Genomic DNA, 144179 nt, shown 5'->3' with positions numbered 1-144179 from the left:
AACCTTAAGAGAAATTAAAGTTTTTGAACTAAATGAAAATGAAAACATACCTTATTAAAATTTGTGGGATGCAGTGAAAGTAGTGTTTAGAGGGAAATATCTGGTATTGAATGCATATGTTAAGAAAGAAGAAAAATCTAAATTCAATAATCTAAGTTTCCATTTTAGAAAACTTTTAGAAGATCAAATTAAATCCAAAGTAACCAGAAGAAATAAATAAGAATTAGAGCAGAAATCAATGAAGCTGAAAACAGAAAATCAATACAGAAAATTAATGAAGTGAAAAGCTGATACTTTGAAAAGATTAATAAAATTGATAAGTCTCAAGCCAGGCTAAAAAAAGAGAGAGAGAGAGAGAACACAAATTACTAATATCAGAAATGAAAGAGGCCTCTTACTACAGATCCCATGTAAATTGAAAGGATAATAAAGGGATACTATGAACAACTCTTATGTCTACAAATTTGATAACCTGGATGAAATGGACGAATTTCTTGAAAGACACAATATGACAAAGCTCACATAAGAAGAAACAGACAACTTGAATAGGCCTTTACTTACTAAAGAAATAGAATCAATAATTAATAACTTTACGAAACAAAGCACCAGGCCCACATGGTGAATTCTACCAAATATTTAAGGAAGAAATGATACCAATTCTCCACAATCTCTTTCAGAGAATTGAAGCAGAGGGAATACTTCCTAACTCATTCTATGAGGCCAGCATTATCCTAATACCAATACAAAGACATTACAGGAAAACGACAGACCAATCTCTCGAGAACATAGATGCAAAAATCCTCAAAAACATAGCAAATTGAATCCAACAATGTATAAAAATGTTATATACCATCACAACCAGTGGGATTTATCCCAAGTAGCCAAGGCTGGTTCAACACTTGAAAATCAATTAATGTAACCCATCACATCAACAGGCTAAAAAAGAAAAGTCACATGATCGTATCAGTAGATGCAGAAAAAGCATTTGACAAAATCCAACACCCATTCATAATAAAAACTCTCAGTAAATTAGAAATAGTTGAGAACTTCCTCAACTTGGCAAGGAGTATCTATAAAAACCCCACAGTTAACATCATGCTTAATGGTAAGAAACTTGAAATTTATTACTAAGATTAGGTACAAGGCAAGGATGAACCCATTCACCACTCCTTTTCAACATCAGAATAGAAGTTCTAGCTAATGCAATAGGCAGGAAAAGGAAATCAAGTGTGTGTGTGTGTGTGTGTGTGTGTGTGTGTGTGTGTGTGTGTTGGGAAGAAGAAATAAATGTTTGCAGCTGATATGACTGTCTCTGTAGAAAGAATTGACAAAAAGAAAACCCCTCCTGGGACTAATAAATGATCATAGCAAGGTTGCAGGATGGCAAGGTTGATATACAAAAACTAATCACTTTCCTATATTCAGCAAGGAACAAGTGGAATAGGAAATTAAAAACACAATATCATTTACATTAATACCCTCAAAAGTGAAATACTTAGGTATAAAGCTAATAAAATATGTAGAAGATCTACAGGAGGAAAACTGTAAAACTCTGATGTATAAAAATCAAAGAACTAAAGAAATAGATATTCCATGTTCGTGGATAAGAAGACTCAATATTGTCAAGATATCAATTCTTTCCCGCTTGATCTACAAGTTCAATGCAACCCCAGTCAAAATTCCTGCAAGTTATTTTGTGGCTATTAACAAACTGATTGCTACTAACTGATTAACTGCCATCCCTGGTAAGCTAATTCTTGCACTTTTAACCTGCTATTAGTGTTGTAATCATCATACTATACTGTCAGCCTTTAGTTGTCTGCATGGCCAAATGGACTGTTACATTCATCAAAGTGGGAGCTATGACTGCCAGTCATAGTTGTATTCTCAGAGCAGAATTCAGTGCTGGACACAGACAGACTCTCAATAAATATGTTTAATATTTAAAAAAAAGAAAAAAAGAATTGATGGCTACCTTATAATAAGTACAATTTAATTTGATCAGCAATATCTTTAAGACTTGGGCAAAAACAGATAAAATTGATCGTCAGGACCCACTGAGTAAGACAATGATTTTGGGTATAGAGAAACTGAAGCCCAAGGAGGGGCAGGGACTTGTCTCAATGTGATGTGCTGAGTGGAGACAGATCTGCTTTAGAGCCAACGTGAGTTGCTTTTAAATCTTAGCTCCACCTCTCACTTGCTGCGCAACTTTGGACAAAGCAAAATGCCTGAACTCCCTGCACTCCAGGTTCTTCATCTGCAAAGTGGGGAGGTCTGCACCCCTGAGATCAGGGGGGATTGTGGATATTAACTAGGGTAATGTACAGATGTTGCCTGGATAACGGCCACTGTGTTCACACCCTCTCCTGGCTCCTAGCCCTTTGTCTTTCACCACACCACGCGGGGTTCTTCGTCAGCGGAGTTCGGCCAGCCCTGAGGCCACAAGCGTCAATCCTTCCATTTCTATGACCCCCACTCTCAATGCAGCAGGACTGAAAGGTACATACATGTGCCACAGGGTCATTGCTCCGTGTTCCCACGATGCTGAACTTCTTCACATATGAGTTATCTTTCAGGGCTTCCGCATATGCCTTGAGAGTGGGTATGGGGATATTCTGCAGAGAGAAAGGCAGGCAGTAAGGAGCAGCCCAGACCAGGGTCAGGTTGGGCAGACAGATGGGGCAGTAACCCTCTCACACATGCAGACTGATTCCTAGTAGGTCTCTGACCAAATAGCTGAGTGGCAAAAGGTTCTGGCTTTGCCCCACATGGCTGAGATTTGGAGAGAACTTTCTGGTAAACAGATTAAGAAAATCCTCCCTGACAATTTGGGGTAGGACCCAAAGCTATCGGTGCAGGTGGAGACCAGGGAAAACCAAGGCAGAGGGTGCAGAGGACTGTTGTGCCAAGAGCTCAGGACTGGCGTGTGGGGGTGGGTAGGGCCTCAGCCTCTGCCCGGACAACTGGCCATGTTTCTGACTCTCTCTGTGACTCTGGGCGAGGTCTCCTCCTCTCTCTCTTTCTGGATCACCAAGGTGCAGGCTGTGCACTGCTCTAGATGATTTCTAGGAGACATCTGTCCCGGAGAGTCTCAGGTGTACCGCACATCAGAGGCCCCCGGGAAAACTTCTATAAAATGCTCATGCGTGGGTCTGAACCAGACCTATAAATTCAGAATCTCGGTGGGGGGGGTGGGTATTGGCATAGATTTCTTAATCTTCTCAGGTGGAAACCACTGATCTGGTCCAACCTTCTCACACTCGGAAGGGAAGCTTAGTCCTGGAGAGGGACGAGCCGCAGCCACGGCCAGGTTCCACAGCCCTATGCTGCTCCGAGCCAGTGTTCACTGCCAGGGCACAGGGTTCTGAGCTGTGCCAGGGCCTCCCACGGGGCACACGGCAGACAATGGAGGCATCTGAGAGGAAACCTGGCTGCATATGCACAGATCTCTCATTTCAGAGCGTCACGTTAGCTCCCCGTGGGAGCAGAGCCTGGGGAGGCCAGGTGGAGGAGAACACTGCAGGCGCAGCTTTCCAATCAGATTATGCCGTGGGGCTGGCAGCCACTTAAAAGAAAGTGGAGAAGAAAGGAAAGAGGAGCCGGGGAGTCGGGGGCCCACTTCTCTTACCCCACACCCTTCCAGAACTAATCCCGCTGGCCTCTGGGCTGAGCAGGTGGGCAGGCAGCTGGCCCTGCTTCTGAATTCCTCCTGCAGCATGTCCAGGGTAGGACTGCTTGTCCATCTGACCCTCTTCTGCCCTTGGTGGTCACATAGGAAACATCTGGACACATATGGGCTGACAGCTCCCTGCCAGGGCTGTAGCATGAGGCTGACTATACATACGATGGAGCCCTGATACTTCAGGGGTTGGCCCCTCCCAGGGCTGTGGGACACCACACGCCTGCTGGGCACAGGCTTTTTCCAGCCTTGGGATCCCCGGCAGTCAGGTGTGTCTGACTTAATGATTTTAGCTTGGAGAAGCTCTCAGTGTTTCGAATAACAAGGTAGGTTTCCAGAATTGAAGCTGTGTTGGCCCATGGTGAACACCTGGGCCTGAAGAAACCAGGGCTATAGGATGTGTTTGTTGGCACTGCCCAGGCCTTTTAGAGGTTTGGCCCCTTTCCTGATCCAGAAGCACCCAGAACCCAAACCGGACCCTGTTTTCTCCACACAGCCAAGCCTGGGACCCAGACATTGGGGTGACACAGACATGGCTCCTCCCACCCACCCCGGGTGAAGCGAAATAAAAAGGACTTTACCCGGATATTGTTGAGGTTAACCTCCTCAAGTTTTGGGTCATTGTTCTTTATCCGCTCCAGGGTTTCCTCGACGTCTGTTGAATTTGGCTCCTCATCGGGCACAGGCTTGTATTGTGTCGGTTTGATCACGCCTAGAGTGACGGACAAAAGAGAGGTGGCTCACGGAAACACGGGGACCCTCTCCCTCCACACAAGGATTCCCTGGAAGGAAGCAGCAGCAGGGTTCAGGCACAAGAGAAGGCTGTGCATTCCTGGGGTGCCAGGAGGGGCCGGGAGAAGCGCTGGCTGCGCCCTGCTTGGACTCGGCCTCTGCTGTCCTACAAGGACAGGGTGAATGACTGAAACCCTCTGACCCTCTGTGTCCTCATCTGTAAAGTGTGGGCAGTCACTCTACCTCAGTGGACTCTTGTGAGGATAAAAGAAAGCCTGAACGTGAGAGAAACATATAAGCATTCCAGAGAGAGGGTACCCTCTCTGCTTTTAGGGGCCAAAATGCCAGCGTGGGACAATGCAAGGGAACAAGGAAAACAATGCAATATGGTCACAAGAAAGGACAAGGGGACTCACGGAACAAAAGAGGCACCAGGAGACAGACCCGTGTGGAAGTGTAGAAATTCATGCTCATGATGGAGGCCAAGCCAGCGGCGAAGGGATGGACTTTGCAAAGAACAGGATTGTCCCCGGGGGAAAGGCATTAAAAAATGACAGTCTGATCTCATCCCACACCACACCCACACACGGACTCCAGGGGGAGCAAGAAGTTGAATACAAGAGGCAGACCTCTAAAACTTTCAGGAGAAAATACAGGAGGACGTTTTTATCATATGAGGGTGGAGAAGTCCTGCATGAACAAGACACAAATCCCAGCAAAGGAAAAGGAGAAGGTGGATCAACTTGGCTACATAAAAATTTAAAATGTCTGCGATGAGCCAGAGAGCATGAGTGAGCAGTGGAAGCAAGAAGCACGGGGACACCTTCACTTCCAGGGCGTCGTGTCGCTGGGGGCAGGGGAGGGGGGGCCCAAGCTGGGGATTAGGGCCTTGTACTCACTGTTGAGTCCCTCCTTGTTCACGATGGAGCTGCTGCCCAGGGCCTGGTAGTACTGCTGGTTGCTCATGAGCGTGTGCATGCCCAGGATAGCTGCGGGGACAGGGGATGGCCCGTGACTCGCCTCTCTCCGACAGAAGAGCCTCCGGAGCGTGGACATTCCACACCCCGGGAACGTTTGCTCATAGAAATGGCAAGAAACACTTGCATGGTTTTACATTTTATTTGAGTTTTACTCTTGTCTCTATTATGTGACCCTGAAATCTCCACACCCAGTGGAGACTTTCCTAACCCCAGCCTCAGATTTCTAGGTGTCTCCCAATGTCCCACCGGTATACCCAGTCCAGCCTGGCCAAGAGAGAATTCATCCTTCCCAGCAACAGTCCCTTCCTTTGGATCACCTTCCATCCTGGCATCCTGCCTGTCCCCTCAGGAAGGACCCTCAGTCACACGGCACCCCCTAAGTCCGCTCCCTCCTAAACACTGTCTCTCATCTGTCCCACCTCCCATTCTGTCGCCTCTGTCCTGGCTGAGGCCCTACCGTTTTGTGGTTGTATTATCACAGCTGTGTAATCACTGCTGTCCTGGCCCTGGTCTCTTCCTACCCTCCCCCCAACCAGCATTCAGCACAGAGCAGCCAGAAAGATCTTTCTGGAAATGCAGATCTGACCACATCATTCCTGTGCTCAGTCAGGCTTTCATCCACTCGTTTGTCCAACATTTATTGAGTGCCCGCATCGTATGCCTGCTCTGGTGGGTGGTGGTGGAGTAGGGGGACTGGGGGGGCCTGGGAGGGAGTGGGGAACAACAAAGTCTGTTGAGGGGGAGAGAGGCTAGGCAGGTGCCCACACAATTGAAAACATAAGCACAGAGTACATGTGTTGGAAAGGAAAAGTCCAGCGCGTTCTGGGAGAAAAGAACAGAGGGACTTGGGATGGGAGGGATGAGTAGTGTTGTCCAAGTCAAGGGAAGGGAGATAGAACATTCTGGACAGGCAGAGGGAATGGTGGGTGGGAAAGCCCTCAAGCTCAGGGAGTGGAAGGCTAGGGCAGGGAGGGTAAACAGAAGACGGACAAAGCTGAGTTGGACTGTGGGGGACCACCCCCCGCCCCCCGCCCCTGGCTGCTTGCTTGGTCTGGGCCAGAGAACAGGCTGTATGTCAGTGATTCTCAGTCTGGCTGCACTTTGGAACCTCTGGGGCATCTTTTCAAACTCCTGATGCCCAGGACTCCCCCAGAGCAATTAACCACCATTTCCAGGGGTGGGGTCAGGCATCTGCCTTTTTCGAGGCTCCCTAAGTAGTTTCAGGGGGCAGCCAAGTTTGGAACGTGCCTGACAGCATCCCCCTGAATCTTCACAACAACACTGTGGAGTGGGATTTAAATCAAATAGGCCCATTCAGTTCGCGCAGGGTCTTCTAGGCTGAGGTAAGGAGTTTGTATGTCTTTCCCTAGGTGCAGCCACAAAGCCACTGGAGGCCTTAGCAGGGCCTAAGATGGCCTGGCTCGGGTTCTGGGAGTGTCACTCTGGCTGTGTGTGGAGAACGGACTACAGCGGGAAGAAAGGACATGGGGACTGTGAGGCTTTGCAGCCCCCCGGGGGGGAGGATGGTAGCTTGTGACCCCAGAGCTGGCTTCACCAGCCCTCCCTGGGCCAGCGGCTTCGACGGCTTGTTCCTCACCCACCCCTTTGTTCTCCGGTGACACTAATGGTCGCGGCTCGGTACATTCTCCCGCTTCTGCCAACACTGTCCCCTCTACTGGTGATTCTCTCTCCAACTGCCATGGGCGCTGCTGAAATGCCCCCAATAGGGTCACTAGACTTAGCAAATAAAAATACAGGACACTCAGTTAAATTGGAATTTCAGATAAGCAACGAATAATATTTGAGTATAAGTGTGTCCCATTGAGTATTTGGGATCTACTTATATCAAAACTTACTCCTTGTTTATCTGAAATTCAAATCCAACTGAGCACCCTGTTTGACCCAACGACTCTACCTTCCCATCCTTCAAGACTTGGGCTAACACTTCCTCCCTCAGGGAGGCTCCTGGATTCCTCCCTCGCCTTTTCTAGTTCCCCCACGGACCCGGTGTCCTTATCCCAGCACAGTCCACACAGTGTTAGGTCAACTCGGTGCATGTGTGCTTCCTCTACTGGACTTTGGGCTTCCAGAGGTTGGGGAAGAATATTCTCTCTCTTCCTCCTCTCCTTCAGAATACAGTATTTGGTGAATATTTGCTGATGGATTTTGTGTTAATTTCCCTGGCCATTTCATTAGACATGCTTTCTAGTGAGACAGACAATACGAGAGCCCTTGGTGAAGAGTCAAGAGACCTAAGTTCCAGTGCTGACTATAACCCCTGATTCTGTGTGACCGGGGACAGGTCCCCAGCCCTCCCTGGGCTTCAGCCTTCTCTGTGCAAGGATGGGTAAGGCAAGGCCGTTGGTTCTCTAGCCCAGCTGCACGTACAAATCACCCGCAGCTTCAAGACAATATTGGTGCTCCTCGTGGATCAGCTGATCTGAATCTCCGAAGATATATTTTTAATCTCCTTGCATGATTTTGATGCTCAGTGGGGGCTGAGAACCGCAGGATGAGACGATCTCAAAGCCCTTCTGTTTCTCACATTCTAAGAATCCTCTCTGCTAAAATTAAACTCTCCTGCTCATCACTGAGGAGAATTGATAGGGAGAGGCATCTGCATTTTTTAGAGCTCTCTGGGCTTTAATTTAGGCTGCTTCTACGTGGGCAGTGGGGGGCCAAGGCCTGAGTCAGCAGCGGGGGGTTCGGCTCACTGGGAGCCACCTTCTGCAGCTGACTCTTCTGGCACCCACAGGGACAGCGGGGGGGGGGGGCGGGGGCTCGAGGGGGTTCTGGGCTGCTGTTGGGACCGCAGTTTGGAAAAACAGTTTGGAAAGACTGCTAAGAATCAGAGGAAAGATATAATCTCCTATGGCCGGCTGGTCCTCCTGAGACGTACAGAGAGGGGCGAGGTGGAAAATGCATTCTGTGCTCCATGCCAGCTTCCTGTAATGGTCCAGAAAGGGGGGCAGGAAGGTCACAAGGAAGTGCCTGGGGACAGAGGAGAGAGATCTGGGCTCCAGGCTGGGCTTTGGCACCAATTTGCTGGGCAACCTTGTCCAGGACACTTCCACTTTTTTGGGCCTCAGTCTTCTCACCTATAAAGGGGAGTATGTTTGAATGCCAATCTCTTACCCTCACATAGCACTGAAGAGTCACACAGCATCTTATCTTTTTTTAAAAATTATGTTAAGTTAGCCAGCATAGAGTACATCGTTAGTTTTTGATGGAGCATTCAATGATTCATTAGTTGCGTAGAACATCTCATCCTTTTACCCCGTTTGATTTTTACAACAAGCATCCAGAACAGGTGCTCTGGGTTCCAGCAGGCTCAAGAGGGAAATGGTTTGTAAAACCTGCTCGGTGCCGACCCTCCTGGCTTCAAAGTGAGTAGTCCCATCCACTCCTCTGCAAACTAGGTCATTGGTAGTTCCGAAGTTCTAAAATGTCCCCTCCATGTCAGAATTCTAAGAACAGACAACACGCCTATTCTAGGAGGCAATATACATGTCAATAGCAGTCCTCAGAGGAAATGAAACTATTTGCAGTTCAGAGGAAGTTAGGGTTCAAGGAAGGAAGGAAGGAAAGGGAAGGGAGGAGGGAAGAAGGAGGGAGGGAGGAGGGAAAAAGGAGGGAGGGAAGGAGGGAAGGAAGGACCCAAGGAAGGGAGGGGCAGAGGAGAGGGGAAGGACTTGGGGTGGGTGGGGGCACCAAGCAAAATCTCCATTGCTGAGCAGAATGCTTGGGGGCTCTGATCCTTCGTCCTACCGTAGGCACCAAATCATGACTCTCCCCTTGCTTGGTTTTGCACGCTCACGTCACCAGAAGTGAATGATGGAGGAAAATAGCACATCAACATCGCCTGCTGCTTCATTCTTTGTAGATATTGGCAAGGCTGAATTTAGCACTGGGGAACATGATTTTTCTTTTTTTTTAAAGACCAGATCTTCCTCAAAACTCAAAAAGGACTATTTTTGAACTCTGAAAAAGAACATCGAGTTCTCTTTCCTCTTCTGCCTTGGCAGGCTTCACTCAGTTTGTAATTCCACTTAGGATGCAAGATCACAGCACACATCCTGGGCCTCTCCAGCTGCCAATGGCTTGGCCGCTCTGGGCAGACAGCAGGAAGGTTTTTTCCTGCATCACAGAAACAGGTGGGAGAAGCCAGCTTCGGCCCAGGACTCGGGTGCGGTCAAACCGCTGCTAGAACAGCCACGCCCTGACCCCGGCAGAATGTGAGGAAAACCAGTGCCTAAGGATGTGACAGGACCCCAGAAGCCGGGGATAAGGGGGCCAAGACTGTCTCTGAGAGTCATAAGAGCTGGGGGTGCCAACTGCCTGTGGGGGTGGCCTGGGGACTGGCCCTTCTAAAGGAAGAGTCTCTTCCCCCCAATTCCCTTTTGGGTCCTGCTCCTGCCGAAGGGTCCCTAAAGGTGAGCCAGGATCACATCTCTGACTAGGGAGGGGAGGCACTGAGAAGGCCAAGCGCTTGCAGCGGACGCCCAGCGGCCTCTGCATTACCACCCAAGGCTGCAAGCCAAGAACTCAGCACTGTCAGGGCCTGTGTATTCTGCTCCTTACCCTGTGGTCACACTTCTCACGTTGAAATTTATATGCTCTGGTCTTCCCTCCTCCTCACACCCCGGGCCCCCCAAGGCAGAGCCTAGATCTGACACATCCTGGCACACAGTAGCTTGACGATGCACGGGACTCCACGTGTGAATGAGTGCGTGCACGGATGGTGCACAGACCAGAGAACAAATGAGCAAACAGGAGTCCACCGCTTTGTCTTCCCTGGGCCACACCGGAGTCTGCTGGCCACACATCTGCTGGGTGTCACTCGACATCTTCTTATCGCTGATGAATGTCAAGCCTGCTGCATGCATACCGAGCAAGCCACTCAGAGGGGCTCAGAGCCTCTCTCCTGCTGTGTCCCCCCGGGACACGTCTCCCCCACTCCCCCCAGTTCACCCCTGCTCTTCCTCCTCGTGGTTTAGCTTCAGCCTCTGCCCTCATCTCCCCCTGCCCCAGTGCCTAACCAAGCCCCCTTCTGGCACCCCGTCCTTTTTCTGTGCGACAGTCTCTCATTTCTCACTTCTTATTGGCCCAAGTGTTTGCTGAATGTTGGCTCTGCAAGGGCAAGAGCCAGCTGTCTCCGTGTGCTTCTCTCACTGGGGCTCAACCAGAGCCGGGCACACAGGGCAAGACGCTGGATAAATGGCTGCTGAGTGTGTGAATGAGGGGACAAAAACTAAGTTACTGGGAAGCTCTGCCTGGGAGCCATGTCCCGAAGACTAGAGATGGCCCACAGACCCTCTGCCCTCCTCTCCTTACTGTTCTTTCTCTGCTGAGACATCCACACCCATGGCTCCAGCAATTCTAGCCTTGAGAAGGGATCTGAACCCCCAGCTTGCCATGCCGGACACTCACGCAGGGTCCCACCTCTACCTCCTGTGATGTCTTTGAATAGTCCCCTGGCAAAGCAGCTCTCCCTGCAGCACCCCTCCCTGCCCCCCTGCTCCCAGCTGTCTTCTGGCTCCTCGGGCCTGGCGTCCTCCTGACATCTTGGCCTCTCGGCCTCAGGTCCAACGCTGGGCACAACTGCACCTCAGACGCAGTCCCCAACCCCACCTGAGCCCTTGGCCTTACCTGGGCCTGCCTCCTACAACCCCCCACCCTCTGCACACCACCACCTCTCTGCCTAAACCTTCGCTTTCATTCGGCCTCTCCCAACGCTCCCCTCAGCCTCGCTGACCCTAAGGGGTCAATGCCTTCCTGTGACATACAGAGGCTTTCCTAATGTGGCCCCACCCTCCCCCCAGCTGGCTCCATGGGGCTTGGCGGTGCGCCCTGTCTTGCCCACACTCTGTGTCCACCTCCCCTCAGAGAAGGGCTTCACCTGGGTTGCGGTGGCTGGCGCTCTAAGAGGAGCAGTGTGCCCTCGAGGGAGCTGCCTGGGTTCAAGCCCCATGGGCAAGGCATTTAATGTCACCATGCCTCCTTCCTCCATCCATCAAACAGGGACAACAGTAAAACTTACTTCTTAGGATTGCTGTGGTCAAGAAATGCAGCAAGGTACTAGAGACAACTCCCACAGCACCGGGGCCGTACCGTGGTGGTCAACAAATATTCCATCCCTCCTTCCCCAGAGCCCCTGCCACCTTTCAGAGGGCTGACATACAGCGACAGGCACCCAAGGTTAGCCGGCTGACACAGGTGTTGGCTTACAGCTGCCCCTCTCCTCTCCGGATAACGGAAGGGTATGGTGTCCTGAACAGATAATAATAATTAGCCAAGCCAACAAAAATAAAGGGAAATCGTTTCCAGAAATCAACACAGAAACTTAGCACGATATTGCAGTTCTATTTTGGCATAGGAACTGGCGGTTCTGACAGTGGAGTCATTCGATAATCCCTCTGAGCTGCCTAATGAGGGCAGTGACATCACGGCCGGTGATCAGAGGAGAGGGGCCAGGATAAAAACAGCCCCAGGGTGAGTCAGTGTGGGGGTGCTGGGCCACGGTGTCACCCAGCCACCTCCCTGCTGCACGGGTTAGTGGGAAGTCAGGCGGACCCCCAACCACGGAGATGGTTTGCTGGAAATACGTGAGCATCATGAGGACTCGAATATGATTTTTGTGGCTTTTAGTAAACCAGATCTTGAACCGCAAAGCAAACCAGTGAAGTTCCCAAGGTAGGCTTTCCGTTTCCATCTGGGAGAAATACTCATTGCTTCTGTACTTGGGGTGAAAACGAAAGCCTTTCTCTCTCAGCCCCGACTCCCTGTAAACCACTGTTCTTTCCTGAATGTTCTGGGAATGGGTGGTTTGACTCAGAATCTATACGTTGGTTCTCCCCATCACGCACTCCCTGGGTCCCTGCAACCTGGCTTTGGCCACCAGGCCCACCCGGGATGATACGAGTCTTCTCACTCTCCCTCCCCTCATGGTTCCGCTACAGACGAGAGCCACCCCCTTCCCGTGCCCCAGCACAAATGCCACCAGGACTCATGCACAGCGCCCGCGAGAAGCCGGAGGCTGTGAGGAGGCAGAAGACAGCTGCAGCCCGCCGAGTCCCCTAGCCCTGTGGCCTCACTTGGCCTCTGGCTTCACGTAGCCCTGGGTCTCCCCACCAGCCCTGAGCCCTCATTCTGCCTTTCCAGCTCTTGCATTAGGTTCTGTCTTGACTTGGTTTTGGTTCCCAGGCCATGTGTGGCTTCCTGGTCCCCATTGTGAGTAGCTTCACTCCATTTCCACTCCTCATCTCTTAAAGTCTTCTCCACTGGGCAGGGCATTTGCCACCAGAGCCCCAGGCACCCACCTGAGGGTCATGCCTTCGGCCTGGAGCTTGACAATGCTAACGACACCACAGATCTCTCTGCATTCCTGAAGACTTGCAAGTCCAGCAGTCCCCTCCTGGGTGGCCCGCAGGCACCTCAAACTTCGAAGATCCCACAAAGAACTCAGTCCTTCCCCTAAAACTGCTCATTTCCCACTGTTACGGCCTGAATTATGTCCCTCAAAAATTCACAAGTTGAAGTCCTCACTCCAGAACTTTAGAATTTGCAACTGTATTTGGAGATAAGGTCTTAAAAGAGGTAAGTTATAAGAAGACTGTTAAGGTGGGCCCTAATCCAATCTGCCGGGTGTCTTTATAAGAAGACATTAGGACACGTAAGGGCACACCAGGGACACCTGCACAGAGGGACACAGTGAGCTGTGGTCATCTGCAAGTCAAGGAGAGAGGGCTCAGAAAAAAACAAACCTGCCAACATCTTGGACTTCTAGTCTTCAGAACCATGAGAAAACAAGTTTCTGTTGTTTCAGCCGTCCAACCTGTGGTATTTTGTATGGCAGCCCGAGCAGACTAACATACCCATCTTCATTAACGGCACCACCATCCACTTAGTCCTGGAGCCAGAAATCAGGAACCTTCCTCACTCCTCCCCCAACCTCAGTGTCACAGGTGGACAGTCACAGCTGACTCTATCTTTTCTCTCCCGTTCCCACTTGCCCCGAGTCTCTTCTCACCCTATCCGCACTCCTGTCATGATCTGGGATGGGTGGTTTGTAGCTCCCAAGTCCGCAGACTGAAAAGACCACCTCCCACGCTCCAGGCCAGGGAGCATGACCGACCGCGGTGGGCGTGCGGGTTGTGTGCGGCAGCCTGAGCCCAACCCTCAGTGGGGCTGGAACTCAGGCACACAGGCAGGGACCAGATTGGAATAAGGAGACAGGGGTGGTGAAGGGCTCTGAATATCAGGCCACTGTCTGGAGCTTAAGGGCTGGTTGTGAAGGTTGTATGGACACAATTTTGAGATGGATAACATTGTGGAAATATGAGATGAAGGGGCGAGCTCCTCAAAGCTTGGATCTCTGAGCCTTGCAAGGTTGTACAGTGAAATGGCTTTGCTCCAGCCCTTCATGAGCCTCTCAAACCTGAGCTGCCCGCACCTTCCTCCTTCCCCCTCTGTTCTCTCTTCCCAGGTGGCTTGGGCAGGGTTTGACGCAGCGGCTGGGAGAGGACCTATGCCGGCCCTCCCTGGGAGGCTCCCACATCTCTCTGGGGTGGGCTCTCATGGCAACAACAGGTGGCTCTGTGGAGTGGTAGGTTTGGGTGGTTTTATTTCTATTTTCCTCACTATGGTTTTCGATACTGGGTTTTTGTCTTAATATTCGTGGTCTCCTCTGGTCCTTTTTGGAAACAGCGAGCGTTATCATGCTGCCATAAACCATCCAAGACTCCCTGCAAAGGCAGGTCAAGCCCTTCTGGAAGACATGTGGAAGCTTCTGGAAAGCCTCTTACCGGCGATGTCACAGAGTTCTGCATCGGAGGCGTTTGCCAACGCTTCCTCCAGCTCTGGCTCCAGGGTCACACTTTCCAGCACGGGATCCATTGGCTTCTGCTTAGGGACCCAGACCTTCCCTGCAAAACATGAGGGCCCGTTACAGAGCACGCAGCTGCTCTGGGGCAGTCTCTGGTGACGGCCCAGGAGGGCTGCCCCGGACCCTGTGGGTTCCTCAGGGCTCAGACTCGCAGGCTTCAGGTTTCTCCCTCTGGCCACCCCGTGCCAAACTTTCCCAAAGAACAAAAATCAAAGATCTCCAAGAGAACACCTCTCACATTTGAAAAGAAGGACTTTCAACCTTGGTCAAACTAGATTGCTAGCTATGAAAAACACGGGTCATTAATCGAAACAACCTATAGGTAGGCAAGAGCCACAAAAGAAAATTGTTATCGAACGTCAGGCTCAGGAATACCCTCACTGAGGCTTTGGATAGGAGAGAAAAATTTAGAAACATTTCTAAATAAAATAAACAAAATACTCTCAGATTATTAAAAGAATAGGGAGCAAAAATGTATCCTTGCCTCATGGGACATTATATTTTTAAAGTGTCAGACTCATGACTGGACAAGGGAGCAAAGAGGCACAAAAGGACAGTCACTGCATGGGCCACCAATAGGCGATTGTTGAAAAAAATTACAGGATATCTATACAATGGGGTTCCTGCCATTATTATAAAGGATGACGGAGATGTCTGCTTATGAAGAAGGATACGCCCAAGACATAACGTGAGAAAAAGCAAGTCTATAAAAGAGCATGAACACTTTAATTCCATGTATGAAAACTGCATTCATTCATTCATTCATTCATTCGTGCACTAAGTATCTACTGAGTGCTTGCTAAGTGCCAGGCACCTTTCTAGGGGCCAGGGGGGCAGCACTGAACAATTTATGACTTAGTGAAGGGAGACAGACAGTAAACAATCATGCAAAGGTATCACATGGTATGAGGCATCGTGGAGGAAAATAAAGCAGAGCAAAAGACTAGGAAGTGCCAGGCTGCAGTCCGGTCGAGGCGAGCACTGCTTTTTTTGGGTAGGGTGGTCAGGGAAGGTCTCACTGAGATGATGGCCTATGAGCTGGGGCCTGACAGAGGGAGGACACATGCCCCGAAGATCAGCTATAAGACAAAGATGCCTGCCTTCACCGTGGCTGTTCAATGTTGCGCTGAAAGCTTCAGTCAGAACAAACAGACAAGAAAAAAAAAGGCATCCGACTGGAAAGGAAGAAGTAACATAATCTGTTTGTAGCTGATGTGATCTAATATGCAGAAAACCCTGAAGAGTCAACAATATGGGATGCCTGGGTGGCTCAGTCGATTAAGTGGCTGCCTTTGGCTCAGGTCATGATCCCAGGGACCTGGCATCAAGTCCTGCATTGGGTTCCTTGCTCAGCAGGGAGCCTGCTTCTTCCTCTGCCTGCTGCTCCCCTTGCTTGTGCTCTCTGATAAATAAATAAATAAAATCTTAAAAAAAAAGATTCAACAAAATGCCGTTAGGACCGAGAAGCACTGTTCGGAGTAAGTTCCAGAGTACAAGATCAATGTGCACAAATTGGGGTGTTTCTGCACAGTGATGAGCAATCTGAAGGGAAAATTAGCACAATAATTGCACCTGCAATAGCATTCAGAAGAAGAAAACGCTTAGGGATAAATTTAACTGAGGAGCAGAAGGACTAGAAAACATTGCCAAAAGAAATTAAAGAAAACCTAAATAAACAGAAAAATAATCCCAAGTTTATGGACTGGAAGACAATATTAAGATGGCAATACTGCCCAAAGCAATCTCTAGATTCAAGGCAACTCTTATCAAAATTCCAATGGCCTTTTTTTTTTTTTTGCAAAAACAGAAAAGCTGTTCCTCAAATTAATAAAGAATCACAACAGGTCCCCAAAAGGCAAAACCATCTTGAAGGGAACAAACTTGGAGGGCTCAGACTTCCTGATGTCAAAATTTACTATAAATTTAAACAGTGTGGCACAAAGATGGACATATTGACAATGGGATAGGATTGAGCATCCAGAAATAAACACATAATGGAAAACTGATTTTTGACAAGGGTGCCAAGACCATTCAATGAGGGAAAGAATAGTTTCTTCAAGAAGTGGTGCTGGGGGTGCGCCTGGGTGGCTCAGTCAACTGAGCATCTGACTCTTGGTTTCTGCTCAGGTCATGACCTCAGCATCCTGAGATCGAGCCCCGTGTCGGGCTCCACACTCAGTGTGGAGTCTGCTTGAGATTCTCACAGCCTCTCCCTCTGCCCCTCCCTACCACACTCTTTCACTTACTCTCTCTCTAAAATACTTAAATACATCTTAAAAAAAAAAAGTGCTGGGACTGGACACCCATATGTAAAGGATGAAACTGCACCCCTATCTCACACCATAGACCAAAAAATGAACTGAAAATGGATCAATGACTTACATATAATAGTTAAAACTATAAAACTCTTAAAAGAAAACCTACACATAAATCTTCATGACTTTAGATTTGGCAACATATTCTTAGTTATGACAACAAAAGAAAAAAAATAGACCAATTGGACTTCATCCAAATTTAACACCCTTGCTCCTCAAAGGACATTATCAAGAAAGTGAAAAGACAACATACTGAAATCACATATCTGATCGGGTCCAGTATCCAGAATATATACAAAAATTTCACAACTCAATAACAAAAAGGAAAACAACCCAATTAACAACGGACAAAGAGCTTAAAGATATTTCTGTGGAGAGGATGTACATATGGCCAATAAGCACCTGCAAAGATGCTCACTATCCTTGGTCATTAGGGAAATGCAGGTCAAGACCACGACGAGATGCCACTTCACACCCATGAGGATGGCTACGATAAAAACGGAAATGAAGAATAACAAATGTTGGCGAAGATATGGAGAAACCGTGGCTCTGTAAAATGGTGCAAACCCGGAATTACCATGTGATCCAGTAATTCCACTCCTGGGTATAAACCCCAAAGACTTGAAAACAGGTACTCAAACAAATACCTGTACAGGAGTGTTCATAGTAACACTAGTCACAAGAGCCAAAAAGTGGAAACAAATGAGTGGGTCTCAAGAACAATATGCTAAGTGGAAGAAGCCAGATACACAAAGTCACATAGTATATGATTTAATTCATAGGAACTAGAATAAGTAAAGCCATAGAAACAGATTGGTGGTTGCCAGGGGCTGGGGCAGCAGGGACTGGGGAGGAACTGCTTATGGGGCAGAGGGTTTTATTTTGGAGTGATGAAGATGTTTTGAATCTATATAGAGGTGGGGGGTGCACAGCACTGTGGATGCACTAAATGCCACTGAATTGTTCACTTTACAATGGTTAATTTTATATTATGTGAATTTTACCATTTACCTCAATTAAAACAAAACAAAAACCCTGTTCACTTTGGCTATTGATGGAGAATCACCTGAAGGGGGGCGAGGATGGGAGCTCAGAGCTGGTGAAATTGGAAAAGGGCAAAACATGCAAAGAAAACAAAGTGGTTAAAAAGAAAATCTGCTGTAAAAATGACTGATGCAATGAGTAGGTTGGCCCTTCAATAAATGTGTCAGACCTGTGGTTTCTTACACCCCTGTGGCAGGTGCCTCCAGCAGGGGCAGTGGCTCGAAGGCACAAGAGGGGCTTTGGATTTCTATCCTTCCTTCATCTTACTGGTTGGAATGTGGATGTGATGACAGGAGCCTCAGCAGCCAGATGGACCATGAGGACAAGGACATATTGCAGGGGTGGCACAATGAAAAACTGGAAAAGGTATTGATTGCTAATGTCAGGGAGGATGCCCTACCAGCCCAGAATGCCTAACCTTGCAGCTAAGTGAAGGAAAGTTAAACTTTCATCTTGATTAAATCTCTCTTATTTTCCTTTTTTCCTCAGCACGTCCAGTCAAATCTAATTCTGCATGGAGAATTCAATATAATTCTGCATTAAAAATATTCTTCATGAAGCTTTATTCTGATGCCCCCACTTGAGTGAGAGTGAGTGAAAGTCCAGATTCCTCAGGACTTTGTACCAGTTCATGGCTCCACCACATTCTGTTTGGTCTTGTGGAGACTGGGGTGCTCTTTCCCCTCAAACTTGGCTAGTTCTAGGCCCAGCACTGGGTAAATAAACTCTCAGTGAGGGCTGGACACCATGGCCCTGAGTCTGCCTGTTCAAGCCGGAAGGTGTCCTTCCCCAACTCTCTGATGAGACCCCCCCATTCAAACTGTACAGACTCCAGCAATCATCATGTGAATACGTCATCATGAGGAGGCTGGTGGCGGTGGTGATGGTAAGTCTCCTAGGCGTGTCACTGTATGGAAACAATAAATTCTAGCTACCCTCCTTGGGTCAGCGTGGCTTTTCATGAAGGCCGCCAGGCTCCGGGAGCCTGGAGCACTGTTCCTGGCTCCACGCCGGGGTGGCATTCCACGGAGGGGCAGCAGGGTTGGTCTGTGTACCGCCCAGATTCCCTTCCCCAGCCCCCACCCCCAATCTCCAGCTTCTTCCCTCGCAGGGCGGCGGGGACATGGGGCCATGGATGCCAGCAATGACTCACCCGCAGTCCACCCAGATATGCTCCTGACTCTCGGTGTCCCCATTTTTCAAATGTGCAGGTGGGACAATGGGAGGCCCCATTAAGGCTGCATGAAATCCAGAGATTCTATGAAATCACTCCTTGTGGTACAAGTGCCTTACTTAAAAACCTCTCGTGCCAGCATTCTCAGCCGGGCACACCCGGGCACACCCGGCCCTTATGGTCAAGGCCTCCTTCCCCTGCACCCCTCCCCCCCAGGACGCCTCAGACCACACAATCCTCCTGACGTTCTGGAATCCAGATGCCCCTCGGGCTTCCTTGAACTTCCCAGTTTTCTATAAAATCCGGCCTGAGCTCCGAGCCCAGGGTTTGTGATGGCTCAAACTCCCCCCATGAGGCTACCTCTGTTGCTTTTTCATTTGATTATCACACGACAGGGATACAGAGATAAGCGCCACAGACCTGGACTCTGGGCTCACCATGTTTCTAATCTTGGGGGTGGGGAGAATGAAAGAGACTGCAAATAAACAATTACTCAATGAATTCATTGATTAGAATTAATGCTTTCATTCAACAAATGCTTACTGGGTGCCCACTACGTGCTAGTACGTATTAGGTGCAGATGTGATGATGAGCCAGACAGATCCGGTCCTTGTACTGGTGGGGCTTACACTGTAAGGAAGCAGCCCACGAGGTTCACTGTAGACTTCCTTTAACTCATTCACTCAACAACTCTCTGTGAGCCCTACTGTATACCAGGCCCTGTGCTGGGTGCTGGGGTGCTGCGTGAGCAGAACCAGCCTGAGTCCCTGCCCTCACAGGGCTTACAGCCAGCGGGCGACACGAGGGATACATAAGGAGAACATGATAAGGGGAAATTGCTCTGAAGGACACACATGCAGGCCCCTGAGATGGAGAAGAACCCAGGGGGAGCTGAAGGGACTGTGTGTCCTAAACAGAGTGGATGGGAAGGGCTCCTCCGAAAGAGGAGACAGTACAGTTGAGACCAAACGGATAATAACAGCTAGTACTTACCTAGCATTTGCTACGGGCCAGGCGCCCAGCTAAGTGCCTGTCATATATCTTAACTCAATCCTCATAACAACCTCATGAGGCTGGTAATATTATCTTCCTCAGCCCCATTTCACAGAGGAGGAAATGGAGGCACAGCAGACTGAAAAATGTACTCAAGCTCACACAGCTAGTAAGTGGTAATGCCAGGACAGCAGCCAGGGTACATCTAAATCCAGGCTGTGTTTCTAACCATGAAGCCTCTTATAGGGGAGGAAGAGCCAGCCATGAAGACGGCATAGAGCCAGACAGCAGGAACAGCGGTCCAGGCAGAGGGAATATGTGCAAAGGTCCTGAGGTAGAAAAGAGCTTGGACTGTGTGAAGGACAGAAGGAGGCCTGTGGGGCAGCAGTGGGGTGAGCGAGGGCAAACACAATCCAAGAGGACAGCAGAACGGTTTGGAGTGCAAGGGCGAGTCCTGGAAGGGTTGAACAGTCAGGGAGTGCTTCTCTGTTCTCCAGTCTTCTAGATGGCTTGCCTTAGGCTGGGACAGAGAGTCTTAGAAGGACAGATGAAGGAGGGGATGTAGCTGCCAGAGGAAGGAACACAGGGAAAGAGCACGGACAGTGAGGGCAGAGGTTGGTGATCTTGTTCCCAGTTTGTGCAGGACAGACCCTGTGCAGGCCTTATGTCCTGATGTGATGGTTAATAGTTTCTGCTTTCGTTTTCAAAGGCATCTATGTTTGTATGAAAAATAATCAGGACACCTGGCTAAAGGGGATTAGAGGAAAGTTTTGCTGATCTGGGAACGTATCATGCTTTCCTTAGTTTTCCCAAAACTTTGCTAAATCTACGTCACGCATTGAGGCCTTTGGTGTTGGGTTTGTGAATTTGAGCCGGGCAGGCACGAGGGTAAGGAGGCCCAGTCATGTATGGCTCAGCACAGGGCCTGGCATACAGGTGGCACTCGACGATACATGGGGAGTGACGTATTCATAAGAGCAACATTATGCAGTACCTCGCTTTTCCCCTGTGTAGGGGACCAGATCTTCTCGGTCTTTAAACTCCTTTGCTTGCTTTTCCAAGTGATCCAAGAGCTCTTCCCTTTTAAAGGGGCCCGTGGGCGCCTTGGTGGTCTGATCCTTCTGCCTCAGGCCTGCAGGTAGCAGTGCGTTCTATAGTGGAGGTTGTGGGGCCGGTGACACAGAGAGGGAGAGAGAGAGAGAGAACGAGAGAAAGAGAAAGAGAGTGGTCAGCTGCTGCAGACTTGCGTTTCTCCCGACATTCATCTTTGACCGATGGGACCTCAAAGCCCATCAAATCAATCTAGGTTGCTCATTTACACTGAGGAATCTGACACCCGGGAGGGGCAGGGACTTGTCCAAGGTCACCCAGCAGATGAGGGGCACAGCTAGGCTAGGACTCAGACTCTTCTAGAGTCTCTAAGCCCTCAATGCTTCTGAAGGCAAGGGGGTGAGGAGACAGCTAACACAGGGCTTGGCATACAGGGGATCCCCCAGAGCATCTGTGAGTATGAATGTGATTCACTTGGCGTTTGGATGCAGGAGGGTAACTACAGCTATTGCACATACAGTGGCTGGGGCGAGAGGAAGCCCAAGGGCCTTGAGTTAGGGCCCTGAGTGCAGAATCAGGCAAGAAGTGACAGACCCAATAACCAAGCGGGAAAGGCTCAGCAGAGCTGTGGGGTGGGTGAGGCGTGCTTTTGGGCTGCAGCCCTGGACAGCCATCCCGGCTGCTTTCCACCCTCCTGCCAGGCCATGCGCGTGCCACTCTGGCTGTTAAATATTTTGAGCGTCGCCCTTGGAGATGGGTGTCTCAAGAAAGATAGCATCAGCCAATCATCGTGTTCCTTCTTCAAACATGGTTAGGCTTCTAGGTGTGGGCTTGCTACCAAAGCAGACTAGAATCAGGGTAGATTTGAGTCATATAGAGTTCCCTTACCTCAGCCCCCCTGTGCCTTAGAGATTCAAAGAAGTTTATGGTTGCAAAGATGTTTAGAGATTGTCTAGTGCACACACCTTCCCTTCCAGAGGAAACTGAGGCCCAGAACAAGGAAAGATTTGCCCAAGGAGTTTCAGGGACAGATCTAGAACAAAAACCAGGGTCCTTCTTCAGATGCGGGGCAGGAGGGCAGTCTTCACTTCCAGTCATTGCTCTCTCCCCCCCCGCCTTTCACGCAGGGATGTAGTAGAGGATGCCCGGAAGCCAGAGGGGAGCAGAATCTCACCCCACTTCTTGCCACACCCCCAAACCGGCTAACCCAGAGAGCCATCCCACCTCCAGTCTCTGTACCATCAAAATGCCTAGCTTCGGCCACCCCCACACAGTGCGGATCCTTTGGAAAGCCCCCTGTGAGAGGGGCTGGTATCACGTATACGAAGATAGCTGTGGGCCTGGCCACCGAGAGCAAAAGCTTAGGAGGATAATACCGCTGCATAACCACAGTATGATTTTTCACAAGATGTTTTACCGCTGTTTACCACTGCGGCGCTGCTCCCCTCGGAGCCCTGGGTGCAAATGGACCCCGGCCCTGAGTCAGCAAAGACATTTGAGAGTTGGATCATGTTACAAGAGGACGGCCAGTAGGTAGAAAATCAAGCCACGGCTGATTTGGGGGTGAGCATCAGGAACGTAAGTGATGCCACAGACACCCCAGTTTCCCTGAAGTAGCGGTCCTCAGGTGCCGTCCACCATGACACACGGGATGGGTGAGGCCCACAGGTGAGGCACGCTTCCGTGGGCATGTCCTGGGCGAGACGGGGTTTGCTGTGGCCAGCTGCGTGTCTACCCCTTCTCTCTCGTGGTGGGGCACTCACGGTGACTCAAGTGAGAGAGAGAACCACCTAACTGTCCTGTAAACCTCCACCTGTGATTACCCATTGGGAGCAAACCAGATTCTCTGTGACACGCCTGCACCTCACAGCTGACCGCCCCCGACAGGCTTACGCCCTGGCCTGATGGAGTGAGGACTCCAGCAACATGATCTCGGGCAGGTCGCCTCATCTCACCGGGCCTCAGTCTCTATGGCTATAAAATGTGAATAATCATGGTTGCTCTCTCGGGCTTGTTGAGAAAGTTAAATTAGATAATGCAGGAAGGGTGCTTTGCCCACTGCCAAGCACTCCCAAATTACTACTTATGATCAGATCAAATACATTTTAACAGGAGGTGGGTTACCCAAATATGTATATTGAGATGGAGATGTATTATCCAAATAGATCTCAAAATTCAAAAAATGAAGAAGTACAAATATAAAATGAAGGAAGCACTGAAAGCAAGTGTTTTCCCAATGATCCCCACAAAGGAAGACCTGACAGATTTTTGTCACTGTAAAGGGTTTTGATGGCAGTAAGTTGCTAGGGCACGTGCTGGTCCCTAAAGTCTCTGTGATGGGAGAAACCCACAAGGCTATAGCTGAGGGGAAAAGGGTTTGCAAACTTGAATCTCTTTTGGGATATATCTGATAGAGGCCACTGATTTAGTTAAAGTAGGGATTCTGAACCTTGGCACAATTAACGTTTGGGGCTGGATGATTCCTTGTCACAGGGGCTATTCTAGGTATTGTCAGCTGTTTACCAGCACCTGTGTCCTCTACCTAATGGATACCAATAGCACTTCACCTCCACGTTGTGACAACCAAAAATGTCTCCAAACATAGCCAGATATCCCCTGGGGGGCAAAATCACCCCTGAGAACTACCATTAAGTTGAAGCTCATAGCATTACAATAGGGGAATAAAGATGTTTTTAATGTACTTGAAAAATATTACTTATACATCAGGTTAAAGTATGGTTTCATTTATTTAAATCTTTACTGAAAGTAGTTGATTTTTTAAGAAAAAAACCATCAAAGGCCCTTTCTAACTTAGCTTATTGGGTTTTTAAAGTACATAATGAGAATATCAGCCTCTTTAGGAGTTGAAGTTTTTTTTCCCATTATACGGTATATTTAATAAAACATGATACTCAATTAAAACCAAAGACAGTTGCATATTTCTTGAACTCCTGGTTGTTTATCCTTTTAACTTGTTTTCAAAAATGGCACGTGACTTCACATGACATATAAAAATTAACTCCACGTGGATCAAAGATCTAAATATAAGAGCTAAGACTATAAAACTTTTAGAAGAAAACAGGCATAAATCTCTAGCCCCTAGATTAGGCAACGGTTTCTTGGATATGCTTCTAAAACAATAAGCAACAAAAGAAAAAATGGATATAGTGACTTCATCAAAATAAAAAATGTTTATGCTTCAAAGGAGACTAGCAAGAACATGAAATCCACCATTTGAGAGAAATTTTTTTGCAGATAATCTGTCTGATAAGGGTCTAGTATCCAGGATATGTAAAGATCTCCTACAACTCAAAACATATGACAAGGAACCCAATTTTAAAAATGTGCAAATGATCTGAATAGACATTTCTCCAAGGAGGACATAAAAATGGCCAATACACATATGAAAAGATGTTCAACATCATTAGCCATCAGCGAAACGCAAACCAAACCCAGAATGAGACACTACTTCACCCCCACCAGGGTGACTGTAATAAAAAAGACATCATCACAAGTGCTGGTGAGAATAGTAGCAGGTTAGCATTATTCAGAATAGCCAAAAGCTTGAAACAACTCACACGTCCATCAAATGAGGAATGCAGAAACAGAATACGGTACAGCCATACAACAGAACACTACTTGGTGATAAAAAGAAACGCAGCAGTGATACACACTACAACACAGGTGAAACCTTAACACGTCGTGCTACATGGAAGCAGCCAGACGAAGGACTACAGTATCGGAATCCTTTTATGTAAGTGTCACCTCTATAGAGACAGAAAGTAGATGAGTGGTTGCCTCGAGCTGGGGAGGCTGAAGAGAAATAGGGGTTTCTCTATTAGGTGATGAAAATGTTCTAAAGTTGATTGTGGTGATAGTTGTACGACTCAGTGAATATACTAAAAAAAACACTGCATAGTATAATTTAAGTGGGTGAATTTCATGGTATGTGAATTATATCTCAAAGAAAGCTATTATTTAAAGATGGCATATGTTGGGGTGCCTGAGTGGCTCAGTCAGTTAAGCATCTGCCTTCAGCTCAGGTCATGGTCTCAGGGTCCTGGGATTGAGCCCTGCGTCCAGCGGGGAGCCTGCCTCTCCCTCTGCCCCTCCCCCCTGCTTGTGCACTCTCTCTCTCTCTCTCTCTCTCTCTCTCAAATAAATAAAATCTTAAAAAAAAGGGCATATGTTATCTAGGGGAAAATTATAAAAATGGCTAACGCGGTAGCTAAACGCTCAGGGACCGCCAGGAACAGAAGGCTCTTCACGTGCCAGTGGCTGGTAGTGATGCTGAGACTGGCCAAGCCAGAGCTGGCCAAATTTGCAATGGTGTCCTGTTTGATGATATGATGAGCCTCACTATGTAAATTAGCCACGGAGAAGTTAAATGGGTGAGAAAATACTGCCTTGGATCTTTCACAACTCTTAGACCCTAAGACTGAGTCTCAGATGTGGCCAGCTAATCGGTGAGGAAAAGCGCTCCCACAACCATTCTGTTGGTGGCTCTGACCAGGAGGGCATTTGGTGAGCACATACGTGGGCAGATGTCCCTTTCGTTCCCATCGTCCTTGTTCATCCAACAAACACCCCACGTGTCCAGGCAGTGGGCTAACAGGCAGGGCCAGGACCCCACAAAGAGACCTCTAATTTGCAGCAACTGGGCAGAGGGGGGGTCAGGGGGGAAGTAGAATAAAATGAGAGCAGAGTGTCCATTACTGCCTGTATGGAAAACGCTGCATTGTTTTTGCTTTTCGAGTTAATCAGGATCCTAAATGGGGGTCAGCTTCACCGACTAGCAAACAGCAGTCCATTGCTAGCCTCTATGTTGCCTGCAAAGGTTGTGTACTTCCACGGTGCCTGAGGTCACTGGAACCTCTAACCTTGAAGGAATTTGTCTCGTGCCCCTGATCTTAAGGTGTGCGCAGGGGAAATGTGCTGGGCAAGTGCCTCTCTGTATTAGTTCTACGGGAAGCGTCGGTCTGGCTCCCCCAGGGCGCACATCAGCTGGGCCTCAGGGGGACAGGTATTTACAGGCACAGGCCACACGGGCATCTTCAGTCCACAGACAGGCTGGTGAGGGGTGAGATTTGCTTTGAGAGACAACCTTGGGCTCAGAGCACGTCTTCATGTCCTTCCTTACACTTGCAAATGTACTCCAGTGACGAGGGTGGCTCTTTGATCTTAGGCCAAAATTACATATGTGAGATGCTTGGGAGCAGGGGGGACTGTGGCACACTGGGGCTCCCCGTGCCTCTATGCCACCCATCTCCAGAATTACCGCCATGTAAGAATATGGGTGGTGCTCTCATCTATGGAACATAAGAACCAGGAAGATCAGTAGGGGAAGAAAGGGATAAAGAAAGGGGGGTAATCAGAAGGGGGAGTGAAGCACGAAAGACTATGGACTATGAGAAACAAACTGAGGGCCTCAGAGGGGAGGGGGGTGGGGAATGGGATAGACCGGTGATGGGTAGTAAGGAGGGCACGTATTGCATGGTGCACTGGGTGTTATACGCAACTAATGAATCACCGAACTTTACATCGGAAACTGGGGATGTACTGTATGGTGACTAACATAATATAATAAAAAATCATTAAAAAAAAAAAAAGAATACGGGTGGTGCTACTAGATCTGCTCCTCTTTATGTGATTTTTAAATATTGACACAAAGTCCAAATATTTTAAAAACAACGTTCAGGTCACAGAAAACACATCTGCAGGCCAGACCGGGTCTGTGGGCCGCCGCTTTGCCCCATCTGACCTAAGGTTCCTATCAGACTAGAATTCAGTGGAGAGAAAGTCAAGATATTCATTCATTTATTTGACAAATATTTACTTGAGTGTCTCTCCCGTATCAGGCTCTGGACTAAAGGAAGAAAGAGGTATATTCATGAGTTTTTAATGTAGTGGTTTTAAAAATTATAAAAACACATGAAATTTTTAATATGTTTTTATAAATAATCGTAGGGGAAAAATTAGGCAAGCTCCTTCTGTGGTTCCCTACTCGTGGGTTTTTAAATAGTGACTTCCTTTTAAATGATGTAAAATTAAAACTCGGATGTGCCGCTTGGCAGGTTATCATCTTTTTTTAAAAAAGAATTTTATTTATTTATTTATTTATTTATTTATTTATTTGACAGAGAGAGAGAGAGTGTGTGTGTGCACACGGCAGGCAGAGGGAGAGGGAGAAGCAGGCTGCCTGCTGAGCAGGGATCCCGAAGCGGGGCTCGATCCNTGTGTGTGTGCACACACGGCAGGCAGAGGGAGAGGGAGAAGCAGGCTGCCTGCTGAGCAGGGATCCCGAAGCGGGGCTCGATCCCAGGACCCTGACATCATGACCCGAGCAGAAGGCAGATGCTTAACCCACTGAGCCACCCAGGTGTGCCTGGCAGGTTATCCTCTTAATCTGACTTTCACACCTGCACTCCGGAGTCCAGTTTTCCAGAGCACAATGGAAACTTTGACAGATCCTTAATAGGCCTGTGAGGAACTCTATCATGCCAACAGGGACCCGTAAGGCCAAATATCAAGTATCTGCACAATTATCATTGCTATAGATAGTCAGGGCTCTGTCAGAAGCCATCCCAGCTAGGACCACTGTGGGCTTGCTCAGACATGCACACATACACAACATGTAGGCAACACACACACACACGCACACACATCATGTATTAAAGGGGCTGCAAAGCTCTAAGAGAGCCTCTGGACCAATTCTTTCATTTCCAGGTAAGGAAACTGAGGCACAGAAAGAGCCAGAAAGCCTGAGTTTATATACAGACGGCACTGTATATAATTAGCATGGCCAAGGATCAGCATGACCATTGCAGGCTCATGGCTAATCGTACATAAAATGTACCCTAGTCTGCTTCTTCACAGCGACAAAATAAACAAGCAACTTTATTGCTCTTCTCAAAGTAGGGGCTCCTGGGTGGCTCAGTCGGTTAAACGCCTGCCTTCAGCTCAGGTCATGATCTCAGTGTCCTGGGATGGAGCCCCCACATCGGGCTCCCTGCTCAGCGGGGAGTCTGCTTCTCCCTCTCCCTCTGCCTGCCACTCTGCTCTCTATCTCTCGGTCAAATAAATAAATAATCTTTTTTTAAAAAAAAATAAAGCAACTATGTCTAAGGACAAGGGGCTATTAAAGGTGCCCCCCATGGTCGGCACTCCAGCGGTCCTGGATTCCTGTGCTGTGACTGGACCCCACACAACTCCCCAGAAGAGGACGGGCCATGGAGGACAATGTGTTTACTGCATACTGGGAGCAGCTGAGGGCCAGGGAGGGGAAGGGCCTAGCCTGAGGTCATACGCTGGACTGAGAGCCCGGGACTCTTGACTTCCAAGCCACAGAAAGTGTTCCATCCCACCTGACAGCCTTCCTCTAGGAACAGATCCTGGAAACCAGATGTGGCGCGTGCCGTGTGAGAACCAGGCTTCCTCTCCGAGTGTTAGAAAGCCAGAGCTCACCTCTTATCAAACTAGTCTCGGTTTACAGATGGAGAAACTGAGGCCCGGCAGCATGGCCTTCCTGTCCTGGGGTAAGAGTGAAACTCAGGAGGCTGAACTGCCCAAAATGCCGACCGACTTCTCTCCCCCTCCCATTTTGAATGACCTAAGCCTATCCTAGCTGCCCCCCCCTTTCCACCACATCAGCAAGGCCAAACATTTTATAGGCCAGTCAGTCACACAATTACCTGTTATAGGGTATTTGGCCAAAGAAAACATTTTTTTAACTGGACATGAGGACTTTTACTTTCCAGTTATCTGCCAGGTCAGTTTCCCTTGTATAAAATGAGGCCTTCTAGCCCCTCAGGGCCTGGATGATATGGAGTGCTCTGCCTCTGTATTTCTCTCTAGCAGCTTCTAGATTCCACTAGAAATCACCCGGTGGGGCTTCAACAGAGCGAGCTTGTTTGCTTGCTTGCTTCCTTCCTTCCTCCCTCCCTCCCTTTCTAGATTTCATTTATTTATTTGAGAGAGAGAGAGAGAGAGAGAGAGAGAGGGGACAAGAGCACAGAGGGAGAGGGAGAAGCAGGCGCCGTGCTGAGCAGAGAGCCGGACATGGGGCTTGATCCCAGAACCCTGAAATCATGAGCTGAAGGCAGATGCTTAATGGACTGAGCTGCCCAGGCCCCCCAGCAACAGAGCTTTCTTGTCATACGTGGGGAGACTTAACCCAAGAGTGTAGCAGGGGTGAAGGGGGCCACGCCACTCACGCCTCAGGCACAGAGGGGACAATGGAGTCCAAACCTCTAAGTGCCCCTCTCTCTTCAATCATACTGTCACCCCAACACACTCAGAGCATTTCCTTCTCTTCCCGTTCTCTCTAGAAAGATACAAGCCTTTGGCTTAGCTGCCCTGACCTTGCTACAGGACCAGTGAAACCCAATAGCTGCTACTTCCCCCAGTCAACTCTTTCAGGGCATTAGAACTGACGTCCAAAGGCACTTTTGTGGCCCAAGTCCAGCAACTGTGGCGGGGCCTATTGGTCATAACAGCACACTTTATCTCAGTCTGGTGTTCACGGCACAAGGTGGGCCAAACCGACCCTTCCCCGTGTTCTGACCTCTTTTTCTGCCTTGCATATAAGAAAAATGTTCCACATTCCCTGCTGTGCTGGATTCTGGGCATCTCGAGAAAATGAATGTGTGATCCTGTCCACGGGGCTCACAGCTACAGGGGAAACCACGTCCAAGTGTGAGCTATTGTACTCGGCTTCCTGGAGGAGGTGGTTCCCGAGCTGAGTGGGTCGCAGTGTTCCAGGCAGGAAAAAGCCAGGGCAGGAGGACAGGGAGGAGGGTGTTACAGGGGACAGAAAGCACATCACAGACAAGGGTGTGCAGAACAAGCGGACATGGCCTGCTGGGGGAAGGAGTGTGGGTGAGTCTGAAGCTGCAGGGTCCTGAAATGTCTCCATCCCGTGCACGCCATCCTTGTTCACGCTGCTGTGCCTCCAGCTGGGAGCATCCGAGCAGCCTCCAGGGTGGCCTCCCTGCCTCGCACCTCTGCCTCTCTACTCCCTTCCCCTCCCGTCAGCCAGCCGGACCTCACCAACATCAGCGCCCGACCGTGTCCGTCCCCAGTACACTCACAGATGCTCAGTGCCTCCACTAACCTACAGTCACAACCAAAGTCATCAGCCAGGTACGGAGAAACTTCCATGATTTGACCCCGATCTACACCCACTCTTCTTCCCGTTTTCAAGGATTCCAGGTCCCGGCCTCTCCAGGCTGCTCACATTCCGCAGCCGCACCCTGCTCTCACGTTGCCATGCCTGTGCTCAGCCTGTGCCCTCTGCCTGGCATTCCCTCCCGCCTCCTCCCATGCATGTCTTTTAAAGTTCTTCCCTTGGGCGCCCTGTGTGGCCTTTGCAGTGCTCCCCACATTGATCTGGTAATTCTCTGTCCAAACTCCCCTCGGCATCCTGCCAGCACTTATATAATGCCATCCCATTCTGTCTTGGAGCGCATCTATGCTGTCTCTCTCCCTGGGGAACCCGAGGGGAATGTCCCTTTGTCTTCTCTGCCTCCCCAGTACCAAGCCCCGGGCTCTAAGGGAACGTGTTCTGAATAGTCCCCGATCTACATAACACGGCCGCTCCAGCTGGGCTTCCCCTCCAGGTCAGCATCACACCTGCTGCCCCAAGCCTCCTGTCAGGTCAGGCCACCCAACTCCTGCCCCAAGCAGGTTTAGGGGAGGGGACACATGAGAGGTACCAGAGTGGGGGTGTCCAGGATGGAGCCAGCGTTCATGATGGGAGTGTGGGGAAATGCCAAGCTGGCCTTCTGTGATGTTTTCTTTAAGGGCCTGGATTTGGTCATGTCCTCCCAACTCTTCCTACTCTGCCTCGGAGCTCGTGGCAGAGCAGGACCTCAGGCCGTCAACCCGGCACACTCACAGGGACAGCCTCAAACCGTCCCTGATGTCATAGCTCCCCTTCGTTGGTGCTAACAGCAATCTAGTCTAACAGCTGAGCACAAGGCCTCTCGGGTTAAAGACTACTTTTCCCAGGCTCCCTTGCAGGTAGGGTGAGCCACATAACTAAGTTGTGGTCAGTAAGAAGTAGCCAGTGGTGATTGCTAGTAACCTTCCTTAAAAGGCGCTTACATGATGGCTTTTCTACTTTCCTTTTTCTCCCCTTTTCCTCTAGCCTGATGCCTCGTGTGCAGCTATGAAGGCCACCACCCTGGACCATGAGGATGAGGACGGCACCCCAGGGCTGGCCAGAGAGGAGCTGGATGGAATCTGGGACTCGGGGAAGTGTGGGGAGCTGAGCTCCGCACCAGCCCTAAACGGCCCACTTCCAGACTTGTACTTGAGGGAAGAACAAAGCACTGCTCCAGTCACGTAATTTTGAGTCTCATACTTGCCGCCAAACTGCATCCTAACTGACAGCCTAGATTCTTGACCCAGAGCTGTGAAGCCACAGACAGTGCACTTGGTGCTCTCTGACTTTGGATTCTCCTTCCCTAAAATGAAGTTCAAAAGCCTTTTTAGTTTCAAACCTCAGAATAAAGGTGTGAACTCCATATAGATGCAGCTTACTGCCAGTTAGTTTGATCATCAGAGGGCATAATTATTCATTTCCGTTCAACTGAACAGATACTGAATTATGGGGACACTCAGAATATCTGCATCTGGTTGTGCAAGTTGTGTACTACACAACTCCAAGGACATTATTTTCTCTCTGGTTTATGTGAACAATGTCTCCTGCAATGCACAACTTACACAACTGTCCCTGGCTGCCCTGTATCTGGTGGTACAATGTGGCTCCAAATTCAAGAGGCCTAGATTCTAGTGGGGAAATCATACATTCAGGTTCAACAAACATTTATTAAGCTGTTACGATGTGCCAGGCACTTTTCATATATCTAACCATATTTATATCTATTTGTGTGCATTCGTGTTTGTGTGTGTGAGAGAGAGATTCAGAACAGAGCTAGAGTTGCAAACTAGGAGACCTACAGTCCAGTCAAATGCCAAAACTTGGGTTGGTTTGGTCTGTGCATTTAAATGTCGTATCAACATTTTCAAATAGGGAACCTGCACATAAAACTTCAGATTTCCAGGGGTGCTTGGGTGGCTCAGTCAGTTAAGCATCTAACTCTTAATTTTGGCTCAGGTTATGAGATCTCAGGGTTGTGAGATTGAGCCCTGCATCAGCTCTGCACTGGCTGTGGAGCCTGCTTAAGATTCTCTGTCCCCCTTTCCCTCTGCCTCTCCCCTCCTCTAAAAAATTCAGATTTCCAGTGTCTTTTAAAAAATTAAATGGTCTGGCAATATTGGGCCTTCCCTTCCACATTGGCAACAACTTGTGGGACTGAAGAGTAAGTACCCATTAGTCAAATACAGACTCTCCTGTTTGCCTCAGTCCCCACCACTCCCTACTGCCCCTGACACAGAGGTCTAGAACCAGTTACTATTCCTCATTGACTGTGTTGTTACTTTTCTTCCTGGCAGGTTAAGTTGCAAGTGAAACTTTCTTATGTGCATGTCTCTTTTAAGAGTGGAAAAATGAAAGATGAACCAGGAGGGCCACACGCCTTGTGAAACTGGCACACATTCCTTTACTTCTATTACCTACCTGATGTGGGTGCCTGGTTTGCTGCCTCTTGAGTAGAAAACGTTCAGTAGAACGGGAGAGATAGGGAAGAGACTGGGGGCGGGAAGGCAGGGTTTAGAGTATCTACAGGGGCATCTGGGTGGTGTAGTCAGTTGGGTGTCTGGCTCTTGGTTTTGGCTCAGGTCACGGTCCCAGAGTCCTGGGATCGAGCCCTGTGCTAGGCTCCGCACTCAGCACGGAGTCTGCGTGAGAGTCTCTTCTCCCTCTGTCCCTCGTCCCCACCCCCATGTTCTGTCTCTTTCTCTCTCAAATAAATAAAATCTTGAAAAATAAACTTTATCTATCGTGATTTTTTTTCTTTTTAAGGGTGATCTGAATAAAATAAGGTAAAATTTTTACTTTTGTTAAATCTAGATGAAGGCAACATAAGTATCTGTACTCTCCTACGTGTTTTGAATGTTTCCTATTAAAAACGTCAAAATAAAAAAGGAAATTGCTCAGTGTCCTCAGTATGGGGCAGATGCAGTGCTGTGAGTTGGAGAGGGGCAGGCAGGGAGGGTGGGCCTTGAAAAAGGGGAGGCTTCTGAACTGGGGGGTGAAGGGCTCCAGGACCAAGAGGTCCCCCGGCAAAGAGGCAGGGAGGAGAGGGGCGGAGGAGAAAGGAGGGCTTTCCCGGGAGGCTGGAGAGGGGTGCAGGGAGGTAGTCATGGGGCCAGCAGACAGAGGTTAAGGTGGGGACACACTGACATCCGGCCTCACTCACCCTCACCCTGCCAGGCCCATCCTTGGCTCTGTACGTGGCCGGCAGTGTTTCTAAGGATGTGTGCCTATTTTTAGAGCAGAGATTTATTTCTTTCCATTTCAACTGTTTACTTCTGTCCCGGGCTCGCAATTCTGCTGGTTTGTGTTACAAGGGAGAACCATAGCCCTGTGGACCAAACTTGGCTGCTTCCTGCTTGGCCAAGAGCGTCTTCTGGCTCACAGGGTACCATGTGGGGAGTAGGGAGGATTTTGTGATTTTGTGGAGTCTGATGGGAAGCAAAGTTGTGTGACAGGAAGTCCCCTGTTCACTTCCTGGGTCTGTGGCTGACCTGCTGTGTGTGACCTTGAATAAGAACTTTGCCCTCTCTGGGCTTCAGGGGGGTTTTGCTATTGTCTTGATTTTTCGTCATTACAATGTTGATACTACTACTTACATCACAGGGTTGGTGTGTGAAAGGCATAAAGCACCGAGTGAATGACGCGTGTCCAGGAGGGACCCCATGAATGAGAGTTTCTTTACCTGCATCGTGCGCATATATGCAGGGGGCAGGGGAGGGAGGGTTAGATGGTTTCTAAGTGTCCTTCCAGTGCTTTGAGTCTACAGTTCTAGGTTTTCTCCTCCATCGTGTCTTCCTACAGGTCATGGCCCCTTGTTCTCAGGATGCTTGATGCATTATGGACTAGGGGAAACGGGTCTGCCCGAGCTTAGCCTCCCGCCTACCAGCTGTGTGATTCTGGTCATCCGTTCTTTTTCTTAGGGTGGCATGGACCCCAACCTTTAAGGACCGACCTCATAGGATCCTTGCACTGATCCTTGCAGAGATGATGCCCATATAACACTTAGCACAGTGCCCGGCCTGCAAGAAGCCCTCCACAGAGAAAAGAGCTGCGATTAGGACCCTGCAGGGGGACTGTTGCTTTCCACTGTTGTTTCTATAATGGGCCATAGCCTCCCCATGGCAGACTTCAAAACCAAATCACAGAACCCGACTTCTTTATAAGGTTGGGATTATCTCTACCGTCTTCCCTCCTGCTAATATTTTAATCCTTTGACTGAGACACTTAAGAAAAATTCTTCCTTTTCTCCAAAGCTTCATTACCAAGCGATATTTACAAGTAGATTCTTGATCTTCACGGTATTTTTCTTTCTTTTTTAGAAGATTAGTATTGATGTTGTGAAACTAACATAACAACTTCAAAGGAAATTGTATTGGAAAAGAACAGCTGGCTGGCCATTCCCCACGCAGGGCCGCGGCAGGGGCCAGCCCACAGGGGCTCACAGGAGGTAGTGGTTAATAGCACAGGCTTGAGGGGCAGGAATCCCAGCACCATCTGTGTTACATCCTGGGTGGGTTACCTCATCTTGCTGAGCCTCAGTTTCCCCATCTTTAAAATGGGGCCCATGTCCGAACCTCTCAGAGGGTTACATGAAATCTTCCACGCAGAGCTCTGCCCATGGCACAACCAGTAAATGTTAACTACCTACCGATCCCGAAAGAACTCATACACGGCTCCCTGCCCAAGTCACAGTGTGACCCGCCAGTCTTCAATGTTTCTGAATGTTGTCCCTTTTCCCCACTGCCTGCTGCAAAGGCAGGTCTGAACCAAGGAGTTGGCTGGGCTTCAGAGCAGCATCCACTTAACTCCAGAGAGAAGAGAAAGGGCAGATCCTCTTGGGGAATCAGTCAACAGTGGATACTTTTAGCACATGGAGCATTCCTCTCCCGCGGGAGTCCAAGCGCAACAATCTCATGATAAGCTCGAGTTTTTCCAGGCCGCAGAGTGCGAGAGAGAAAGTTTCAGGGCCTTTTTTTTTCTTCCTTTTTTTTCTCTTTTTCTTATGTGCACAAGCTTGGAGTCCTCTGCTGCAAACAAAGCCGCTTTCCAACTCCGAGTACTCTACTCTGTCACGTGACGCTGGGGCTCAACGCTTGCATCACTGAAAATCTAACCCCTGAAGTGTCAGCTGAATTCAGGTAATAAGGCTGCCAGGAACAGCTCAGCAAATCATAGCTGGTTAGAGCTGCAAGGGGTCTCAGAAGGCATGTGAGCTGAATGCACCCCTTTTACAGATAGGGAAACGGAGCTCCGAAGAGGGAAAACGTATGCCTGAGTCGGGAGCAAAGCCAGGACCGAACATGGACTTCTGCACTTCAGGTTGCTTCTAGGAAGAAAGGAGGAGGATTCTGCATCCAGCACTCACCCCAGAGCATATCTGGGGCTCAAACTATCTTTCTGAGACCCCATGAAGCTTTAGAGTGGCTTTCAGAACCATGTTATGGTTCAGCCACTGCCTAGGGGTGGGATGTTGGACAATTTACTTCACCTCTCAGTTTTCTCGTCTGCAAAATGGGGCTGATAACAGTGCCTGCATCACAGGATTATGATGATGGTTGAATGAATTAAGATTTTCAGAGTGCTTAGAACAGTGCCTGTGCACAGGAAGTGCCATATAAGCCCCTGCTAAACAGAAATGAAAGCAGAAGCCACATAGAGTGCCACAGACAGGGCAATGGACCTGGGGCTGCTCTCGTTCTGTTTGGACGTGTGACCTAGAGCAACCCCCTTCCCCTCTCTTGGTCAGTTCCTGCCCTGAAAGTTGGGGGCATGGACTCTCCTGGTCTCCATGCTCCTTCCCGATGGCTGGCACCGAGACTTCTCCTGGTCTGCATACCTTTGGCCTCTCCCTGTGCTGACCTCAGAACACGGGCCAAGGGCGGGTGAAACTGAGCTGGAATGCTTGTGCTCTCTGAAAGTAGGGAGGCCCACTAGATCTTTTCAAAACTCACACACTGACTTGCAAATCAGGTAACAGAGACATCTCCGTGAAGGGGCCAATTGTGTGGCTGGGACAAAAAAAACCCCACTGGCCTCTGTTATCTCCTATCCTCTCTCTGACTTCTCTTCCCTTGTTCTTGAACTTAGAGAGAAAGGGGTCTTTGAAAATGTCCATTTTGAAACCACAGTGGTATGAGAATCACAGGTCTCTTGATTGCTCAATCCTCCTCCAGATCCAAAGGCACATTTCTTTTCCTCCTGCCAGAGTGGAAGCTGAGAGAGCCCTCGGAGCCTGTCTGCAATCTGAGTGTCCACACCCTGGTCCTGTGACCGGGGCAAGTTAGCTTTCTGGGCCCCAGGTTCTCTGTCCCTCCAGTGGGCACCCACCTTACTGTTGATCTTCTGGGAGGAGGGCTGGGGGTGCCGGCTGTGTGAGAGGCACAGAGGCCCTGGGAATTTGCTGCTGAGGCCAGAGACCTTGATATTTGGGATGGGGGCACTGGGAGAACCCTTTGCCAGGTTACAGCTAAAACAGATCTCCCAGCTGGGGCTCCAAGAGGCCTCAGGAAGGGGCTATCCTCCAGTCCTGAGAGGGCTCTCCTACCTGCCCCCTGTCCCCCTCACATCTGATGCTTGGCTTGGACCTTCGCCATTGCTTGCCTGACTTGCAGACACAGCTATGTCGTCTAACCCCAACCCCACCCAGCGGCCCAGAGAAACTCCCACAGCCAGACGGCCAGAGGCAGCAGGCCTTACACTTCATTGCCCCAGGAACAGAAAGATTCTGCAATGTGGTGGGAAGGTTGTGGGGAGGGGCAGGACACTTCCTTGGCTTCAGAAAGGAACTCTCCCACTACCAGCTGGGCCTTCCACCTCCCACCCATCTCACTGGCACCTTGTCTGGCCCATCTCTTCCTCAGAGCTCCTGAAACCAGCAAGCCCACCGAGTCACTGCCCCTCAAAGATTCCTCTGGCCCACGGAGAAAAGTCTAAACTCTCCAGTTGGCCGTGCAGCCCATGCCTCACCCTTCACCATTATCCAGTGGAAACTTCCTTCCAAGGTCATCTAACCCACCACAGAAACTGCATTGAGACTGATACCATCCCTAGTTACCTTTTGTTCTCCAGCCTTTGTTCTGTGGCCTCCATTTGGCCTAGAATTATTTTATTCTTTTTTTTTTAAAGATTTTATTTATTTATTTGACAGAGATAGAGACAGCCAGCGAGAGAGGGAACACAAGCAGGGGGAATGGGAGAGGAAGAAGCAGGCTCACAGCAGAGGAGCCCGATGTGGGGCTCGATCCCACAATGCCAGGATCACGCCCAGAGCCGAAGGCAGATGCTCAACTGCTGTGCCACCCGGGCGCCCCTAGAATTCTTTTATTCTTGACTCAGAAAAATCCCAGGGCCCAGTTCCCAAATCGCCTTCTCTGTGAAGCCTCCCACCAGTAAGAATCAGTTGTCTCCCTGAGTTCCCTGCCAGTACCTGTTGAGAACGCTGTTTACCAGGCCTGCACTCCTCCACCCACCCCCACCCCCACCCCGGCCTGAGCAGACTGACACGGGAGGACAGGGTCCCTGCCAGGCTCCCCTGCGGTGGCCCGCACAGGGCCTGGCACCTGGCAAGTGACTATGTCATGTTTACTGAGCTGACAAAAGGAGCCGCACCCCCTTTGGTTCTCACTTTTTAAAACTGTCCATTTGTGTAATTCTATGTGACAGTGGTCTAGGATTGAGTCAGAACAGAATCATCTCATAGCAATAAAGCTGGATGCTTGGTTATTCCTTACAGTGCTTGTTCTTCCTGAAGCCCAGGCTTCTGGGCAGTAGGGGTGCAGGGGAGGGAGGAGGAGACCCATGGCTCTCGCACCAACACTGCCTTCCAAAGCCCTGGAGCAGCCTCATCTCCTTGTGGCTGGGCAGGGGGATGTCATGATTAGCAAGAGGGATCTGTCATTCTATGGGGCCTAGGACCCAGGACCCCTAGACTAGGAATCTAGGTTTTCTAGAAAGAAGACATTTATTTGAATCTGGAGATAAGGCCAGGTTATAAGCTCACGGCAGCTGAGCCCTGAAGGGACGAACCAACTCTATCATTTCATGGATGGGGACATGGAGGCCTAGGGAAGGACAGCAACCGGCCCAAGGTCACAGGGAGAGTAAGAGAAGGGTCAAGGTCGGCACTGGGACATCTAACCTCTGGTCCTGCATTTCTCCCTCTACACCAGCTATGATTACTTGAGGGTTAGTGAAATGGTATAATGGTTTCTTTCCTTTATGGATCACTGCTAAACCACAATTGAGCAAGGATAGGTTTTCAAAGAAAGGTGTGAAATGTTCCATTTTTAACTAAAAATATATAAAATGGAAAATTCACTTCATTCAGTAATATTCATTATGTACTTTCTCTGGACTGAGCATTGACCTGGGGACCTGGGTATAGATAGAGGATGAAGGCCCCTATCCAGCAGGCCACCCGGACTCCCTTTCTCGGCCCTGCTCACAGCTCCGTGCTGGCTGGCCGAACCACAGACTTGACTGGGGAGCCTCCTGCCGCTTGATCCTGTGATCCTGACTGCAGAGGCCAATTCTGAGCGTTAAACACACTTAAATGTGCCAACTATGAAATGCAATGATAAAAACACATCCCACAGGTGAAAGGGACTCTTCGAGTCCTTTCTTCCTCAGTTCATTCCTTCCATGCTGCAGGGTGCCCAGGCCCCGGCTGCAGCTAGCCGGAGAGAAAGGTGGACTGGCTCTTGCAGACGTAGTTACAGTGCCAGCCTGGGAGGCACACTGGGCAGGGCGAGGGCCAGATTCTGCAGGGGGCTGTATTTGCTCTGCATCTGGGTCCCACACTCGTGCTGTTTCTCCCCCAGTCAGGACTCACGGGTCCAGGAATCAAGGGTAGAAATGGGAGAGGGCCTCCTCATGGTTACTCCTAGTGACCCACTGGCAACATTTGTGCTTCCTGTCCCTGTGACCTTATGCTCTTCGGGCCTAGAGGTCTTAGTCCCAAAGGGAGGAATGCTTCCGCCAGGAGACACAACATTAGTTCCATTGGACTGGACGTTGAGACTGCCGCCCGGCCACTCGGGGCTCCGTATGCCACCGAATTGATGGGCAGAGGAGGACTTTCTGTCCTGGCCGGGAAGCCTGGCGGGGAGTTGGGCTACCGACCCACGATGGAGGTGTGGAAGCATTCGCCTGCAATCCAGAGACTGCGGGGGGCTTCTCACGGGCGCCATGTCCTGTGGTTACAGTCCAGGGAAGACGGCAGCAGCCCGATCTGAGCAGGTCTGCTGCGGGCCCAGACCCTTCAGGAATGAAGATGTGAGTCATCCAACCAGGCAAAAATCATGCCCAATGAGGTGCTTGCTAAAGGCAAAGGGAATACAGAACGGGGAGTGGAAGAAAGCAGTTATAAATACCAGCTGCAACCATGTGACCGGTTAGAGAAACAAGGACTGTAATTGTCATGAGTGTTTCCTCCTTATTTTGTTTTGAACACGTGCACACGTGTGTGTGTGTGTGAAGCAAGTATCTTTGTTTTTTTCCCTCTTTTACTCTCCTCATGTAACATAAGAGGTATTGATTTTATACTGTAGTGTCTAAGTATTAATTCTATACCATAGTGTTCAAGTTATGGGGTATCAAGGACAGGATCATTCAAGGACTTTACCTCCCCTTCTGGATTCTACCTTCCTCTTAGGACTTTGTTACCGTCTTTATAACAAGAGAAGTGTGATTTCAGGTGTGCATGGGTACAAAGTGGACAATGAGTAGACTTGTGATGGTTAATTTTATGTGTCAACTTGACAGGGTAACAGGGTACCCAGACATTTGGTTATACATTTTTCTGGGTATGCTTGTAAGGATGTTTCTGGATGAGAGATTAATATTCGAATCAGCAAACTGAGTAAAGCAGATTGCTTTCCCCAATGTGGGTGGGCCCCATCTAATCAGTTGAAGTTCTGCATAGAACTAACATCCTGACCCTTCTGACCCCGCAACTGCCTTGAGCTAGGTCATTGGTTTTTCTCCTGCCTGCAGACTCAAACTCAAACATCGGCTCTTCCTGGGTCCGAGCCTGCCAGCTTTCAGACTGAAACTACACCATCAACTCCACTGGTTCTCTAGGCCTTTGGACCCAGGCTGGAACCACCCTGCCAGCCCTCCTGGATTTCCAGCTTGCTGATTGCTGGTCTTGGGACTTGTCAGCCTCCAGAATCGTGTGAGCTGTTTTCTTACAATCAATCTCTTCCCTAAGTGAATATACACATCCTACTGATCGTGCTGTTCTAGACAATCCTGACAAACACAACACACACACACACACACACACACACACACACACACACCTGCCAGGGCAGTGTCATTCCAGTGTCATTCATTGCCATAGAAGGAAACAGGAAGTGGTAGCTATGGGAAGGAAGTCTGCACCTGTCCCTCCCCCAGGTGATAATGCTTTCTGTCCCTGCATCTGTGATGACATGTCCCCCTTTAGTGCCTACTCACGTCAGGGTCCAGCTCATCCAGCTCGTTTTCCAGGGTCCTGAGCTCTTCCTCTGTGAGGGCTCCAAGGATTTCATCTTCATCCAGGTCACGGTATTTCTCTAGTTCTCATCTGTACGACATGGTAAGAGAATTTGCACTTGTCTTCTGAGTTTCTGTGACCTACAAACTACCAGAAAGAGAAAAATCTTAGGAAGACCCCTCTTGGATTTTCTTTCTCAGAGCAAATCAACGTTTGTCATTCACATGGTGGCCAGGCATGTTCTATGAATCATCAGCATAATAACTCCTACAGCAGAATACTCTACCAAATTGGATTAATTCTCCAGTGAAGCTGTGCAAGGTAAAAGTCCTCATAGCACGTGACTGAATAAATTGTCATCCATTATATTGGCACGGCCATCAATTCCAAGTAAACAGGGGACTACAAATGGCTTACGAATGCTTGAAAGCTATTTTATTCTTCAAGTCGTTCAAATGTTGTTCTGTACAACCCCCCAGCCTTCACTCCATGCCCTGACGGAGCACACGAATGCTAGAAGCTCTGCCAAAGCAGTTTTACAAGAGGAGGAGTACCAGTTGAGCACGTGCTGCCTGCGGGTCCTTCGCCTACACCATCGCGATCAGGCCTCCCAAAAAGCAGCCGGCAAGAATGGCTAACGTTTGCTACCGTGTCCAAGCCCTGGGCTAAGCACTGCGCAAGGATTTTCTAATTTAACCTCTGAGGTCGGTATTTGTTGTTACCCCATTTTACGGATGAGGACATGGAGCTTAGAGGCGTTGAGTGACTCGCGAATCACGCTACCGGGAAAGTGCCAGATCCACTGTATGTACCCTGATCTGCCCTAAGCCCTCTGTCCTCCCTCTTGGCTGAAACTGTCTGATAATACGGCGAGCTCAGTTCACACATCTCCTCCTCTGTGAAGCCCCCGTGTCCCCTCACTAAGCAGAGCTCATCACGGCCCTTGAGCTGGGTCTGCACCTCTCCACTCAGCTCACATGCATCTCCCGTGGCTTCCCCACAGGCAGGGTGTCAGTTTGCTGCACCCCCCTCTCCCCAGGGCCCAACACACAGGATGTTTTTTACTGAAATGAACCTAATTGCAGTTCTACTTGCCTTTGTTTAACCAGACAGCCTTGAGGAGACTCCGGGCTCTTCTCCTCTTGGAAAATGTCAGCTTGCAGGCAGAAGCTGCTAGCATCTCTGTGTTTGAGCCTGTTTCCACCTTAGCCCTCCTTTCTGAAGTGGGGCAGCAGCCCAGGACTTTCTTAGCTGCTGCGGAATGGAAGACGCTATTCTGTACAGCATTGGTGTTATGGGTTGAATTGCACCCCCTCAAATTCATCTGCTGAAGCTCTAGCCCCCAGGACTTCCGTAAGCAGCACCGCACTGCACGGAAGAATGTGACGTTACCTGGAAATAGAGTCGCTGCAGACACAACTTGTTCAGTTCACGTGAGGCCCCACTACAGCAGGGTGAGCTCCCAATCCAAGGACTGATGTCCTTACAAAGAAGTGGAAATTGGGACAGACACGCACACAGGAACACATGTGGGGATGACGACAGAGATCAGGGTGATGCTTCCAACAGACCAAGGAAGGCCAGAGACTGCCAGCAAACCACCAGAAGCTGAGGGAGAGGCCTGCAACAGACCCCCACGGCCCTTGGAAGGAACTAACCCTGCTGACACCTTGATCCTGGACTTCTAGCCTCCAGAGCTTTGAGACAATACAATTCTGTTGTTCAGGCCTCACAGTTTGTGGTATTTTGTTATGACAGCCTCAGCAAATGAATACAATCAGCATCTCTCTCATCAGCCATTTGTGTTTGTAGACCCCTATGCAAACACACACACACACACACACACACACACACACACACACACACACACCCATGGCTCCTCTGTGACAGGACCGATGGGATTTTCCAGCATAGAGAGAAAGGAAAGCTAGGAAAAGACAACCAACTAATCAATCAAAAAGGTGGAATAGTTGTTAACTAAAAACAATTAGTGCACTTAAACAAAAAACAAAGTTCACCAAGCTGACGGGAAAAGGCTCCATTTCAGGAAGTAGAGATACGTGTTAATAATGGACGTTTGTGCACGGGCCGGCATATTTGTAGGAGAAATACTGCAGCTGGCCTGATAAGAAAGCACTTGCTTCCCAAACACAGAAAACCCCAGTGCCATCCTTTTCTCTAAGAATGGCATGGCTTGGCCTGATGCCTTCCTTCGCCCAGACCCCAAGAATACAATGTTCAGACCATAAATGGGTCCCCATTGATTCATTTCTATTTACTTCCAAAGAAAGCACAAGCAGCTGACAATGCTCTGGTATAGATGAAAAAAAAAAAAAACTCACCAAAAAAACAGTCCTCTGTGAATGCTCTCAGAGAATAACCTAATTTGGCTTTTCTTGAGTGGAACCAGGAGAGCATCTATAGCCAAGAGGAATCCTAATGAAAGTTTTAGAGTCTTTCAGAACTAACTCACAGAGACACCTCTGAACTAGCTGCAAAACATGTTCTGGGCACTCAGACAGGTTTTGGGTTGTCCAGCGTTCCACAGGACCTGAGACCACAGGACTTCTCAAAACTTTCCGTACGCTTCCACACATTGGGTGCCTCCAGGAGAAATAGGTTACACACAGAATTTTCCTGGTCTTTGATCATGAAACCATGTGTCTGAGAAAGCGCTCCTGGAATTGGCATCCCATGAAGCAAAGTTTGGGTAACAGCCTTAGCCTCACTTCTGGGTTGCATGAGGGAGCCACTCAGACTCATACCAGGAGGGACTTGGGGACGGGACCAGCTGGGACGGGTTTGGGATGCTGGGAGCTTTCCATGCTTGCTATCTTTGCCAGTGGACTCATTTCCTAGATGATTTGCACTAATAATCCTTAGAAAAAAGTGATAGGCAGAGCCTGCAGAAGGGATGAGCCAGGACAAGGGAACAGAGGAGAGTAGGAAAAGCAGCCGCAAGGGAGAAAGAAGAGAGAAGTAGGTGGTGACCATGGGGCCTGTTGAAAGAGGGACAGGCTAGGCAGCAGGCCACATCCAGAGACGCCCCCTTGAGGGATGTAATCATTACCTTTCCTGAAGGAGTCTCCCTCTTAAGTACACACAGAGAAGGGAACTTAATGTTCCTCTTACACACTCCAAGGTACTGTTGAATTCGAAAATCCTATTTCAGTGGACTGAAAGGCCCTTTCTAATGCCAAGTGTCCCGTGAACGTTACGGAGCGATGAGACCTTACGTTAAATGGGATGAGAGGAGTGGAGGCCAACTACGAAGCTGTCAGCTTCAAGCCACACTCATCTACTTGGCTTCCGGAATTGGCTTCTCTAAAGCAAGAGTCTCCTCCTGGGGTCAGTGACTGTGGAGAGCTGGAGGTGGGGAGCGCTGGGGTGGGACGAAGGTGAAAACCCTGTGCCCAGAGCCCACGGTAAACTCAACCTTAAATGTGGCTTGGAAGAGATGGTATTTTATAGTTGTTAATAAAAGGCTTCCATTTCATAATAAAAGAGGTGTGACTGGTGGAGACAGGGATTCAGAAGATTCTGGCTAGAGAGCTAGTTGTGATGACGCCCCAGGTGGCCCTTGCTAAACTCCTCCCTTCCTCTGGGTCTCCATTTGCTCATCTGTAAAACGAGCGTAAGTGGACTTGGAAATCCTGCTTGTAACCTGTGCCTCTTGGAGACATCCAAAAATTGGATCAGATGGGTGGTCTTTAAACTGTGTGCAGGGAGACCTCAGCTCCTCCAGGGCCCCTGCTGGGGGTTACATAGGAAAGGCTGAGTGAGGCGCTCACCTTGGTTTTGCCTGACTTGTTTATTTGGGGCTCCATGCCCGATTTCCCTTGAAGAAAGTGGAATTCAGCTGTGGAACTAAAAAGTTGCTAATCGCTCTGAACAGGGAGCGCCCCCCATAGGGCGTTGTTGAAGATTAAGTGGCCACAGCAGATCAGGGGCAAAGCGGGGGCTGGCGTGTGGTCAATGTGGGCTCAACCAACACTAGCCTTAAAACGAAAAAACCAAACACAACAAAACACTAGCATGACTATGAGGCTGCCCCCGCCCCTGCTGATGCTTCTGGGGTTGCCTTCCCGACCCCCTCCTGCTCCCCCAGGAGCTATGGGCAGACGGTAACTCCCCTCAGAGAAGGACCTGGGCCTTATTGTCTTCACGTCCCCAGTGCCTAGCCCTGGCCTGGCAAATGTGCTAGCAGAAAATGAGCACATCTGGGTCTCGGTCTGGTATCCTCGGGCCCTTGGGCAAGTCCCCTCTCTTCTTGGATCCTTTGTTTTCCCATCTTTCCATTTGAAAGACCAGGTCTGGGAGGGCTGGGAACCCAAGCGGGGAGGCGAGGCAGCGGCAGGAAGGGGGTGACGATGAAGTTCCCAGCAGAGACCGCCTGAGCACCTCTCTTACCTGCTTTTGAGTCCTGAGGACAAGCTGGTAAGAAAAATAAAAGGGCAGCCCAATAAATGTAAGACACGTGGAACAGCTGGAGCCTTCCACAGCTAGCGTCTGTGTTACACCAGCAGGCGCGTCGGGCCACCCCTCTCCCCCGCGGCGGAAGCCTCAGCCCGTGGCTCAACGTGAAAACACAGAATTTACAAGCTGTGCCAGCAAATAAAACCAGGCGGGTTGGGCAGTAAAACCGAGTGGGTCAAGGGCTGAGGCTATCCATCAGCAAGCTTCAGAAATGGAAGCTCGGAGGCGGGGAAGTTCTCCGAGTACCAAATGCACTTTTAAATCTTTCATGGGAAGTGGGTCCAGTCACTTCTGCTGATGGCTTTTCCAGCATTCGCCCCCACGGGAAAACTCCGGAAGGAGGCGCTGGAGCCGCGTCTTGATTTATGGACTGCGTTTCCCGAGGTCAGGAGGGGCTAAGTCACAAGTTCAAGTGAATATTTCCCAGTTACACCATCTTCTTATTTCAGCCACAGTGAACATCTTGACGATGGGTGAAGAAAGGCTGATTGACAAAGTGGATTCTTCATAGCCGATCTTCTCATGTCTTTGCCCTTCTCTTCTAGAAGACGCTTTGGTCAAAGAGATTTTAGGCCATGTTCCCTCATCACCGAAGCCTGCACCTCAATCTTCCCTTGGCCTCAGGGACACAAGAGTGCCTGAGATGCCCCCTGTTCCTCAGCTGTCTCCCCACTCCCCTCCTTCCTCAGGCACCCCTGGGGGCAGCCATGTTTACATCATGTGACACCTCCTCTCAGCTGATTGGACAAAGTGGGGGCCTGGCTCAAGGACAACCGATTGATCGGCTAGTCAATGAGACGTGAGGTGGCATGGAATTGGGTGAATGAGCTTTTATATCTTGGCATTTGTTTTAATTCCTGGGATTGCTTAACCACGTACCACAGACTAACAGGCTTTGTTGTCTCTCAGTCCTAAAGGCTAGACATTCAAAATCTAGGTGTTGGCAGGGTTGGCTCCTTCTGAAGGCTCTGTGGGAGAATGTGGTCCGCGTCTCTCCCCCAGCTCTGGGAGCCTCAGGCATTCCTAGCTGTTATGTACATGTCTGTGTTCACATGTCCCCTTAAGACAAGGACACCAGTCATACTGGATTAGGGCCTGCCCTCAGGACCTTATCTCAACTTGATCATCTGCAAAGACCCTATTTCCAAAAAAGGTCACATTCACAGGTACAAGTTTTGAGAGGATACAATTCAACCCACCACAGCACTGAATTGGGACATAAGGAGAAAGTGAGGTAGGTGGCAGGGGAAGCTGGGGGGTGAGGAGAGGCCATCATGAGCATGTGGAAGCTGGGGCCATGACAGAAGAGACATTTAGGGGAGTTGGAAACCTCAGAGGAGGGTGAATTCACCTTGCAGCCCGAAGAGAGAGAGCTCAGACCCTCTTGGTTTCCCTCCTTCCTCTCTGCCCCTCCTTCTCAGTCTCCCCGATGAGTACTCATTTTCCTTGGCCCACCCGCCCCCTGCATTCTGCCCTCTCCTCACGTCTCACACTTGTCCTGGGCCTTCTCATCTTCTGCTGTGTGGGGTCGGTTACCAGTGATAAGCTGAGGACTCTCAGCCAGTCTCCCCAGTCCCAGCTCCTGCCAGGCTCTCCTGGAGTCCCCCAGGCCTGCAACATGCCCAACGCTGAGTGCTGAGGGGGGGGCGCACCTTGCCACCCCCACCCTCTCCTCACCGGGGTGACCGCACCTGGGGCCTGCCTGCACTCTCCCTTCCCACTCCCCTCACTCTGGTCCGACCCCCTGCCGCCGGTCCTCTCTCTCTTTCACTCTTATTTTTTAAACATTACAGTATTTTTGAAATTGTGACAAAATGCACATAACATAAAATTTACCGTTTTAACCTTTTTAAGTCAACAGTTGGGCGGCATGAAGTGCAGCTGCGTGTTCCACGGCCATCACCACCGCCCCTCTCCAGAACTTTCACACCTCCCCAGACTGCAACTGTCCCCATTAAGCACTGACTCCCATCCTGCCCCCCCCGCCACCTCCCCAGCCCCCCAGCAGCCCCCACTCTATTTCCGTCCCTATGACTGTGACTACCCCAGGCACCTCATCTACGTGGAATCCTACCATATTTGTCCTTCAGTGACCTGAATCCTACCTCTCGGCCATCCTTTCTATCTGCCCCTCCACTCCCTTTGCAGGAGGCTTGCCTTTTTAAAATCTATGTTATCACAACAGCCCCCCAACCTCTCCCTGCCTCATTCCCCTACCTTCCTGTCCATACCCAACTCAGCCCCTAAACGATCTTCACGAACATCAGTTCTGATGCTGTTCCGAGCTGAAAGCCACCTTCAAAGGCCCCATTACGACACACAGAGAGCAAACGCCTGGGCCTGGAGTTTGAGGCCATCGGAGGGCTGGTGGCCTCTGGGCCTCCCCAGCTTCTGATCCAGCCCAGAGGCCTTTCCTTTCCGGCTGTGCCAGACCACTCACCCCGTCTCAGTCTGGAGTGCCCCCTCCCTGCCTCCATGCCCTCTGAAGTCCTGCTAAGTCCTAGAGGCACAGCCCCTCCAGAGAGTGAAGCATCTCGACCTCCTTATTGGAGTGGCTGGCCTCTCCCTGCACAGCCTCCTAGGGAGTGGAGAAGACTCTGCCCGCACGCCCCCAGCACCTTGTCCCTCCCCCTACCGGCTGGGCCTGGTGGGCAGCACCCCTGGACCAGCTCCGTATCTCAGTGTGCAGCTCTGGCCTGGCGCAGAGTGAGGGCCTGGTCACCACAGCTGGCTCAGGGACACAGGCCCAGGGAGCAGGGCGGACGACCAAATTCCATGCTGGGCCAGGGGCCCACAAGGGGAGAAAGTCAACCCATCCTTGGTTGGTGGGGGGTGGGGGCTGCCAGGTAGGGGGTGGAAGGGGCAGACAAGCAGGTCATGGAAGTTCTGGGGGGCTTAACTTCTTCGAGGTTTAGGTTTTAGAACAGGGTCGTAGAATGTGACGCAAGAATCGTACCGATAACCATGCACTGTGCAAAGACCTTTGCAGCTCGTAAGCCTCAACCCCTTCCAGGCCTGAGGTTCCAGGTCCCCCGCAGTGCGAGAAGTGAGCGTGCCTCAGGGCGCAGGGTCACCTGTGGTGACATCCAGCCAGAGAGCCGGAGGAGAGGACCATCTTCCCAGCCACTTAGGCCCACGTCCCCTGTCATCTTGCTTCCCCAGGGAGCCCTTGCCTGACGCCTAACCCCACCCAGCCCTGGCAAAGATCCTCCCCGGCAGGACCAGCTGCCAAACTGGCCAGGTCTGGTCCAGTGTAAGATAAGACCGCAGGTCCTCTGTTCGAAATCAGGGGAAAAGGGCCACTAAAGGCACCAAGATAGAAAGTTTTACCTTTCTCTCCCAGTCTCGTTCTTGATGTGTCATCGTGTTTTCCTACCTGTTGTTTAATTTCTGGACCGCACAGCTGCCCATGTGTGGCCACACAAAGCAGTCACGCCAAACCCACCAGCTGCCATTTTCCTTCCCTGCCCGAGGCGGGATACGCACACCCAGCCCGATGAGGGTCACGGGGTGGAGCCAGGCACCACAGGGGGCCACTCTCCAACACACACAAATGAGCCACCCGAGGGCATCCCGACCTCGGTGCCGGGACACTAGGTGCCTGGACCAGGGTGGACGAGAGGCGTGTCCTACAGCGTTGAGCTGAATGCACTGAGATCCCCCGTGGCAGCTGCGGGGAGGCTGGAGGGACCTGGGGGCCCCAGGAGGTGAGGCAGCTGGGGTCTAAGAACCTGTCCCAGGAAGAGGAGAGGCAGCAGGAGGTGGGGCCTTGAGTGGGCCCAGGCTCTAACTGGTGCGTGCTCTGTTGGCCACGGGATTTCACTTAAAGATACAAATCCAAAGATAAAAGTATGAATTTCAAGAGCATATCTGCAACGCATTCACCCAAGCCCAGCATCCTTCTCAGAGTACGGTCTGTGCAGCTGTGTCACCTGTAACCTGTCCCCAGCCCTCTCCCCAGGACATATCCTGAAGGCCCCAGGATCAGACACAGCTCTGTCTCCCCTCAGATGGTCCTTTTCCTTCCTCCCTAGTATCTTCCAGCCCATCAGCATCTCCACTCCCTGTGGTCTACAGGAAGCTGGGCCCACTGTGCAATGGTAGAAGGAGCACTGGGATGGGAGTCAGGGGATCTGGTTACAAGTCCTGTTGGTTGAGGACTTGCTGTGCGATCTTGGGCAAGTTGCTATACCTCTCTGGATCTCTGTTTCTACAACCCAATTCATTGGGTATTTACGAGACTTAACATGTGCGGACCATGGTGGGCCTTTGTGGCACAGACAGAAATGAAGATATTTCCTGGCCTTCAGGACGCTCATAATGAAGCTGGGAGGATAACGCTCACAGAGATCCGCAGGGCGGCGTCACACGCATGGTGTCTTCGTCCACCACCAGGCGGTACAGCCAGGCCAGGAGCCCCTTCACAGATGAGGCCTCAGCTCGGGTCAGACTGGTGAAAGGCAAAGCTTGGACGAGGGGTCACCCAGACCCGGGCTCAAGCCCCTGCCTGGCTCGATCAGGCTGGGCAGCCTTGGTCACGCCACACAGTGCCTCTGATTCATGGAGACGTTTTTAAAGTGAGGGCCCAACATTGACCTCTCCAGGGGTGCCGCACAGCGGGAATGAGATACAGGATGGTACAGTTCCGATTGCTGGTTTCCTTCCCCTTGTCTCAGTCCCACAACGCTTGAGGCCTGACAAGCCAATCCCATAAGCATGAAATGGGTGGACACAGCTGAGCAGTGAGAAAGATTCAGGGGTTCTCAAGTGACTTTTGGCCCAACGTTAAGTTGACGGTGTGAGGTGTTGGCCCCCAAGGTCATGGTGGCATCTCAGCTGTGTTAACCCAAGTGCAGTGGCGGAAGCAAGGCAATGGCGGTCTTGCATAGCTTCATGCTGGAGCTCAGCTCTGGGTCCCCACTCTTTCCTTTGTGGGGGTGACTTTTTTCCTTTTTAATAAGGCACTGGTTTCATATGTAGTCGAGTGTGCAAATCTTGAGAGTACAGCTGCCTGAATTTTCCACATCTGCACCCATGTCAACACCACTCAGATGAAGACATGGGACATTTCCAGCCCATCAGATTGCTTACACCGCCTCCCAGTCCGTCTCCCTCGAAGGTAACTGCTATTCCGACTTTTGAAACCACAGAGGAGCTGTAGCCATTTTGAACATCACATAAATGGAAACACATAGTGGGTGTGTTCTCAGCCTGGTTCCTTTCACGCACATCACACCTGTGAGACTCAGCCGTGTCATATGTCAGCAGCAGTTCATTCTGTTTCACCGAAGTGTAGTATCCATTTAACGAATGATACCATACTTCATTTAGTTACTCTACCGGTAAGGAACAGTGAAGTTATTTCTAATATTTGGTAATTACCAACAAGGCTCCGCAAGTCTTTTGGTAGAAAAAATCACTTATTTCTCTTGGGTACATTCCTGGAGTCGGGTTGCTTGCTCAGAGTAAGTGTCCGTTTAGTTTCAGTAGACACTGTCCAACAGTTGTCTCAAGTAATCACACAAGTTTACACACCCACCAGTGATGTATGGGAGTTCCCGCTGCCCCGCACCCTCGTCGACTCTTGCAATGGTCAGGACTTTTCATTTCGGCCTCAGCCACGATGCCGGCTGGGTGCATTGCCCTGCTCGCTAATGATGCTGAGTACATTTCATATGCCTATTGGCCATGTGGGTGAGCTCTCCTGTGAGCTGGACCTTCGCTCATGAGTGGGGCTGAGTCCAGGGAAGGGGAGCAGGGTGTTACATGAAGAACAGGTGAAGGACCAGGGAAGACAGGATCACACTCTTCACACCTGTAATGCGCTGACCCTGGGAAGGGAGAACAGATGTGCTCTGTGGCTCCCCAGCGGGCGGAAGACATAGATTACCAGGACATGGATTTATGATCTGTGCCAGGAACTTTCTAACAGTAAAAAATGCCCAGAGATGCACTGGGCTGATTCGGGAGCTAGCAGGGAGGGGTTACGAAAGGCATGTAAGCAGGGATGACAGAGTCCCAGATGAGGCCTTCCAGAGACAGCTGAGGGCTCCACTGATGGCGGTTATTCGGGAGTTGAAAGATGAGATTTAAGGCCTGATTCAATTAGGAAAGATGTTTGGGGCCACTGAGTGGGGAGGATGGGGACTCAGAGACCAGTTATCTTTGAGAGACTTGTTTTTTGGCCTCTTTGCTTTTATTTTCCCCCAGCTGATCTCACGCTCTTAGTCATATGGGAAAACACCTGCTGAAAAAGCAGGGCAACTAAACACAGTGTTTGACCCTGTCTCTCTCTGCGCTTGCTATGAGCCCCGTCCCAGGACACGCAGAGTCTCAGAGGTCTACACGTCAGTCAAAATTGTCCAGTGGTTTAGATTAGAAAGGCTGTGTGCGTGTGTGTGTGATGTACCGTGTGTATTTTCATTCTGTATCTTGTGAGGTCATCACAGTGTCTGAGTCACCACATGAATCACTGTAGGCAACAGGGTTCCAGGAAAGGCTCTGAAACCATCTCCTGACCCGAGCCGGCCTGCGAACCAGGCCACAGTCTGCTCTGGGCTCCTTCTCCCCACCTCTCTTTGCAAGTCCCCCAGGGCAAGCTACCACGCGTTCTCGCCGGACCCAGCCTCACCCAGGTCATCTTTCTCCCAGCTGCAAAGGGTTCTAGCAAGCCAGACATCTTAGTGCACGCGGGCGAGGCCGTCAGAGTTCTGACACCAGGAGCATCGTCTGACTATACTGCTCTGTCCGCAAGACTGAAAGCTCCTTGAGAGCAAGCATCTCTCTCCCCCACAGAGCCCGCACCTCACGTGCTGAGGGCAGGTTTGCTAAGTAAATGAATGAACACCTAGCATTATTACTGGCTTTGACAGCCATAAATCGAAAGCATTGATAGACCTCCCCCACCCCTGACCCTGCTCGTGCCCTCTTTCTTTCTCCCTCTCTCAAATAAATAAATAAAATCTTTTAAAAAAGGGTTAATAAAAGTTGGCTTCTAGAAAAGCCTGTGGCCAGTCTCTTCTCATCCTCCATTTTCCAAACATAACTCGTCACCGGCCTCACAGCCGGTGTTAACATGAGGTTCAGCTTATGAAGCTCATTTTTGTATTTTCTGAAAAACTGATATGAAAATTAGCATGAACAACACCACAGGCAAAAGGCAAATGGGGGGGAAATATTTGCTGCTCATTGAACAAAGGGCTGATTTATTTAATAGAGTCCTACCAAAAAACCAAAGCAAACCAAAACAACAACAAAACCAGCCCAGGGAAAATGTAGGAAGAGGAAAGGAATGGGCAATTCACCTAAAAATACAAATGGCTAAAAGGCCTAGGAGCAGATAGTGACGCTCACTCACCACTACGGAAAGGTAAGCTAAGAAATGAGCCATCGGTCCGCATCCATCACATTGACAAAGACGCAAAAAGCCTGAGACTTGCCATTGTTCCCAAGATGTGAGGGAGACCAGCACTGTCACACAGAAGAGACACTCACATTGGTTTACCCTCTTTCAAGGCAAGTTAAGCCGTATCTTCCCAACTGCACACGCCCTTTGACTCAGCAATTCTTCTTCTAGGAATTTACCCTACTCATTTACTCACTGAATTATACAAAGACACATGTACGAATCATCTGATTATTATCTCTATTAGCAAAAAACTGGGAACCACACAAAAGTTCATCCATAAAGCATTGGGTATATAAATTCTAATGCCGACATACCGCAGAACGCTACTGACCTCGCCCTCGGGGCTCTTGTGCCCCGCATGTCACTGCACCTGCAGCAGCTGGCGCTCTTCCGTATGTGCCGCGTCATGGGCGCGCTGGTGAGCTCCTTACACAGACTGTGTCATGCGATCTTAATAACTCCATTACGCAGCTACATTTTTACTCCCAATTTACATATGAAGAAACTGAACCGCCGGAATCTGACTGTATTGGCTTCCTAGGCTGCCCTGACCAATGACCACAAACGGATGGCTTAAGTTTACTCTGTTGCAACTCAGAATTTCAAAAGATAGGAACCAAAATGTCAGCAGGGTTGGCTCCTTCTGGAGGCTCTGAGGGAGGACCTGTTATCTCAGGCCTCCCTCCTAGCTCCTGGTGAGGCCAGTGCTCCTTGGCATTTCTCGGCTGACTCTGTCATCACGAGCCCTTCTTCCCGGTCTGCGTGTCCACTCCTCTTCTTGTAAAGACGCCAGTCGTTGGATTTAGGGCCCACCTCAATCCAGGAAGACCTCATCTTAACTAATGACTTCTGTAAGAACCCCATTTCCAAATAAGGGCATGTTCCAAGGTTCCAGGTGGACATGATTTTTGGGGGGGACACTCTGTAACTTAATACAGTGACCAAGGTCACAAAGCTAGTAAGTACTAGAGCTGAACTTTGAATCCAGAAAAGATTTCATCTGACAGTGCGCGTCATCATGACTCCATGCTGCCTTCCCATCGGAGCGCACGCTGTGCGATGTTAACCATATCCCAGTCGTGGCCGTAAACATTCACATATCATAACTCAGTTAGTCCCCATAGCACCCCTGTTTTATAGATGGGGAAGGGGATCCCCACAACAGCCCCATTTTATAGAAGGAGAAACTGAGGCATGGAGAGGTTAAAATTACCTGAGTTTACATAGCTAGTTAAAGGCAGATTTGAACCCAGGGAGGTGGCCTCAAAGTCCATGTTCTTTTTTTTTTTTATTGTGATTTTAATTTTTATTTTATTTTTATTTTTTTAATGATTTTTTATTATATTATGTTAGTCACCATACAGTACATCCCCGGATTCCGATGTAAAGTTCGATGCTCCATTAGTTGCGTATAACACCCAGTGCACCATGCAATACGTGCCCTCCTCACCACCCATCACCAGTCTATCCCATTCCCCCACCCCCCTCCCCTCCGAAGCCCTCAGTTTGTTTCTCATAGTCCATAGTCTCTCATGTTTCATTCCCCCTTCTGATTACCCCCCCTTTCTTTATCCCTTTCTTCCCCTACCGATCATCCTAGTTCTTATGTTCCATAGATGAGAGAAATGATATGATAATTATCTTTCTCTGCTTGTCAAAGTCCATGTTCTTAAGCCCAATGCTAAACTGACTTCTGGGGGCGCCTGGGTGGCTCAGTTGGTTAAGCGTCTGCCTTCAGGTCAGGTCATGATCTCAGGGCCCTGGGATCGAGTCCTGCATCGGGCTCCCTGCTCAACGGGGAGCCTGCTTCTCCCTCTGCCCCCCGCCTCCGTTCATGCCCGCTCTCTCTCTCTCAAAAATAAACTCCCTTCCACCTAGGGTTCCAACGTGATGTACGCTCTGAGAATGAGGGCTCAGAAAACACCTCTCTCTCCTGAAAGACTGATGTTCTTTTCATCAGACACCAACCGTCCCCCAGTTCATCTTCTGTCCCTTTCCCCTTGGCTGTCATGATTCATCCTGGGTGTCCCAAGACAGTTGCCATCTCAGCCGAGACACTGGCCTAATTTCCTCCCCTTATTCTGTGGTGGGCATTCTTTTTTTTTTTTTTTTTTAAAGATTTTATTTATTTATTTCACAGAGATAGAGACAGCCAGGCGAGAGAGGGAACACAAGCAGGGGGAGTGGGAGAGGAAGAAGCAGGCTCTCAGCAGAGGACTGATGTGGGGCTCGATCCCACAACACCGGGATCACGCCCTGAGCCGGAGGCAGACGCTTAACCGCTGTGCCACCCAGGCGCCCCTGTGGTGGGCATTCTTAACCTGGGCCTTCGGGTGACCTTCAGGGGACCCACCGGCGTGCTGAGGTGACAACTGTCATGCATAGGTACATTCATTTTTCTCCAGAAAAAAAGCTACGAGTCTCAATGTTTCACAATCCTGCTTTTCAAGCATGCTGCCCTGTCTTTAAAACTTCTGTTCTTCCCAGTCATGTTGCCTGTGCAGGTTTATTTTAAGCCATCTCAAACCCTTTAATGGTGTAAATGGAATGCAGTATAAACTCATAAACAAATGCATACAATGTTGTCTTCCAATCTGACTTTTAAAATCTTCCTGGGTTTGCCAGGAGGAAGTCCCTCTTTAGCGCTCCCCCTACCCTTGTCTTCTGAGTGGTTCTGAGGGAGGCATCCGGGTCCCACTGCAGCACCAGGAGCGCCCATCCTGGGCTCATAGGTGCCTCGTGTGTAAGCAGCCTGCCTTGAAAAGGTGATGAGACACAGGAGTCTGTGGAGAGGTTCCAGGCTGGCCAGGAAGTGGGCAGTTCGGCTTGAAAGCCCTGTCTGGGCCTAAATTTCTCCAGAATGCAAAGGAGGCAGGAAGGTAGCAGAAGATGGAAATTACCCACTGCTGCTCAGCCTGATCCTTCCATCAGCGGGCTGTTTCTGGGGCCTTGCCCTCACCAGCCCGCTGCAGCTGCAGCCACGTACCTGCCCAGGCCCTCCCCACAGTCACGTGCCCCATCACTAGGGTCCCTGCCGCCTGCCTGTTCTGTCCCCTCTACCCCTGCCCCCCCAACCTGCCCCATCAGCCTCCATCTGTGTGTCCTGCACATGCCCCATTAACAACAAAGAAAACCAAAAACCAAACACAAAAAACCCCAGAAAGAGCCCTGGATCTTTAGTCAGGGCTTAAATGAATTCATTTGTAGATTTTAATAAAAATGATGTCTTAATGCAATGGCCAAGGGGAAACTTGGAGATAACTAGCCCTCCCCTTGGCGCTCAAAGTGTGGGAGTCTGTGGTTGCAGGACGAGCATCACATTATGAGATGTTTATTTGAGCTTATCAGGAATTAAGCCTATTGCTTAATAAAATGATTAGAGCTTATAAGACATGAGGAGCTTATTAGAAATTCAGAATCTCAGAACCTCTCCCAGGCCTACTGAGCCAGAATCTGCATTTTAATAAGATCCCAGATGATTCAAATGCTAGAGAAGCCCTAGTAAGGAGGGCAAGGACTCTCACTTCTCAAGCTTCCCAAACCCTGGAGAGCACTGGTTTTTCTGGAATATGCACCCCAACTGGATGACCTGCAACATTTCCTATTTGGGTTCACTGTCCTGTATCAACAAAAGGGGGTTAATAATACCTGCCCTCCCTCCCTTACAGGATTCCTGAGTTTCAGATGGGATCATGGATTCATTGTATTTATTGCGATGGGACTGACCAGGGTTGCAGAGTCCGGGGAGCGGAGCAGGCGTGGTTTCTGCCCTCACAGAGCCGATGGTTTGGTGGGAAAACATGCTGTAGCTACTGGTTGATGTTTTGGGATTGTCATCGCAGTCACTGGGCTCTCATTTGCATACCCTTTGACTCGCTCCTTCATTCAATGGTCAGTCATATAAAACACCACATAAAGTACTTGCCCTGTGCCAAGCTCTGAGCTGGAACGCTGCGGAACCAGAAATAAATCGGCCATACATGGTCTTCAAGGAGCTGAAGTCCCTGACCGAGTCCCGTCAGAGATAAGGACGCAGCCTACGATTACATTTAGAACTACACTACGGCTGTTGCGCTGAGGTCCATTTGGGGGCTGGGGGAGCGCAGGTAGGGCAACGAGGAGCTTTGCTTTAAAGCATGATTACATTGGGGCGCCTGGGTGGCACAGCGGTTAAGCGTCTGCCTTCGGCTCAGGGCGTGATCCCGGTGTTGTGGGATTGAGCCCCACATCAGGCTCCTCCGCTATGAGCCTGCTTCTTCCTCTCCCACTCCCCCTGCTTGTGTTCCCTCTCTCGCTGGCTGTCTCTATCTCTGTCCGAATAAATAAATAAAATCTTTAAAAAAAAAAAAAAAGCATGATTACAAGTCCGCCATGTTAGTTACAAGTCCACCATGTTAGGAAGGGAGAGAACAGCATTCCAGGCAGAAGGAACAGCAGGGCCAAAGACAGGGAGCCATGAAAGCACATGGGCTTGCACCATGACCAGAAGGTAAGGAGAATTTGTGGGAGTGCCAAGAGATGGTTTTGGAGAAGTAGCTTGGGGCTGGATCTTTGATGGTCCTAGGTTCAATGCTAAGGATTTTGATAGGAAATGGGGAGCCCCTGAAGGGAGAGGGATAACAGGGCCGGAGCCACATTTCATAAAGTTCTTTTAACAGTGGCAGAGAAGAAGAAAAGGCTTGATGCAGACAGGCTTTTACAGTGCTCGGACCATAGCTCAGGGAAGAGATGGCAAGTACTTGATCGGGCTCGTGACTGTGGAAATGAATAGAAGGGATATTCAGGAAGGTAGAGTTGATAGGACTCTTGACCACATATATGGGGTGGTGAAGGAAAGGGAAGTCTCTGGCTTGGTGTCTGGATGGATGGTGTTCCTAATGTTCACCAAGATGGGGGACACTGGACAAAGAGTGGGTGATGAGCCTGCGTCAGGCCTGTTGGGTGTGAAGAGCCTTTGGGACTCCCCACTGGCTTTGTCTGATTGGCAGGAGTCACAGATGCTTGGAGCTGAGGAGAGCAGCCCGGGCGGGACACACGAATCTGGGAGTTGTGAGTTTTTGGCTGGTGGCTGGAGCCTTGGGCATGAATGGGATTGTAGGAGGGTGTGGGGTGGAAAGAGAATAGGGTTGAGTGGCACTGACATATAAGAGATGAGAGAAGATGAGTCCACAAAGGAGGCTGAGTGAGGCCAAGAGGCATTGCTGCTTCCCTCAGTTCCCAGGGACATGGAGGGCAAACAGCCCAGTGGCCACAACTCACCACCCAACGGAATCATCTCCGGAAGGGCCATAGGGTCACCGCCCTAGAAGCCCCAGGGTGAGCAGTGGCTCAGGCTGGGGACCCTGAGAAGACGTCCTGAGGCGGGAACACGTGGGCGTCTGGGCTTGGCCTGCCTCCCCCCTCCATCCCCATGCACAGTAACTTCAGCCTTTCACAGATGTGCTTTTGTCTGAGAAAAAAACAAAAGGATGCAAGAAAAGAGAAACAGAAGAAATGCTTGAGTTTGTTTAGTTTTCAGATCAGACAAGGACCCAGCACTTCCTGACATCGAAGAAAACCTCCCAGACGTGTCCTAGGTTGACTCCAATGAGCTCAATCTCTCATTATCATTAGCAGCAAAGAGAGTCCGGTCCTTTCCCAATTAACCAACGGAGGATCTTATAGAACAAAACAAAACAAAAAACAGGAAATGGCCCCAGAATTATGCTCTCTGATTCAAGCTCTCCCACAGAAACAAGACTGTGGCTTTAAACCAATAATGGCTCTGAGCAGCCAAATCATTGATCTATTTGTTGTTGCGGCTTTAAGTGAAAAGTGAACTGGCCTCTTTAGAAATGTTGGCCGTCTGGCTGGTCCATTAGTAAGACTGAAAAATCAAAACACTGACTGGAAAAGGCCATTAAGGCTCCTGGACTCAGCAGGAGTCATCGACAGATGATGTCATCTCAGAAATAAGCAAGCCAAGGTCACAAGGCTCCTGGGCAGAGTCAGACGACCCTTCACGGCCCATCACCACCCTCCCTCGCAGATACTGAAGTCTGCCAAGGGGACGCAGGGGTCTGAGCCAGGACTGGCTGCATTTTACTTTACTTCATTTCTTTGCTTAGCCAGATTCTAGAGGAATGTGATTCTAGAGCCTGTGACACTCAGCTGGTGGTTAAGGCAGGCCCCGGCCCTCCCATAGACACAACCCTCAGATTCTCTTTCCAGCCTCTTCTCGTCTTCTGGGTCCTTCTCCACCTCTTCCCACAAGCCTCATCCCAGAAGCACCTGCCCTCCCACGCCCATCCCTCCCATGCCTGTCTTCAGCTCCTGCTACCTTCCCTCCCTGCTTCTTTCTCAGCAGAGCTTTCGGGAGTGGTAGGCTCTGTTCCCATGTCTTCAGCTCCCATGAGCCTGCCTCTTCCTCTCACTAACTCTAGAAATATCATTGCAGGTGCCAAGCACAGCAGCTCTGGGCTTTCCCAGCATTGTCTCACTTAATCCCCACAGCAACCTGTGTGAAATAGGTGCTGTTATTATCCCCATTGCACAGAGGAGGAAACGGAGGCTCAGACAGACAGGCTGGGTCACTGGCCCCAGCAAAGCAGTGGCAGATCCCATGTTTGAGCCCTTTGCAAGGCCCAGGCCAAAGTCACCCATGACCACCTGACAGTCCTGGTGGCCCTTCCCAGTCCTCAGCCCCTCTGTGTCTCCTCAGCAACCGCCACTGCTGACTTCTCTCCTCCCTTGGCTCCTGAAAAGCTCCTTTCTCCTACTCCTTCCCTCCTTTTCCCGGAGTGGGTCCCCCTGAGTTTCATCCCTGGCACTTGACTTTTCTCATGCTACCAAGTCTTCCAAGGGAACCTCTGAGCCCTCTTGACCCCAGGTCTGCTGGGGACCATCTTGCCCACCACCTCCATAGCTCAAGGTCACTCTAAACGGGTGGCAGAGCCAGGTGCCCTAACCTCCAGGTCAGTCCACCTCCTGTTCCTCAGAGCTGCCACTACATACCCACTCCCTGTCCTTAGGTTTTTGCTGAGCAGCAGGAAACAGCCCTGCCCTGGATGAAGCAGAAGGTGTGAGGCCCTGATAAGGGGGGGCGGAGGCTATTTTTAGAGGACACTGGCTTTCCACTTAGGCTGGCAGCAACTCAGGGGCCAAGACGGACGAAAACGTGAGTTTGCAAGATTGGCTCATTAAAGGGAGTAAAGACACCAAGTGACAACATAAGCTGCTTTCACTCGGCCGTTTGCTGTATGGCTCAAACTGATGGGGCTCTGCTTGTCTTCCTTTCCCCTTACTTTATCAGTGAGGCTTTGGGGTGGGTCTAGAGAAAATATAGAGTAGAAAGTAAAGTTGAAACAAAAATGAAATTTCAGAATGAGGGCGCTCTTGTCTGAGCAAGGGAAAGTTCTGGACAACAGCAGATCAAAGAAGAGGGGGCATTGGTGGGGTGCTCACAGATCCCCAGGACCTGCCTGAGCAGCAGGAAGGGTCAGGAAAAAAAGGAGAAAGACCAGTGGAGCCTGCAGGCGTCCTGGCCTGTCCAGCAGCAGGGGACCTCGAGCAGGGGGGTTCTGTGGCTCTTGACAAACAACAAAATAGCTGTCCTCACTAGGAGAAAGATGAGGATTTGGGGGGTTCTCCCTCTGAGGGCCCAGAACCAGAGTTAGGGTCTGCTTCTGTGATTCAGACACGGAAAACCTTGGGCTAGGTCATCTCCAAGAATCTGAGAGGGTCAAGGTGGAGACTATGTGCAGGGTCAGGGCAGCAGGAAGGGGCTGGGCGGCTGGAGGTGGCCTGATGCTTGCGAGGCTCTAAGGCCTCATCATAGCCACCATATAGATGGGGAAGCTGAGGCCAGGGAGCAGCTGGACTGGAGCCCCTGGTCCTGCCCGGTTCGTTGGGTCTAAAGCCGTTTGAATCACAGGCTGCTTTGCGAGGGTGACGGCCGCTCCCCAGTAGAGGTGCCCATAATTACCATGGGACGCTCTTCCCCGACGTATACGGCGCAGGCTATTCCGAGGTCCCTAGCAGGTCCCAGTATAGTCCTGAGTCAGAGGGACTGCCAAAGTGTCTGGTTTCCACAATGCCCCGCGCTGTGCGCGCCTGTGACCCCAGAGTCCCAGGCCAGAGCCGGCGAACAGGTGTGGGGAAAGCCAGCGGTCAAGAGCGCGCCCTGCTGCTCTCACCGCCCAGACTCCCAGCTCCATCGCCGGAACCAAACCCTGTCCTTACGAACCAAGAAACTGAGGCCCAGAGAAGGGCGGGGGCTCGCCGAGGCCACCCTGTGAGTTGGCGATAGTGAGGGGGCTTCTGCCTCCAGGCTCTTGCCCGCTCTACCTCTACACGAAATGCGTGTGTCGTGGTGCTTTAAACCGCGTCATCTCCCGCTGTTTGGGAAACTTTTCCTGCCACCAACAGGCGCAGCCCACACCTCGGTTCTTCGCCCACCGAGCACGAACGCCCCACTCCCACCCCCAAACTCTCGGCCGCCGGAGAAGGGCCACGCCTCGTGCCGGGCTCGGCCGGGCACCTGTACCCAGCAGAGCGCCCGCCGGCTCCGAGCCCAGGGGCGCGGGAGTCGAGCGGGTGGCGGGTGGTGAGTGGCGGGGGCGGCCGCTCCGCCAGGAATCCGGGCGCCGCTCTCCGAGAGCACATGGGTCCTTCCGCCGCTCACAGACGCGGCGCCGAGGGCCAGAGACGAGGGCGCCCCGGCTGGGGCCCCGGGAGCCTAGCGGCGCGGACGCGAGCGCGGGGCTGCGGACCCCGAGACCAGGGCTCCCCAGCCCCGGAGGCAACCCGAGGCGGCGGCTATTTATAGAGGGAGCCACGCTCAGTCCCTCTTGGCGGCGGCGGCGACAGCTGAATATTTTGCCCAGATATGGCTGGGGCCCCGGCGCGGGGGCAGGGAGCCCCGCGAGAGCGAGGGGTACCCCGGGCCGGGCGGGGGGCTTACCAGGCCGTAGAGCCGCGGGGGCGGGCGCGGGCGCTGGCGGCGACGGGGCGAGCCGCGGGCGGCAGGCGGACGGCGCCGGGGCGCCGCGGACCGTCCCCGCGCGGGCAGCGCCGTCCGCGAGCTGCAGCGCCGGGCAGGGGCCGGGCGCCCCGAGGCTTGGTTCCGCGGACAAAGGGGTGTGGATAGCCCCGAGTCTGAGTCTCGGTTTCTCCACTTGTACCAGGAGGAGTTTAAGCGGCGGTAGAGTTATCTGGGAAAAGGTGGGTGGATTTTCATTCCTGCGGCGTCTGGGATGTAAGAATCGGTAGATCTTTGGATGGAGCAAAGCCAGCCAAGCAGCTGCTGCCCCTTTAGTCTTTAGGCTACAGCAACCACCTGTCCCATCTTACCAGCAGCCCAGCTAGGTCTGGTATGAGCCGAAGCTTTAGTAACGATCATTTTGTGAGCACATAGTTCCAAAAGAGTCGAATGCATTCTCTCTATACTTAGCGGGAATGGAGTGTCCAAAATACCGACTTAAAATACAACAAAAAAGTCTCACTTTCTTAAAAGGCTAATACGTTTTCCAGAACAAACCACTTAAACCCAAACAAAAACTTTGTTTAAATTTTTAAAATTGCTCATAAAAAGGAATTCGTGTGGACAGAAGGTATGGTTTCTAATTATTATGGGAAATTTTCTTGTGTAGACCCCAATAATGTAACTCCTTTTAATCCTGGTGTATAGGGGCGCCTGGGTGGCTCAGCCAGTTAAGCCTCTGGCTACAGCTGGGGTCATGATCCCAGGGTCCTGGGATAGAGCCCTGCTCAGTGGGGAGCCTGCTTCTCCCTCTCCCTCTGACCGTCCCCGCTCTTGTGCTCATGCTGTCTCTCAAATTAATAAATTTAAAAAAAATCCTGGTGTATGGATTACTAATGAGGAACATTCGTTTTTGCTTTTGTGAGTCTTGTTTTCCACGAAAATGTATTCCTACATTACAAAACCCTCACAGCTGTAAGAGAATGCTCTTTTCAGGGGGATATGTGCCAAGCATTTTTAAATAAAGCAATGATTTGTTTCAGATTATTTTTAAACCGTTTTGTTGTGGAATCAAACATTTAAGAGGACATACATCCTAAGTGCGCAGGTTCAAGAATTTTTATCACACGAACACCTGTTGCAACCACCATTCAGTCAAGAAACAACACGGCCAGCAGCCCAGAAACCAACCCGCGTGGTTCTGGGTCACAGCTCCCTCCTAAAGTGCTCGCTTCCTTGACTCCTACAGTAATCACTTCCTTGACTGCTTTCCTCCGTGGTTTGTCTCCATTTGCTCAGCACCGCTTTGTGAGATTAATCCGCGTGGTTTCATGTGGCTGTAGTTTGCTTACTTTCATGGCTGTAAGGGTTTCCACGGCACGAATATACCACAGTATTTAAAAAAAAAATCTACTTTACTGTTAATAGACATTTGTTTCTGGGTTTTAGCTACAGCCAGTAGTGCCGCTGCAAACATTCTTTACCAATATCATCCTTCAGCACGAGTGCACGCGGTCTTCAATACTTGAAATTAACAGAAGTTGAAACATTGTCATGGTTCTGGGTCCTGGGAGGAGTAGTGGTCTCCCACTGAAATTTGAATTTCCATTTCCCAGGTCCTAATGCGTTGAGCACCTTTTCACGTTTATGTGCCAGTTGGGTTTCCTCTTTGTGAAATGTTTGTTCAAATTTGTTGCCATTTTGTTTCTGGAGAGTCTTTTGCTGATTGAATATGGTCTGTGTATAAATATCGGTCCACTGGGTGCTTTGGCTTTCCACCACCGTAATGCCTTTGGACAAATAGGTGTTCTTCATTGTAACATCGTCTAACGTTTCAATATTTGCCTCTGTTGTTAGCACTTCGTCCTGTTCGGGACATCCTTAGTCCTCCTGGATGATCAAGGTACTTTCCTGTGTTACCTTCCCTTCTTAGACTCTCATGTTTAGGCTTTGAATCCACCGGGAATCAACTTTGAATATGGGATGAGGCAGGGGCCAGGTTTCATTGTCTGTCAAATTGTCCTAGCACAATTAATTTTTCACTTACATCAACAACACAATTGCTTTATTTTTAAAAATAATGGAAGCATTTCTAAAGTCAGTGAAATGGAAACCACCTCTTCTTGATCTGTAGGCAATTTGATGATTTTTCTTCTTGTTAGGGAAAGCAGCCATTATAAAACACATCCACACTAGTTTATTTTACTTAAATGTTTATATGTCAGAATATTTTGGTTTTATCATGAATGATTATTTAAATCACTGGCATAAGCATTCCTGAATTTTGAATCACTTTATAAATATTAAATATAAATTTTAAGAAGTTAGATAACTTCAACATGTTTTACATGAAAAACTTCAAACACCTGGTCTTTTTCTTTCTGCTGTCACTTTTCCTAGATTTTCTCAAATAAAAACAAGCAAATTTTAAGAATTTTTATCTCCAGCCTGGTCTTCTCCCCTGAGAAGACTCCACATTTTTAATAGTTTATGCATATCCTCACAGAGACATATTGACTTAAACTCAGTATGTTTAAAATAAAAACTTTCAGTTTCCCAAATGGAGTAAGGGTCATCACCCTAGCCTCCCAGACTTTAAGACTTGGCTTCACTTTTCAACACTTCCTTTTTCCTGTCTTCTGGATCTAAAATGTCAGTACTAGTTAAAAACTTCAAAAGCCATTTTTTTCTTCATTCCCATTGCTCCCTCTTAGTCCAGGGCCTTGCCCCTCTCATTTTTGGACCACTGCTTAGGAAGGCCTTCAACCTATCCGTCAGTCCATCCTGCCCATCAAATAGCAGGCACATAATAGGTGCCTGACGGGATATGCTCAAGAAATCGTTCTGTCTGTTGTGGAAGACACAGACAGCAGTGTGTTCTGGAGTCCAATGCACAGGCTCACAAGAGCTGCTTGGGTATGTGTTTTCCCAACTCTACATTCAGTGATGTCACATTGTTAGCGGGAACTCAACAATGGTGGGAGTATTTACAACATGGGAATCAGCAGATACTGGGAATCAGCAGATACTGTGAATCAAGGCTTACTCCCTGCCCACACCCACCAGCACCAACTGTCAAACATTTACCAGTACACCATTAAAGAGATGACTAAGACCCCTCCCCCTCCTTCAAGGAGCTCACAATCTAGTTGGGGTGATTGGTGCACAGACAACTAATTATATACTATAAAGCTCAGTGAAGTCTGGGCACCAGAAGAGGCATACTCAAAATATAATAGAGTGGGAGGGGTACCAGGGAAGGCTTTCAAGGTCAGCCTGGGATGTCAGGGAGGATACTGGCAAACAAAAATGGTGGGGGGAGAATGAGCAGCAGGCTGAAGAAACAGAATAGGCATGGTTTGGAGGGGAGCAAGGCTTGCTGTAGAATGTAGTCCTGGGTGTACAAGCTTGGGGCTCGGGAGCCAGATAAAGGTCCAGTGTGGCTGGTTAGGGAGCGGTGGGCAATGAGGTTGGGCAGGGAGACCGTGGAAGGCGTGGACTCTCTGGGCAGTGGGATGCCACTCAAGATTTGGGGTGAGGGGCATGCTTTGAGGTTCACGTGGGCTGCTTCTCTCTAGCACCACTAGCAGTGCTAATGTGCTAACGACTCCACATAGTCCTCACACGGTCTGGTGACCGCTGGCTTTGGGACACACCACTACACCAGGGTTAAGTCATGAAGTTCTCGCAATCTAACTGTAAAGGAACCCAGCACCACAAAGAAGACATGAATAGAAAGGGAAACCCTTCATCTTAAGATCATAAAGCCTAGAAATGATAAGGCAGTCAGTTTTTATATTGATAAACATTTTATTCTAATATTATAGTAATAATTCAAGTGCAATTTTCTTCGAAAAGTCAACTCTGTTAAAACAAAACTTGTTAAATATCTCTCATCAAACAGAAGCATATTCTTTTCAATCCCCACAGCAGTCAGAGCTCTGTAGCAGAGATAAGATTTCTTTTTTTAAAGCCTACTACATCTTGTTATTGCTAAAAAATCTGAATTAGTTGTCAACATCTCAGAAGCAGTGATTAATTAACTTTTGAAAGCTCTACCAGATACTCTGACATAAAATCATGAATCCAGATATCTGTGTCTGGCAACGATGTGTCCACTAAATAGACCACTACTTTCCGGTCCCAAGGGTTAGCATTTTCTATAACCGTCTGCACCAGTGCCACCAGAGGTTTCTTCTCCACATGATTTCGAAACACCATCGAAGCCTCCTCAGACCACTGGTTGCACTTCACCCCTAGGAGAAAGACAGGGAGTACAAGGGTCAGTGAGGGGTCAGATGAGGCTTTCTTTCACCTGTAATAATGGAAAACTATTCAGTCAGTTCCAAAGTAGATGAAACATTAGACTTGTCTAATAAAAAAAAACCAAAAACAGTTGCTCAACAATCTTAAAACAGTCCAGCTTATAATAGTTTCCCTATTCTGAATGGGGTTACTTCTGTGAACCTTTACCTACAGACACAAGTTTCATTGAGATTTACTGCTGTGTTACAAAATGAAGTTAGAGCAACTACTGCCCATTTCCCTATATAAAGTGTATGTAGATTTAAACTGACAATGGGGATAACCAAGGGGAATAAAATATCAAAAATATCTATAACATTGTGTGTCAACTATACTCAACTAAAATAAAATATCAGTGATCTCAATGACATGTCTCTTATTTACAGACTTTTCCCCCTGATGAACCAAATATAGTGGAGGAGGAGGAGGAGGAAGAGAATTCATATACTTAGAATATACTAATTTTTCAAAATTATATACAATATCATGGCAAAAGCACTGGATTGGAAGTCTGGATTTCCAGTTCCCATTCTCAGCTCTTTCACCATATGGTATGATCTTGGGCAAGTCAACTGGCCTCTCAGGCCTCAGTTCATTTATCATAAAATAAACTGGTTGGACCAGATTAATTGTAAACCCCATGTATTTCTAAATCCCTATGCTTGAGGGCTCGAGTTAGAGAACTCTAAGTTAGAATTCTAATTTAGGTTTTAAAGCAAAATTAAGAATATGTGTTTTTCAAAAAATATTAGTAAACTAACATGAATTAAGTCCACATATACTAGATTACAGAAACTATAAGTGATGTCCCATAGTGATGAAGGTCTGGGAGTTTCACACCTAATTTAACAGACCTGCTATCCATATAGTGAGTGGCTGTGTTCTCTGAGAACAAGAGGAGCCTAGAGCAGCCTCCAAGCTGCTATTTCCTGAAGCGGGTTAATAGCAACACCATCAAAATCCTAGAGGAGAACATAGGCAGCAACCTCTTTGACATCGGCCACAGCAACTTTTTTCATGACACATCTCCAAAGGCAAGAGAAACAAAAGAATAAATGAACTTGTGGGACTTCGTCAAGATAAAAAGTTTCTGCACAGCCAAGGAAACAGTCAAAAAAACTAACAGGCAGCCCATGGAATGGGAGAAGATATTTGCAAATGACACTACAGATAAAAGACTGGATCCAAGATCTACAAAGAACTTCTCAAACTCAATACACGAGAAACAAATAAATCAAAAAATGGGCAGAAGATATGAACAGACACTTTTCCAATGAAGACATACAAATGGCTAACAGACACATGAAAAAATGTTCAAAATCATTAGCCATCAGGGAAATTCAAATAAACCACATTGAGATACCACCTTACGCCAGTTAGAATGGCAAAAATTGACAAGGGAGGAAACAACAAATGTTGGAGAGGATGTGGAGAAAGAGGATCCCTCCTGCACTGTTGGTGGGAATGCAAGTTGGTACAGCCACTTTGGAAAACAGTGTGGAGATCCCTCAAAAAGTTAAAAATTGAGCTACCCTATGACCCAGCCATTGCACTACTGGGTATTTACCCCAAAGATACAGACATAGTGAAGAGAAGGGCCATATGCACCCCAATGTTCATAGCAGCATTGTCCACAATAGCTAAATCGTGGAAGGAACCGAGATGCCCTTCAACAGATGACTGGATTAAGAAGCTGTGGTCCATATATACAATGGAATATTACTCAGCTATCAGAAGAACGAGTTCTCAACATTTGCTGCAACATGGACGGCACTGGAGGAGATAATGCTAAGCGAAATAAGTCAAGCAGAGAAAGACAATTATCATATGGTTTCACTCATTTATGGAATATAAGAAGTAGGAAGATCGGTAGGAGAAGAAAGGGAAGAAGGAAGGGGGGGTAAACAGAAGGGGGAATGAACCAGGAGACACTGTGGACTCTGGGAAACAAACTGAGGGCTTCAGAGGGGAGGGGGTGGCGGATTGGGATAGACTGGTGATGGGTAGTAAGGAGGGCACGTATTGCATGGAGCACTGGGTGTTACATGCAAGTAATGAATCATGGATGCTACATCAAAAACTTGGGATGTACTATATGGTGATTAACATAATAAATAATTATTTAAAAAAAATAGCAACAGAACAGCACATAACCCTCCTGCTGTGGGGGAGAAGTCAATGAAATGGAGTGGCTGGTGGAGGCCTTTGCACACAGTGAGCTCCGGTGACTGTGAGCCGCGGTGCTGGCGATGGGGACGAGGGTGCCATGTACTTGTTCCTCACAGAGATGCCCTCTCTCGACAGTTTGACTGTCATGCTTAACAACACGTGTTGTTAGCAAAACCCGAACATTCGAAACTCAAAATAAAGAAATGTGATCATTAAATCTGAAGAAACTCTGTGTGATTTCAAAGCAGTTCAGTGGTAGCCATGTTCATCTGCAAAATGCCATTTTTGGTTCCTATCTACCTACCATGGGCATTTCCTCTGAAATCTAGCAGAAGGAGACACAAAGAAACTGAAAAATACTTCAAAATAACACTATATATAGATATCAATATCATCAATAAAAGCTGGCCAAAAATTAAAAGAAAAAATCTATATACATAATTCCTGTCATTTCTGAGATCAGATCACTTCTGTTACTGTACTAAATGTATGGGATGAGCCGCGGTAAGGAATCAGGGTGGCACCATGGGGTCACAACCCCCCATATCCCAGCACGACAGGCCACAGAGAGCCCCCGGATGGCTGGAGGTCTGCATCCCTCAGCCCTTTGGCCTCCACGCTCTTTGCGAATGCTGATGGGCCTCTGGGTGACGCTGCACCTAACCGTGCGTGCTACCCCCGGTGGAACGCACACGGACGAGCCGCCCGCATTTGTACGGCTGTCACAAAAACCTAACTGGACAATATTTTAAACAAGTACCCCTGTATACCTACTAACTTGCATCCTCAGATGTTTTTTATTTTTATTTTTTTTTAAATATTTATTTATTTGAGAGAGAGAGAGAACATGCATGTGCAAGTCAGGGAGGGGCAGGAGGAAAGAATCTCAAGCAGACTCCCCGCTGAGTGTGGAGCCCGAGGCGGGACTTGATCTCACAACCCATGAGATCCTGACCTGCGTGGAAATCACCAGGTGGACTCTCAACTGACTGAGCCACCCATGCAGCCCCAAACCCTCAGATTTTAATAATAATAGTCAATAGGCTGTATGAATGTGGTGAAACCACAGACTTGCATGCTGTCAAATGCAATGCAACTGGAAACTCACTTGGTCTGTGACCTAGGAATGTTTTCTCATTGCGGAAACCTACTATGTATTTGCATTATAATTTATACAATGTTGTCATATTAATTGAGCAGTGTGCTCCTCTTATTGGTTGTTGCTTTTGTGTTTGTATTGGCTAGTACACGCAGCTGCAGGTGTTCTCATAATATTACAGTAAGAGTACAAATGACCTAAATCCTTAACAAAAGGGAAATATTGATTAGACAGAATCTTTTGCAGCAATTAAAAATCATTATCAAGACACTCAAAAAGTAGTTAGGACCAAAAAAAAATGCTAAAAAAGAAGAAAGCAGGATGCAAGTCCATCCCCGTGCTAAGATGACAGGCTTAGGGATACACCGCTACACGAGACCACGGACAGAAAGGAACACGGAAAAATAAAAGCAGCAGATACGGTAGGAGGGCATGATGACGAGAGATGATTAAAAATTACTTCCAGTAGGGCCAGGAAGTTGTTTGCCAAAGGAAATAAAAAGTTACCTCAATAGGGCCAGTGACCGTGTGCTCTCTGAGTGCCCAGGACAAAATGACACTACACACTGTGTGGTGGCACGAGTTTGAATCCTGTAGAAATTACCTGCAAGTTGAGCTGTGACGGCTTGAAAGGGCAGCTTCCGGAACACGTCTGCCAGGGGCTGCACCTTCCTTATGTTGACGAGTTCGTGCTTGCCATAGTCCAGCTCATACACGGACACCAATCCGTTGGTCAGGATTCCTTTTAAAAGCACCCGGTGCCACCTAGACGTGCATTGGATTGAAAAGGAAGGAAAAATACATAAAGTCAACATCTGCTTTATGGGTAACAATGTATGATAAAAAAGAAAAATTAATGTAAATGATGTTTATTGGAATATGGAACTGTTCCTTCATTGAGGTTTTTTAAAGAGATTGCTTCTTCTTACCCCAAAGGTTACTATTCTCTGCTTTGCCACTGGCGCACTTGATGGAGTCTGTTCACTCAACCCCCATTTACAGGCCTGGTGGAGCTAGGGCAGGAGACCAAGCACAGAAACCAGCAACCAGCAGTAAGCAGACGCGGATGGAGGCTGACTGGGACAAGACAAGGAGATCCCTTCACTCTGACAGGGAGACAGAGGCGGCAGCAGGTCTGAGACAAGGGACGTGTGTGGAAGATGGGCAGAGGGAGGCAAGCGGAACCAGGCTAGGCTGAAGACATGCATGAGAAGAAAAAGCACAGAAGATTCTACAGGGCATGGCAACTGGGTGTGCAGCAAACACCACAGCAGAGCAAGGAGGAGGAACGTGTGAAGGAAGAGGAAATCAGACTCGGGAGAGAATGTGGGAAAAGATTACAAAACATTCTGAAAGCAAAGGTGACAATTTTAGTTATGCCAAGTGAGGACACTGGAAAACAAAATAAAACAAAACACAAAGTCCAGGCCACTGCCCAGAATAAAGAACCTGGAGAGGATAGAAGAGTGTGGGGAAGAAGAACATGGTTTCAGATCTGGAATTCGAGGTGCCAGAAAGAAATTCACATGAATGTACTTTTCTCCTCTGGGCCTACATTCATCGTCATTACAATTAGAAAAGCTTAGTCCTGGAGTCTTGATTACATGATTGAAGAGTATTACTACACTAAGGAAAGGAAGATTGTAACATCTAAAATGTAAGCGTCTATGGAGGCAGCCTCCACTCCTGCATGGTGTGAGTCGGGCTCTGCCTTGGATTGCAGACCCAGTCACCCTCTGAAACAGGGTTATTAGCTATAAGCCCCAAGCCCAGTGCAACAGCAGGAGCTTCCCTGAAACACACTGCTGGGCTGGGGCTGGCCAGACTGGACCGATTCTCCAGCACACTGGTGGAGAATGGGTCCAGAAAACCCCCAGAGCTGCTGTAAGGTGAACTCTTGTAAGAAAGCCACAAAAAGGCCAATTTTGGACGCTAGTAATTGGGGGTTTTGGGAAGAAACTCCAGAACCTGCGGATAAGCCCACAGTGCAGCAAGCAATAATCTATGAGTCACAGAGACAACAGGGACACACTAAAGTTTCATAACAAGTATATGAACTTCGGCGACCAACAGACTTGGGCTGGAGTCCCCCTGGGGCCACATTCCAGCTTTGTCACCTTGGCTATTTAACCTCTCGGAGCCTCAGTTATCTCATGTGCAATATTTAATTTTAATTCACTTGCAGAAAGCATATATATAAAGTGCCTAGCACGTGACTGGGCACATCACAGGTGCTTGGCAAATGGTAGCCAACATCATCATTATAATTATTATTAAAATGAAGATAAGCTGTGTAAATATAAGCACATCAGACCAAATTAAAGAGAAATTTTCATATGTAGAAGTGCCAGTTCGGTTCAGGTTGCTAAATTTGTGAAAGTGCAAAAGGATATAAAAATATTTGGTTTCCACCTATAGCATTGTCTTTAAATTGTACAGGGCAAATGCTGGTGGTCTACTCTTGAAGTGTGTAATTAAGAGGGACAGATGGGGCGCCTGGGTGGCTCAGGCGTTAAGCGCCTGCCTTCGGCTCAGGGCGTGATCCCAGCAGTCTGGGATCGAGCCCCACATCGAGCCCCACATCGGGCTCCTCTGCTGGGAGCCTGCTTCTTCCTCTCCCACTCCCCCTGCTTGTGTTCCCTCTCTAGCTGGCTGTCTCTCTCTCTGATAAATAAATAAAAATCTTTAAAAAAAAAGAGGGACAGAGCATCGAGGGAAGAGCTAGCAGAAGTCTTGTATGTCCTGCTTCTCTGCAGCTTTNAAATAAATAAAAATCTTTAAAAAAAAAAGAGGGACAGAGCATCGAGGGAAGAGCTAGCAGAAGTCTTGTATGTCCTGCTTCTCTGCAGCTTTTAATTTTCAACACTAATAGCTTAAATAAAGGCTTCTATTTGGACTAGATTACCAATTTCAGGGCAAGGCTGCTTGCGAATCATCTGGAGGGTTTTTTAAAAACACTGATTCTGGAGATCTACCCCCCCCCCGAGATTCTGATTCAGGATGTCTGGGGTGAAGAAGGAGAATTTTGGCTATTCTTAGCCAAGATGGACTTGGAAACCACTGTGATCAACAGTGTATCTGAAATTCCTAAGCCTTAATTTACCACAGTTGGGAACAGGGCTTAGTAAATAGTCCTGGGGTATAGGCAAGATAGAAACTCTTTACACTTTACACTGATTGAGTTCATGAAGTTTAAGAAAATATTGGATAATCTGTTCTCATATGTAAGACATCTTTGATGATCTAGAGACAAATTAGCTGGTTAAAGTCCCAGAGCCCTGACAGGACTGTTGGACCCCTGTGGGGAGGGGGCCCAGTCCGAAGCGTCACACTATGGGTCTCCCGTTAAGGGGTTCTCCTGCCCCACACAAGCCTTGCCCTCCTCACTGCTAATCACCATTGATCTGCCCCTCAGATAACAGTTAACATTAGTTTCATTTCAACCGTGATTAAATTATTCTGTGACGAGTTCCGATGAGGGCAATTTATACAAATGATGTTCCTGGCTGCAATTAAACCCACGCGTGCTTATGGTTGTAAATAACATAACAGTAAAAATGGTTTTTTTGAAGATGAAAACCTTGTGACATAGAAGCTGAATGGTTTTTAAAATAAGAGCTATGATACTTTTCACTCTTAAGAGTTAAAAATTAGGTTTTTCCTCTCAAGAAAATTTTTATAAATGCCAATGCTTGATGTCTTAGAAACGAACAAAAGCATTGTATAAAAAAGAAAACAGAAGCAGTTTAACCTTTTAAACTGAGTTCTGGGGTGTGTGTGTGTGTGTGTGTGAGTGCGTGTGTTGTTGGGAACACTTCTTTGCGTGTGGCATCATCAAGGAAGTGTGGTCACTTCCCCTGAGAGAGCTGGCAAGGGAGCTGGACGCAGGTAAGCTGTTCCTTCTTCCAGGGCTTTTATGACCTTGTAGCGCACGCAGGGTCGTGATTGGGCTTCCCTGGGTCGGAACCAGCACTACTGCAGGGCTTCAGGAAGGGAGGGTGTGGGTCCGCATGTGAACTGGGAGAAAACGGACGACAGTGCTACACAAATGAGGACCGGTTCTCGCGGTCCAAAGGCCGGAGCGGTGAGCGACGCCCTGCGGCACCGCATAGAAGGCGGCGCCGGCTCTCGGAGCAACGGCCCACGTCTGTCAAGAATCTCGTAATCTTTAAACAAGTAATCTCTCTTCTAGGAATCTACCTCAGAAATAAATAATCTGAGATTGGAACAAAGATTTATGTTCATTGTTATTTACAATAGTGAAACATCTAGGAGAAAAAAAAACCTACATAAGAGAACAGTAAGTAAATTATGATTTCTCCATATGATGGACTATTATTCAGCCATTAAACATGTTTATGAAGAAATTTTATCACATGGAAAAATGTTCCCAGGATTATGTGAAATGAAAAAAGTAGGTGTAGAATTATATATAATAATACTATACTAATTGTATGAATATGTATAGAAAAGAACTAGAAGAAATACATAAGTGGTTTAACAAAGGTTATGTCTGTTTGGCTGATTTTCTTATGCTTTTTTGTATTTTCTAAATTTTCTACAATAAGCATTTAGTTCTTAAAATTTAAAAGTCATTCAATTTAAAAAGTTATTTTCTGAATAAACAGTATTTTGTCTAACAGAAAGGTAGAAAAAACATTTAAACTCTCATTTTAGATATAATTAGGTTTTAACAGGAATTTAATATACGGTCACTAGATTTTTAGATAAATGACATCATTTCAAATATTTTAAAAGGGCATAATTCATTAGTCTCGTTTCACCTTCAAAATTTCCATTTGTGCAGTTCAAAGTCCCCCTGCAGGGATTAAGGACTCTTGGTATCACTCTACACATTTTTCTTAGTAGAATAAAATGCTTTGTCCAAGGACCTACTTATTTTCCACTTTCGCAGCATACACTTGGTCTTTTTCCACGGCCACGTGGCGCTCCTCAGACACACTGTAGTACAGAATCATCTCTTCCATCAGAACTTCCAGCTTGTGTATCTCCTGCCAGGGTTGGATGACAAAGTAGCCTGGGTGACAGGCCACAGGCACGTACACATCCATGTGCTCCCCTGGCTTCGACAGGTGGACAGGAGGTGGCAGTTCCTGCATGGAGAAGGAGCTGCTGTGGTCCACCACGGACTTCTTGATGGCATCTGTGATGCTCTTTCTGAAATTCTCTCCACTGTTGCCTGGAATGGGGGTGCCACCACTTTTGCTGTTGGGAGAGCTAGCTGCACTGGATATGGCACTCAAAAACACATCCTTCTGATGCTTCCACAAGTCCGCGTTGGTAATCTGGCGATTGATACTGCGGTGAGGATCGGGGAAGTTCTTGGGGGTAAATAAATAAATATGTGCGATCCCTCTGGTTTCGTCCACTTTTGTAACCTTTGGAAAACACACAAGGAATTTCTACAAATCCAAGTTCACATTGAATTCCAAGAGGCAGTTATAATATTAACCTTAAATATTAAAACATGGTATTTTGCAAGAAACCCCAACTTGGTAAAATTCATTTTATTTAAGGTAAGATAAGTTATCTATCACAGCTGTAGTAGTGACTAGGCTCTTAAGTCCAAAGAGTCTAGATGCCAGCAGCTGGCTTATGGAAATGAAAACTTTATTGGCCTCTAAAGACTGAGGATACCTTGTATCATTATCACTGAGATGGAGTCTACATATCATGATTAAAAGCTTTTTTTAAAAAATTAATGACATTTAAAAACACTCAAAGTAAAAAGAACAGTAATGATGACCCCTCATGTGCTCATCTCCCAGCTTCAACAATGAAAACTAATGACAAGAATGGCAAGACGGTCCATGCGTTCCACCCAGGCTGCTGCACCCTCACACTGGGAAGCAAAGGCTAAAGCTTTGGCATTCACCATACTCTTGGGGACCTCCGGTCCAAATGCCTTATTTGGTCTTAATATATCTTCCCTCACCCTTTGCCCCCCTCCCCAGTTACATGGGAGGGAGGGAACCTAAGGAGAAAAAGCAGAAAAAAGCTGCACTGAATAGGCCAAAATTACAGCTTTGCCCTTTTGTCCAGGAGACCTTTGTCTACCTGACTACTTCTTTCTGCCAGAGGGGTGAGTGTTGTATGGAAACCCCATAGACTGACAACTGGGATTGTACAGCTGTGTGTCCTAAAGGGCTGGGTGCCTGGTAATTCTTACCAGCTCTTCTCATTTACACTGGGAATGACAAAAATGAGATGCTTTCAGCCACATCGACCTCTTACCAAATAGGGCTGGGAATGAAAGGCAGGAATAGAGGTCTGAGACAGGGTGACAAGGCAATCTATCTGTACTAATTTACTTAAAAATATTTCTCCTAGCAAGATGAATCTATTTAAATTAATTAGCACTTCAAAGTGCTATGAATGAACAACTGCTAATTTAATTTTATATTTATGATACAGAAGTGTCATTTCAAAAATCAACCATTAAAAAACATTTTTATTGAGTACGCAATACTCTGGCTTTAAGATCTGAAATCAGAGCTGAGAAACAATATTCCTTATCATGTGGCAATTGAAGAACATAAAATGGTCATAATTGTATAATTGTATAAACATAAGAAAATCGATGTAAGCTAGAATAATTTAGAGATTTTCATAAAGATATTTCTCAAGGGCATTTCATTGTTAAATGCTTATGTAAAATAACATTGCTTTCATTAGTTAAAACAGAGAAATATCTTACATTTCTATTCTTTTAAATAAGAGCAATGTTTTTGATACAAAGGTGAAAAGTACAGAAAAAGAAATAGGAGCTTATGAAATAAATCAGTTTAAGTAAACTTTAAGAGGCAGAAAACAGGATTATAAGCAAATGATTTGCTTATAAGCCATTCTACTTAAGAAAAAAAATAAATAGAAGACTATTTAAGTGATCTTTAGAAACATTTATCAAGAGATAGATGGTCCCTCTGTTGGAACTTAATTCTTTATCATGGAGCAAAATAGGAGCAGAGAACTATCTCTGTTCCCTTATTAATAGTGGAAAAATTATATAAAGGGCTTAAAAATAATATTGGAGATAAAGGATAAATTCTTAAATAAAAATCAAACCATGAAATATCTTATCACACGTGTAACCAATCTCTTAACTATGAAAGTGTGTCAGATCCGAAAGCACCAGTTTGTGGTAAAATAAAATTCTTTCACAGAAAAACAAATGAGCCCTTCTGGCTTACAGCTCCCTTTCCAAATGTATCAAGAGAACTAACCTTAATGCTACAGTCCGAGCAATTCAAAACAGAATCTCTCAGCCAAAGCACAGCATCTGGTGTCCACATGCCAATAGACTGTGGAAGATCTGCTAAACAGCACTTTATAGCCTGGAAAGAAAACATGATGGAAAAGGAAACACGCCATCTTAAAATAGATACTGATAAGTACCGTCAATGTTATTTTCCTCTAAGTCAGATGTTGCTAAGATAGAAAGCCAGCAACGGCAATAGCTACTAACGACCATCGAGCTCTTGGGCTGGAGCATCTGCTGTGTTCCTGGCTCTGCTTCCTTTACCTCTGCTGTCTTTACTCCTGTTACTACCCAGGGCTTACACCAGGCACTTCACATACTTATCCTACCACACTTCCGCATGACGGGCCAATGTTGTGACCCCACTTTACAGATGGTGAAATGGAATCAGAGAGACTAACTTACATCGGATCACAAAGCTGTGAAGACAGGTTTGGGACTTATATTTAGGTCTTCCCTCTAAGTGCAACTGAAAAAAAGTGAAGTGTCATTTGGATGAAATGACTCTGATTGCAAAAATCTTTTCAGAGGGGCCCCTGGGTGGCACAGTGGTTAAGTGTCTGCCTTCAGCTCAGGGCGTGATCCCGGCGTTATGGGATCGAGCCCCACATCAGGCTCCTTCCGCTATGAGCCTGCTTCTTCCTCTCCCACTCCCCCTGCTTGTGTTCCCTCTCTCGCTGGCTGTCTCTATCTCTGTCGAATAAATAAATAAAATCTTCAAAAAAAAATCTTTTCAGAGGCTGACATGCTTCATTCAGCAGTCCCTGAGTACATTTTGGTGCCAGACATTTGTGGTCCCCTTTGGAAGGAGGTTGTAGTGAGAGTTAAGGAGGATAAGAAAAACTGAAATTCATAGATACCTAAATGCCTCATTTCCCCCAATGCCTTTTACCTCCCACCATCACTGCACAAACTTCTGTAGAATGGCTACAGCAGGGAGTAAAAGGTGACCTTAGGGACTCCCTTCTGTCTCATGGAAGCCTTGAATTGTTTTAGGCAATTTTGTGAATGGGAAGAAACCCAGTTCCAGGATTCCTGGACTCCGTCTCTCCTCCCTGAGTCCCATTCTCCTTCTGGGGCTCAGGTCTCTCACTGTGCCCCCTGGATGAGGTATCTTTCTTGGTGGGGAGGAGGTCACTTAGAGCAGAGAGAGCATGCTCTTCGTGCCTGCCAGGGTCAGGCGGCAATGAGGGAGCCAGATGGACCAGACGGAGCCAGCACGCTGGAGAGCAGGGCCCTGCAAAGCAGAATGCCACTGCCCAAGCTCCCACAGAGCACGGTCCCATAAGGAAGAGTGCTCAATATAGTCCGATTTTCTAGTTTGTCAGGAGAAGCTGGAAGTCAGGATTTTTGTGTGAAATTTTCTGAGTTTTAAATCTTGGTTACCAATTCACAGTTTCAAGCACTGTAACAGCCAAGAGCCCAAACCCAGTATTTATGGGTCAGCTTTGGTCGACAGGCCATCAGTTTGCTACTCTGACTTAGACCTCTTGGGGAGATGTTGTCAGCCAGAGGCTTGGCCCAGCTGGCTCTTAAGGTTCCCCCAACTTCCTATCTATGAAATAACAAATCTAGACAGGATTAATAGAACAAAAAATTTGGAGTGCCTTTTAATACCGTAGAACAAAGAAAGTACGATTATGCAGCCTTCTGACAGAGGCAGAGGAATGGATGTCCTTTCCCCTCCATCCGGGGAACCTTTTCCAGGTAAAATTGGCCCTGGGTGGATGTTCTAACAAGGGGAACAGAGACCAGGGTGTTATCAAGTGAAAGTGGCATATTCAACAATGTTCAGTATTATGGCTGAGCAACAAAAGTTAATGTGATTTTGAAAATTGGCTTGAACCAAGCTCAACAGCCTTTCTTAATAGTCATTTTAGGAAAGGGAGTGGTGACAGGAGTGAGAGAAGATACAAAAGCCATGATAATTATGGTCAAGCACTTTTTATTCACTGAATTTTGATGGTATAAGGTATCTTCTGGCAAATATAAGCCAAGTGGCCTTTTGAAATGATAGATTGTTGAATAATTTTATGCAAACAATTACTAATTTCTGTACAAAATCCTCTACTTCCCCTAAAGGCAGGAAATAGTTTTTAACAATTTTAATTCAAAATAATGCAAAAATTCTTACTATCTGAATTTTTATTAGTAGAGGAAGGTTAGGCAGAAATTAATCTTTTTACTCAATGGGGGAAAAGTCATATAAGAAAATGGTTGAATATAAATAGATTTCTTAAGAGAATGGCTACTTAATTAAACTAAGAACTCTGGAAGTAAGTATTTACTTATAAGATCTTGCAGCTGTGTAGAAGTCAGCACTGGCATCTAATTATTAAAATGGAATCTCTAACTGGACAACTTAGCCTAATGACGCGCCATACTTGATAAAAACATTCATCAAACAATATTCTGAAAGTTTGACTGGTCTTCTTGTCTGAGGCGGCCAAATTTTACATCTGAAAACCAGTGAACAACAACATCTGGACCATTTCCAATTTTGTTACAAACTCGGACTTCGCTCAACATCAAGATCAAAACTGATGGGGCATGGCACAACACGATTACCAATACAGCCAAATCTCTTCCAGCCAATCTCCCAGGCTTGCAGCATATAGTACCTGAGGTGGTATCACGATTATTTCCTGTAGAAACCGAGGGGGAATTTCCCTGAGTTCAGACACTTTCACAGATGTCACGGTGCCAGAGTCCAGGAACTGAACATCAAGAGCCCGGCTGCTGTGAACGTTCGTGATCTGCAATGAGACAAATGTTGGCTAAGTTATAAGCATATCCGAAAGGCCAAAACACTTCTGTGCAATTACATTTTGTAGAACTCTAATATGCATATAAGAAGCAACAAAGGCTATCAATGTTAATTAAGTTTTCTTATTTTTAAATTTAAATTCAACGAATTAACATACAATGTATTATTGGTTTCAGAGGTAGAGGTCAGTGATTGTCAGTCTTATGTAACACCCAGTGCTCATTGTATCACCTGTCCTCCTTAATGTCCATCACCCAGCTACCCCATCCTCCCACCACCCTTCCCTCCAGCAACCCTCAGTTTGTTTCCTATGATTAAGAGTCTCTTATGGTTTGTCTCCCTCTCTGGTTTCATCTTGTTTAATTTTTTCCTCTTTTCCCCTTTGCCTTGTTTCTTAAATTCCACGTATGAGTGAGATCATAGATAACTGTCTTTCTCTGATTTTAAGTTTTCTTATTTTAAAATGTACTTATTTACCAAATAGGTAATCTTTTAGAATATATTTGATTTTAACATTGAGTTGTTAAATAATTTAATCAGTAGTAATCACTAAACCAACAATAACAATAAAATGTACAAATATGGTAATATTTACTATGTTTTCAATTCTAGGACATTATTGATTATAAAATAATTTGATACATCATTATATATTGATTAAAGCTGCAGTCTGTTCTCCAAAATATTAAAATATGAGAAAAAAACTATTGTGTCTTAGCAATGAGGAAATAAAGAATAGAAAGAATTCAGACACAGAAGTTTCCTTGTAATAGGTAAATATTATATATTTTTAAATCATAACATATTTTGGCATTTTATAGCTTTACCAGAAAGCCCACTGACAATTTTTATCATTTGTCCTAAGAAATTGAAACTCAGAAAAACATGGAGAGGTAAAATAAGTCCAAATTAATAGTTAAAAAATGAGAAAATGACATACTGAGTCAAAGCAATAATTACCTATCTCTGATCAAATGGCAACATTACAATGTAAGATTCTGGGTGTATATTTAAATGCCCAAACTTCCCTTAATAAGACTTTGTGGTATCTGCTATTATTGAATATAGTTAGCATTGGCCAAATACAGCCCCATCGGGATGGTTATGTGGGCAGGGACTTTGTGCCTACAACTGCTCTCACTGCCACCTTAAGAATGGTGGTGCTTTCGGTATGTGACTGTCAGGAAGAACTGGACCACTCTTGGCATGGAAGTCAGACATACCAAAAGTAAAGCCTTTTCCTATTGCTCCAGTAAATGCTTTATCAATATAATAGCATAACTTTTTAATCTCCTAAAATGATGATAAACACAAACAGTATTTCAACAATATCTTAAAATGTATTTTTTTATTCAAACATATATACTGAACACATATATTGGTATGGTTGGTGTGTATTTAATGCTTCTTATAACCAGGCATAACTGGGCAGATCCATATACTTGCCCATCTCAAAGAGCTCCTGGTCTCATAAGAGATGATGACACAAATATATAATCAGATTATAATGTAGTAGGGCAATAATAAAGTTATGCACAAGGCACTATGAGAACATAGAGAATGGGTACCTGACCCAGCCAGGAAGTAGATGTTAGGTGAAGTTTTCAGGAGGAGGGAATGCCTAGAATTGGTACTTTCCTTTAAAATGTCCTTTTTTCTTCTTATATTAGTAAAATGCCTTTATCATAGAAAATTTAGGTACTTAAAAGAATGATATGAAAATCACTTATAATCTACAATAGATTACAATTTTCCTTCTAGTCTTTTATCCATACATTTATAAAGAATTGGATTTATAAAAATTAGAACATATTTACATATACTATTTCATAATTGGCTACTTTTCACTAAATGTCTCAAAAATACTTCATGTCATTATCTTATATAGTTCTATTATATAGTTCTATCATACAGGTACGTTGTGTCCTACCTAACAAACCCTTTGGCTAGATAACTGTGTAAATTTTTGCTCTTTTAAGAAATAATCATACCTATTGGACATTTGTATTTCCTTTCTCACAAATTAAAATTTCATAAATATCACAATTTCAGCTGGACTTTACATGATGAATAGGAGTAAACTAGGTTGGTAAGAGTCTAGTTAGGAGCTAATCTGAACATTTCAAATGCAGGGGAAAAGGATGGGCAATACATATGTATTTGTTACATGTGGGGGCTATAAGCATTTTGGTTATGCTGGAATGTAAAGTGAGAGGCAGGGCAAGGCAGGAGATGAGGCTGAGAGAAAGGTAAAGGCAAGGTCCTGGACAGCCAGACATTATGTCTTAAAGAACCAGACTTTGCCCTGTAGATGAGAAGAAGCCAATGCCACATCTTAAGGAGAAGAATGAGATGGTGGTCTTTATAAGAGACCATGTATTGTTGGTGGTAAGACTGGGTGAGGGCTTTGGAATCAGATAGATTTGGTTTTAATCTCAGCTCGTACTTTCTAGCTGAATTATGTTCCTCATCAGTAAGGAGGGGATCATAGGGCTTTGTGAAGATTAAGTGAAATCAGTTATACTTAAAACATTTTTTTGTGTGTCTGGGAAAGAATAAGCCTCATTAAAGGTTGGATTATTTGCTATTATTTATATGTTGGGTCACTCCCGCTAGTGGCATGGAGCTCAAATGGAGGAAGACAAGGGTAAAGAAAGAGGAACCCTATGGTACTGCAGCGATCTAAGCAAGAAACGACAAAGCTGTGAAAATGCAGGGTTTGGTGATTAGTGACACTGGGCGGTGAGGACGACTCTTGAGGAGCAGCTGAATGGTTGCACGAATGCAGGTGCCACCAAAACACAGACATAGGAGGAAGACAAGGATGGGGAAAGGTAATTTTGGTTTCAGACTTACAGAGCTTGAGGAGTTTGCAAGATGGACAATTAGGCTGGCTTTTGCCTAAATCTGAGCCTCATCAAGGGCTGGAAAACAAACTGGGGAGTCATGAGGACCAAGAAGGTAACTGAACCAACAGGATGGTATTGCCTAGAAGGACGCAGAGGCTGAGAAGAACCGTGAGGTGGGACAGGAGTTGGGGGGGCACCGACACTGAGGCTGCAGAGTGCAGGTGGGGGGCAGGTTTGGGTGAAAAGAGGGGAAGCAACCATTAGAACACCCTGAGGAAAATTAGGAGGATCTGATACCATTTAGTAAGAAGGGAATTTGAAGTCTCAACACTGTTAGTGCAGCCCAGAGGCCTGGTCAGAGGATACCTGAGGACACTGGTTGAATTGTGTAGCTAAGCTGCTGCTGCAAGAACAGGCTGTCAGAGAGCAGGCGGAAGTCAAACAGCAGGGGCTGAGAGCTGCCCGAAGGCAGCACAGAAGGTGAAGGCAGACCGCTCGGGGTGGGTTTGGAGGAAACAGGAAGAAGTGATGGCTGGATGTACGGAGTAAGTTCAGAAGGTGTAAGCACTAAACTGAGCTTAGACAAGTTACAACGTCAAGAACAAATACATCATTCATTTATTTATTTACTTATTTTTAAAGATTTTATTTATTCACCTGACAGAGAAAGCCAGCGAGAGAGGGAACACGGGCAGGGGGAGTGGGAGAGGAAGAAGCAGGCTCCCAGCGGAGGAGCCTGATGTGGGGCTCGATCCCATAACACCGGGATCATGCCCTGAGCTGAAGGCAGATGCCCAACGACTGAGCCACCCACGCGCCCCCAAATACATCATTTAAACACAGGATCTGCTTTCCATTAATCATTCTCCCTTCCCTCACTTTCTACGCATCACTAAGAGAATGAACACTTTTGCTACCTCCAAGGCAAACAATGCACAATTTGATAGAAAAACAAAAATAACACTAGATACTTATCTAAAGTATTTGACATACACCGAAAAGGTATTTTGCCAAAAAGGCGGAACCTGATGCTACACAGGAAGAAACTCAAGCTGTCCGATGCTCTACAAAATGCTGCTACTCTAAAAACAGAGCTTTCCTACGACCCAGGGATTGCACCACTCAATATTTATCCAAAGGACACAAACATAGTGATCCAAAGGGACACATGCACCCCAATGTTTATAGCAGCAATGTCCATGACAGCCACAATACAGAAAGAGCCCAGATGTCCATTAACAGATGAATGGATAAAGAAGACATGGTGTATATATACAACAGAATATTACTAAGCCATCAAAAAGAATAAAATCTTCCTGATGGCTGCCATTGGAAAGAACGATTACCCAACATTTGCAGCAACATGGATGGGACTGGAGGAGATTATGCTAAGTGAAATAAGTCAAGCAGAGAAAGACAATTATCATATGGTTTCACTCATTTACGGAACATCAGGAATAGGAGATCGGTAGGAGAAAGAAGGGAAGAATGAAGGGGGGGTAAACAGAAAGGGGAATGAACCACGAGAGACTATGGACTCTGGGAAACAAACTGAGGGCTTCGGGTGGGGGGGGGATTGGGCTAGCCCAGTGATGGGTATTAAGGAGGGCATGTATTGCATGGAGCACTGGGTATTATATGCAAACAATGAATCATGGAACACTACATCAAAAACTAAGGATGTACTATATGGCGACTAACATAACATAATAAAAAATTTAAAAAAATAAAGTGATAATCACTTAAGTTAAAAAAAAGAATAAAATCTTGCTATTTGCTATGATGTGGATGAAACTAGAGGGTATTACGCTAAGTGAATTAAGTCAGAGAAAGACAAATAGCATATGATTTTACTCATATGTGGAATTTAAGTAACAAGACAAATGAACATAGGGGAAGGGAAAGAAAAATAAAATAAGATTAAAACTGAGAGGGAGGCAAACCATAAGAGATGCTGAATTCTAGGAAACTGAGGATTGCTGGAGGGGAGGGAGGGGAATGGGGTAACTAGGTGATTGGCATTAAGGAGGGCACTTGAGTATTATATGCAATTGATGAATCACCAAATTCTACCTCTGAAATTAAAAAAAAAAAAAAAAAGCTGCCGCTCTTCAAAAGGCCACAAACAACAAAGAACGCCAGAGTACCTGCCAGGTTGGCGGAAACAAAGAAGACATGACAATTACTATAACTTGGGATCCTGGAGCAGAAAGAGGATATTTGCAGGACAATGTGGGAAGGGTCAGTCGAGTCTGCAGATTAGTTAATAATATTGTATCAGTGTCGATTTCCTGGTTCTGATAATGGTTATGCAATATGTTAACAACTGGACACAGCAGGTAAAGGACATACAGGAACTCTTTGGACTATTTTTGCAGCTGTGTAAAAGACTGAAATTACTTCAAAATGAAAAACAAAATCATTGAATAGGTGTGCATTTCTATGTAATACACTAAACAGCACGCACAGAGCTTTAAAATTCAAATGATGTTGTGTTCTTTTTAATGAGTTATGTTTTTGAAGTTTATAGTTAAATATGCAACTCTTGGTCATATAACCTCAGATCTCAGTCTTCTAACACTCACATGAATGATAAAAATTATTCCAAAATTGCTGCTTTCATTAAAGTAGCTATGACAAAGTTTTACTTAAAGGGAAAAATCAGTATAATTAATTTATCAAAATGTTACTATATACAGTATCAAAAAATCAATAAAGCAATAGTTCTCACATCTTGGGGTGGGTTTGAGAATCTTATGAAAATTAGGGATACTGTCCCCCCCAAAATACTTAATATACACACCTAATTTGCATACAATTCTATAAGGTTCAGGACCTCTGCCCCCTTAAAGTAGAGGTCCTTACATTTAGATTAAGAACCTCTGTAACAAAGACAAAAAAAGGAAAAAAAAATCAAACCCAGGTTTGCAATTTTATCAACTGGATAAACTAGATATCAAAAATAGAAGAAAAGAAAGAAAGAAACAGCAACCACAAAAATCTAAAACCCGCCTTTGAAAAACATATACAAATATATGATAAAATATAACAGACCTCTTTTCAAATTCATAACTGTGCTTTCAAGACAATAAGACAATTACGAGGGACTAGAAATAGAGGAGTAGGTGAACACTGAAGCCAAAGCCATCCTGGGCAGGAGGGAAGGAGGATCTTAGACCCTCCCCCACCCAAGAAGCCAGAACTCTCAAAGGGCTACACCCCCACCCCCGGTGGAAGGGTGACTCGAGAGAGCAATTAGGCAATATCTCTTGTTATGGCAGTGCTGTCCATAACAAAACTTTAGAAACTATCTAAATATCCATTGTCAGGAGAATGGAGTGATCATGTTGGCATCTTCATACACTATTATATCAATCAGCAGTGAAAACAAGTGAACGAGAGCTGCACACACCAACGTGAATCTCACACATAATGAATGAAGAAGCACGTTTCAGAAGAAGCAATACGTTCTACTATTTACATGCATTTTACAAACGTTTATCTGTTGTTATATTTTATTACTGTTACTATAAATATTCTATACACATTTTCATTTCTGTATTTCCACTATCTCTACATTAAAATATATAGGTAGCAAAAATTTGTATGTGTAAATACAAATATAGTGAAAGTATAAAGAAATGAATAGGAATGAGAAGCACCACAGCTGGCTGGCAGCTCCCCCAGGGTGGGAGTAGAAGAAGGGGATGCAGACACGGAGCCTCAGCTATACTGGGCATGTTTTCTTTCTCACATGGTGATGAGTATGTGGGTGCTTATTTCATTTTTTACAAAACTTGTTTGTGTGTATAAAATATTTCATAATAAGCTTAAAAAAGAAGTCAAGTGACTGATTTTACCTCTACTCGTAACCATTTTCCTTTGCAATGGAAGAGGCAGACTTTCCCACAGAAGGGTAATGAAACGAAGTACTCGGAGGTCATGTGCTACAAAACAGAAATGCACGACACTTTTATTACCCTTAGCAAGGAGCGGATTGCTACACCGTTAGAAAAACATCACTGTGGCTCAGGCTGACTGGTGGCTCCCCGCGAGGACTGCGCAGTGGTGCGTGTATGAGGGCGATGGAACTTCTGTCCTGTTTCTCAGATGTTTGCTGATGGCATCATCTAGTCTCCCTCCTCACACATGGCTCATAAATCAGCCCTGTTAAAGTGTCTACAAACGTTAGTGTGCAGGTCAGTGTGATTCATCCAGGCACTGATGCCATCAGTTAAACATGAAGAGGGAGGATGAATCTGCCAAAAAGGAGAAGAGAAGAGCCTGGATGAAAGCGAGGTCGGGCTAGCCGTCCAGAAGGCCTCTTCTTTTCAACTTTTAACATTTAGATTCAAAGTGAGATTTTCATTCTGAAACAAAAGGAACGTTATCGGCACAAATACGGATACCAGTGCCAGTGAAATGTCAACAAGTCACAGCCATGGACCTCTACGCCCTCCTCTTTGCTGTAGTTTGAAGCTGGGCACCTGCCATGGTCTCTCTTGCTCAGGGTGAATGTTTCTACTCTCCCCAAAGGCAATGTCTCCACTCAGGCCACCAGTGCACGAGGGACTATCAAGAGAGCTTTTCACCACCACAGGTAATAAACACATGCATGTAAATGAGTCACTGGAGTCAGCTTCTCCGGATGCCTCAGATTTCTCCAAGACAGTTTAGCAAACCAAACTTCAGTAATGGCCCTGAGACACTGCTAAGATATCTGGAATGCAGAAAGAGGTAAAGCTACAGATCTAATAGCTCTGTTCTAGGCTCTGGTCTGAATACAAGTTTAACCCAATACAGCAAATATTTTGGAATGCCTATTCTATGTATGACACTAGATTAAATACTGTAGTACTTAAATGAATTAGGTACTTACCAGTACCCGGTAAGCCTCTGCCTCTGCCTTCAAGAAGCCTACACTCTAGTAAAGCAAACAAATACCCAAATAGCTAAACTACCACGCTGCAAATGATGCCATGAGGCACGTTCAGAGGTTAGAGAGAAGGGCTCACTTCTAGGGGCAAGGGAGTCAAGACTGAAGTGGTATTAGGGTTTAATCACTCAAAACCACAGCATATTCTGGATTATAACTATAATACCGTAATGGAGGTAAGAACATCACCTTAGAACCTTGGCACAAAGCCTCTACAGACCCTGACTCAGAAAATAATACTAGAATCAAAGGGTAAGGAGCTTATTAATAATTTAAACACAGAACCACATTTACCAAATGTGGAACGTTCTCAGGGACCAAAAAGAGCTCGGGGAGTGATGCCTAGAAGTTTTATTCTCCTCCTAGATCCCGTGGTTTTGTCTTTGCCCGAGGCAGAGGACCCAGCTGGCTCTAGCAGACAAAGTCACAAGCAGCTGCACTGCCGCATCCTCAACTGTACCTTGTAAATGACAAATCTGTCAGCTGCTGGGCACTTACTCTACGCTAAGCGCTCTTGCCACTAGTCCTCACGTCAAGCCTATGGATGGATATGCACGCTGTTAGTATCCTCATTTCATAATGCAGAAACCAGTGGTTTTTTTGTCTTTTAAGTTCTGCAGTCTGGGGCTCTTACCCACTATTCTCCAGCTTCTACCTCAACTATTCAAAAGTTACACACACTTATACTAGTTAGTGACCCCCCTGGTTTGCAATATTAGGAATAATTTTAGAGGTGGACGTTGCTCTACCATACCTTACAATGGAAGTAGTCCTCTATCTTATGCAGGAGATCGTTGAGCTTGTTCAGACCTTTGCAAGGCACCTGGCAGTACAGCGTGCCATCAGAGCAAATATTAGTCACTCTGACATTTGTGTACATAGCGTCAATCTGGAACAAAGGACACACCAAGGATGCTTGAGAACAGAGCCCAGCTCTTACCTACTTAAGGGGTATCTGCCTCAATAATCTCATTGGTCTTTGCATTTTAAAATCTTTTAAGTAAGCTGGAGATAATAGATAGGATGATACAATAACGTGAAAAACTCATTTGGATACCTCTCTTTCCAAAAAGAGTATCTGATATCGTTGGGTCGGGCACAAAGTAGACAGTTTGCATACAGTAACATATAACCACATTTCATTACCTGGAAGACTAAGAATATCTTCCATTTTGGTTTATTTTCTTCCCATTGATTTAGAGAAATCATTATTACATAAAACATATTTTTGCGACATTAACAGAAATGAAAAAAAACTCTCACAAAATCAATCCTATTATCAGCCTACTTTCTAACTTGTGTTTATCGGCCACATGAATTTTAGTAGTTTTAAAAAATTATAATCATATAAAGGCTTCATTCTGGCCATTTTTTTAGTCAAACCATAACATAGAGATAATTCACTGTTGTTCTACCTATTAAACAAATGTTTTCCCAATGTTGCCACACAGTAACTACAATGACCATTTTTAACATCCTATTCTTTAGGTGGCTGCTCTATAATTGATTTAAAGATTTCCTTCTTTGCAGAAATTTGTGTTTTTCACATTTTAAAACTGTAAAAGCTAACAATTTAATAAACTTCTTCATGGATCGAATTTTCCCTTCTTTTGTATTATCCGCCCCTATTATCTTTGCAAAATAATTTTATATAAAATACAATTTCAGTGTAGAAAGTGGAATATAAAATGAAAACCCAATTCCTAATAATGACTGTTTATGTTTTGGCCTTCTTTCCCCCCCCTTCCGGCACCCCCCCCTTTTTCCCTCCATACACAGGCAATATGTCCCTATCTATTGCTAGCCTAAAACTTATAACATTCTTTTCCGATAACTTCCTTCCCTACAGTACGTGTCACAGAGGACTCTAGTGGTCACGGTGCTACCTGAAGGTGAGCCTCCAGAGACTTGTCGCAGATCGCCTTTAAGCAGGTGGCATTAATATTGACGTCATCTTCTCCTGAGGTGTCGTACAGGACAACGAGCGGGATATCTGCTTTTTCAAGTATTTCCACTGCAAAGATCTTTCCACAAGTTAAAGATTCAACCACCTTTACTAAATCAGGATCATCACTTAAAACTTCCAACCCTGAAAAAAAATGAATATTTTAATTTCCACTTAATTAGCAGAATCATTTTAAGTTGAATGGGTTTGGTTTGGTCACCTATTATACCTATGATTCTACTACAAAATTCTTAAACAAAATTTTCCAGGGAAGCTTTGTTTTTTAATCTTCTTCACATTACCCGTCTTTAGGTCTTAAAATACGTATTATAGTGCGAATTACGCAAAGGCAGGCAATCTTAAAAAGTTGATGACTTATCAGAATTTGTACCTTAGGAGAATGGTCTTTACTTTGTAGACAAACACATATTCAAAACAAAAAGACTAGTACATATAAGAAGCTATCAGTTGATTATGTCTGCCAGTCATGTACTTGTTATGTTTTTCCTAAAAATTTACTCTTGACCTTTTTAATTCTCTTCTAATATACAATTATTTCATATAAAATGAACATACATATATTGAAAATTTACAAAATCACTTTTTTCTATATTTCTTCTTAAGTACACCATGATGATTCTGCATACACCAAAGAAGTTTGTGATTTATCAAAGAAAGATTAAATTGTATTTAATGTAATACGGGTAATAGGTGAGTTTTATTGTAGTCTGATTACTCTTTAAATAATTTGAAAACCGTAATTCTATATAGCATATACATGACAAGTCTAAGTCGCTCCATTAAAATAATTAAAACTAGCTCATCATTCACCCCAGGGTGCTATAAGGTCCATCTCTGGATTCTTCCCCTTGAAATCCACAGCACAAGTTCACAGACTCCCTCTGGGCCACCTTTCTCTTGTTCTCCAGCTGTAACGTTACAGCTTTTACCAAGCCTCTCTTTTCAGCATCCTAAATCTTGGCCTATGCTCTTGATATGTTCTTTTCAAAACTACCTCCCAGGGGTTTGTAACAGGCTTCTAACATTACTTGAGATTTATCTCACAGACAGAGCCATACCTAGCTCCTCTGATAGAAAGATGCATCCCTGTTGAGAAGGAGCTATTTCTCCCAGGGTTAATTTTCATGAAAGAACAGCGATCATTTTCTGAATCTAGCTCAGGGCCTCCTGGCATGATGCTTACACACTCCCATGTCTTTCCTCATATGAACGCAGCCACGGCGTCCTCCATGCTTGGAGGTTATCCCTGCCGTGTCACTCGCACACGTGCCAGAGATGCACGAACTTGAGCCTGGGTGCACGAGGTGTGTTACTTGCTAACGAGCAGCACCCAGAGCCCACCTCAGTGGGAAAGAAGTGGAGAGTCACTTTGCAGCAGGTCAGACAGCAGGATTCAAACTGATCAAACCCCATGATACAGGGTCTCTAGTGTTGTTGCCAGGGCAGTTAGAACGACAACAAAGCCTTTAAGATGGCCCAAACACATTTTTATAATAAAATATAACATAAAATGAAATATAATAAAAACATTATAACATATTGATAATGATCACATCTTATAAAGAAGACATTAAACATGAACTTATTTATACCTTTTAAGAAATAACGCATTACAAGACCTTGAAATATTTAGTACATTTTAGGATTTAACCACCCAAAAGTACAGTGGTAATAATGTATCAAAAGGGAGAGAGCTTTAAACAAAGAGTTCCTCTTACCTGCTAGCTTACACTTTGTAGCTTGGAATGAGAGTGAACAGAACTTTGGGTTCAACTTGTATGCTTTGCTCTTTTCAATATTTTCACTAAAACCATAGTCAACATAGCATACCTGATGATAACAGAAACATCATTTAGGTTCAAATAAAATTCTTTATCCTCACTTCTTAAAAAATGTCTGACACATTTAACTAGCTCCATTTATTCCATAATCGGCATGTTAAGTGGCACCAGACAGCCTGGAAAATGCCAGAGGTGGTGCCCCCGACTTAGCCCAGAAGAGACAGGCTAGAGCTGGGACCAGGGAAGCCGGGGCTCCTGACTCTGGGCCCCACTCTGCTTTGCCGGTTGGAAGAACAAGAGAAGACTGTTGTACTCTGACGCCTTGGTGCCGGCTTCTCAGTCTGGCTCTGCCATCCCTGACTGGCCCCGTCCTTTCATTATAACCTAAGGGCATGGCCGCCTCACCTCGTTCTTCACTGATTTACGTACTTCCACTACGGATGCACATCCTTAGGCAGCAGTATTTGTTTCTAGAGAGGGCATCATCTACAGGGGTATTTATCAGATTTGAAATCCCCCAAACAGCACGTGTGACAGCCTGTTCCCAGCAACTGTGCTTCAAGGGACCAAGCTACTTTCTGTCAATGACAACAGTGATGTCATAGCTAGATGACAGGGAATTCTACACTGTAAAAATAGGTACTTCTGGTTTGTTTTTTTCCAGTGGTACAAAGCTGGGTTAGGCCTTTGTCCAGCTCAGCAAAAGGCCCCACATCTGCTGGACAGAGGTCTGTGTTTGTAGAAACCTGCATGACTCTTCCTCACCATTAGCACAGATCCATTAAGAGCCTGGATATTATAGCTGGAGTATTAATAACACCTTAAATTGGAAAGGACTATATAAACAAAGCCTCTTTTTTTTGAGGAAAATAAAATCTAGGAACACTGAGCTGTGGTTTAGAATGATAACAATAGGATGATAGCTAAGAATCTGAGGGAAGGTGTTACAAACCTAGTATGCTTCTCTAAATCAAACAGATGACATTATTAGAACAACAAAAAAAAAAACCAGAGCAAAGGCATGGCTTATTGACACCGAGTAGCACAGAGCCAGGTGCTTTCACTTCCTATAGAAAAATTAAGTCCACAGACCAGCTTCTTATTACCTAGATCATGGTACTAAACATACAAAAGAGAAATTCTCCCCAGCAGAGAATCAAAGGGAAAAAAGAAGAGATGCAGAGACCACAAACACCCTTCCGGACCACCTGATAACTGGGTGTGCGGGGCCTCTATGTCCCATGCCGGAGACAATCACCTCCCAGAGTCCCTATCCTGACTCAATACTCCCGTAGGCTGAGATCTCTAGCGGGGCTTCCACAGCAGGCAACCAGCCATTTAAGCTTATGGACCCATTTCTCCCGTCCCAGATCAGCACCCATTCTTCTTCCGCAAAGGTCCCAGGAGTCAGGAGCACTCCTTTCCTTTATTTTTTTATTTTTTTTTTAAAGATTTTATTTATTTATTCGACAGAGATAGAGACAGCCAGCGAGAGAGGGAACACAAGCAGAGGGAGTGGGAGAGGAAGAAGCAGGCTCCCAGCAGAGGAGCCCCATGTGGGGCTCAATCCCATAACACCGGGATCACGCCCTGAGCGGAAGGCAGACGCTCAACCGCTGTGCCACCCAGGCGCCCCTCCTTTCCTTTAATAGCTGTCACCACCAACAACTTGGACTCTTCTCTTCCCAGACCTAGCATGGAGATAATATGGTCTAACAACAGGACATAATATGTGAAATAGCATTCCTGGGAAATTCAGAATGTATTCCTAGCATCAAGAGACACTGAAGAGTGAGTACTCCGAAATTTTCAAAGGGTTTCTGTATCGCTTGGAGCTTGTTCTCTTGTCTTTCTGAATCAAATACGGTATATTTGCACGGCAGCTGCGGTTTACAAAACACTTGCTCGGTAATTGAGAGTTGGACTCGCACCACACTCTGCCTGTGTCGTTTGCTCTGTGAGGGCTGAGTGGGGCTTCTCTTGCCTCGTGCCCCGGGAGCAGCTCCAGCAGGCTCACAGGCCTGGCAGCCAGCCCCAGGCGGCTCCCGGTTCTCTGGCGCCATCAAGTGGCCGTAGATCCCACCGCGCCCCGTGAGAGAGAAGCCGGGACATCCCTGGGATGCAGGTCTGGGTCAGCACCAGAGGGCACCCACTTCAGGGCATGACTTCATCCTCCTGTTTCCCATACTCACCAGGGATCGGACAAGTGGAAAGCAAGGAGGGAACTGTACTCGTTGTTGGGCATAGCACAGCTCCAGAGGAGTGAGACTTGCTAAGTAGCCCGGGTTTCTGCAGAGGAAGGGGAACAGCACGTCTGCCTGCTTCGGGGCTGTGGGGAACAAGCTCAGGCCAGAATTGCTCCAACCGCTGCTGTGTGAGAGCTCAGGGCTGTAGAGCATACTGGGATACCCCTGCACTCCCAACGCTCCCAGCAGCCACGCTGGCGAGCGCTCCCTCCCCACGACACTTGCTTCCTCTGGCTTTCATAACACTGTCCTCTTGGTTTTCACTTCTTTAGTCATTCTTAAGATTGTGTGAAAGGTCTTTTTTCCCAGAGGAGGTTCCAGTGAAGATAGGGTCTCTCCATCGGACTGTTTTCACACAGGAAATGGCATTTGAGACATAGATAAGGGAAGGGAGGGACTTGAGCAATGGCACTCGACCTTCACAGGCAGAAACAGGACTTGGGCCCAAGCTGCTAATCACACTGCGGTCCCCGCTGGTCCAGTTCTCTACTTGGTCCTTAGCTTCTTCCAGACACTCTTCAAATTTTATCCACGTATAATTTATAATGAGTGAAAAAATGCCCATTTAAAGTACACAGTTTGGGGATGCCTGGAGGGTTCACTGGTTAAGCATCTGTCTTCAGCTCAGGTCATGATCGCAGGGCTTGTGATCAGGCTTCCTGCTCAGCGGAGAGCCTGCTTCTCCCTCCACCTGTTGGGCCTGAAGCTCCCCCGGCTTGTGCTTGTGCTCTCTCTCTCTCTCCCCTTGACAAATAAATGAATAAAATCTTGGAAAACAAACTAAAAAAGTCTCTCTCTCCTTCTCCCTCTGCCTCTCCCTCTCCACGTGTGCACTCTCTCTCTCTCTCAAAAAAATAAAGTATACAGTTTGAAGGATTTTGACAAAGGTATATACTCATATAATGACCACCATAAGCAAGATACAGACCACATCCACCACTCCAAAAAGTTCCCCCTTACCCCTTTCCAATTAATCCCCCTCCACCTCCTGTCCCAGGCAACCACTGATCTGATTCCTATCACTACAGACGATTTTTATCTGTTCTTAGACATCATTTACCTGGAATCATACAGGATAACTCTTTTGTATCTGGCTTCTCTCACTTGCACAGTCTGTGAGTTTTATTCACGTGACTGTTTTCAGTAATTCATTCCTTTCTATTGTTGGAGAGTATTCCATTATATGAAGAAACTGCAATTTGCTTATACATTCACCTACTGGTAAACATTTGGGTTGTTTCCAGTTTGGGACTATTAATAATAAAGCTGCTACAAACGTGTACAAGCCTTTTTGTGGACCTATATTTTCACCTCTCTTGTGTGAATACTTAGGATCATATGGTAAGTTTAACTTTATAAGAAACTGCCAAACTATTCCAATTTTCAGATTATTAAAGTCAGGTCAAATTGCTTTAAAGTTGGAGTAGTTAAGGAATTCCTAAATTTCTCTGTGAATGGCCAAGGGTAGATATGTGGTTAGGGTGAGCTTGTCTCTGGAGAGGGTCAGGGCCTCATCTATGGAACCATCTGGGTAAGAAACAGCAAGCATCCCTTTCTCACCCTCCTGACACCGTTCTTGGGGTCAAGGGCCTCAGAGGAGAGAATCTGATGGACCTAAGCCCAGGTGCAGCGAGCAGTAGTGGCACTCTGGGACATGGAAAGGGTTATTTGCCAGGGACTGACACCACAATAAATATGCTTCAAATTATGAAATAGAGGCTACAGAAATAGAAGTGTATTTCCCTGCTTGCAAAACCTAGACAAAACTGCACCTTGACAGTGAGTCAGTTCTCGTTCTCGGTCTGCACCGAGGGAAAGAAAAGAGGCCATGCGGCAGAGGCTGACCACCAGGAAAATGGCCAAGTCTGGAAGTCTTGGAGCCTCCTGATAGAAGAGACTGGCAAAAGAGCCCTCTGACCTCTCCAAGAGGACCAAGAGGGCAACACTTGGACAGCTCTTGGGGCACGACCCGAGTCCTGTTCAGGGTTCTCCTTGGCTGGCTGCAGAAGACGGGAGAGGAAGAATGTCATGTCCTCTGATCTGTATGCTTCCCTCACTCCAGAGTGCTGACCTGGATAGGAAGCCCACAGAGGACTGATCAGTATTTATTACATATCTCCTGGGAATGGAAATAAAGGCCTTTTCCTGATTATATCATGGATTATGAATACTGCCATGGAGAAGACTTTTTATTTTTTACTACTAAAACTCTGAGATAACATGACTACCACTGACTTAAAAGCTGACAGAGATAATCTTGTTGACAAGATATCATCTTGTCAACTTCTGGAGAAAACTAAATGCAGTTCGGATGGGCACAATATTAGAAGGAACACTTACATTTGAAACATAATGTGTCTGTCTTCATAATGCTATGACAAAGTAAACAGTGCTTGCCTTTATTTTGTTCTCTTCCGTTGAGATGATCTGTGCCCGTAACCAAGCGTCCTCCTCGGCATTTACAGCCAGTAACTGCCCGATGTGCACAGTCTGGACTGGCATGACCTTAGGGTTCTTACTGTAATACTCCTTCATCTCATCTTCCATTAATTCCTGAGCAGCAGAATAGTCTTTGCCCACATACCTGAATTAGTTAAAGGAAGAGAACACACGTGAAGCAACCTAGGGGGAAGAAAACCATAGGAACTCATTAACATTACTCCGTGTTTTTTCCACGGCCATCTTCGGTTCCGATCTCAGACTTGGCTTATACCAACAGGTAAGAGAACATATATTTAGTAAAAATTTCCATCTTGATAAAGGAAAATGTGATATTGTGGCGCTCATGCAAAATAAGACCAGGTTGAACCCAGCAGAGCAAATGCTTGGCAACAGTCCAGACAGGTAAAGGATGTCACAGTAAGCAGCCAGGGAAACTACAGGGAGGAGGAGGCTGAGAAAAGATTCAAGGGAAGGGAAGAGAAGAGATATAGTGGAAAATGGAGAAACTAGTGCAGGCCAGATTAGCAAGAATGGACTGAAGATTTTGAGTAAGGCTGCTGGAAGTCTTTGTAGATCACTGAGAAGAGAATCTAGTTGACAGCTTTGCCCTAAGGCTGGGTTTGAACAAGACTTAAGCTTTGAGAATGAATGAAATTTTAGTAGAGAAAAACAAAGCCTTAAACACACTAAACACGACCATGTGACAACCTATCCTCCCAGCTTACTGAACAAATTTGAACAAATTACCACAGAATGTTGAGTTTTGATACCCTTAAAGAGATGATATCTTCTAGCTAAATTATACGCTTTCTGAGAAGTCTTTTTCAGGGTACGGCCTATCTCCTTCTACAATTTTCTGCTGTTGAAACTGCAGTCACCTTATCCCATTTTATGTTATCAAAATACACCATTTCCTTTTCTCCCACAAATAGGCCATTGTTTTCTTGCCCATCAGTGCTCAGGGACAATTCCACCAAAGGCCTCCTTCCAGGATGTAAACTCCAGCAAACCAGGTTCAGCGCGTGTAGCAGGAGCTGTCCAGGCCATGGGAAGCAGCCCTTTTGTCTCGAAGCTATGCTGTTAACAGCACCAGAACCATTGAGCATGGAGATGGGACATGCCACACACACACTGCCCTTTGCACTGTTCTAGGTTTTATCCAGGGCCCAAGTGGTGCCATGGAGCTTTAAGAACTGTTCCTTCAGGAATGTTGTCATGCATTCTTAGTAACTGTCAGCAGGACAGAAGACACCCTATTCAGCCTATTTGTAACTCGAGGAGAAAAAGCTTTAAAAAGTCCTACACAAAATGGAAATAATGCCTCTTTTGAGGCAATGACTATTTTAAAACCAAGTATTACACGGACATGATTTACTCTAGAAGCCAAAGCAGCGTTGTCACACTCTATGGGTTCAGCTGACTGAGCTTTGTAAATGTGAAGGTGCCGCCTGGAGTGCAGCCACATGCTCAGCTCCCAAGTCCCCTGGGAGGTCTGCAGCTCTGCCTAAGTGCCCATTTCCTGGGACCTGGAGTCTCCTGGGTCCTTCTCTTAGCGCTGCTACAGCCCTGGGAGCCCCACGGGCCCACAGCAGCCTGTGACTTGGCAGTCTGCTCAGCAGAGGCACCTCCTAGGGAGGAGGGGGGACAGAAGCAGCATGAAATCTGCTCTCTACGGCAAGCAGTAGAGAAGAGTGGCTACGCGGCTTGGGTGGGGATGATATTACGGTTGGTTTGATGGTAGGTAGTGGCAAGAATGAGGTCTTGCCTTGTCCTCAAATTACCTAAGTGGGCAAAGAATGACATGAAGACCAATTTAGGTATGCCATAAGTACAAAGCTTTACAAAGTTAATTTTTGAAACCAGAGACAAGGGATTCCCATACTTGATCTGAGGATTCTGCTACGACACATTCTCAGACCCTTCATAAGTCACAGGCCCAGTTTCTAGAGCCTACTGTCTGCCTGGGTGAAGATGTAAATATAGAACAGGGCTCAGCTCAGCTGGAATCTACTAAGTCCTTGGGACTGGGGTGGGGGAATGCCAATGACCTAGGGTCAACCTAACAGCATACATCACCCCTTGTGCTTGCTGGCTGCCAGCCACTGTGCTGAACAGGTAGAATACTGACTCCAGGATTCAAATGTATACTGGAGAAGGGGATCTAAACAATCTGAGGACCTAGAACTAATCATCCTGAAGTAGATTAGAACCCTTTTACTAAAATCCTGGACCTGATCCAGATTCCTGCCAACCCTTGGTATGCACACCAGAAATCACATGGTCTGTCTAGCCCAGTGCTGGGTGCTTGGTCTGACAACAGAACCAACAGCTAATAGTAACAGACACCAAAAGCAGATTTAGATTTCTTCCTAATGCTAAATGGCAGAAGTTAGCAAAGCGCTCCTCAGCATCCTTCCTCTGCCTCAGTTTATTAGTGAACCACAGTGGGATCCCTAACCCTCAACAACCCCTTTACATCTTCAGGCCATACCACATCTTAGAATAAAAGCTTTATTCATTTCTTACCTCTGTACCGAACAAGACTTCTCTAAAGCTTCTGTACGTTCTAGTTTGAGCATACCAAGACACTTGATTCCACTTCATTATCCACTCGGACTTTGTTTGTTCAAATGGAAGAACTTGATATTTTTTTATCTATTCTTTCACTGAAGGAATTTGATAATTTTTTGTGGTGTTTCTTTAGGCGTTGCCAGTTTAGCTATGATTCTCTGGAGGAGTAACAGCCCAACCATAGGGATGTTTTGGTTGAAGAAGCCTGGATACTATTCTGATTCAGCCTTTTCCTTTTCTGTCCACAGGTACACTCTAGGCAGGGGCCTCCAGAGATCCAGCTACACTGATTCCTTTTTTTTTTTTTATGTTGTGTTAGTCACCATACAGTATATCATTAGTCTTTGATGTAGCGTTCCATGATTCATTGTTTGCGTATAACACCCAGTGCTCATTGCAATACATGCCCTCCTTAATACCCATCACCGGGCTAGCCCATCACCGGGCTAGCCCATCACCCCACCCCCTCCCCTCTGAAACCCTCAGTTTGTTTCCCGGAGTCCATAGTCTCTCATGGTTCGTCTCCCCCTCTGACTCCCCCCCTTCATTTTTCCCTTCCTTCTCCTAATGTCCTCCATGCTATTCCTTATGTTCCACATATAAGTGAAACCATATGATAATTGTCTTTCTCTGTTTGACTTATTTCACTTACCACTTCCTACACTTGATCCTGACTCAGAAACTACAAATTATAGTCTTTCAATATCTTCTATGTATTCTTTATTTTCTCCAAAAGCCCACATCAAGTGCCTGGACCTGGACCATATTTTGTAATTCCAGTTATCACCAGCCACTTTGGCAATGACTGTTATCAAAAGGCCCAAGTGACCAGAATACCTTTGGCTCCAAGGGCTAATCTGATGTATTATACTACATAGTCCCCGATTAAATAGTATTACCTACCTAGTGGGTTACTTACTTTTTCTGTGGGTTAGGTATTGCTTTTGACATACATAGTTATCATTATGCTTTTGACATAGATTTTGTTTCACATTCAGACCATACTATCACTCTAATTTTTAAAACTGTTAGTTATCTTTTCTCACAAGAACAGATGTATATTTAACAAATCTAACAAATATTAAGAATATATGCAGTGATTGATTTTTTTAAAGTGCTTTGATTTTTTTAAAGTGCTTTGGTTTCAAGATGTTCACAGTCTACCAGGAGAGACAAATGTACATATATAATTATAATGTGGAAGAAATAAAAATTAATCTAAGAGATACAAACACAAAAGGTTCTGGCAGTTGAGAGAAATGTGCAAGATATGAAAAACAAATATTATTATTATACTTCATTATAACTCTACATAACTAAGAATATACTATTCTTCCTCAACTCCCAGCATCCATGAGAAGAACAGCCAAGTGACAACAGTATACCAGGGTCCTAAAGAATTAGAAAATAAAACCCACCTGATAACCACTTCGTTTGTGTTACTCAGTTCAACCACCAATACTGATGGGGATGCCTCAGTCGGAATGATTAACGGAGGAACTGTTGTATTCTCCACAAAGGTATCAGCACTTTTGGAGATGTTTTCTTCAATCTGTAAATACTCTTGTTCAATCATAGACTTGATATCATAATCGCCATGTGCTTGCCCTGCATCCTTCAGGATTTTGTCAGCGGGCAATGGAAGTTTAGCATAGAGAATGGCCTTCTGGGGGTTTCCAGAAATGTAGTCTATGGTGCATACATCAGAAAGTGAGGCAAGATTTTTTAAGGCATCCTCAGGGAATTTCACTTTGTACATGTCCTCAAAGGCTTTGGGGAGGGCACTGGCCCAAAGACCACTTGAGTATTTCGCCAGCAGCTCTGCAACTTTCTCTTTAAAGTCTCCTGGCATAGCGGCTGGACACCCTTTTAATGGTGGTAGTTGTTTTGGAGCAGGTAGTGGGGATGGAGGCACTTTTTCACCATCCAGTTCGCTTCTCAAAAGCTGCTTTCTCTTCGCTGGATAAAGAAGTAAATCTTGACCACCACTGCAAGGTTTTTCCACCTGAAATTTTTAAATAAAGCAAATGACAGATATCTCAATGGCTATAAACAACCTGAAAACACATTAATGCATTTTAAATGAGAACGCCACTGTTTTCAGGTTAATCAAGAGAACACAAAAGTGTACATTTTACTCTTCTCACCTACTAAGACTTAATGGCTTTCCTTCATTTACAAAGAGCAGCACGAGACACATTTCAGAAATAAACAGGGAAATAAAATAGCATTAATTTCCCTTATGAGGCATCTCACCTTCAACAACCCTACGAAATCATGAGAGTTTCTGCCCTGTAAACCACACAACTCATTCAGCTCTCTGTCAAATCCAAAGCAATAGCTTACAAAAATCAACTGAATACAAGGTGGGACGAAGCTGTGAAAAGGTATCGGACCTGTCAGGAAAAACCACGGGGAAGAAAGCTAGGAAATATTTAGACAAAATTGAAGCATTAGCTGTTTTTCTTCTTCTTACAGTATCCTGAGAAAACCCTTAACTTTCCATTATTTAGAAAAAGACTCTCCAGAGATAAGGTGCAGTTTTTACAGCCACCGAAGTAGAAAGTTAGCTGAAAACAGCCCCTCCGAAGAACAAGAGATAAAAATACCGGGCATTTGCATGTCATCCAATCTCTAATTTTTATCTGTATAATGTTTCTGAGAGGCAAGGCTCGGCGGCATCTCTTCGTATAAGAAAAGAAAGAGGAACTGATGTGTGGCACCATTATTTCCAAGTTTTAAGCCTTTATAATATTAGACCAGTGGTCAGCAAACTACAAGCTGCAGCCCAATGAGGCTCACCACCTGCTTTTGCCTTGCTTCCGAGCTACTATGATTTTTATATTTTTAAAAGGTTGAAAAAATCAAAAGAATTCTTTTGTGATGTGAAGATGCTATGAAATGCAGTGCACATAAAGACTGGTTGAGACACAGCCATGCCCATTGTTTAGGCGCTGTGTTTGGCTGCTTTTGCACATCAAGAGCAGAGTCAAGCAGTTGCGTCAGACGGTGGGTAACAATGACAAAGCTGTTGGCCCACAAAACCAAAAATATTTACTACCTGGCCCTTTATTTAAAAAAAAAGTTTCTCAACTTTTCATTAGACCAAAGTTAGCATTCCCAGCCCTCTAAAATGTTCCTATTTTGTCAGATCCTATTCAGCGATCCCTCAGTTGCAAGAAGAGCATTCCAGACCCTAACGTAATAATACAAGCTTGTAAGAAGTCCTCCCTCACCTAAGAAGACTAGAATATTAAAGTATGCTTCAGTTTTGTCTAAATATTTCCTAGCTTTCTTCCCAACGGTTTATTCCTGACAGCTCAGCTTGTTAGTAAAGAACATTGACTTCATTTACTCATTTTCTATATAATGCTCAGGTAGAAAGAACTTAAATATGTATATATAAAGAAGATATTATCTTGTTACCCATGGAGAGCTTTAGAAAGTCAAGAGACATAGTGAATTTAATATTCAAATAGACTGCTTTTAGTCTGACTATATATCCTAGATGACACACAAGGAGGATGAACATTAACACAAGTATAAAACATTAGGTTTTCCTCCTCGCTTTCTTCTGCCGAGGTGTGTTTAAGTTTTGAGGGCTGGAGGCAAAGTCCATAACTAAAAATCCTCAAGTGTCAATGAAAGCAGAGGCAGCTGAGTCCATGTCCAGCACCTGCTGGATTCCCAGTCATCCTTGGTGAACTCCTGCTGACACCTTGTAAACCCCTGGATGGTGCGTTACAGGATAGCCACAATTTATGTCCCTAATTTTAAAGCTTAGGGATATAAAGATTTGGACCACTCTTCATTCTGCTCTCAGAGTTCTCGAGATTCATATTTTTAAATCTGGAATCTTAAAATGTCAATCTTCACTGTGCTTTAAGACACTTAATAAGATACGAGACTACAGTATCCAGAGAAAGTTTGAGAAACATACTTTCGGAGCAAAGGGAGAAATAAAATAGAATTCTATGTGAATTAATCACTGGTCATATAGAATCCCAATTCATGTGATCTTAGATTTAGACATGACAGTCCTCCACATCGAAAGCCAGCTGAGCCTTTTGGGCCCACCTTCACTCTTCGCCTATAGACATCTTCTCAACCTTTTGTGATGCCTTTTCTGAAGTGGATGGTAGGAACAAATTTCAGTGGAATTTTTTTTATCTAAGATGATTCTCACAAGCCCCATGCCCCAACTGTCCATATGGCTTCTTCTAACTCGAAAGGGGATAAGAAGGGTTCACAGCTTTATGATCCTTTTCTTTCCAATGAGTGAACTGGAACATGAGATACTTCAATGTTTGTTTGACAGTCTCCCCAACTCCCAGTCCTGATGCTTCCATTCCCACCTGTGCTTTGGATGTGATCAGGACCAATTACCTAACAGTGCGCTTTATCGAACTTCTAGACATGATCTTTGAATATGGCCAGCACATTGAATTCTAACTAGGAATTACTATCTTAACAGAAGTTTATGAACATTAGGGCCACTAGGGAAAACAGAATTCCCTTTCTTTTCTGATCTTTACTTCAGAATAATGCTAAAAAATTCTCTGGAATTAATACGCTTCCAGGGCTGTGTCTAAAACAGTTAAATCAAGATTTTCCAGTCAGCCCATAAAATAAATTTTTGACCAATAAATTTATCCAAATTCTAAACAATAGCCAAATAACCACCTGAACTAGACGGCAGATTTCTTTCCCCAGCAGTTTGATTTTTTTTTTTTAAAGATTTTATTTATTTGAGAGCAAGAGAGAGAGGGAGAGAGAGCACAAGCAGGGTGAGGAGCAGAGGGAGAAGCAGACTCCCCACTGAGCAGGGAGCCCGATGCGGGGCTTGATCCTGGGACTCCTCATGACCTGAGCCAAAGGCAGATGCTTAACCAACTGAGCCACCCAGGTCCCCCAGCAGCAGTTTCGTTTATTGTTATTGTTTAAAGTAGATAGCCACCCCCATCCCCAAATGACCAGGTCCTTGAACTGTAGGTATTTCCAAAGTGTTTCTTCCTTAATCTCAAGAGGGTTGGTTATAAGCTTAAACTCCACTTTGTTCTCCAGTAATTTGGCCTCTTTAAATTCAAATCAGCATTTACTAGGATTAAACATAGGACTGACTTTAGGAACTGAACCTGACTAATCAGAGCTGAGTGAGATGTCCTTCAACATCTTAGACAAATATTCGTGGATGAGCTTAGTGATATGGATAATGTAATGTGTCTGGTCCACGTACTTTCTAAGCAATCTTTGGAGACTGGCTGAAGGGTTACTGAATTCAAAGGGAAAAATCATGAAACTCATATTGTTTCAAGTTAAAAAACATAACTTAAAACAAACGTAAATTTTTTAGCTGAAACTTTTGTTTTTTAAATTTTCATGAAAATTTGCTATTCTACAGTGATTGCCACCTATCCTCCACAAAATGTGTCTTTGTCTCTCTTTAACTATCTGGTAAATAGGCTTACAAAAGATACCTACTACTGTATCCCCAGCTTACAACAATCTCCCCAAAGATAAGGAATTGCTATAATGTGGGATACAGTGTGGTGTCCATTATTCACTGTGCTCTAATGCATCTAACCAGATTGTTAGGTGATCTCTTGTTGCACCCCCACAAGAAGAAAGCTTTCTTCCAGCCTTCAAAAATGACCAACGTAAGTCAACAGCCACTTGAAATGTGGCTTTAATTACATACTTAGTTTGATAATCAGCAGCTCATCATTACAGTTATCTCTTATGAGGTTGCTTTATGCCTTCTTTAGTCTACCTGATACATACCTGAGGAGGGAGTCATGGGCCTTCTGTTCTGTAGGGGAAGATTCAAGATTCAAGATCCTACCCTTTTCCTCCATGTTTTTTTGTTTTGTGGCTCTATATTATTATTAATTATTATTATTATTATTATTATTATTATTATTATTATTGGCTTTGGATATCCACTCAAAAAACTACCAGTCCAATGACTGGGAAGTGGCATGACCTGGCACTCCACATCCTTCCTCACTCCACCTCACCCTCACCCCCAACAGGAGAGACAGGAAGGTAACATAAAAGATTAACTCCCTACACCATGGAGTTTAAACCATATCCTTTGGCATTCATCAGAAGATTCTGGTATCTAATATGCCTTAGACTTTTTATCCCCATAAGTTCATCATATTTAGTTTGATTTCTGCCGCAGTTGGAACTGCAGTGAGATACTTCTCTCACATCCCTCTGGGATTTTGTAAGTTTAGAGTAGACATATTAGGTTTGGTATATGTGAGGCCCAATGACTTCAAACATCAATTTCTTCGGGAGCCCCATTTGTTCACATAAATGTCTTTATCCTACACACCTAGAAACTTTCTTCTTCTTAATTAAAAGAGATCTTTACTTCTTCCTTTCTAATTTTACCTGTGAACGTAAATTCCTGAAGCCCAAATCCCTTGAGTCTATGGAAGGCTCATCTGCTAACCCTGCAGCATGAGCTACTGAGATAAACTTACTATTTCTCATGGAATTAGAATTTTCTTTGGGATTCTATATAGAATTGGTATTGTCCAATTAAGTTAAAAAGTTTTCCAAAACAGTTGTATGGTTCTCATCCAGTCACGATTTTGTTTCCATTGGGTAGTGGTTGAAGCTTTCTTTTTTTTTCTTTTCTTTTTTTTAAAGATTTTATTTATTTATTATTTGTGAGAGTGAGAAAGAGAGAGAATGCAAGAGAGCACAAGTGGTGGAGAGGGAGAAGCAGGCTTCCCACTGAGCAGGGAGCCCAGCCCCATGAGGAGCTCGATCCTAGGATCCTGGGATCATGACCTGAGTCGAAGGAAGACTAACCAACTGAGCCACCCAGGCACCCCTGAAGCTTTAAGTTCTAAATTTCATTTTATATGGTCGCCATCCGATACAAACCTGAGACAGTACAGTAAAATCACATTTACCTGGAGGCCTGCTTCCCAGCAATTTACAAGCATTAGCAAGGCTTTGAACTCAAAAAGAAACCAATTTAAAAACTCAACTTCAGCAGTGAATAAAGATGCCTGAGTACCTTGTAACAATGAAAACATCGAAGAGTTACCAACCAGAAGCTAGTACTCTATGATTAGCCAGCTCACAGAAAGAGAGATTGACTGGTTGATGACCTCCTTAAGAGCTCAGTCTTTTTGTGCTAAAACTGGGAAGTGCTGGAAAAGTCAGACAGTTGAGAAACAGATGAGAAAATGGTGCCCCACGGCACTACTGGGCCACAGTGAAGACAAACTGATAGTCCGGGAGCTGAAGCCCCTAAGGGCCGTGGAAAATACAGAGATGAGCTGCAGGAAAATACAGAGACAAGCTAACCCACCCATCTCAATGTCCCACACCGCCTACACCTGCCACGCTTCCTGCAGGAGTTTCCCAACACTAGTGATGCTGAGCCCAAGATACTCAGAAACAGTTACAATTTTTAGCTGCTTCTGTATAAGAAAGTACAAGTGTTTGTGGCATATTCCACAGAGATTTAATCAAAGATAAAGGTAAAAAGTGCCTTGTAGAGGGTAACCCCTGAGTGTTTACAAACCATCTGCCCAGAAAAATTCTCTCCACCATCTTGGATAAGTAGTTTTATAGACTGTATATAATTTAAGGCTCCTACTCTCTTTCATCTCTCACCCCTTTTTCTTATTAAGGACTTTTTACTGATGCTGACTGCAACTGTTTATATTAGGACAGACTTCAGGTCATTTTGCTTCAGCATGTCCAAGGTCAGGCTCTTGCTCAGTTTCCTTCAGGAAGACGATGGCATCTTCTCCTGGTTAAATGTATGCAGAGCTTTTGGGGATGATCTTGGCTGGTAGCTGTGGCTTTCACTGTGCCTTCCAGGCTAAGCAGGTACTCTAGGCGTGCTCTCATTACCTCTGGTGGGGGGCTTTGTGCCCCTCAGGTAACAAAAACTCACCTCATCTTGAAGTTTCAATTCCTTTGACCTCAGTCATCTATGGCTCCTTATCTTTTTTTAATTTAAGCTTTCGTTCTTCCATTAGCTTTTCCTCTACCTTCACTAAGTTCCTTTGTAGAGCTTGCTGGGCATGTCTCTGGCTTACCAGTGGGTTAAAACCTGCCTTAATTTAAGCTGGGCTGCCCCTCAAAAAATGACAGCCTTTTTCCTAAATACCTGCTATGTGTCTGATACTATACTGGCAGCTCTTTTTTATAGTTTGTCCCATTTCACTCCAGCAACCCTATGTGATGGATAGAGTCACATTTGAGAGCACAGTGGGGCCCTGACAGGATGAGTTGTATGCTGAAAGAAATACAGGTAAGAAATGGCAAGGCAGACATGGAACTCCAAAGTCCAAACTCTTCCTGTCCTACCCTGGGGCCCTATGGACAGTTGCTCTGTTTCAAGTCCCAGCACAGCAACATCATACACACCAACATCTCTATGCTCCTTTTGCCAGAGTGCTATTTTTTCTTCTATTCAGATGTTCATTGAAATTAAATTTAAAAACCATTTCAATGTGTTCACCATGTATTTTTTTCATTGGTGAAAGATTAGAAAAGAAATTGGATTCCAATTAGATATTATGGCTATACTTTGAAGCCTTCAGTGTGTCTTTTCACTGCCACTCCTGCTGCTGTTGCTATATAGATTGTATCCATACTATTAAGTCTGAGGACGCATCACTGCTGTTTGATTTATGTTCACTTCCTTAGAAATCCAAGTTGTTCGTTTTTAGCCTAGAAATATCCAGGCTTTAAAAAAAAAAAAAAGGCGGTTCGTTTTGCACAGGCTGACAGGTGTATCTTATACAATTAATTACCACAATTAAAAATTCCTGAACATCCAAAAATACAAAAACGTATCTTTGTAAGTGGCAGAACTGCCATCGCCTCCTATGATATTACGGAGATTACTGTAGTGATGCCATTCAGAACTGTAAGACGTTTTAGAGTCTGAGGTATTAGAGTTACTCAACATCATAAAGCAGAGTGATTTCTAAGGGGTAGGGAAATGACATGAAACAAAAATACAGATTAATAGTAACAACTTTTTATAAAAACATGAATAACTAGTACAATGGGGCAGTTTTTCATCACTTGCATTTTATGTTCTAGAATTTATGGTCTCATTCACAAAATGCTGAATCTGTAATTAAGGCCTGGTGTGCCTCCAGCACAATTCAGAACATCGCCCCAGCTATCCTGACGCGACCCCGTGCTCATCCTCTAGGTCTCTGAGGTGGGGCGGAAATTCTTCTCAGCTGAGCGCATGCGGTCTGGCTCCAAGACGAGCCCCCCAGCTCTCTGTGCAGCATCAGGTAAGGCATTAAAGAAAGACAGGTTCTGGCTCATGTGGGAACGGTGAGGTTTCTCTCTCTGCCCATATTGCAGAGAACAGCAAATGTCGACAAAATCTCTGGTGTTCAAGAGTCATTGTTACAAGACCTGGAATTTTACTAAAAAGCAGAGTCTTCCAGAGACTCTGGATCCTGGGTGACCTCCTGGAGGGGGGCACCTGCTAAGTTCCCACCAACTGATGACTCTTTCACGAGGTGACCTCTAGCCTCTGCTTGCCTCTCGCATTTCTTCTTGAGCCACTCTCTCTGTATTGAATCTCATTCCGTTTTCTGAAAAAGTTTGTTTTTCTTTCCATCTCAGGGCTCTGGCACAAGCTGCCTCCTTCGCCTACTTACTTCAGCTCACCTGTCAGGTTTCAGTGTAGCAGCCACCTCCTCTGGGAAGTTTTTTTTGACTCATCATACTAAGTTGGGCCCTCCTGTTTACACATCTCTTTAACACCCTGCATTTCTCCTTCAGTACAGCTGCAGGCTTATCATTATTTGCTCAATGTTTATTTTCTCCATTGGAAAGTAAGTGCCATAAGGCCAAGGACCATGTCTGTCTTGTTTACTGTTATCCTTAGCACACAGGGCAGTCTGGCTCATAGAAGCATTTTATAAATCCTAGCTAAAGACAGCAGTTAAGAAGAACATTATTAATAAGACCAGCATTCTAGAACAGCTAAGAGGGGTTACCATCCTCCTCCTAGGACTGAGTGGAAATTCTTAGACTCCAGTATCCTTGGTCTGGAGACCTACCAAGGTCTTTGCCTTTCCAGGACAGCTTCTGCACAATTTCCACTTCCCTCACAACTTGCCTAGGAACTCTATGCAACGGGTTCATCACTGTGAACGTGACTATATTCTCTTTAGCTTTCAAAACAGTCCATTTTGTTGTTGGAGAGATCTAACATCTGTCCACCTGCATCAAAAGGTAACCCAACATCCTTGTAAAGTGCTTAGAGCACATAGCTGACTAGAACCTCCATGAAAGTAAAAATTCAGAGCCACTCTTTGGCCCCAGAAGCTCATGTTGCCCATTCTGATATTCCAGCGGCAATGCCTGCATGTGGCTGTCTCTGAGTCTGCTCAGTACATACGGTGTATCCATTGGATATAGGTATTAATGTGTGATTTTGCTTTTATAACTTTATTTTTCAATCTTTTTTATATAGAATGTTTTCTATGACTTGGGGAGAAAGCACTTTTAAAAAAATATGGAAATACGCTGCAGTTGGGTTTCTTCTTCAGCCTCACAACAAGCTGTCTAGAGAGACACACACTACCAAATCTTCCTTACCAGGAATTTTCTATGCTGCATTTGAGAATGTCCTCGCCTGTAATAGCATCAGCCCTGGGCATGCTATCAGCGTTTCTGCTTTTCACCAAGGTGAAAATCAAGAAGCCAGAAGAAAGGGAAAACAACTATGGCATAACTACTTAAAACTGTCTAAAAATAACCATGGTGTAATTGTTTTAAACTGTTTACCAGCAGGCTGTTAAAAATATTCAGAGGTTATAAGAAAACAGTTTTGAAAAGATTAATAGACATCAGTAAGACTGGCAGTTTTTGGCATCCTAGACACAATGCTTTAACACTAAGCAAATTCTCATCCCTAATAATTTATAGTGATTGCATCTAAGTAGTCCTACTCAAAGTTGAGAGACACAGAATATAGATAAGAAAGGTATATTCTATGTCTGTTTCATGTTCTACCTTCACTGCCTGAATATAATCCCACAACAAAGATGAATTTGAGCAACCAAAAACCAAAAAATCAGTTGTTTCAGCACCTGAAATTTAGTAAGAAACCCTTCATTTTAGATAAAGTTTTAACATCAAAGAGACACTCTCTCAGCTACAATTCTAGCAAGAGAAATTTTGGAGTTTTGCAGACATATAGTTGGCAAAGATCAAAATTTCCTCCCAAAAGCCATATATTAAGCTACACAGGACACCAGTAGCTATCCTGGAGTATAAAATAAAGTAACCAGAAACAATAATACATTAAGAAGATCTGTGGAGTTAATTTTTAAAAATTTACTCCAAAGACAACTTTTTTAATCAAAGCTTTGAAGTGAGTTAAATGTGTATCCTGGCACAAAAAGGCTCTAAGTTCATTGAAGATATGCTATAAATTTATGACTGTCTATAGATTTAAAAAATAAAAGAGCCATATGCATTCAGAGAAGGGGCTCCAGGCCCTGTACCTCTAAACTGAGCAGCCTGGTGAAACATCAAAAGTCCCCTCAAGGTGAGGGAACCCTGAGGGGGGCACATCAATGCTGCTAAACCAGCAGCCAATGAGAGAACTCTCCCTAGGAAGGAGTAAAAATGGAATGAAATGAACGGCAACCAATAGGAATTCCCATTATAAGCGCAAACCCTATATTCCACATAAATCAGGGGTAACATTCTTATGGTCCGTAAACACTCTTGACTTTATAAATAGGCAAGAGCCTATTTCCAGAATTTGGTATTTCTCCTTGTTTTCCCACTTTCCACTGTGTATTCTGACATGTGACATGGCCCTAGGGCGTTCTTGGCATCTACAGCAGGGATTGGTACCTGCAGGCGCACAGTAAACGGTGTATAAACAAATGGTCTGGATTAATGAAGGAATGACACGCGCCTGGAAAGTGACTGGGACTCGAATGGGTGTCAGTGACCTGGAGGAATAAGTGGTTATAAAAATATATGCTGTCTTCAGGCCAGGTGCTTAGAAAAAGAGAGTGGCCTGTGCTTAACCCAACAAGTCGGGGGACAAAATATATATTAAATTAGATAAATGAAAGCCCTCTATCAAACAAAAATCATACACAGACTGAATTCTGCAAGCTGAGAAGCACCAAGTAGCTGCTAATGCTGCCTTTTAAAATAGTTACATTGTTGAATATATTCTACGTAAATGAAAACATTTAGAAACATCTGTTACTTTTTTTTTACTTTTTCTATATATATATATTCATTATGTTCAGTTAGCCAACATATAGTACTTTTAAGAAACATCTGATAGTTACTTCAGTTTAAGAATCTAATTGTCTCTATTGCTGGCTGAACTAAGATTTCTATTAAACTATTCTGATCCATCATTTTATTATAATAACAGATTCTCAAGTAGAAACAGGTATAGAAATTGATGTCAGTTCACTTATCAGTTTTTTTCCTCCAAAGAAGTTTGTAAACTTTTTAAATCACAACACTGTATTAATTGAAAAATTAAAATAAGTTACTCTATAAATAGCCAAAATAAGCATGTAAAGTTTGAGGCTAATAAAGTTTTATTACTAGTAAGTTTAACTTATGAAAACAGCAAAGTTACCAGTATCTATTGGAAGCAGTTCAATACAAAATGGTATACATATTATCACATATTATATGCACTTAAAAATAATTTAAAACAAAATGTATAAAAACAGCAATCACAACACACATAGCCTTCAATATTGACATACTTCGATAAGTAATAACTGATATATGTTAATCTGAGAGTTAAATATTAATGAAGCAATATTATGTCAAGTGCTTCATGCTCCCAGGATAAAAGATGATATGACTGATAACTCAAAATCTGAAAGTGGGGCAGGGAGGAGGTATCAGAAGGGAGGAATAAGGAGAAACGTACCGTGCAAATATGAGGCCAGTGTTCAAATTGTTGTAAAATTCCTTGATTAAGTTCTTCTTTATATAACTCTTTGTAAAAATGTGGAAGCTTAGATATCCAAATGCCATTGTTATGCTTGTTTAGTATTTCCTTTATGCGGTTTTGAACCTCATCCATTTTATAAGTGTAAGAGGCAGGAGGCGTGACATTTGGTTTTTCAACAGTCTGATTTAAATTATCTTTAAATTAAAAAAATGATAGAATTAACCAGAAGGCTTAACATTTTAGATTGTCCCCATTACCTAGTATATGTGCCATTAGGCTTTGTTACACTTCAGGCTTACAGGGGTCAAGGGACTTAGAAGCAAGCAGGATTAGGCCAAGCAGGACTATGACAACTTCATTATAAATTTTAACCCTGAAATAATCAGCAGACTCAACAGTCACCCACAGAGGGAACCTGCTCCCTTCATGTTACCAGGGTGCTTCCTAATTTAATTTAAACATCAGGATGATCTTGCTTTGTAAAGAATAATGAAATTTATTATTTAACCAATCATTTCCTAAGTGCAACTAAGAAAGGTTAAATTTTAGACAACACAGTTTTATATACAATGCTTAATTTAAAGCTGTATTCCACAAAGCATCAGGATAATGCCTTAATCGTAAGATCAAAGAAAATTTTATAGAAAATAAAAAAATCTTCTAGGTTTTAAAATATAATTTTCTGCTTTATTAATGAGAAAAATAATTTAGCAATATACAGAAGTTCAAAAATTTATCCACCTACAATAATCATCCTAGTCTCAGTTTATAAACTAAATAAAAGCTCTGGTGCCCACAGATAACTATTAATAATCTGTTTTTATTTCCTCAATTTAAATCATTTATCTTTCATAAGTGAATTTTCATAAAGTTTTGGTTAGCTCTTTTTACTCACGCTTATTTTTTATTTAAAACTTAGAATACCTGAACTAACATACTAAGACAATAAAGAAATTTGAGTGTCTACTATAGCTGACGGTTCTGGTATTTTAAGAACAATGAAATTCATTCCAAACGTCTCCTAAATTTCACTGGGACACAGATTAGAGTGTATTAAAGATTACCATCTACAAGCAAAATATGTTCATATTTTAATCAGACAGTATTTCTACCGGGATTCAGCAAATTTTATTCTATTTTAAACTGGCCGGTGGAGAGATACACAGAGTAGCTTGGGAACACTGGCCTCTGAGGATGCCAGGAAGCCAAAGGGTGAGCTGTTCGTTGAGGACGGCTAGATGCTGACTTTGCTTTATCACCACAGGCCGTGAGACTTAGTGTGGCTCAGCAAACAAATGAGTCCACAACGTCCACGTAAAGGTATTACTAATTTATTTAGGTTCTTCCTAGATAATGATACAAAACGACCAGGAATAAGGAAAAGATGAGCTTCGCAGAGCTGGCCAGACCTCCCTTAAAGAGAGAGTCAGACCTGACGCACAGTTGGAGTCTCTGTGAATGCACCTGTTCCAAGGGGCCACTGGGAGTCCCCTAAGCTTGTGCGCCTTTTGGTAAACAAATCAAGGAAGTACTCTGTTTCATAACAGGTAGGGGAGGTTGCGTGTAAGTGTGTACATATTAGCTGCCAGGTGAACTGCAATCCTCCTGAAACAAGTCCTCATGGTTCTGTAAAAAAAAGCTTATTCTAATTGAAAAGGTTTCCAATCTCTAAAGGGTATACAACTTTGCTGAACAGCTATGTTTTAGAAAATGCATGTGTAACAGTAATTGATATAAACAGAAATCATATTATTCAATTAATTTCCATAAGAAATACTGGAGATGTATTCTTATAGAAAAAATTATCTTGACTCATTAAGAATCACACTTAAAGCAGCAAATCATTTAAAATCACACTTAAATGTCATGCAACGTAAGTACTGATTACAAAACACTGTGTCCCCCAGGTGGGTCTATGAGCAGGGAATTACACTTCGGTTGGAGAAGACAAGATAGCGAGTGTGTGCATTTTTAATCTTCAGATTCTTTGACTTTATTATATTTCTTACTGTTTTCTTAACAGCCCTTTTGGATTTCATAACCCAAGGAATCATTTATATTCATACTCAGATGCTTAGTGGTCATTGCACACAGTTTAGGGTCCCAGGCTTTTAAATGGTGCAGTATTTGGAACCATTTTATGAGTTCAAGTCTCATATTTATGTACTTTAAATCTCACCCTCTAATGAGTGAGAAGGTGACAAGGGACACAAGTATATCTGCAGGTGACACATGGAAGTGAAACAGAATTGGTCTGATGTGAGGAAGGCCTTAGGTAAGAATAAGGATATCCCTGGAGGTATTATTTTCTCTTTAGATCACTTCATGTCATAATGTAAAGAAATGAGGAAAGAGGGGAAAAGAGATATATTCCAAGTAGGGAAAGGTGGGAGCAAATGCGAAAAACCACCACCAGATAGTTTTCTTGGGGCTCTGCGGCTTCAGAAGCCAAAAGGTATCATGAAGATAATGTTTAGAAAACATACCACTCGGGGCGCCTGGGTGGCACAGCGGTTAAGCGTCTGCCTTCGGCTCAGGGCGTGATCCTGGCGTTCTGGGATCGAGCCCCACATCAGGCTCCTCCGCTATGAGCCTGCTTCTTCCTCTCCCACTCCCCCTGCTTGTGTTCCCTCTCTCGCTGGCTGTCTCTATCTCTGTCAAATAAATAAATTCTTTAAAAAAAAAAAAAAAAAGAAAGAAAAAGAAAACATACCACTCATTTCCTTAGCACAGGTTCTTGAGAGATGCATCTGAAAAGGTGGCGGAAGGGAGGCCTTTGGGCTGAACCTAAGGTGTTAAAAAAAAAAAAAGTAAGTTAAAATTCTAATAGCACAGTCTATGCCAAGTTTTAAATATCACTTTTCATTTAAAGTCTCTGCAGCACTGAACAGCAAAACAAGTCAGAATACTTCAAAATGAGCAAAAATGAAAATGATACCTGGTATTAGCTTTCATGTTTCATATTCACCCAGAGAAAAATGTGTTAAAAGATAAATTAATTTTTTTTAATTTTAATGTAGTTATGTTTATTAGTCTTTTTATTATGGTTTTCACTTTTAGAATTTTTCTTTTTTTTTATTATGTTCAATTAGCCAACATATAATACATCATTAGCTTTTGATGCAGCGTTCAACGATTCATTAGTTGAGGATAACAGCCAGTGCTCATCACCACATGTGCCCCCCTTAATGCCAGTTGATGAGTATTAAAAGCTAAATTTAAACTAGAACTTTAAAAGAACTTGGAAGTTAGATTTCCAATTAATCACTTTAAGGGACTAGCCATACAAAGTAAAAAAAAAAAAATCATGCAAAGAAATAAGCAGTTGAACATAAAGAATATTTTGGAATATAACTAAAAAATGAAGGACTTCCATCACCAGATATTGAAATGAGTTATAAAGTTACAATATTTATAATCTTTGAACAGATAAGTAAAATGATACAGAGCTTTGAAATACTCAATATACATTGTATCTGAGCATATGAAAAAAGTGGCATTCCAAAGCACAGAGGGGATTGCTTAAATAAGTTAGAAAAGAAGAAACATAGATTCTTCACATCTCATACCTTCACCCAAATAATTTTTATATAAGTTATATTGGATATATGTAGGAAGATTTTTCCAAATAGGAGGACAAAGAAACCACACACACACACGTTTTCATGTCGGTCTCCCTCACTAGACTACAAGTGTCTTAATGACCTGTTTCCCATGCCTAGGGCAGTGCTTGGTATAGGTAAGGGACAGGGAATGTTTTAGGAGTGAATAAGATGACTGAATGAATCGATGACTTCATCTTGCCCAGTAGTGGGTATGGGACTAGAGTGGATGACAGTGACACAGTAGACATATTTTCCAGTTTTTGGATGGTATGGAAGACACTCTAAAAATTAGATCAATTCTTTGGAATGAAGCATGTCTCATAATATTTTAATTCTATAATAAATTATTAAATGGTAGACTGCCAACACAACTTATTTAATCTACAACGCTATGCAACTATAAGAGCGTCATATTTATGTATTAATGCATCTGGGGAATAACGGAAGATGCCAAAACATATCCGGCTCCTACTTATGCAAAACTGGTAGGGAGACAGCACTTTTTTTCCCGTACACCAGAGCCGTAAAAATGTAAACTGGAACGCTTCCCTGCTCTGAGTCTGCTTTGAGGGCTTTACTATCAGGCAGAGGGTTATAAGCACAGAGAGCACAGAGAGATTATGGCAAGGACAGCTAAGGTTCAAGCATGGGTAGGTCTGACGGGCAGGAAAGAAAACCGTTGACATAGCAAAAGAAAGGTTTCAAGGGAAATTGCAGGGACACGTGAAAAACAAACATAATAAGACGAAAGAGGTCCAATCAATTTTACAACAGTAAGTATAAAACATTTATTATTTTGTTTCTTAAAAGACAAACAGTGGGGCGCCTGGGTGGCTCAGTCGGGTGGGCGTCCGACTCTTGACTTTGGTTCAGGTCATGATCTCAGGGTCATGAGACTGAGCCCCGAGGTTGGCTCCACACTGGTCATGGAGCCTGATTGGGACTCTCTCTCTCCCTCCCACCCCCGACTCTGCTCACACTCTGTCTTTCAAAAAAAAAAAAAAAAAAAAAAAATACTNAAAAAAAAAAAAAAAAAAACCCTATCAAATCTAAGCATATGCTATGTATTAGAGATACATTCTTACCCCAAAAACAGTTATCTAAGGACATACTAGGTGCGGGCATGGGGAGACAGTAATGATCTATGATTACGCAAGAGAAACACACCCCTGTATCATGGACTATACATATAGTTGAGAAAACAGACTGTGGGAAGCAGCTAGGACATGGCCCCCAGTGATTCTTGCCTCTTGGTATCCACAGCCTTGTGTAATCTGCTCCCCTTGAGTCACTTGCTTCTAATCAACAGAATATTTCAAGGCTAAAGGGATTACAAATGATTAGGTTACAGAAGATTCTAATTTCCCCCCCGCCAGCATAATCTCTCCCTTGCTGGCTTTGATGAAGCAAATGGACATATTGGGGAGGCCTATATGGAAAGAAATTAAAGGTGGTCTTTGGCCAACAGCTAGGAACTTGGGCACTGAGAAAAAACTGAAAGGAAATGATTATGCCAACAACCATGTGCATCAGCCCAGAGGCAGATTCTTGCTCAGTTCACCCCAGCCACGGCCAGTACCTTCCCTGCAGCCTCGTAAGGGACCGAAGCAGAGGCCCCAGCCAAGCAGTATCAGCCACAGAAACCAGGAGAAAATAAATATGCATTATAAACTGATAGATTTGTATAATCTCTTACATGAAAATATGTAATAATGCACTGACAAAATTTATAAAAACAAAACCTACTAAGTGCTATGATAGTGGCAAGAGGTATAATGAAAGCACATGATAGAAGGAAGAAACCAAATCAGTAGAGAAAGGAGGAAGTAGAGAGTAAATGTTATTGACACATTATAGTTATAGTAATCTGAATGGTTTGGCACAGCAAAAGAATAGACAGATAATTAGTGATTCTGAATGGAAAGCTCAGAAGCTGAGTCATATATTTATAACAATTTATTATTAGTTAAGACAGCATTTGAAACCAGCATGGAAAGAAAAGATTATGTAATGACTGGTATTAGAACATCTAGCTAATGAGACTGCTAGCTCTCATGCTATACAACCACATAAATTCTGGATTAAAGACTTAATGAAACCATAACATTCTAACAGAAAACAAAAGACCTATTACATAATATTGGGGTAGAAATGCTTTTCTAAGCATAACACCTAAAGGGAGCAGCCACAGGGAACAGACTAGTAGCTGTAACTATGTAAAATTTTAAAGTTTTTGTATAATGAACAACCAAAATGAAGTAAACTGAAGAAACGTTGCCAACATACTACAAAAGGTTAACATCCTTAATTTATACATTATTTTTACAAATGAGAAAAGAAAAAAAACCAGAAGAGTCATGCAAAGGGCAAAGGCATGTAATTCATAAAAAATTTACAAATGGTTGAGTAAACATATGACAAAATTATAACCTCCTTAAGAATCAAAGTCAAAGAAATAGACATTAAAACACAGGTACATTTATTCACCTTTTAGAGTATCAACTAAAAAACTGATGCCTAGTGTTGGCAGGGGTACAAAGAAACAATCACATCCATATGCTTCTAGAATATAATTGGTATAAACTGTGTAGGCCACAAATTAGTAATAGTCTTAGTATGTATACCCTCTTACCCAATTTTACCAATTTATTCTAAGGAACCAGTTATGAATATATGCAAGGACTATTCTACAGATATGTTCACTGTAGAACTGCTTACAATAATGGAAATAATTTATATTCAACAATAGGTGGTTGGACAATGGACTTCCCTGATGACATGAAAAATGATAATGTCGGGGTGCCTGGCTGGTTCAGTCAGAAGAGTATGTGACTCTTGATCTTGGGGTCATGAGTTTGAGCCCCACACTGGGTGGAGAGATTACTTAAAGCAAACAAACAAACAAACTTAAAAAACTGATAATGTAGAAATATTCTTGACCTTGTGGGTTAACAATATATTACCTTTAAAAGAAGTTATAAAACAGTAATACATAGCATGATCCCATTTGTATTTTTAAAAATTTATATACATGTAAATAAAATATATATATATATATTTTTTTTTTAAATATTTATTTATCTATTTTAGAGAGACAGAGAGAGCAGAGGGAGGAGCAGAGGGAGAGGGAGAGAGAATCTCAAGCCAACTCCGAATGAGCACAGAGCCTGATGCAGGGCCCGATCTCATGACCACAAGATCACAACCTAAGCTGAAAGCAAGTCAGGTGCTCAACCAACTGCACCACCCAGGCACCCCTAAAATAGATATATTTTTAGAAGATTTACTTATTTGAGAGAGAGCACAGAGGGAGGGACAGAAGGAAAGGGCAAGATAGAATCCTCAAGCAGACTCCCCACTGAGTGCGGAGGCCCATGCGGGGCTCCATCCCAGGACCCTGAGATCATGACATGAGCTGAAATCAAGAGTCAGATGCTTAATCAACTGAGTCACCCAGGCGCCTCCAAAAGATAGATACTTTAAAAGTTTACATTTATTTTTGGATTAGAGGCAATTTTTAAAATTCCTTTTACTTCCTTATATTTTGCAAATTTTCTATACCATACACATAATACTTTTGCAATCAGAATAAAGCAATAAATGTATTTTAGAAAATGCTTCCTACAAATATTTAGGATGTACTAAACATAAAATAGCTTTAAACATACAAAGACTCGGAAACCAACACTAAATTTATATTCATTTAGCTTAATACTTGAAAGATGCCTTTCTGATCATGGTGCCTGTTGGCTAATGCCAGGCAGCCATTTATTGCTATCCAAAGTCCATGATCTTACTCATTATAATATACACACAACAATTTCTTTTCTCTTTCTGGGCCTAATGGGAACCTTGACCTTTAGCACCGTATTTATCTATGTTTTATGGATAAATATATTAAATACCTAATTTAGTCATCTTATCACCTTAATAAAAATCATGAATTACATTATTTTAGAGAAAAATATTTCCTTCCCTCATATAAACCAGAAAAATCACAAATCAATCATATATCCTTACTCCTGACCCCTCTTTCTATTTTACTGGTGACACATGGTAAACTTAGCTTGATACCTACAATATCATAAAATATTCATCATGTTATTTTTCTAGAACCTTCCAGTTTGTTAACTGGCAGGCATGAGTTCTTAACCAGAGGTTTTGAGAAAGGGCTTCTGGGGCCCATGAATCTCCTGAATTAATATACAAAGATGTATGTATATGTGTAGACATTTATTTTTCTGGGAAGATCATTTATGTCTTTTATCAGCTTCTCAAAAGATTTGGTGAGCCCTCAAATTTTAATAATAGTTTTTACTACTTAATCGCTCTCTCTAAAACAAACAAATAAATATATAAATAAAATTTTTAAAAAACTAGTATTCCCCTATAGATGATATGTTATTTCTCTCTGGCTGTTTTCATGATTTTTTCTTTGTCTTTAGTTTTTAGAAGTTTAATTATGATGTGTCTTCATGTGAGTTTCTATGGATTTAACCTATTTAGGACTCTCTGAACTCTTGAATCTGTAGGTTTATGTCCTTAGCCACATTCGAGAAGTTTTCAGCCACTGTGCCTTCAAATACTCTTTCAGCCCCACTCCTTCTCTTCTCCTGAGTCTCTCCTGAGACTCTGATAATACAAACATTAGACCTCTTCTTATTTTCCCCACAGGTCCCTAAGGCTCTTCTAGGTGTTTTGTTTCCATAGGCCCCTCAGGCTCTGCTAAGTGTTTTTTTAATTTGTTTGTTTTACTTTGTATTTGAAGGAAGTCTACTTACTCTGTTGTTCATATTGGGTCATTTATATTGCTCTAGCTTCAAGTTCACGGATTCTCTCCTCTGTTATACTCATTCTGTCGTTGAGCTTACCCAGTGAATTCTGTAGTCTGGTATTCCATTTTTTAGTACTGTAGTTTCATTTGGTTCTTTTTTATATGTTCTACTTCTTCGGTGAATTCTCTATTTTTCCACTTTTTTCAAATTATTTGCAATTATTCATTGAAGCATTTTTAAGAGAGCTGCTTTAAAATTCTGGTCAGAGAATTTCAACATTTGATTCATCTTGGTGTTGGCATCTGTCAATTGTCTTTTCTCATTCAAGATGTCATTATTCTGGTTCTTAGTATAACAAATGATTTTTTTATTGTATCCTGGACATTTGGACATGTTAGGAGACTCTGAATTCTATTTGAAAGTCATATTTTAGCAGATAGTTACCCTGCTTAGGTTTAGCACATAGCTTCTGGCCCACTTTCGTAGACTGCAGTTCCAATGATAACTCATTTTTCAGTGCCCTCATGATGCTATTCTGGTCTAGTACATTTATTTGTTGCTGTTGGGCTCCTTCTTTAACTCTGCAGGTGCTGCTGATAGGAGTAGAATGCACTTCCCTGAACCTAATGCTGCTAGGTAGAAGGGTGAGAGCACACTAGGCTGTCGGTCGGAAAGCACCATCTTGGGCCTGCTCTTTGGGCTGCTTGGTGCTGGCACAGCTTCCACTCAGTCACTGCTGGTGCAACCTGGAGGAATGGAAGGCACTTACCTACATTGCCCATTGCCACTAAGAGACAGGTAGGAGACACCAGACCATGGGATAGAGAATGTCCCCCTGGGGCCACAATTCAGAATGTCTAAGTCTTGCTCTCATTTTATAGATTCAATTCAAAATGGATCTTGAAATTTAGGCACACAATTAGAGGTGATAATGGTACCTCAGTCACATACTGGACCCAACCAGTGTTTTGGATGAAGATCCAAGTTTTAACTATGTATTTCCTAGACTTCACCAAAATTATAATAACTAGCCATAACTAGCATTAAATATATACCATTATGAAAAATTTTATCTAACTTATTAAAAATAATTAATTCTTTCTAAATATTCTAGTATGGGGGGCAGTGCTGGGATTTTTGAACAGATATGATACAAGAAAATTTGTTTTATAAAGGTGCAAAAAGAATGAAAGAATGTGATACTGATTCATCTATATCAGGAGTTGGTAAACTTTCCTGTAAAGGGCCCACTAGTACACATTTTAGATTTTGCAGGCCATACTATCTCTGCACAGCTACTCAACTCTGTGGTTGTGCAAAAGCAACCATAGATAATATATGAACAGAGGGATGTGGCTTTGTTTCTATAAAACTTTATTTACCAAAAAACAGGCAATGGGCCAAGTTTGGCACATGGGTCATAGTTTGCTGACATGAATTACCTTATAAAACCATAAGATTTAGAGCCAGAAAGGAACTTTGAGATCACCTAGTTTAACATTTTCATTAAATGAATGAGGAAACCACAGCCCAAAAGATGAAATAATCTCACTTATTCCCCTGGCTAGTAAATGGCAGCACCCAAACTAAGACTTTAAGCTTGTCCTTATTCTGTCTAATATTCTGATGCATGGACGTATGATGCTACTGTATAATTATGGACATGATTATTAGAGCACAGTGGAATGTGCAAATCAATAAGATTTTACCAAAAATTTACAAAAGTAATTATAAGGAAGGGTTTCAGAAAAAAATTGTAAGTTATGCTGAAATAGCATATTAGAATAACTTGTGAGAGCTTTTTTTTTTTTCTGTGAGAGCTTTCAATATCAATTTTATAAGGAGAGATTACCAAAAATGCAGAGAAAATATAAAATGAAGATATTCAGACAATGACATTTAGGCAGCAGGAAAAGTGGCCTTGTGGTAATGATGCATTTTCCTGCTACATGTGAACTTACATTAGATAAAACAAAAAGTATTTCCTTCTCATACTGAATATACATTTTTAACATTTATTATCCTACATTCACCAAACTTCTCCTTTTAGCCAGATAAAGCCCAAATACCTGTTGTTGGTAGACATGGTCACATGCCTCTGCACTGGAACGTCCTTGAATACTTGGCTTCCGATAGTTGTGTGTAATGTGTAAGGCGGCATCTCAGCATCAGACTTCACTCCAAGAGAGTTTCCTCTGTCTCTTAACAGTGTTGGATTAGGCTTTTTGTTGATAGAAAAATCTGAAGAAATTCCTGGCTGTCGGAGGGTTGCTTTTGGTTTCCCTATGAAGTTAGGCATACATAATAAAATCAATTAGCTTCCCAAAAGCCTAGTTTTCACTGTGCCACTCCCCTGTCCAGATGTTTTCTGTGGGTCTCTATTCTCAGAACAGTTTGTAAGAACACGAGGAAGTTGCCACTACAGGGCTTGTCAGTAGGGGAAGAATAGATTGGTATTTAGCGGATGAGATTCTTTAAAATGTGTCTTCATCTGCTAAACTTGCCGGTTACCCCTCCTACTCACCAATCAACCCTTCAGTGGAAGCCACCTCATGCTGCTACAAATGCAGCATACTCAGTCCTCCCATCTCTGCTCCATCAATTTGAATTCTTCCCATCATCCAGGTCTGGGTCAAGTTCCCCTTCACCATGAAGCCCTCCATTGCCATTCTCACCACAATTGCTCCCTTGTTGAAAATGCTCACTGTGGCATTTAGGCATCTACTCTTTTATAGTATCATTGAACTACATCTTGAGAATTTAGTTTTAGAATGATTATAAGCTCTTTGAGATAAGTATTCAGTAAACACTGGCTGAGTTGCCTACAACACCTTTGTGTATTATATAATTCATGGTTTTTCCCCTGAAAATAGAGGATTTTAGTATAAAAGTATAAACACATGATTTTAGTATAAAGATACGATTTGCTAAATAAGGCATTAAATCCTAGGTTCTTGGTTCATCCAACATTCTGGATTAGGCTTTCCCCCAAATAACTTAAAAGAGTAAAGCAACGTTTTGCCACAATAAGCTTAATTAAAATCTATTCTGGTGATGGGTAGTAGGGAGGGCACGTATTGCATGGTGCACTGGGTGTTATACGCAACTAATGAAGCATCAAACTTTACATCGGAATCTGGGGATGTACTGTATGGTGATTAACACAATATAATAAAATTAAATTAAAAAAAATAAAATCTATTCTGAATCATTTCAAGCTGTATAATAACTTAGTAAGTCACGCTCATCATCTGGTAATGGAAGTCAATTTCAAAAGGAAATACTAGCTTTAGGTTCCCCCCTTGACATGTGAATGTTAACAAACATAGGTGTTCATCATGAATACAAGTAATGCTTCCATAATTCCATATGATAATGTATTCACGGACAGGCTTAAAATTTTAGCATATGAAAAGAACTCACCTTCTAGAAAAAATGGCATGGTTTTCTTTACTCTCATCTGACAATTAACTTGCCTCCCGGTTTTCCTTTTAGAACTCCTCTGACGAGCCACAAGCTGAGCAATTCTTGCAGTTTCTGTGCAGGCCATGGCATAGCAGGTAATCTATTCATGAGAGGCAAGGTGAGAGGAGAAACATTTCTCAGATTCACTGGTGCCTAGAGGCTCATTTTTAAAAGTGGATCTTAGTGAGTTTACACATCCCAAATCAAACTATATGCAAATATTTACGTTTCTCTCCTTGATACTGTTAGAGCAAAATTACACATTCTGTAAGAGAAACCAAGAATAGTCTAGAACATTGAATAATCTTTCCTCAAATTGAAAATTGTATTTATGCCTTAAATAGGTATTCATTAAACATCTACAATGTGTTAGGAACTATGGGATTAACAAATGAACCAGAAGAAACCTGTGTCACACATATTATCACATATAATCCTTGAGATATATTTTATTTCTGTTTTATACATGGGTAATGGAGGCTCAGGAAAGTTAAGCAAGCTTCCTAAGTCACACAGCTAGGCTACCTCTTTGAATCCAAAGTACGTACTCATAATTGCTGTTTGTATTACCTCTCAAAGACCACCCAATCCTAATCTTGTCACTGAAGTGGATTAACTGGGTGATTTGGGACAAATCAGTTTACCTCCCACATCTTAGCATTCTCAGCTGTAAAGCGGGAATAGGCTTAGATCTGGGGTTTTCAAACTGTTCAATGGCAGCTCTGAGGCCTCATGGTGGTATAGGGGTGAGGGGTGAGGGCAAGGCAGGGCAAGCAGAGGCCCTGGACCCTGTGGCATCTGCTTAAAACACGGCAGCTCAGCTTATCTTTTGAAAAAACTGGTGTGATATAAAGGAGATTTTTTTCAAGTATGTAGGTCTCTAAAGCCCCACCTAGTGTTAAAAAGTCTAAGTTGAAATCAGCAATGAGGCTTTACATAAGCCAGGGCATACTCCTATTCTTTGGCCCAGTATTTCTATTCCTGAAAATATATTACAAGAATACGATTGAAAAGAAGAAAAATTTACATACCCAAATATGTGCAGTGGGGGTTATTTTAGTAATCAAAACTTGGAAACATTAAAAATGTTCATAATAGGAGAACAGGGTTGAGTAAATTATAGCAGAGTAGCCATACGAGGCATTATTAATTTATTAACTCATGAACACATTTGATCATTCACACAGTCAAACACATATTTATTAAGCCCCAACTATTAGGGGTGAAAAAACAACCATTCATCCTCAAGAAACTTACAAAGGAAAAAGACACAAAGAGACTAAATATAAAACACTGTGTCAAGTGCTATCTTGGATGTATTACAAAGTGCCAAGTAGACAGAAGAGGGTGTGGTTAGAGCTGTCTGGGAGAATCAGGGATGTTGAAACAATTTTTATTATTAATATAATAGTTAATTAATTTATACATGCTCCTTAAAAATTATTACAGATCAAGTGAGCCTTCCCTTTGATCACTCTCCCAATCCTGGTCCCCTTTTCCCTCCTCCACCGCCTTCCCTATGCCACCAAACAGACCAAAAACTATTACAAGTTTTGGGGAGAAATAGCCCAGACCTGTTATGTCTATCTACACATGAAGAAATGTACCCAGAAGAATGTGCTGTTTGGGGAAGTGGGTGCTTTTTGTCTTTTGGACGATGTTTTGTCTAGATCTTTCACACTGTACATGGGGCAGATGCCAAGAGGTGAAACTGCTGGGTCACAGGGTATGTGCAATAAAACATTTCATTGCTACACCAAATTGCTATGTAATACTTAACATATTCTTCCAGAGAAAGTAAAAAATTTAAATAATATGATCGTATTGGTGTGAAGGCCATAACAGCCTAGAGAAAGAAGAGATTCAAGACAAGGAGAATGGTAGGGATAGCCCGGTAATAATCAAAGTGCTGAATGATCCATTAGGGATTGAACTAGGGTCCAGATAATAGGAACAGAGAGGAATGAGGTCAAACAATGAGAATTTAAAAGTATCTATTAGCTTTGGTAACCAGGAGGTCATCATGACCTGGGCAAAAACAGTTGTAGCAGATTTATAATGCATGGGGTGTGACACCTGGCAATTAGGTCTCCAGTACACTTATTTTGCTTGAACACTAATGACTGGGCAAACTTTAACTTTAAAATGTTTTATTTAATGTGATTAGAGTCTTACTTTTACAATGAAAAGAATTTGAGGGATAAAGTAAAAGACATCAGAATCTAGGCTGTGCTTTGGATGCTGTTCTATCACTACCAATCTTTCACTTTGACTTCTATCCGAGTTAGGAGATTAGAAGTGCCAGGTAGGCAATTAAAATTGGCTTGACTCTTGTGACATGCACAGTTACCTTCTTACCTCTCCAGATCTACTAGTCTCTATCCTCACAACTGCTGGCACACTTCTCAGATAGGCTTCTAGTGTAGGGTAACCTAACTGCTTAAAGGGGATCCAGTCTCCAGTCAAGGATCTGTACTCTCCTTGGAGCCGGGGTAATGCTATTCCGTTCTTATGAGACTGTAGGACAGCTCGTAGCATTTTTGAAACCAGATCTGCTTCCAGCATCTTCACCTATAAGAACACAATAGAAGGTTACTATAATAGGATTCATTAGTCTATGGATTCAAATAGATTTTCAGGTGTACACGTGTTAGATTATCCCATCAACTATTACTGAATACTTTCTGTGCTATTACAATACAGAGCAATAACTGCTATGGTGGAGAAAATCACAGAACACTATGAGAAGACTGGGAAGTCAGGTGGGCCAAAAGACTAGTCTGGGGAGGGAAGACATCAGGGAATTTTTCCCAGATAAGGGAAGGCCTGAATGGAATGCTGAAGGACATGAAGGAATCAGCCAGGAAAGGAGGAAAAGGAAAAGGCAAGGAGGAAAAGGAATGTGAGGTAAGGATGGGGAGAGGTATCAGCCTCAAGTAAAGGGAAGAGGAAGTTCAAAAGGCATAGAGGTCAGAGAGAAGTACAGGGTTGATTCTGAGGAATTCCAGGCGGTTAAGTGGCTGGACATGATTGAACAAAGACTAAGATTATAAGGTGAGGACTGAAAGATGGGGGCAGGAGAGGTGGAAAGAGGCAGACTCAGAGAAGACTCCTGTATTATGTTAACATGTGCGTTTTGGCAAACATAATGTGGGGCCTTAGAGATATTTTAAATAGGGGAATAAAGTGATTAGCTCTGCATTTTTTTTTAAAGATTTTATTTATTTATGTGACAGAGTGACAGCCAGCGAGAGAGGGAACACAGCAGGGGAGTGGGAGAGGAAGAAGCAGGCTCCCAGCGGAGGAGCCCGATGTGGGACTCCATCCCGGAATGCCAGGATCACGCCCTGAGCCGCAGGCAGACACTCAACGACTGCGCTACCCAGGAGCCCCAGCTCTGCATTTTAGAGAAGATAACTATTCAGTAGTGGGGAAGATAAATGCAAAGGAAAAAACTAATGAGTTGTAAAGACACAGGGCCCTGGGAATAAACAAAAAATCAATTTGAGAGGTAATTAGGACGTAGAATCAACAGAAATTGATTACCTGGTTTGTATAATGAGGGAAGTTCCCAAGTTTCTAGCTTAGAAACATGGTAGGCAGTAATGACCCACACTGAGATGAGGTAAAACAGGTTTGCAAGAGAAGAAGAGAATGAATTCCTCTGGGACATATGGAGGCTGGAATGCTTGTAGGTCAGCCACACGAATATAGTCACTAGGCATTCAGGTTAGAGATCTGAGGTGGATTTAGAGTTGTTGGCCTTCAACATACATGTGGTATTTGGTATCCAGGGAGTCAAAAATAAGCTTAAGGGTGGACCTCTATGGAAGGCTGTCATTAAAGCATGGGCAGAGAAATAAGAACCTATACAAGGCTGAGGAAACGTGACCAGAGAGATAGAAGTAGAAAAGGCAGAGCTCATGTCATATAAACCAAAAGAGGAAAAAACCAAGAAGAATGGCATATTCAAAAGTGTCATACACAGCAGACAGGTCAAGCAAGAGAAAAAAATGAATTTTGGTACCAAAGAAATCTGTGGGGACCCTGGCTGAGGATTTTCATTCGTCAGTAACTGGCATTTTTCAAGATTAACCACTCATATTCTCTTTGGACTAATAGTAAATGGAATGGTGACACAATGAGAGAACGACATTCAAGAAGCCAGGAAAAGTGGACTTAGGAAGGCAAGCTATGGACAACTTGTTAAAAAAATTCTTCCTTCAACAGTGCTACCCAACAGAACTTTCTGTACTGATGGAAGTGTTTTATATCTGTGCTGTCCAATGCATGTGGTGACTGAGCACTTGAAATGTGGCCAGCACCACTGAGGAATTGAATTTTTAATTTAATTGGAATTAAAAGTGGCTAATGGATACTATATTGGACAGTACAGAATTCTAGACAGTCTTATTCTTTCTCTGGTTTACAAAACAAAAAGGAGGAATAGCATACAATGCTAGCAATTCCCTCATTTGTCCATTTTGAAAAGGAGATAAGATATTGGCTTATTTGTGAGTGCTCTTAATTATAAATATGATACTCAAATGACGAGGTTTACACAGCAAATAACCTAAATAGTCATTATATACTTCCCTCTGCTAAACATTAACTCTGTTCAAATTGTCACCACCAGCACCAACATTTAATTCATACTATGTGTATATACACAATGTGTAGTATAATACGTTTGAAAGGGGAATGTGATAAAGACATATATTGTAAACCTTAGGGCAACCACTAAAATTTTTTTTAAAGAAGCATAATTAATAAGCCAGTAGTAAAGATAAAACAGAAAAGAGTCAATCAAAAAGTAATTAGATGTACACCTGAAACTATATAACACCGTATATTGACTACACTGAAATTAAAAAGAAAAAGCTATTAGAAGTAAAAAAAAAAAAAAATTAGGCAAATGGGGGCAGTGGACAGAAACAACACCACCACAAAGAACAGACAGCACAAATAGAAAACATATGGTAAAATGGTAGATTCAAAGCCAGCCATAGCAATGATTACATCAAATGTAAATGTTGAAAATATCCAAAAAAAATTTAGGATTGGTGGAGTGGATATAAAAGACTTATATACACTATATACGAGAAATCTATTTTAAATACATATACAACATAAGTTCAAAGTAAAAAGATATACCATATTTATTAATATGAGAACAAGGAATATCACCTGGGATAAGGACGGACATTACATAATTAAGGAGTTAATTCATCAGAAAGATATAACAAACCTAAATGTGACTGTACCAAATATCAGTGCTTCAAAACACACAAAGTGGAAACCAACAGAGCTGAAAGAATAAATAGCTTTACAATCATTTGGAAAATTCAAAACTTCTTTCTCAGTAACTGGTAGAACCAGTAAACAAAAAATCAGTAAGGATATAGAATAGCTGATTAACAACATCAACCAAACTGACCTAATTGATATTTATAGAAGACTCTATCCCAATAATAGCAGAACATAACATTCTTCTCAAGAGCACGTGGGGGCATTCACCAAGATAGAATATATTCTGGGACTTAAGACAATCCTTGACCAACTTAGAATAACTGAAGTTATACAAAGAGTATCTCATGACCAGAAAAAAAATTAAATTAGGTATCAGTAACAGAAAGATATGTGGACAATCCCTATGCATTTGCAAATTTAATGACATGCTTCTAAAAAACCAAGGGTCAGAAAGGAAGCCTCTTTCAAAACAAAAATATCAGAAAGTATTTTTAAATAAATGAAAACACAATGTACAAAAATTTGCTGGATGGTTAAATAATATTTAAAGGGAATTTTGCAGCATTATATGCTTATGTAGAAAAGAAGAAAGGTCCCAATTCAGTGATCTAATTTACTTATTACCTTGAGAAAAGAGATGATGAGAAAAGATATGATGAAACATATCAGTAATGAAATAGAAAAGAAAGCTGAAGAAAAAAATCATGAAACCAAAACTAGTCTTTTAAAAACATCAATAAAATTAGTAAACTTCCAGGTATATTAATAAAGAAAAAAAGAGGACATGAATTATTATTAGTGGGACTAAAGAACAGGCCATCAAGACAGGTCCTATAGACATTAAAAAGCAAATATGATGAACAACATATGCCAATAAATTTGGTCAATTAGATGAAATGGAGTAAATTCACTGAAAGACATAAATTCCAAAGCTTATTCAAGAAGAAATAGGTAACATTAATATCCCTATATATCTATTAGAGAAGTTAAATTTGTAGCTACAAACCTTCACACAAGGAAGACTCAAATCCAGATGGTTTTATTGTCAATTCCACCAAAAACTTCAAGAAAAAATAATACTACTTCTACACAAACTCTTTTAAAAAACATAGGGGAAGGGAATTACGTCTAAACTCCTTTTATAAGGCCAACATTATGCTGACACAGAAACCAGAAAAAGACATTATAAGAAAAGCACAAACCAACATCCCTCATTAACATAATTGTAAAAACTCCTAACAAAAATATTAACAAATCAAATCCAATAGTATGTAAAAAGGATAACACATCACGATCAACTACGGTTTACTCTAGAAATGCAAGAATGGTTCAACATTCATAAATCAGCCAATGTAACTGACTGTACCAACAGACTAAAGGAGAAAAACCACATGATATCAATAGGTGAAGAAAAGACATTTGACAAAGTTCAAAATCATTTATGATAAAAACTCTCAGAAAATAAGAGTAGAAGGGGACCTCCTCAATCTGATAAAGGATATCTGTGAAAAACCCACAGCTAATATAATGTGTAACAAGAAAAGAATGAATGCTTTCTCCCTAAGATTGGGAACTGGACAAGAAGAATGTTCACCCTCTTCATTCTTGTTCATTATCACACTGAAGGTCCTAGCCAGTGCAAAAAGACTGATTTCAAGAATTACTATAAAAGTATATTAATCAAAGTAACGTAGGTATTGTCAAAAGGACAGTCACATCAACAGAACAGAATACATAATCCAGAAAAAGACCAACACATATATAGTCAACTGATTTTCGACAAAGTTACCAAAAAAATTCAAAGGACAAAAGTTCAATGAAGAGTGCTGGAACACTATTCATCCAAATGCAAAAAATGAACCTTATACCATATTCAAAAATTAACTCAAACAGACCAGTTATGTCCTACTTGAAAAAGCTAAAACTGTAAAACGTCTAAAAACAAAAAACAAAGGAGTAAATCTTTGCAATCTTGGGTTTGGCAAAGATTTTTTTTTAGAACACAGAAGAAAAAATTGACAAATTGGATCTCATCAAAATTTTAAATTTCTGCTCTTTTAAATTTAAACTTCTGTTGAGAAAATGAAAAGACAAGCCACAGACTGAAAGAATATATTTTCATAACATACCTCGTAAAGGACTGGTAACCAGTATATACAAACGACACTCAAAACTCAGTAAGAAAACAAAGAGCCCAATTTAAAATGTGCAAAAGATGGGGCGCCTGGGTGGCAGAGTGGTTAAGCGTCTGCCTTTGGCTCAGGGCATGATCCCGGCGTTATGGGATCGAGCCCCACGTCAGGCTCCTCCACTATGAGCCTGCTTCTTCCTCTCCCATTCCCCCTGCTTGTGTTCCCTCTCTCGCTGGCTGTCTCTATCTCTGTCAAATAAATAAATTAAAAAAAAATCTTAAAAAAAAATAAATAAAATGTGCAAAAGATTTGAACACACAACTGAAGCTTACTAAAGTAGAGACGTAGATAGCCAAAAACACATTATTCATTAGAGAAATGAAAATTAAATCTGCAATGAGGCATCACTACCCATCTATTAGAACAGTTTAAACTTTTAAATAACCAACAATATGAAGTGCTGATAAGAATGCAGAGCAACTGGAATTCTCGCACATGTCTGGTGGGCTTGCAAAACAGCACTTTGACAAAAAGCGGCCTGGCAGTTTCTTATGAAGTAAGAAGCATATACTTATCATACGATCCAAAAAACTTACATGTAGGTCATTACCCAAGAGAAAGAATGACATGTGTTCATATAAAAACCTGTACTTAAATATTTATAGTAGCTTTATTCATAATTACCACCAAGTTAGAAACAGTCCAAATGTCTATCAGCAGGTGAATGAATCAACAAAAGTGGCACATCCACACAGGGAAGTACTACTCAGCAATTAAAAGGAACGAACTATTGATACATAAAACTGTATGGATGATTCACACATTATGCTAAGTGGAAAAAGCCAGACACAAAAGACTCTATGCTGTAGGATTCTATTTATGTAACATTCTGGAAAAGGCAAAACTATCCACATAGAAATTCGAACAGCGGTTGCCAAGGGATGGGAGTATAGGGAGGGGACGGACTACAAACAAGGCACAGGGCAATTTTGGGAGTGATGGAAATATTCCACATCTTGATTGGCAAACTGTGTAAGTTTGTCAAAATTCATAAAACTGCAAACAAAAAAGGGTGACTTTTATTATATGTAAAGTATATATCAATAAGTCTGAGAAAAAGAACTTCTTTCAAGTTGTGCCACTTTGTGGTCAACTCTTCCCCTCTCATACACACTGTCCCGGCTCCTGGCAGCTGGTTTCTGGTTTCTGTCAGTAGAGATCACTTTTGCCTGGTGTTCTTGAGTTTCATCCATGTTTCCCCATTTACCAGCAAATACTTCTTCAAATATGATAAGTAGTATTTCACTGTGTAGACATGCCACAATTCATTTATCCAGCCGAATGTTGATAGGCATTTGGATTGCTTCCAGTTTGGGGGCTATTATAAATAAAACTGCTTTGAATAGTATAAATCTTTGGGTAGGCATATGTTCTTTTTTTCTCTTGTGAGAATCTAAATTCTGAGATTTGGATTTTATAAAAATTGAATATACATAATAATTCTGGGAGGAAAGTATTCTCATTCTGTAGATGAGAAAACCAAAGCTCAGGGAAGTTAAATAACCAAGACATGATAAGATGTATGGAAGCCACTCACAGGGATGGTATAGATTCCAAGTCAGCGAGATAGACAGGCATTCTAAAGAGTAAACAGAAAATTCATGGCAGCAAAAGACGACAGCTGCAGAGTCTCAAAACCTCCATTCCCCTGATGTCCAACCACACTTTGCCTATGTTGGCGAGCAGCTCAGAGAGGATGGATTTGGGACCTGTATTTCAAGGTTACCAGAAGTTAAATCTAAAGTGTAAATTCTGGCTCTTAACTAGTAAACTCCCGATGTAAGAGACAGACTTCGATTTGTAATGGTTCCTGACTCAACAGTCAATGATCACTGAACCTTAACTGCACAGTTACTTCTTCAAGTAGGAAAAATCATAATGGAGGCTGGCCAAGTTCTAATTTGCAAGAGGAGAAACTAAAGGATAACCTACTGACCTCCCAGAGCCAAGCCTCCCCAACTTTTTTACCCCCACCTTTCCCACCTTCTTTCCCTCAAATCTCTGTCCCTCCCACCTGTCCATCTAGAGCTCTTCCGAGTAAAGCTGGACTTTGTATCTCTGTGTATCCGCAGATGGGCCTGGACTATGAATCATGCACACATGATGTGTAGATATGATGCCAGGTGGTCAGCACACATGTAGGAACACACCCGCTTGGGTGTGAGCAGTGTACCTGCATCTGTTCAGACCAGACTATTTAGTACGTCTGGCTCCTCCCCAGTCAGAAACACTATAAATTCCTGCCGAGAGTTTCAGTAGGAAGGACTTATCCTTCACCTTGAGAAGGACTTTCTACTGCCTCCTCCTTCCCTTTTTTCTGGAAAGAGCATCTGTTCCTCACTGTGGAACTACCTGCTCACTGTGGTCTTCTCCCCAGCTACATTAGTGGGTGGGCAGCAATCACCAATTTGTGGGGGTGAACAAATTCTCATAAATGCATTCTACTCACTAATGGACATCCTATGGCTAAAACATAATAGAACTCCATTACGATGCTGGCTTGAAAGGACAAGTCTAATCCCACCTTAGAAGCTAATCAGAGACTGGGTCTATAGGCTGCCCTGTATGAAAGCCTTCTACTTCCACCCTTGGGAGAACCACTTCAGACCACTTTCTTTGAAATGCCCCTTCTACCTTCCTAAGTTCTGCTCAGAAAGAACTGCCAGCAAGGATCTCCCAAACATTAACAATTTGGGGGTGCTGCTAACTAGCAGCTGACATACTGATTTTGATTTGATTGTGGGGAGAGACGGAGGATTGCGGAAGGCTGTGGCCATGCCTCTTCTTGCTGGTGTCTCCAAGTTCAATATCACTATGCAAAGAGCACTTACTTTCCTGGGACAAATCCTTTCTCCTGGGGCTCTGATATCCTTCTATGTAAAATGAAGCAACTCAGTATCAGTGGTTCTCAACTCCTTACCACCATCATCACGTGATACATGCAGACAGACAGGCTGACAGACAGACATTCACAGTTTCCCCACTCCTGACTATCTCCGTGGTGGTCGCTCTAGTCCATGCCAACGACATCTCTCGCCTGGATTGGGGCAATTGCCTCTGAGCTGCTCTCAACTTCCACTTCACCTCCTAGAATCTCTTCTCCGCACGGGGGCCACACAGCTCGATGCCTCAGCTCCTTCAGGTATTTGCTCAAAGGTTACCTTCTCAGCAAGGCCTTCCTCGGCCACCTTATCCAAAATTAGAACTGTTATGCTGGCTGCCCAGTATTCCCTACACCCCTTCCCTACTTTATTTCACTCTTTTGCACTTATCACTGCCCAGTATTCCTTATTTAATTGTACCATCTGTTTCCCCAACTTGATTATAAGCTCCACGAAAGCTGGAATTTGTGAGGTTTTGTTCACTACTGAATCCTTAGTGCCTAGCCCACAACAAGAGCTCAATTAACATTAGATGAATGAGTGAGAAATCCTCCATCTATCTAATACTCCTTTTCTACTTACTAAAATATAGCATAATGCATGTGAATTATTAATCATCTTTAATTTACTTTATTAAAAAATGACTTGCAGATTTTAATGATTGTTATTAACTGAGACAGCCTATTATGTCACCAAGCTGTGGTTGAGAAACATCAGGTAGATTATTTCAAGGCCTTTCACTCTGAGCCAGTGCTCTCAATGAGTAAGTCCAGGTCAGGGACACAGTGTTACTGTAAGTTCACCCATCCCAATGAGCCGTAGGCACTGCCTAAATTCAGTAAGTATCTCACACTTACATGTATTCCTGTTTTTCAAACAGTGTGCATATACTGTTGGGATTCACAAACAAATTGATACTGAATTCACAACAGCTTTTAGTAACTATAACTTTTTGGAGGGAAAGGTGGTCCCTTGGACTATGAGACTGAAGATCTCAAAGCTGTTGAAAAGCAGTGAAGCACAGTAAAGCCTGGGAGGGAAAATGTGACTGACTATACATCTTGTTCAGATGTAGGTGGTATTCTCATGCTCGTCAATTTCTTCCAGGTGCATTTGCGATTTCTACATTAGCATTATTACATTGGGCAATGAAAAAGAAAGTTACAACTAAAGCTTTAAAAAAATCATTATTTTCCAATCTATATTGCTTTAAAATGTTCTAAATTTTCTGAAGACAATTACACTCAATAACTTTTGTAAAAAGCATACAACACTTTCCTCTAACTATATAAATTAAGTTTATTATCTTGGATGTCATCCATTAGAAGCACAAGAGGAAGTTTATGGGAATTTCAACTCTGTGTCTCAATGGCAAACCTTTAGGTATCCTTCCCCCCAAAAATTAAGTTTGGAAGTTTCTCTGAAGTGGCTCCCCAAATTTTTAAAGTTGCCATTTTGACCTCTTAACTCTTTTCCCTTATTTCTACTCTCTGAAAGTGTTGTTAGAAATATTAATTCTGAGTTTAAGAAAACTTAAATTATTTTTATTTTGAGAATGTTATGCAAGTCCCGGTGACCATAAGTTAGGCTACGCTGAGAGAAATAAGGCTGGTTATCTCTGTTTTAGACCACAGCTTTTCAGGTTAAAATTCTTAAGGGTTTCCTTAGACAATATAGGGTCTGCTTGAGCTGAATAATCCTAAACAGCAGAGTAAAGTGGAGGTGGGTCTGGGGAATTACTTAAACAAAGTATTTTTGACCTCAAAAACTAACCAAGGTCAGTTAGCAAAGACCTCAGGGAGGAAGAAAAGGGCCACAATAGGTCACAACAAATTGCACTTGACTTTCACTTCTTTGTCTTGTTCTTTTTTTTCCTCCTCCTTTCCTTGCTTCTCTTCTGAATGACAAGCATCAACAGTAGAGTTATATGAGCTTACTAGGGTATTTGGCATTCAGTAGTTACTTGCATTTCCTGGAAGCGTGATGTGGATGGGAAACTACCTATGAATATATGCATTAAATGGCTAGGAGCACAATGATAAAAGCATTGGTATATTGGAGAAATTTTTAGTGCAGCATTAAATTTGAAATATCAGAATTTTCCCAGATTTTCTTATTTGCCTCATTAACATACTTATGAACTGGAAAGCTTGGTAAGAAAGCCACTGGATCTCCTCCAAGATTTCTCAATTAGTAGACAAAAAGTCACTTACTGCTTTGGCAAAGGCTCAGGGAGCAGAGATTCTGTGCTAGACCACAATCCCACAATGTTCCCATACCCTGCCCAGCTTCAGAAAGCAGCATAGGATGGTGGGCCCAACCTCAGAGTAGGGAGTTGAGAGAAGCATGGAATACTGGTGAGCACCTTCAGACCATCTCCTCCAAGCCCTTCAGTTTAATAATGAGGAAACTGAGCCCCAGAGCAATTATTCCAGGTCTCACATATTTTTATGGCCAGAACCACAACAAGAACCCAGGTCTTCTGGTTCCCAAACTTAGGGCTTCCTTTTAGACAGCTGCTCCAAATGTCTAGAATTGGCTTCTGCAAGTAATTTGGACTTAGGGAACACCGACTTAGTGATCGGCCCTTAAAGTGGCAGGAAACAGGGATCAGCACCCAAATCCAAAAGAATCTCTAACTGTTGCAAATATTCAGTGGTAGCAATTGAAATTTCCTTTTATCCTTTCACTCTGTTCTTTTTCTTTTTACTACACAAATCACAGAACACTCCAAAGTGCTAATAATGTACAAGAAGTGAGGCAAGGAGTAGGGGAAAGTAACCTTTAAGAACGCAATATTTAAATGATTTAAATAGCCTAAAATAATTCTCACACTCAAAACTGTATTTTGGAAATTCACAGCTTTTCTCCTTAATATACCTGATAATTGTCCTGAGAAAGTCTTATTCGGAGAATGTGCTTTCAGTGTCCTCTAGATACAGTCTTTACCACTAGCCTCCCTGACTCAGTCATTTACATGCTATGTGCTTCCCAGAGCCTGAGATTCCTCACTATCCATTAGCCAAGCCGGTCCAGCTCTCACCTGTGCTTTCTCTTCTCTAAGTTTCTCTTTTCTCACCTATTTCCAACCGTACTGTGTGGCTCATCTTCTTCAGTGTCATAAATTTGAGTTGAAGAGTGGCACTAAACCCCAGAATAAATCTGAAGAATTACTAGGCTAAGTTGAAATCACCGAGTAATCTCTCTTACCTTCTTTAGTCAGCTACGCAATTTTTAGTACCTCCTTAGGGAAAATACTTATGGTAACTGGCTGCCCTTTTACCTGAAGACACTATTTTAGCAACAACTCAGGCCCTCAAAGTTCAGAATGTCTGTGCCAAAAAGATTTTAGATACCTAGTTTATCCCCAAGCCCCCATTTTACAAATCAATAAACGAGAGCCTAAGAGAGGGAAGGTTTTGGTCTGAGACCCTTTCAGGATGATTTCTCATCTTGCAACAGTTTAACATGTTCTTTTTTCTTTCCAATTAGAATATAGTCTACTTGTTACCACCTGAATTACTCCTTTACCAACTCCTTTTAAAAGGAAAGATAGTAATTAATGCCTTCAGGTGATGATATATTTCCTTAGGGTATCATTAGGGAGCATTTATTATTATTATTATTATTATTACTATTATTGTAATTTCAAGCTCTAAACTGTACATGCATTACTAACTATATATTATGAATAATAAGTAAGGGATTTCCATAAAGCTACATATTAGAGAAAAAAACTCTTGAGATAATAAAGTGGCTTAGTTAGGATTTGGGGTCTTAATCCTAGTTCTGCTACTAATTACCTGTGACCCTTTGAGCAAGTCACTTCAGGTCTCTTTTTTTCATATGGAAGATAGGAAGATGGACAAGATCTGTGATTCTCAACTTTCCTTGGAGTCCTTCAAGTTCTGAAGTGGGATCCACAGATCTAATGGAAACCATAGGCTTGCTTCCTCCTGACAAAGCTGCACAGCTACAATACTGAGTTTGCTTTGGAGTCACTAAGTATCTTGCACTGAGCAGCAGCTCTAATTGGCATATATACACATCACAGCTAAAAATGACAAAATCGATTACTTTTAAATAATTTGAATGACAAAATTTAAAAAAAATACATTTGGCCCATTGGGGAAATAAAAAGAATGAAGCTTTCCAAGGCACAAAGATGGGAGTAGAGGGCAGAGAAAATAAGTTTGCATAGAGAAAGAAAAAAACAATTCACATAAATATGGAATTACATGTCACTCAACTACCAAGGAACGTGGGTCCTTACTGTATTCATCTGCTGATCCTGAAAGCACCCAAATGCAAAACACTCTGCCGAATCTCAGTTCTTGAAAACAGCACTTGATTAAACACAGAATAGGCACTTAGAGTTGGATTATAAAGTATTTTCCCGTAAATTCATATTAAGTCTCCAACTAGATTACATTGCACAGAGAATTTAAAGAGAAGTCCTTCAAGAAGTTTAAATCTCTTGGTACAAAACAGTAGTTCATTCAGCCACGTTCAACCAATACACTTAAAAGGGCATTAGCAGGGATTATGTTCCATCTCCAGTCTACAGAGACTGAAATCTGAAGGCACTGCCAACTGCTGCCTCACAGTCTCACCATGTTTAACTAGCAAAGAGGAAATCTGTGTGCCACCAAAGGGCCCTGGGCTGCAGCACAGGAGATGTGGATTCTAATGCAGCTGGCCCCAGGAGCAATTATACTGCACCCAGCACAGTACTTTGCATGGAACTGATGCTCTGAAATGTCAATTAAGTGGAAATGGAAAAAGCCCCACCACGTGCCAATTAATGTCATATTAGAGAACTCCATGAAACTGAAATCCAGTTATATAAAATATGGGAAGTCTGGGAGAAGGAAAAGAGTTAACATTTCTTGACCATTATTATAAGCCAAAGGATTTACAGTAGTTACCTCACAAAAGCTGTGTGGAATTATGTCAAACATTTCCATTTGATACACAGAAAAGCAGGCTCAAAGAAAGTAATTTATTCACGATCCACAATTAGTAAGAGGAGAAGCCCAGATTTCCAACCCAGGTCTGCAAAGCCCCCACTATTTGCAGTATGCAACACCTACACATCAAGGCAGCCGAGGATGAGTTAGAAATCTGGATCTAAGTTTCACTTCCGTCATTAAGTTGCTGCATATCACTAGGCAGAACACTTTACTGCAAGTTTTCCACCTGCACGATGCGGGGTGGGGCGGTTGACCCAGATCAGTAGTTTTGTTTTGTTGGCGGTTATCAGAATCCTTTTAGGCCAGGACTTTTTCTAATACAGGTATTTCCCCTTCTTGCTCTCTGAAACTATTTGGGACTGGTTATAACCGGGAATATATCATACCCCGCAAGCGGAACGGAGCAGGAAAGTTGTACGGGCTCCAAGCCCCCTCCCATTAATTTGAGGCTGAGCACCTGACCCTGTTGGATCTTGATCAAAGTTAAGAAACAACTCATTCATGGATTATGTTTCCCTCCTGGCTGGGTACCCGCCTGGGGCTCACGGTTCAAGAGCAATGTATAGTATTTGGGTCCTGCATTACCTGAGCGGCCTGCATGGGCTGGTCCGCAGAGAGGCCAGTGCGTTTGAGGGACTGAAAGCTCACGGTGTAAAATACCAAGCTCAGACAGCCGGGGGCTCTGATATGCCCTGCTCCGGGCGGGCAGCTGTGGAACCACTTCCTGGTCAGCGTCTCCCGCCCCTCGTCCACACCCCCACTGCTTCATTTCCCCCTTGCACTGAGTGTCCCGGCGGCGGGAGGGTCTGTCAGGCTCCTGGGCGGACGCCCAGCCTGTCACCCTGCGGCCGGGGGAGGGGTCCCATCAGAGATTTAAAACACAACGCTCTGGAATTCCAACTCCCCCCGGGGCATCCCCTGCAGCTGCAGGGAAGAGGCCCCAGGCCCGTTCGAGTCCCGCCCGGGCCACTGTCCTGCTAGCGACCCAGGTGCGCCGCGCCAGCCCCAAGCCTCGTCCGACGTCGCCCGGCACCTGTCGCGCCCGCAGCGGCAAGACTTGCGCTCACCTAGTCCCGGGGGCCCACGGCCCGTCTCCACGCCTCCGGGCCCAGCTCCCGCCGCCGTCTCCGCCAGGGCCACAACCACGGCCGCCGCCCACTTTCGGTTTCCCCGCACGGCCGGAGCCGCCACCGCGGCTCGGGAATCACCTCAAGCCCCCGCCCCGCCCCACTCCGCCCCGCCCCGCTCCGCCCCGCCCCTAGGGCAGCCCGGCCTCGGCTCTGCGCACGCGCGGGCTCCCCGGCCGCGACGACCCACGCCGGCGTCCGCGCGTGGGAAGGGAAACCGACGCCGCCTAGCGGTTTCTGCGCGTGCCCACGCACTGGCCGACGGCGGAAGACGACTGCGGGGCGGACTCAGGCGCGCCTCCTCGTGGACGACTCAAGTATGGATGGGCTGCGAGGGCCCGGGACCCAGTAGGACCCAGCAGGACCTCGCCAGCGCTCATGCGCTCCTCCTACAGCTGCCTTCGTCCACTCGTCAGACATTTCATTCAATTCTTGCTCATTCTTTTCGTCAATTGCGGGGCAGTTACTTTTCACTCTCCCAGACGTCCGCCTGGTCCGCTCGTTTCCCTTTTCAAGGAGGGTGCCACTTTAAAAAATGTCAGTCCCTGATATTTTCTCTCTCCTCAGCTTTCTCTCTCTTAGCACCTATTGGGCACACTATATGTATTTTATTAATCTTTTTCATTGTCTACTGGCCTCAAATTGAAGCTCTATGAGCACAGGAATCTTTGTCATGCTCTCCAGTCTATTCCCAGAGCCTAGGATTGTGCCTGGCACGTAAGGGTGACGTAAATTTTGTCGAATTCATTCCTTCATTCATTACAAAATTATTGAACACCTAATATTCATTCATTCATTTCTTCTACACATTAATTCTACCGACATATATTGGACATATTGGTTTGTATTCCTTTAACATTGAACACTTCCCTGCATTTATTCTATATGCATTTACTGGGGTCTGCATTTTTTTTCAGCAGTATTTTTTTTTTTACAGCTTTATTGAGTGTAATTGGCATACCGTAAACTGCGCAGTTAGAATGTATAATTTGATGTTTTCACATATGTAGACAGCTGTGAAACTATCACTGCCATAAAAATAATGAACACATCCATCACCCCCAAAAAGTTTCCTCGGGTCACTTTTATAATCCATACCTCTTGTATCTCTCTGTCCCTCGCCCCCTCAACTGGTGATCTGCTTTCTGTCACTATAGATTAGCTTGCTTTTTTTTCAAAGATTTTATTTATCTATATTTATTTTGAGGGGGGAGGGGTAGAGGGAGAGAGAATCCTCAAGCAGATTCCGCACGCTGAGCACAGAGCCCAAGGAGGAACTCAATCCCAGGACCCTGAGATCGTGACCTGAGCTGAAACCAAGAGTTGGGACACCCAACCAACTGAGCCACCATGTGCCCCTGGTTTGCTTTTTCTAGAGTTTTAAATAAATGGAGTCATACAGTATATGCTGCCTTTTGGTGTAGGGGAGGGTGTCCAGCTTTTTTCACTCAACATAAATAGTTGAGATTCATCCATGTTGTTGTGTGTACCAGTAGTTCATATATTTTTATTCCTGAGTAGTATCCCAGTGTACAGATGTAATAAACCTACCTTATGATCCAGCAATTCCATTCCCAGGGTTTATACAAGAGAAATGAAAGCATATGTCCACACAAAGACCTGGACGAGAATATTCATAACAGCCTTGTTTATAATAGCCAAAAATAGAAACAACACAAATGCCCATCACTAGGTGAATGGACAACTAGTACATATTGAACACCCACTGTTATGTAACTTTCATGGAGTGCCTACTATGGTAGGGCACAAGCCTACGCTTCAGGAGCTTTTTTTTTTTTTTTTAAATTTTTAGTTTTTTTAAAGTAAACTCTACATCCAATGTGGGGCTCAAACTTATGACCCCGAGATCCAGAGTCACATGCTTTACCAACTGAGCCAGCCAGGTGCCCCTTGAGGGGCTTTTGGTTCAGTGAAAAGAGATAGTGAGGCAATGAAAAGGTAGACTGAATGTAGACCACGGAAGGCCTGAGAGCCCACGCGCGGGAGTTTGGGCTTCTCCTCGAAGGCGGTGGGGAACTATTCAAAATCTCCTTTGGCTGCTGTTCTCTTTGACACTCCCACATCTACTCTCTAACTAGATCTGCCCAAATGTCTCTCCTTGGCGCTTCATTCCATCCCTGCTGCTGTATTTCATTCTGTTTAGGATCTCTCTCCCTTCCAATCTGCTCCAAACACTGCAGTGGATTTAATAGACCTAAAATATAGCCAGACCCAATTTGGACTCTGCAGTGCTAATAATCTCCTCTGGCTCCACTTTTAAGATGGGAAAGATGTAAAAAGCAGCTCCCAACTAAAAGACTGCCAGTTGGAACAGAAAATTAGGAAAAAGTCCAGAGTCCAATATACAAGGTAAGTCATAAAAGCAATGTAGGTTGACCTCAAGTCTGAGATTCTTTATCCTTGCAAAGGGATTCTGTGTTTGGACTGTCCTATATATAAAGAAAAATGATGCTCTGCAGCAAGTTTTTTTAAAAATCAGATTTTTTTGGATGAATAGTTTACCTATAATAAAAATATTTTAAATGTACAATATGATGAATTTTGACAAATGTATTCAATCATGTGTCCACCCCCACAATCAAGATATAGAACTAGTTCATCATTCCAAAAAGATGCCCCATGCCTCTTGGGGTGTCTGGGTGGCTCTGTGGGTTAAGCGTCCAACTCTTGATTTCAGCTCAGGTCATGATCTCAGGGTTGTGGGATGGAGCCCTGTGGTGGGCTCTATGCTCAGCAGGGAGTCTGGTTCTCTCTCTCTCTCTCTCTTTCTCCCTCTCCTATTGCCCCTCCTCCTGCTAACGCTCTCACTCTCAAATAAATAAATCTTTAAAAAAAATAGTTACCCTGTGCCTCTTTGTAATTTTTTTCTTCCCCCATCTATCTCCAGCCCCAGGTAGGCATTGATCTGATTTCTGCCACTATAGCTTTGCCTTCTCTAGAATGTCATATAAATGGAATCATACAGTATGTCGTCTTTTGTGTCTGGCTTCCTTCACTTAACATAATGCTTTTGAAAGTCACCCATGTTGTCACATGTATCAGCAGTCTGTTCCTTCTCATTGCATAGTATCATACCATCACAGGTATGGGTATGTCACAACTTGTTTATCCTTTCACATTTGATACACATCTGTGTTATTTCCAGTTTGGGACTATTATGAATGAAACTGCTGTAAAAAATTACATGCAGGTCTTTGTGGCCACATATTTTTCTTGCATAAAGACTTAGGAGTAGAATTGCTGGTTGTACAACAAGGGTATGTCTAACTCTACAAGAAACTGTCAAATTGTTTTCTAAAGTGGCTGCATCATTTTGTTTTCCCTTCCTCCCACCTGCCAGCAATGTATGAGAGTTCTAGGGGCTTCAAACCTTCTCCAGTCCTTGGAATTGTCAGTCATTTTAAGTTTAGCCATTTCAGTGGATGTATACGGATATCACATTGAGGTTTTTAATTTTCATTTCCCCATGACTAATGATATTGAACATCTTTTCGTGTGTTCATTGGCCCTTCATATATGTTCTTGGGTAGTGTCCATTCTGCAGGTAGATTTGGCTAAGACATATCAGGAGGTTCTCAAAGTCTGTGGGTAGCTGACATAGCAAGGATAGGTTAGGAAGTTTGTTTACTTTCTTTGGAAATGGCAAAGCGCAGGGAGTTCAAGAATTAACTCCCATGCTCTGGATGTAATTGGATTTCAGGGGAATCGGAAACGACATCAGAGATAACAAACTGGTTATGGGAGAAGGAGGTCAGAATATGTAAAAGCAACACATGGATACAAAATTTGGCATATGATCTTGAAAATGGTTTTGGGGGTCCCCGGAGTCCCACTGGGAAGCTGTGTTAAGAACTGCCTTAGATGAAGGCGTATATCCTGAGGCCGAAGAGCAGAGTTTTCGGAATGAACAAGACTGAGGTGGAAGGTAGTCTCTCTCAACAAAAGCCCAAGCTCATCTTTGGATGACAGGAGTGGGGGCCAGGAACATCTGTGGCTCTCCTTCACGAGAGGCAGGCACACTTCCCATCCCCAAGGGCTGTTAGAGGTTGTGATCTGCTCAGGTGGTTTTGGATATAGGCGAGGTGGATAGGACGGAGATCGGGAGCAGCTGGCCAGTGGGCAGCAGCCTGGCAGGTAACCTGTGCCTATCCAAACACTTCACACAGAGAGAGAGGTTGTCATGGAAACAGAGTGCGAATCAAGGCCCAGGTGTAAGGAAGGAAAATGGATTTGTCGCCGCCTTTTCCTGGGCTGAGAACGGTGGGAATATTTCAAGTCCAACTAAAACCCTTCATGCATTTTTGTGTACACCTGGGGAGCCTGCTTGTTTGGAGAAAGCCACACTGGACACAAACACCAAAGCACCTGTACAAGGCAGACAAGATCAAAGCCATTGGTTGAGCACATCTCTGTCCTTCCCTCCTTCCCTTCTTTCAGTCCTGCAAGCCACCATGTAGAAAGAAGAGGAGACAGCAACATGGGTCACTTCGTTTTTATCTCACCCGATGGAGTGTGTGTTGTGTGCAATACAGTCTAAGAAAGGCCCTCCTAACCCTCCTTCTCAGAGTTTCTCTGCCTTTACCTCTGCCATAGGCAGCTCTTCCACTCTCCAAAATGTAGAGTGGCAATTTTAGAGACCTCTGGTTATTCTCATCTCACTTCCCAGGTGAACTCATCTGTTTCTTCTCTATATTGTCTCCAAAGAGAAAACCCAAACCAAAACTCTCATGTCTGTCACTTTGCATACCACCAAATGAGCCGTAGGGTCTTGGCTGTGGCATTATTTGGTGTCTTCATTAATCGCTTTCCTGGGGAATCTTCCTTGCAGCCCTGCCTGAAAGTGCTTCCTTGGTTGAGCTCCTAGAGCATCTGTTTGTCCCGCAAAAATGTTTACAGCAGGGGAGGATGTTCTGTGTCTCATTTCCCTTATGAAGAACTTGAAAAAACTTTAGATTGTATTTGTCCTTTTTTTCTCTGAGTTATTTAATTGCAAATAATTTTAGCAATAATAATTTTAAGTCCTTCTTGAAGCTAAACAACAACATGTTCAAAGTTATATATGTGAACTAAGCCCAGCCTCACTGGTCCTTTTTGCTTATGTAAGGTCAGGAAACATAGATTCATAACAAAAGGAATCTTTGCACAGATCTATGTAATGTTTGGTGAATCACTAACATCATGATC

The 144179-nt window shown here is 44.6% G+C and overlaps 2 protein-coding genes across 6 annotated transcripts in view; both read right to left on the bottom strand.

The window, feature by feature from the left end:
* Positions 1-40592, bottom strand: part of TMOD1 (tropomodulin 1) — a 62793-nt gene extending 22201 nt beyond the window's left edge. The window contains 6 exon segments of the mRNA XM_019794883.2: positions 2511-2618; positions 4264-4394; positions 5314-5403; positions 14199-14318; positions 20799-20955; positions 40473-40592. Coding sequence (XP_019650442.2) covers positions 2511-2618; positions 4264-4394; positions 5314-5403; positions 14199-14318; positions 20799-20955; positions 40473-40592 — 726 coding nt within the window.
* Positions 40593-65124: 24532 nt separating this feature from the next.
* Positions 65125-139068, bottom strand: TDRD7 (tudor domain containing 7). 5 transcript variants are annotated; one of them, XM_002914935.4, is made up of 17 exons: positions 138915-139068; positions 124909-125121; positions 122509-122650; positions 121155-121368; positions 113419-113492; positions 110682-110899; positions 99163-99749; positions 95129-95315; positions 90423-90534; positions 88625-88827; positions 87493-87627; positions 85663-85749; positions 78808-78942; positions 76152-76262; positions 73804-74306; positions 69512-69672; positions 65125-65590 (listed from the first exon to the last, which is right to left on the bottom strand). In XM_002914935.4, the coding sequence occupies exons 2-17, from the start codon at positions 125113-125115 to the stop codon at positions 65370-65372; spliced, it is 3297 nt and encodes a 1098-aa protein (XP_002914981.1). In that variant the 5' UTR covers positions 125116-125121; positions 138915-139068; the 3' UTR covers positions 65125-65369. The 5 variants fall into 5 exon arrangements, 4 of the variants coding, with proteins under 4 accessions (XP_002914981.1, XP_034520049.1, XP_019650444.1 ...); XM_019794885.2 differs by lacking the exon at positions 124909-125121 and having other exon boundaries at positions 65370-65590; XM_011219348.3 differs by lacking the exon at positions 138915-139068 and having other exon boundaries at positions 65370-65590; positions 124988-125122.
* Between the last annotated feature and the right edge of the window lie 5111 nt (positions 139069-144179).

Source organism: Ailuropoda melanoleuca, chromosome 7 (assembly GCF_002007445.2).
Source record: "Ailuropoda melanoleuca isolate Jingjing chromosome 7, ASM200744v2, whole genome shotgun sequence".
NCBI classification, from domain to species: Eukaryota; Metazoa; Chordata; class Mammalia; order Carnivora; family Ursidae; genus Ailuropoda; species Ailuropoda melanoleuca.
The sequence above is the reverse complement of the archived record's forward strand: the minus strand, read 5'-3'. Positions and strand labels throughout refer to the sequence as shown.

What these genes read in the sequence shown, in the direction of transcription:
- TDRD7 (XM_002914935.4), bottom strand. Translation starts at nt 125,115, where the DNA reads ATGCTGGAAGCAGATCTGGTTTCAAAAATGCTACGAGCTGTCCTACAG. An exon ending in ACCATGTCTACCAACAACAG is followed by an intron (nt 113,493 to 121,154) that starts GTATTTGGGCTT and finishes TTAACACCTTAG; the next exon opens with GTTCAGCCCAAAGGCCTCCC. An exon ending in TACAAAGTGTAAGCTAGCAG is followed by an intron (nt 88,828 to 90,422) that starts GTAAGAGGAACT and finishes ATTTTTTTTCAG; the next exon opens with GGTTGGAAGTTTTAAGTGAT.